Below are 144,179 nucleotides of genomic sequence, written 5' to 3'. Positions count from 1 at the left end.
AGCACCTCTGGAGGTAGAACTGACGGGCTTCACCTATCATGATCTCCTTTCACATGTTGTTTTATTAATTTAACAAAATAAGGATAACGTTCTTACTAGACTTTTGGGTTAGATTTGTCCGAGGGAAGGGTGGGATCAAACTCCTGACGAAGGGCACAAAGGTGTATGTACAAAGACGTTTACTGCAGCAAAAAAATTAGAAATAAGTGTCCATAGATATGGAATTGTAAAACAATGGAGCCACTAAAAAGAATACAGTATATTTTTGTGCATGGAAAATGAAAGATGTTCAAGAGACACTAATTAAAAAAACAAGGCGCAGAAAATTTGTATGGTACGAGCCCACTCATATAAATTAGAAATGATTATCACTATGTCTACCCTATACTAAGCATTACAAGAAAAGTTCAGATCCAGTATATCTATATATTGTGAGTAGTAAACTCTGTTAACAATGGTTATATCAAAGTGCAGCGGGGATTATAGAGGGTTTTTCACTTTATACCTTATATTTCTTGTTTTACTAGAATATCTTAAACAATGGATGAGAAGAAAAAAAATATTTTTTTAAATCAGGGGCACAAGCAGTACTTTTAGGACTGATAGATACTTTAATGAAGTCTTTGAATCAACTTTAAAAAATAAGTCCTATACATATAATTGTTATTTTCCTTTTTGAGTTTATATTAAACTCAAACGAAAAACATGGAGATTATTGATTAAACTAAAATTATTAATATTTCCAAGATGATGCTGAGACCATATTTATTCATTTCCTTCAAATTAACATCAAAAAAACAAGTAAATGTATAAAGGTTTTTCTAGATCATTTATTCCGGCAATGTACCCCACAGCGGTTTTTGTGGTTTGGTAAAGAAATAGATGCAGAAATATATTTGTGAAATAAAAAGAAACTTAACTTGTGCTTTATGAAAAGACTATTAAAGCATGATTATCTCTGAGCACCCAAATTATGGATTATTATGGGTTATTTCCATTTTCTTCTTATCTCCTTTCTAGATTTTCCAAATTCTCCATAATAATCATGAATTACTTTTGCAATCAGGAAAATGGGTTTCTTTTTAAAAAATGATTACATTAAAGCATGTGTTTATCAGTTTAATATAGTAAACCTGACCTATTTTAATCGGCTTGCATTTTCTATATGATCTCCAGTAATTCTCTTTCCCTTGGTGGCTGAAGTTTGCAGACTTTATTTATAAACAAGGACCAAATGACTTGTATTGTGATCACATTGGTCCCCATCTCTCCAGAATGACAAAGCAAGGTCCACTGAGCACAACCTAACATGCAATGTTCTAAATGTCATTACTAAAACAACTACGCAGGCTTTTCATCAGACTTCTACAGAACCACAAAGAAAGGTCAAAGCAAAGAGAAGCTGTTAGAAAAACGCCAGCCTCTTATACCTTCTCATAGCCACAATCACATGGTATGAAGCAAATATTTTTAGGTTACACAGAGAAAAATTGAAACTGCAGCTTTGGGGGGCAATGGGATGTACAGAGAGAGAGAGAGAGACAGAGACAGAGAAAGAGGGAAAGAGAGAGAGAAGAAGGTTCTTCACGACAATTAAAGTTTTCAGGCAAAGGGTTTGAGATCCTTGGATGAAAGTTAAGTAAATACTGCATGACATGCACATTGTACAACAGCGTGTCATAATTATAGTTTGCTTTCAACCATCTGAAGCCTTTATGTGTTCTCTGGTTTTAGCTTCTAAGCCTTATAAATTATTTCTGACTCATCAGCCTTTCACCCAAGGGGCAACTCACAAGTTCCATAAACACATAGATATTTTTCTTAAATCTCTTTTCTAGCAAATGCATTTGTTTTTAACCTCAGAATGTAAATTCCCACAATGAAAAGCAATTAAATAATACTTGTCTCCCTCTCGTATACTCCCCTTCCTCTAAAAATGTCCATTTATAATTAAAAGCACCTATATGAAGATCAATTCTTCACTACAGCTGGGGACACGAAGCTGAGGAGAGAGTGGGAACAGGATAGTATAAATGCTACTAGTGGGCCAGAGTGCCCAACCTCAATCCAACTGACACTTCGGGTTGGATAGTTCTTTATTGTGGAGGGCTGTCCCGTGCATTGTAGGATGTTCAACAATGTCCTTGGCCTCTCCGCACTAGATGTCAGTAGTGCAGAGCTCCAATTCCTCAGACATGACCACCAAAATATCTCCAAGGTATTGCCAGATATCTCCTAGCAGACAAAATCAATACCAATTGAGAAACACTGTACTAGGCTACAAACCTTACAAAACCAAATTCTTTGTGCCTTTTGCCAAGGCAAATTGTTCTTTTGGCCCTCCAGTCAACTTCTATGTACCTCAGTCCCCACCAACATAAAATACAGACACTCACAAACCTTCACACTCTTCATGTCAAAGCCCTTGAATATTGTCTAGAGTTTTCCCTTTGAGCTGTATGTATGTATTTGGCTAAGAGGAGAGAAACAGGCATTGGTAACTTTCCCACCCATCCCTGACGTGGGTGTTCATGCTTGTCACTTATAATGTACATAAGTTCACAGTGTCTTGACTTCTGAAGCTTGCAAATGTCCCCAGTTTTTTTTTTTTAAATCTTCTAGTCACACTCTGCAACCCTAGGCTCCCCCATGAATATTATTTCAACCATAATTTTATTTAATTAAATACATTTATTCTGCCTTGGAGTTCACTCATTTTGCACTTAAATATGCAATTGTGATCTAGGTTCAATATGTTTATTACATATTAGCTGAAATTACAGCTGATTAAAATAGTGGAAAGGATTTATAGAATAAAATATAAATAAAGTAAAATAAATATAAATAAAAATAAAATAATATAATATAAAAATAAAAAATATAAATAAAAAATAAAATAAATAAAATAAAATAAAAATAAAAAAATAAAATATAGCACTTCCTAACTCATTCCTCAACAAAGGAACACATATTAGCTCATATAAATTGTGTTTTTATGCCTCTTAATACATTCAAGGGATGTTTATTCTCCCTACTTCAAGTTAGCTGATGTTTGAAGCACCAAGGAAGATGGAGGGAATGACTTCCTCTATGGAAGAAACATTATTAACAAATCCTTCTCTATAGAAAACTCTGACAAGTGGATTTAACATTACTAGATTCATAATCTTGAGTAAATACCTTAGTCTCTACAGGCCTGTTTCATTTTTGGTAAAATAAGAATGATGATACCTACCCTCTAAGGCATGTTGAGTGACATCAACTGTTTGAAGTTCTTAGCCCTATGCCTGAGATAGAGATGTTTTATTAATGTCATTTCTATGCCACTTCCCTTATTTGTCCCTAGCACCAGCTAAATAATTTGTGAGGTCTAACGCACAATAAAAATGAGTGCTCCTTTGCTCAAATATTATTAAGAATTTCAAGATGACAACAAGAATACTAAACCAAGTGACAGGCCTTCTAAGCACAGGGCTCTCTCTGTGTTATTATATAAGTTGTACACTCAAAAAGCCAGCCCTGGGGTGCCTGGGGAGCTGAGTCGGTTAAAAGTCTGACTTTGACTCAGGTCATGATCTCCCGGACTGTGAGCTGGAGCCCCAGGTTGGGCTCTGTGCTGACAGCTCAGAGCCTGGAGACTGCTTCAGATTCTATGTCTCCCTCTCTCTCTGCCCCTCCACCGCTAACTCTCTGTGTCTCTCAAAAACGAATAAATGTTAAATAAATTAAAAAATAAATAAATTTTAAAAAGTTAAAAAGAAAAGCACCAGCCCTCCTTGAGGCTTTTGAGGTTCCATTGATCTATTCTACTAAATTAAAAGCCCCTCTTCAGTCTGACAATTGACAGGAAAATAAATGTGACTAACCAGATAGGACTTGATTGTGTGTGCTGTTTTTCAATGCTGGCTCACTTTTACTCAAGCTGTTGAGTGTTAGTGAGCCTAGAGCTGTTATAAAGGAGGTATTTTAATCTGCTATGGTATTTCAGAGGTTTGTATCATTCTCAACATGGGGGAATTAAAAAAATACCTTTGTTGTCAATAAGTAATTGGACCCTTGATGATAGCCCAAGAGGCACTTCAGGGCCCACAAGGCACTTAATTGAAAAGCTCTTTATCCACAGTTATAAAACGGTATTCACAAAGAAAGCAGCATAGCTCTAAATATTTTAGATCTTACACTGGAGAGTTTTAGAGAACTGATCCAGGTGCCTAAGAGTAAAATCCCCAAGGAAGAAGACTTGGTTTCCAAACCACTGAGCTTCAGTTCTCTCCCATTATTCTTTAAGGATGCAGCAGTATCTCTTTTAAACGGTTTGTCAAGGTTTTCACATCCTACTTATAAGATCGAAATCCTGTAAAAAATAAAAAAAGCAAAATGTATGTGTAAATATATGTATAAATATGTGTATACACACACACACAGAAAAATTTCCAAATTTCCTCTTTTGGAAAAACACGCACGCACGCACATAAACATCTTAAGAGAGGCAAAGAAAACTAACATATACTGAGCACCTTCCGTGTGTCGGGTGTTTTACACACATTGGAATACTAAACTGTATGTTAGTTTTCATTCACTTATTTAATCTCTAGACACTCAAGACTTGTTTTTGTTTTTGTTTTTTTTTCAACAGTGGAGAAACTAGCTCAGGGCAGTTATGTAACGTGCCCAAAGTCACAAAGTTAGAAAGTTTGGAGGCTCTGGCTTGGAAATTTTATCTGATTCCAAAATTCATGTATCGCGAGCCTATTCACTTTAGATGATTAAGAATTCAGGGATCCAATCTGTCACAGTGTCTTTGAATCAAACAACGAACAAAGTGCAACAATATTTAATAAACTTGTTAATCATGTTAGTTCACAGGGCCGCCTTGCTCTTCCCATAATTCCCTCCCTTTTTCCTACCTTCCATCACCACAAATCATTCAGTGTCTAAATGTTACCAATTTTGCTAACAGTTATAACTGGTAGAACAGGGCTACCTCTGAGTTAAAAAGAAGTTAAAACTTGTGGTATGACATTAATTCCAAAGACCTCAAGAAAAAAAAAAAAAAAAGCTGTTTGTGACTGTAATCCCTCGCTTCCGGCCTCAACCGGGCGAGAAGTAACCTCAGCACGTGGGACCAAACGATTCCCAGCCCGCGCGCGCGTCCGGGCAAGTGGCTGGTCGGCCCGGGATGCGCAGGCGCGAAGGCCGAAGCGACTGGGGGCGGTCGGCCCCTGGTTTCCCTGGAGACGGGGCGGAAGCGGCCGGAAGCAGCGCTGCCGTTGGCCGCGGCGGGATGGAAAAGCTGGGGGCGGAGCCAGGGGAGGAAGCCGGCTGCGACGACGAAGAGGACGCGGCTAAGGCCATGGAGCGGGCGGAGGCGGGGAAGGCCGGGTGCTCGCCCGGTGCGCCGGTGCCTGAGGAGCCCGGCGGCCTCCCTTGGTGTAAATGAGATGGGCGGGGCGGGCGGAGGCTGAGGGGAGGCGGAGGCGACCGTTGGGGCGCGACAGTCGCTGCCTCGCTCTGTTCTTTTCGTTTTTCCGGCTTGGTAGAGAGGGCTGCCCTTCGCTACCTGCTGTTTTACAGCTAAGGATCCGAAAGGGATGATTTCGCCTAATAGGATAGGGTGGGCGTGTCAGTTTGTTATTCCAGGGTGCATTTGTGATCTCGCGATTAGCCAGTGAATGCCGAGGGGGCGCCCGGGCTGAGTAAGGTTGCCAACGTAGAGAATCTTGTCGCCCACTTGGCAGAGGTTGGGGCTGAAGCTTGGCTTGGAACGGAAGACGAGGCACATGTGCGGTGGCCGTCTCTCCGATGACCCACTTCCAGCCTCTGGAAGTACAACGGCTCTACCTTGTACTGCCCAACCCAGGGCCTGGGGCCAAGGCTCTTCCTTAAACCTTCCCTCCCCCCACCCCCCCGTTTAACTTTTAATTTTTGGAATAATTTTAGACTTACAGAAGTTGCAGAAGCGACTTTCCCTTCTGTTAATATCTTATATCACTCATCGTACATGGTTCCGGATAGTGTTAACTAAAGTACAAACGCTATACAGATGTTGCCAGTTTTTTCCACTAAACTTTCTGTTCCAGAATCCAGACGGGAATACCACACTGCCCTTAGCCTGCCTTGTTTTTACTTGGTTACGGGCTGGAATTTCCCCTCTCTTATCCCCCCTCCCCTCCTCACCGCATGACATGAGCTACTTCTTAAAATTCAAGAAATATTTACTCATTCTTTTAATTTAGCGACTATTTATTGGTAGTCTGTTAACATGCCGGGCCCTGTCCTAGATACTGGGGATTCAGCATTGAACTAGATAATCCTGCTCTCATACGGGTGCTAGATAAAGTCCACTGGAACCCTTAGGTCTGGCTTCTGCCCTTTTGTATTTAACGTTTCTTTTTGTTTGTTTATTTTGTTATTTAAGAACATGCCACTTAGGATAATTTTTAAGTTGGTTGCAATCAGCGTTTAAACTTACCTACCCCTTACAATTAATCTAAATTTTATTATAAATTTCCAGGGGATAGGATTACCTGTTTCATCTTCCATATGGTTCCCACCCACCCTGCCCCAGGACTTATTTCTAGCCTGAGAAAAATACGGTACAGGAAGACGTACTAAGTGACAGGACTGAAGAGCCTTCTGTGGATGCAGTTTCTCTCATGCCCATAATTTTTAGATGCTTTGACACATAAATCTAGGAAAAAACGTAAAATCATTCTGCATTTTTCCATCTCAGTTACCATGTTTTAAAGAGTTGCCAATTGCTCAGAGATGATAAGCAGCCTGAATATATTTTTCTATTTCTTTGCATATTGTGCATTGGTTCATGGTCAAGTGGTGCCAGAAGGAGGTTCTTCATCCAGAGTAATAGTACATGTGGATCTGGATTGCTTTTATGCACAGGTGGAAATGATATCAAATCCGGAACTGAAGGGCAAACCTTTAGGTAATTCTGGACATTGATAATATTTTCATTTCGTATGAGAGTATTAACACACATTTATGTTGATTATATTCTGATTCATTAACCATATTAAAGATTTTGGGAGCAGTTCTTAAGGTGCTTTATGTACAGTAGACTTTGCTTCACTAGTAGGTGTAAAATATACATAAGCCTCATTTAATAAATGATGAAAATAATAAATTTTACACAAGTAGTGTATATAGCCAACTGAACACATAAACAGAAAGACCATAATAAGCCACTAGGCTTTTTCTCAATGGCTGAAATTCAAAAATGTCTTATTACATTCTAATGGACATTTTCGTCTATCCAACCTTCTTTTGATTTGACTCTTGAATTGTGTAATGTGACAAAATAGTTGAATTTTGAACAGAACCCTAAATACTTGAGGCGTATAGAATGTAAGTTTTCCATAAAAACGCAGGTATCTTTTTAAATAAAAGGCAAAGAGGAATTTTGCATTGAGGATTTACTTGTATATGTTGGCTTGTTTTAACATTTCTATTACATGTATGTCTTAAATTGGAAAAGTCATTTAAATTTCCAAAAATTTCTTTTATGCATGTAGTAAGAATGTATCTTTTAGTTTAGGTGTAAAGAGCAATTCTGGTTGACCTGCAGCAAACCTCTCGTGCCTAGTTTGTTTTTGATGAATCCCAATTCAACCCAGCCTAGTTGATTTACTAAAGAAGAACAAGGGAATGACTAATTTTTGGTATGCCAATACCAGTCTAAGATTAATCCTGAAGGGTTAATCGTTCATTCTTAGCGTGTCAAGGAGTTGGGGTTAGGAGATACAAATTTTCTACTAAAGTCATTTCTAATTACTAGCAGTGTAACATAAGATGCTGTGTAGGTAATGCTTAATAAAAAGGTATTGTATAATCAAGACACAGAGATGAGTGTTTATCTCAAAGTGAGAAATTGATGCTGAAAGTTTTTGGGAGAAAGCAAAAGTAGTCTTTCAGTTATACTCAACAAAATATGTGACTATTTAACTTGGGCTAGGGACATATAGTGGTGAGTCCATGTAATTGAATTCTGTATTAGGAGACTATATTTTAGTTAAGGAATTTACCAGTCTGATTCTTATGTAGTTCACTGATGAATCTTAAATTACTCCTTTTGGCTCAGAGATTCTATTTTGGAGTAGTTAATCTGATATCTCAAAAATCTTTATGTGAAATAACGTTTCTTTGCTTTGTTTATAATATCAAAGTTTTAGAAACAAATGTCTTACGTTGGTGGAGTGGACATAACCTTTTTTTTTCTTCTACATGGTTGTGTTTTCCATATGTTAGATGACCATTACCTTTACAGTGGTAGACAAATAGTCAGCTTGTGTAAAGAGAAAAGTAATTTCCGCAATCTTAAGCCACCACTAGTAAACGAGAATTTGTGTAGTCTGTAGATGATCATAATTTAATCATTTTTGATAAGGAGTAGACCCATCAATGATGCCTCACTGTCTAATCTTTTCTGGGGAACAGTTCAATAATTACAACATTTATTGGGAAAAGATCCTTCATGCTTGTAGGTTGCCACTTACAATAGAATGTTGCTTTATATTCATTGGAAAGTTTTTCTAGCAGAAACCAGTAATTGTACTCAGTTATTTTCATCTGCTTTATTTTTTGGTGAAGCATAACCTAGACCTATATAAAGAGTTAATTCAGTATAAATTAATTTGGTTTCATATTGTCTGGAAAAAAATTCTGAGAAGGATTTTCCTTATATCTTTTTGCTGAAGACTCCAGAGAAGATAGTGATTTATTTTTATTTTTTAAATGTTTATTTATTTTGAGGGAGAGAGAGAGTGAGGAGGGGTGCAGAGAGGGAGAGAGGGAGAGAGAGAATCCCAAGCAGGCTCTGTGCTGTCAGCGTAGAGCCCAATGTGGAGCTCGATCTCACAGTTTGCGAGATTATAACCTGAGCTGAAATCAAGAGTCAGGTGCCTAACTAACTGAGCCACCCAGGTGCCCTGAGAATATACTGATTTACGATAATTTCTGTTAATTTTACTTCATAGAACCTGACGAATGGAGGCTGTACTTTTTAACTAAATAGGACTTTTTAGTTTTAATCAGAATAGATTGCAATACAATTTAAAATTATGGAATTAGTAAATTATATTTTAAGATGATCTTTTAATCCTGCTCAGTTTTCTCAAGAATATTTACTTTTTATAGGGGTTCAGCAGAAATATTTGGTGGTTACCTGCAACTATGAAGCTAGAAAACTTGGAGTTAAGAAACTTATGAATGTCAGAGATGCAAAAGAAAAATGTCCACAGCTGGTATTAGTTAATGGAGAAGACTTGACACGTTACAGAGAGATGTCATATAAAGTTACAGGTACAGATATGGGCAATATCCTTTCAGCATTAATTTGTATATAAGATGTCCTTTCACTACATGAATCTTTTAATAAATAAAATGCCATAAATCACTTTCCTCTTTGGTAATAACTTTTATTTTGGGTCTTTCCTGCTTTAAAAAATATTTTGTATAAGAGGATGGCTTTTTATGTTATGAGTAATCTTGACACTTGACAGAAAATGTATAGTTGTAAGAAATTCGGAGTTTTTTGTGATTGGTGTTTATAAAAATGTGAGGAAAAAAATGTAAAGCAAAAATTGGACATGAGAAAATGGAAAGACATACCAAAGAAAGTAAAACATTTTTTAAAATTTTAATTTAATTTGGAGAGAGAGAGAGAGAGTGTGTGTGAGTGTAAGCCAGTGCACAGGCCTGGGAGGGGTAGAGAGAAGGAAAGACAGAATACCAAGCAGGCTCTGCACCATTAACACAGAGCCTTATGTGGGGCTCGAACCCACCAGTGGTGAGGTCATGACCTGAGCCGAAGTCGGATGCTTACCTGACTGAGCCACCTAGGTGCCCTTAAAACCAAGTTTAAATGAATTATGAATATGCTGTACTCTCATGTGGTAATAGTTGGGGGAGGCTTCTGTAATGTTTGATTAACATAATTAAAAGCTGATTTTTAAGAACTATTAGCAAAAATAATGAGTATCTTAATTTTTTCTTGGATTTTATATGTATACTAAATATTACAATATAGGCAAACTCCTCCATACTAAGGTTTACGTTTGAATCTTACAGTTTTAGTAAATTATAGGAAATATGAAATATATTTGTACTGGCATATTGCAAATATATGTAATTTAAAAATATATAAGAACCAGTATTTATCTTTTCTGCTGTTGTTTTTGCTTGTTCTTTTATTAATTGTAGCAATTTTCAGATGAAAGCATTAAGTATAATATCCAAAAAGCCCTTACAAATTTACAAGAAAAAGATAACTTAAGAAAAATGAACAAAAGATATGGATAGGCAATTGACAAAACGAACAAACCCAGTGTCTACAATTATGTGAAAAAAGAATATTCAAATTCATTAGTGGCTCAGGAAATTTGAATTAGTAAGATATTATTTTATGTCCATCATACTTGCAAAAAATAATGTGAGAAAAAGTAGAAACAAAGTATTACAGCTTTTTAAAAAATGTTTTTTTTGNCAGAGGGGCTGTACCAGTTTACATTCCCACCAACAGTGTAAGAGGGTGCCCGTTTCTCCACATCCTCGCCAGCATCTCGTGTTCTCTGATGTGCTCAAAAAATGTTTTTTTTATTTATTTCTGAGAGACAGAGAGAAAGAGACAGAGACAGAGAAGGAGACACAACGTGAGCAGGGGAGGGGCAGAGAGAGAGGGAGACACAGAATCTGAAGCAGGCTCCAGGCTCTGAGCTGTCAGCACAGAGCCCGAAGCGGGACTCAAACCCATGAACTATGAGACCATGACCTGAGCCGAAGTTGGATGCTTACCTGACTGAGCCACCCAGGCGCCCCAAATATTACAACTTCTAAAAAGAAATATAGAAATGTTTTTTCAAATTAAAGATACAAATTATATTTTTAACCCTGTTTTATTACTACTGGGGATTTATCCAGTAGAAATAAAATGATGAGAACATACGTACAAAAATATTGTAGCATGGTTTGTAATTGGCAAAAATATGGAACGAAAACAAATGCTCATCAGGATGAGAATGGCTAAAGGAACTAAGACTGCTCTATGATGGATATTATGTAGCCATTAACAAGAATGCATTGGTGGCATACTGTTTGATTTTGAGAGATATTCCTTGTTGAGTAAAAGCTATGTATGCCTATATATAAATAGGAAGGGAAGCGAGAGGATATATACTAGGTTTTGAATGTAGTTAACTTCTGGAGAGGAGGTGACTGTGGTGAAATGGGAGAAAGGGGGAAGAAGGGATAGCCAAGCAGAAAAGATAAGACTATACTCTGAAAATATCACTTGTATATCTACGCAAAATTGTGTGTATGTGAATTTTAAGATAATCTTAGTGTACACAGAAGAGGTTATACATAGAGTTGTGTCTCTTCAACTAACTCTTCCTCATTCTTTTCAATACTTGCCCAGTACTACATTGTATTTTGTTCTGTACTTAACCAGTCCTTTAGTGATATGGAGACAGTATGTCCCACTTTATTCCTGTTGTCCCCACCTGATGATTAATAGCACCTCCTTTCATTCAAAAAATGTCTTATTTTGGATGATAAATTACATGGTTTCCTGATAGTGATATATTGTTAATTAGGCTGTTACCAATTTTTTGTTCTTCCTAATATATGCTTTGGTAGACATTTCACATAGAAATTTGGGCCTACTTTTATGGAGATATCCATATGGTAAGTATTCTTAGAGGTTAATTTCTAGATCACAGATAATTTGCACTTAAAATTTTGAACACTGCTGAAAATTGCACTTGAGGCTTTCCCAGCACATTGTTAGTATATATGGGTGTTACATATTCTCAAATTGTAAAGATTTTGCCTGATAGGTGAAAAGAGTAGTAAGACAGGGCACCTGGGTGGCTCAGTTGGTTAAGCATCTGACTTTGGCTCAGGTCATGATCTCACGGTTTGTGGGTTCCAGCCCCGCATCAGGCTCTGTACTGACAGCTCAGAGCCGGGAGCCTGCTTCTGGTTGTGTGTCTCCCTCTCTCTCTGACCCTCCCTCACGCTCTCACGCTGTCTCTCTCTCTCTCAGAAATAAATAAAACATTAAAAAATATTTTAAAAAAAATAGTCATTGTTTTGATTTGAATTTCTTTATGAGTAAGTTTGAACATCTTTTCATATTTTGGTCATTTACATATATATTTTTTTTCTGTGAATAGCCTATAGGGCCTGATTTTCATTTGGATTGTTTAATTTTTTTTTTTGTAATTGACTTATATCATTTTTTGGAACTTAAGGAAATGAGCTCTTTGATATCCATGTATTATAAATATATTTACAATTTGTGTTTTATCTTTTTACATTTATTTATGGTGTCAGACTTACCAGTCTTCCCCTTATTACTTTTATGCCACTGTACCTTTTCATCCTTTTAATAATGAAAATATCATCCTGGAAATTTAGTTAGTAAGTCTGACTTTTATACTGATTCTTAATTTATCAAGTATTTTGAGTGAATTAAAAATGCACTAATATTGGGGCACCTGACCTTCTTAGTCAGTGGAGCATGCGACTCTTGATCTCAGATCTGTGAGTTAAAGTCCCATGTTGAGTGTAAAGATTACTTAAAAACAGGTATTTTAGAAAATACACTAATATAATAACAAGAAATATTCTGTGGGGGCACCTGGGTAGCTCAGTTGGTTGAGTGTTGCACTCTTGAATTCAGCTCAGGTCACCATCTCATGATTCTTGAGATCCAGTCCTGCCTCAGGCTTTATGCTGACAGCGTGGAGCCTACTGGGGATTTTGTTTCTCCTTCTCTCTGCCCCTCCCCTGCGTGTGCACACTCTCTCTCAAGATAAATAAACTTAGGGGTGCCTGGGTGGCTCAGTTGGTTAAGTGTCCAACTTCGGCTCAGGTCACGATCTCACAGTTTGTGGGTTCAAGCCCCGTAACAGGCTCTGTGCTGACAGCTCAGAGCCTGGAGCCTGCTTTGGATTCTGTGTCTCCTTCTCTTTCTGCCCCTCCCCCACTTGTGCTTTGTCTCTCAAAAAGAAATAAAAATGTAAAAAAAAATCAAGATAAATAAACTTAACAAAATATTCTAAGGATGATTTGTGCATTAATGAAAAGTTATTTTGTTAATTTTTCTCAGTGTTTTCTGAGTTGAAGTAGGAACATACATAGTCCTATACTGAATTTATCTCTGACTTATCTATAATGTATCTTATTATTTCATATTTTTCTACAATATGTATATATTTTTGTTTAGTTTTTTCTCTAATTATAAACTTCTCTCTTTGGCCTTTCATGTTTATAAATACATTGTTTATGAAGTTGACAGGAAAAAACTATTAACTTCAGGAATGGGATTTGTGATTTATCCCTGTAACCTAGTAATAGAACCCATATAATCAATCAATATTTGGTGATTCACCAGCTTTGTGCTTGATTCTGTGTTTAATTTGCTTTTCTGCTTAGTACTTGAAACCTGGTCCTTCATTTTTCTTATAGAGCATATACTTTTGAAAAAATTGTGAAGAAATTGATGTACGAAATGCAAAAGAATCCTTTTATGTGATCAAAAAAATTGTCAGTCTCAGATAAATAGTTTTCTCTAGGTAGAGTGGAAGTGATTTTTGGTGGTCACTGGGTCATGTTACCTTTATTTTATTTTATTTTTTATTTTTTTAAAAATGTTTTATTTATTTCTAGGAGAGAGAGAGAGAGAGACAGCATGAGCAGGGGAGGGTCAGAGAGAGAGGGAGTCACAGACTGAAACAGGCTTCAGGCTCTGAGCTGGCAGTCAGCACAGAGCCTGACACGGGGCTTGAACCCACGAACCGCGAGATCATGACCTAGGCGAAAGTCGGACGCTTAACCGACTAAGCCACCCAGGCGCCCCTCATGTTATCTTTATTAATTGTTTTCTTGTGATATTATCAAGCTGGCATCAATAAAATAGAGGTATGTTTAGTATTTGTATAAAAAAGTGATCTGCCTGGAATGACATAGTACTTTTATTTTTGGGTTTTCACATTATAGGACTTTGAGAACCTATGCATTTTTAATTTTTAAAAAATGTTTATTTATTTTTGAGGGAGAGAGAGAGAGACAGAGCCTGAGCAGGGGAGGGGCAGAGAGAGGGAGACACGGAATCTGAAGCAGGCTCCAGGCTCTGAGCTTTCAGCACAGAGCCCGATATGGGGCTCGAACCTACGAACTGTGAGATCATGACCTGAACCGAATTCAGATGCTTAATGGACTAGCCACCCAGGCACCCCTCCTATGCATTTTTAGATAAGAAGAGGCTAGTAATTTGTATTCTGCCATCCTACTGGCATCAGTAGATGATTGAGAGAGATGTGAAAATTCTCAATGATTTCAGAGTTACTAGTTTTCATCTTAAAAAGAAGAATTAATTGTCCTTATGAAGTTATTTCAAATCTTGGTTCACTTCAATTTAGCAAGCATTTGACGTAAGGGTATTGTGCTAGGTGGTGGGCATTCAAATACAGTGAGTCATGGTCCATATCTACCCTTGAGGAGTAAGCTGGGGGAATGACTGACCAAAATCTTGCATTGTAGTTTATTTTGAAAATTAAGTGACTTTTCTTTTTAATTCAGTAATAATTGGAAGTTTTAAATTTTATTTTGTCTTTTTAAAACTCTTGTGGAAAATGTAGTAAAATGTATTATTACTTGTTTCTACTTTTCTAGGCTGATTGTAATTTATTCTTTTGACCCACTGTTGTGAAGTCATAATGAGCTATAAGTATTAATATTTAATGTATAGGTATAGAAATTTTAGGTATAGGAGATTGAGCTAAATCTATTGCTATGAGCATCTGCCCAGGTAATGTCATTTTGGACTTATTTTGTTGGGAAATATTGCCTTTACTCAAAATGTGGTACAGAAAAAAATCCCAGTTAACTGAGGACTTTTTAAGAGATAATTGTGGAAGGGTGAAGAACTTTTAACATAACTGATGTATTTTTAAGCATAAAATAGTTAACATCTATTTTAGTTATGGCTTTAGTTAACATCTGTGCACCACTATTATTTCAATTTAGAGTTGTTGGAAGAATTTAGTCCAGTTGTTGAGAGACTTGGATTTGATGAAAACTTTGTGGATGTAACAGAGATGGTTGAGAAGAGACTGCAGCAGCTTCAAAGCGATGACCTTTCAGTGCTGACTGTGTCAGGTCATGTCTATAATGATCAGGGTAAGTGACTTCTTCCTCTGCTTAGTAGCTAAACGTACCTACATTTCTTAATGTTCACTGAATTCAGTGAGCTTAATGAATTCACTTTATCTTTCTGGAAATGTTACGGCTTTTGTTGGAGGTAAAGCCATATTTCAGGGGTCTGTCTACAATGATTAAAAGTAGGTATTATGTATTAAGTAGGCAGAAAATGAGATTTTGATGACCTGTAGCTCAGTGCTCCATGCACTCTTCATTTCTCTGACACAGTTTGTGTGTCGTCATATATAAGAGTCGTACCTCTTTAGGTTATAAGAGTTGCCTTGATAATATACTTTTTAGGATAATTTTTATTCTCCTAAAACTGGCTTTAAGCAAATTTTGAGATAAACTAAATTTGTCTTTTGTTGCCTCTTTTGCATGTTCCTTCTATTCTCCCAGGCATCAAGACACTCCTGTCGCTCTTTGAATTCCTGAATTAACCCCCGTGGAAGCTTGTCCAGGCCTACCTGCAATCTGTTGCAAGCTCATGTTCAGAATTCAGTCAGTTCAATAATCTTTGCCAACTGTTTGCAAAAAAGCAGACTGGTCCATCTCCTTCACATAGTAAAGTGTGAATGACTGATGGTATTTCCAGAGATATCTACATTTGAAAATAAGCTTCAATAAGCCCCAGTGAATATTGTAACTGCCGGTGACTTCTGTATCATGCCACACGTGTGTGTGTGTGTGTGTGTGTGTGTGTGTGTATGAGAGAGACACACAACTCTGCTTTGGTAGAAGACTTCCCCTGACCCTCTTGCTTCTATGTCTCAGCATGTGTGTCCTCTTATGCTCCTTTTTGAGAGCTGCTGATCAATCTCCAGTCTAGTTCTCAGCCTCCCTATTATTAAAGAAGAAAAGGGGGTAGAGCTACAGTTCTTTTCTAGAAGAGGGCATGAAGCTTTTCATGTGTCTTTTGTACCTGTGCTCTATTGTCACTTATAAGGACGGAATAGAATAAGTTTTAAAGCAAATTCAGTATTTGTTAGTACATGTTACAGAGAGTTGGGTTTTATATCCTAAAATGAAAATGTCATTCTTCATGAATACTTCCTTTAAGATTTTGTTAAAAAAATTCTTCAAACCTACAGAAAAGTTGACAGACTAGTTCTGTGAAAATACTTATTATGCCCTTCCTTGTAGATACACTTGCCATTTTGCTACCTTTACTTGCTCCCTTTTTGTTGATTGGTGGCTGATCGATGAGCCATTTAAAAGTAAATTGTAGACGTCATGACACTTCATCCATAAATACTCCTGAGAGTAAGGACTGTCTCATATAATTCTAATACCATTTTCACCCCCAAGAAAATTTATTTCTGTATAATTTCTCTACACTTTTCATAAGAGATCTCTCAAACTATGTACAGATTCAGAATTTTTTTCAGTAGCACATCTAGTTAGTGCATATAGAGTTTTGATTCAGATCTTTAAAGCTGTAATGTTAGCTTTCTTATTAATGTAATACTTTTATGCTTGCTTACAGTTAAAAATGAGTAAAAGTCTTACTAATATCAGTAGGAATTTATTTTAATGTTTGTTTATTTTTGAGAGAGAGCAGAGTGTGAGCAGGGGAGGGGCAGAGAGGGAGGGAGACACAGAATCCAAAGCGGGTTCCAGGCTTCAAGGTCAACACAGAGCCCGATGTGGGGCTTGAACTCCCAAACAGTGAGATCATGCCCTGAGCCAAAGTTGGATGCTTAATCCACTGAGCTACCCAGGTGCCCCATCAGTAGGAATTTTTATGAGAGATCAAATTTCTTAACCTGTTAATCATTAAGCGCCTGGGTGGCTTAGTCGGTTAAGTGTCCGACTTGGGCTCAGGTCATGATCTCACTGTTTGTGAGTTCAAACCCTGTGTCAGGCTCTCTGCTCTCAGCACAGAGCCTGCTCATTTCCTGTCTCCCTCTCTCTCTGCCCATTCTCCACTTTCTCTCTCTCTCAAAAATAAATAATTAAAGAAAATCTGTTAATCATTAAGAACTGCCAGGATGCATGCACTATTGCAGGCACTTGGAATTCACTGCTGGTATTTACTTACTTTACAGTATTCCTATGAAGAACAAAAGAGATGAGTTAAATGGGTGGCAGTATGGTGGTGTTGTGGGGGATGAGATTGGATATAGGTTAAGCCCTGTGCCCTTTTTAAGCTCATTTCTAAAAAAGAAAATTGAAACTTTTTGTATGACTTTAAATGACATTGGCTGTTTTTATAGCTGTGAACCTGCATGACATCTCGCACATCAGACTCCTCGTTGGATCTCAGATTGCAGCAGAGATGCGGGAAGCCATGTATCATCAGTTGGGTGTCACTGGCTGTGCTGGAGTGGCTTCTAATAAATTACTGGCAAAATTAGTTTCTGGTGTTTTTAAACCAAATCAACAAACAGTCTTACTACCCGAAAGCTCTCAAGTTCTCATTCAGAGCTTGAACCATGTAAAGGAGATGCCTGGTAAGATACATATATTTGAAAAGTATACATTAATTTTACTGCATTTCTTTAATTTTAAAAATTATAGATACATGTAATTAATTTTTAGAGCCTGTATACTTGGCTCTTGGAGAAAACCCAAAACCCTGATGTTCTCTAGAGGGAATATGGATTAGGAAATCTATGAAAGTACTTTTCTAGTTGCATCTACTTATATTTTAGTGTGGTTTGAATATGATCATGAAAGTTAGAACCTGGACACATGGTCCTTTATTTCCAGTCCTTGCTTCATATTTTTATACTGTACACTGCATCTGGAAAGGGGCATTGATCTTTTACTAACTCTGCTTTGGGATTATATAGAAAATGTTAGGGTACAAGGGACCTTTCAAAGCATTTAGGCCAAGTTCTTATTTTAAAGATGAAGAAACTAATTTTCTTGAGGGGGTTAGTGACCTATTCAGGTCATGGGGCAAATTTCTATCCTGAAGATCAAATATTTATGTTTTTATAGACTGTCAATAAGGGACATGTTAAACTTCATTTCCATGGCATTACTGGGGGATAAGATGTTATGATAGAATTCTTTGGAAATTTCTAAGAAAATTGAACCTTTAGATGTCACAACTTCATATTTTTAACCCATGTTTGTGTGATTACAAAATGTTTTGTATACTGCCTTGCCTTCATTAATACAGTATAAGTGTAACTTGCAGTTTTCTGGATGACTCTGAGTCTGTGGTCTGAAAAACAGTTATTATGTCAGATTGTAATAAATGGAGCACTGTGTATTGATGCAGTCATAGATAACATTATTACTTGACTTTGCTTTTTGAGTTCTTGATTTTTTATTTATTTTTACAGGCTTTCTTTTCCTTATTGCCAAATTGCCAGACCTTTTATTTCAGCTGTGAACATATCTGTCACTCCACTTCAGTAATTTCCCCTCCACACTGATTGCCTTTGATTTACTTCCTTTACTGTGCAGGAAAACCAGAATACTGTAGAATTAATTTTTTTTTTTTAATTGAGAGAGGGGTGTTTGGATAGCTCAGTCGGTTAAGCGTCTGACTCTTGATTTCAGCTCAGGTCATGATCTCATGGTTTGTGGAATAGGTCCTACTTTGGACTTCCAGCTGACAGCTTTCTCTCTCTCCTCTCTCTGCCCCTCCCCCACTTCCATTCTCTGGCATGCTGTCCACGTTCCCCCCCCATAAATAAACAAACAAATATTTACAAAAAGAGAGAAATAAAGGGACACTAAATTACCTGAGCATAATGTGATAAACTATGACTTGAGTGTTAGTGCAACACCTTTTGCTAGGAGTTTTGCCAGTGAGTAGATTTCTTTATTTGTTTGCTTTCCGGCTCTTGTATTTGGGAAAGTAAATATTGGCAGATATGACTCATGGATAAATGTATGATATTATATTAGGAGTCAGATTACATAGTAAGCACGTGCTAATTAATTTCATTTAGTCTTTAGTCTTTCTTTGCATGAATAATAACCATGACTCTTGAATACTTCCAAAGTGTTATATAGCAGGTGGTAAACACCTCACTTTATCAAGACAGCATTTATTGGTTATCTCCATATTCATTATGTTGTACTAGGGTTGTTAGGTTTTCGAAATGGTTCATTTAAGAGGCCCTGAACAAAAGGACAGCCTACTTTTCAATAAATTTTAATCCTAGCATGATATTCATTATGGTATTTAAAGATGTGTTTGATGTAGAATACTTGAATTAGCTGTATTTTAAGTGGGAAAGCTACTATAACCCTCTGCCTATTTCCTTTTTGTCTAGGTATTGGCTATAAAACTACCAAACGTCTTGAAGCTCTGGGTATCAGAAGTGTGCGTGATCTCCAAACCTTTTCATCCAAAATATTAGAAAAGGAATTAGGAATTTCAGTGGCTCAGCGTATCCAGAAGCTCAGTTTTGGAGAGGATAACTCTCCTGTGACACCCTCAGGCCCACCTCAGGTATATGATGATGATATTCATTGTAATTGAGTACTAGTTGTCACGTTATTTGAGATAAAGATTTCTGGTTTTAGTACTATGTTCTCACTGTTCCAATTTGCTTACTGGGTTTAGTACATCATCTCTTTCCTATGAGAAGGCTAATTTATTAGATTAGTAAATATTTTTAAATTGAATCTAAGAATTAGTATTTCAGTCTCAAGTTAGCTACCTTGATTAAATACCACTTAATTTTTAACAAACTTTATTGCATACATTAGGTAGAATAGTTCAGTTTTTAAGAAATCTTATTTTCTGAGTAGTCTAATGATTTAGGAAATAGAGACAGGTATAATCACCCACTTAACATTGATTGAGTTTTTCCCCTATGTGACGGGCACTTCACTAAGTGCTTTACATACCTTAGCCCATTTAATCTTCACAACAAAGCTTGAAGTAGGCTGTACTATTACCTGTTCATACCTGTTTCCCTCTCTCCTGTTCTTTTTTTAAGATGAGGATATTTGGCTCAGTCAGTTAGGCGTTCAACTTTGGCCCAGGTTATGATCTTGCAGTTAGTGAGTTTAAGCCCTGAGTCAGGCTCTGTCCTGAGAGCTCAGAGCCTGGAGTCTACTTTGGATTCTGTTTCTGCCTCTCTCTCTGCCCCTCCCCATGCTTGCTCGCTCGCTCTTTCTCTCTCTCTCTCAAAAATAAACATTACCAAAAAAAGAAAAATGATGAGGATAATGTACTTCTGAAAGGTTAAATAACATGTCCAAGGTTAAACTCAAATTCAAGTGCTAGGAGATTAAGAGCCTTACTATAATCATAGAAAAAAAGGTTGGAGTTGGTACTAGAGCTTTTTGTTGTTGTTATTTATTTATTATGGGTGAGAGAGAGAGAGAGAGCGTGAGCGAGCATGCACACATGAGCAGGAGAGGGAAGAGGGAAGGAGAGAGAGAATCCCAAACGGGCTCTGTGCTGTCAGTGCAGAGCCCGACATGAGGCTCAAACTCATCAACCATGAGATCATGACAGGAGTCAAAATCAAGAATTGGACGTTTAACTAAGTGAGCCACCCAGGTGCCCCAGGTAGTAGAGCTTTATATTTTTCTTGACTTCCAGTGCAGTTTCTAGTGTAATAGAGTAACTTGCAGATCAAAAAAGCTCATACAAAAGTGAACTAAATGGCTCAAACTAAGCACCAGAGGCAAGTTAGTAAAGAATGTACTGAATATTTGACACCCACACTCATAACTGGACATGATTACTTGGGTTTACAATAACCCCTATTTGTGCTTCTTTGGTAGTCCTTTAGTGAAGAGGATTCATTTAAAAAATGTTCATCAGAAGTTGAAGCTAAAAACAAGATTGAAGAACTACTTGCCAGTCTTTTGAACAGGTAATTTTCCATTTTGCCGTATCATCCTGTACATTCTGTGTAAAGTATATGGAAAGTATACTTGGTGTTCTGTCCTAGAATTTATGGAATAACTGGAGACTGAACAGTGTAAAGAGAGATCATTTATCATTGAGTTTCTCTACATTATAAACTGTTGCAAATATAGGAACAGATACTTTTAACTAAATTTAATCCTTCTGTTTCCATTAGTTTTAATTTTAGTGACATTGTGGTTATACAGCGGATCTTAAGCTGCTCATAGTGATCTGAGAGGGTTTTATGGATATCTAGAATCTCTACACCTGCAAATTTGTGATGATTGAGAATAGGAAACTATGCAGGGGACAGTGATGGAGAGGGGAGAAGAACCCTTCTATCTCCTTTGCCTCAGACTATGTGAAAGAAAATGGAGTCAGACAAAGGAGTAGTTAAGTGGGGCTGCGTGTGAGCAGTGAGGGTGTGTGTGGGGCACTGGTCTGGAACGGCATGAAAGTGTCAGCTGGGATTAGGAGTGTAACAAATAGCATAGCATAAACAGAACAGGATGGTTAGTTTTCTGATGCTTCTTTACTGTCATATATCTATTTCTCAGTATTCTATACAAGAGCATTACCTTTTTCCTCCCAGTTCTTTGATTTCTCAAAGTAAGGTGTCAGGGGTCTAACACTTTTGGGTAGCTGTGCTTCTGTAATGACTGTAACTATGACTAGAGAGAAAAGTTTTTAGATGACTGTAAATGTCAGTAAACTGATGAGGCAGAGTTTCCTACAGCTTTGCTGTCACCTGCTGTGTGGTTCTCATGTCTTGAGCAGAGCCAGGCAGCTCGTGGCTTGCTGCCTGCGGCTGCGGCTGACGGAACGACCCAGCTCCTGTGATACAACCCAGGCTGGGCCTGTGAGTGTGCTGCTGAAACTGGGTCATCCCCTTGGCTTCAGCAATTGCAAGCCTACTGTGAAATGCCTGGCCATTGGCCAGAGTTCTGCAGGTAGAGAAGCCACACAAATTTTACAGGCTCTTGTATTTGAAGAATCAGCCCAGAAAGGAGACTAGATGCTTTAAACCTGTAAATTACCAACTGTGGGTGGCTCAGCCGAGTAAGTGTCCGACTTTTTATTTCAACTCAGGTTATGATCTTACCGTTGTGAGACTGAGCCCTGAGTGGGGCTTGGCGTGGAGCACAGAGCCTGCTTGGGTCTCTCTCTCTCTCTCTCTTTCTTTCTTTCTCTGTCTCTCTGCTCCTCCCCTACTCATGTTTTTCTCTCTCCTTTTCTCTCTTCCAAAATAAAATAAACTTAAGAAATTAATAACTGTGAACCATTTCTCCTTATCTCTGCTTGCCACTGTCTCTATGCCATGGCCCCTTATTTCAGTGACTGATATATATCTATGTGACTGGCCAAAAAAAATTGTGTGAATGTGTTTTCTTTCTAGAGCATATGATGACTAATAGTATAGCTATATAAGAGGTATAAAATCATATAATTTTTTATAACTTTTTTTAATGTTTTTTTATTTATTTCTGAGAGAGAATGACAGCGTGAGCAGGGGAGGGTCACAGAGAGAGGGAGATACAGAATCTGAAACATGCTCCAGGCTCTGAGCTGGCTGTCAGCACAGAGCCCGACACGGGGCTCAAACCATGAACCACGAGATCATGACCTGAGCCAAAGTCGGATGATTAACCGACAGAGCCACCCAGGTGCCCCTTTATAACTTTTTTTAATGTTTATTTTTGAGAGAGGGAGCATGCAGACATGCGAGTGGGGGAAGGGCAAAGAGAGAGGGAAATACAGAATCTGAATCAGGCTCGAGGCCCTGAGTGGTCAGCACAGAGCCCAAAGCAGGACTCAAACCCACGAACCGTGAGATCATGACCTGAGCCAAAGTCAGATGCTTGACCGACTGAGCCACCCAGACACCCCTAAAATCATATAATTTTTAACCCATCCTCTGGGCACTAGTTTAAGCTTGCTTAGGATATGACCTTTTCTTAATATGTCTTAATTAGTTAGAGGAACCAAGTCAGATTCTTTAAACTTTATAATGACTTAGTAGGAAACATTTAACTGGAAGGTATTTAAACTAGTATCATTTAAGATATCTTATTATTTTAGTAAGGGAACAATCAAGAAGTCTTGTGAAAAAGCAATAAAAGAACAAAATATTCTTTACAAAAATCCAAAATTTCCAGTTCAGAATTCAATTGAGTGTGTTTAACAATGTACAATATTTGTATTCTATGTTTGTGATTTTTTAATACATTGCCAAACATATAAAAAGGAAAATATTATTTTTAATGGCATTTATCCTAGTAATTAGATTTTCACTTTTTAAGTGAATTTTGTGTCTCATTAAAACTTTTATTTTCAACAGTAAAACCAAGACCATTTTAATGGAACACTTTTTATGCATGTATGTGTACTTCTTAAGTGTGGTATATAATTGATCTTTCAAGTTATTACTCTAATTTGCCATATAACGGTAGTATTACTGTCTCTGTGCTTTTTGACAAGCACAGGGAGTGCTTTTTTTTTTTTTTTTTTAATAGTTTATTGTCAAATTAGTTTCCACATAACACTCAGTGCTCATCACAGGGAGTGCTTTTTGACAAAATTATCTTGGTAAAATTTTTTTCTTTTTGTAATCTTTTTTCCTGTGTAAAAAAGCTGTCATTTTTCATGTATTTCCCTCTGTCAGTGAATGATTCTCTTAGTTTTTTAAATTTTCTGCTGATTTTAATATGTTGCTTTTAGTTATATTTGGATGTGAATGATAAAAATGGCTTGATGCAGCTATATCTTATTTCTGTTCTTTTCTGATTGTACTGAATTCTGAGGGAGGCCTGAGAGCCTTACACTTAAAATTTCAGAGCTTTGGTGCATAGACTTGGTGATTATTCAGGGACTTTTATTGCTTCCTGCCTAGTTATCAACCATATTTATAATTGCTATGGTGATACCCTTAGATTAAAAAGAAAAAAACTTTGAAGTAACACTTTTCTAATTCCTTGTTTCCACTTTCTCTATACTTGCAGAGTGTGCCAAGATGGGAGGAAGCCACATACAGTAAGATTAATAATCCGTCGGTTTTCATCTGAGCATCACTGGAGCCGTGAGAGTCGTCAGTGCCCTATCCCATCGCATGTAATTCAGAAGCTAGGGACAGGTTTGGGCTGATTTTCTAATAATTTAATTGGCAGGTTGAACTCTTTTTTTTTTAATTTTTAAAAAATGTTTATTCATATTTGAGAGACAGAGCACACAAGCTGGGGCTGGGGGCAGAGAGAGAAGGAGACAGAATCCGAAGCAGGCTCCAGTCTCTGATCTCGGCACAGAGCCCGACACGGGGCTCAAACTCATGAACCACGAGACCATGACCTGAGCCGAAGTCAGACGTTTAACCAACTGAGCCACCCTGGTGCCCCGGCAGGTTGAACTCTTAAAAAAAAAAAAAAAATAACCTTTGAATTAGAAATTCAAATTAGAAATGTGATCCAAAGATGGAGGGTCTTCACAGGGAGTTAGTAAGCTATTCAATACCTTCATTTTCGCAGGGAGGAGTTTTCACGGGAAGACTTGTTTTTTAATAGATAATAAAAATAAAGACGCAGTTAATAGTGTTCCCCAAGTTCAGAGGAAACAAAACTATGATAATGTGTTACGTGATACAAGATAACTTCTTTATGGGCATTTAGATTGTTTCCGTTTTTTGGCTATTATGAAAAATGGTGCTATGAACATTTACATGAAAGTCATTGGGCAGCTCTATGGTTTTATCGTGGGTAATTACAGAGAGTGGAACTGCTGGGTTGTATGGTAAGTTGAATTTTTAAGAAACTGCCAAACTGTTTTCTGAAGTAAGTATAAAAACTTACATTCTTACCAAGAATGCAGGAAGATTCTAGGCTTTCATATTCTTTTCATACTTAGTATTGTCAGTTTCTTTTTTTTCCTCTTTAATTTCTTTAATGTTTCCAATATTAATATTTTTTCCACGAAGTAGAGAAAGCATCTCTGGGTATTTATCTAGAATTTATAATTTTCATACAGCTATAGTATATGGGATGGTGTCATAGTTTTAACATTAAAAAATAATTATTTTAAATTATAGTAAATTATAAGAGTATTCACATGCATAATTGTTATAAGAATTCAGATTTTTATAAACTAAGACAAAAAGTAATTTTTTCAATTTAAATCAAAAGTCTAATTAAAAAAATGTTTTTAAATGCTTTTTAAATTTATTTCTGAGAGAGATTGGCAGCGTGAACAGGGGAGGGCAGAGAGAGAAGGAGACAGAGAATCCGAGGCAGGCTCCGGGCGCTGAGCTGTCAGCACAGAGCCCCATGTGGGGCTGGAACCCACGAACAGTGAGATCATGACCTGAGCCAAAGTCGGAGGCTTAACCAACTGAGCCACCCAGGTGCCCCAAAAAGACTAATTTTTTTAGGTAGCTTACTCCATCACTCATTTATTTACATAACTTTAGGTTGAATAAGATATATCCTCTCTCTGTTATAGGGTATCTGTTCCGTTATTTTAGGTACACTTTCTTCAGCACATTGTATGTGTAATGGTTTTTTTTTTTTTGAGGTTTGTTTTTTTCTTTTATGGATAATGCTTTTGATGGCCTATCTAAAAATTCTTTGCCTAAACCAAAAGTCACAGATATTTCCTCCTGTGTTTTCTTTTAGAAATTTATAGTTGAGGTGGCTCAGTCCATTAAGCTTCCTATTCTTGATTTCATCTCAGGTCATGAATTCACGGTTTGTGAGACCCAGCCCCATGTTGGACTCTACACTGACAGTGCAGAGCTTACTTGGGATTTTCTCTCTTCCTCTCTCTCTGCCCTTTCCTTCTTGTACATGCTCTCTCTCTCTCAAAATAAGTAAACATATAAAAACGCATTAAAAAAAAGAAATGTATAGTTTTAGGAGTGTCTGGGTGGCTCAGTCAGTTGAGTGTCCAACTCTTGACTTTGGCTCAGGTCATGATCTAATGGTTGTGAGACTGAGCCCTGTGTCGAGCTCAGCATGGAACTGGGAGCCTGCTTGGGATTCTCTCTCACTCTTTCTCTCTCTGCCCCTCCCCTGCTTGTGCTCTCTCTCAAAATAAATAAATAAACTTAAAAAAAATAGGGGTGCCTGGGTGGCTCAGTAGGTTAAGTGTTCAATTCTTGGTTTCAGCTCAGGTCATGATCTCATGGTTCGTGAGTGTGAGCCCCACATCAGGCTCTGCGCTGACAGCTGGGAGCCTGCTTGGCAATCTCTCTGCCCTCCCTCCCTATCTTTCTCTCTCTCTCTCTCAAAATAAATAAACATATAAAAAATACAAAAAATTATAGTTTTAAGCTTTACATTTAGTTCCACTTTGAGGAAATATTTATGTATGGTGTCAGAATCTCAGTTCATTCTTTTGTATGTGGATATCCAATTGTTCAAACAGAACTTGTTAAATAGACTACTCTTTCTCTCTTGAATTGTCATGACACCTTTGTCAAAAACTAATTGACTATAGAAGCATTTATTTCTTAATATGCTTATTCCATTGATTTATATGGTTATCCTTCTACCAGTTCTACCCTAACTGATACTTTGTTGTAAGATTTGAAATTAAGTAGTTTAAGTTCTCCAGCTTTGTTCTATTTTGAAACTCTTTTGGCTCATCGTGATCCTGAGCTTTTGTTTGTGGGAAGATTTTAAAATAGGAATTTGACTTCTTTATTTGTTGTAAGTTTATTCAGATTTTCTTTTTATTTTGAGTCAGTTTTGTAATTTTTATCTTATAAGAATGTAACCATTTCATCCAAGTTGCTGGCATAAAGTCGTCAGTATTTTCTTATTATCCATCTGATTTTTGTGAGGTCTATAGTGAGGTCTCCTCTTTCATTCCTGATTTTGGTAATTCATGTATTCTCTTTTTTTCTTTATCATTCTAGCAAAGGTTTATGTGATTGAGGCCTCACTCAGGTTTTATTGATTTTCTCTAAGATCCAACTTTTGGTGTCATTGATTTCTATGTTGTTTTTCTACTTTCTATTTTATGTATTTTTGCTCTGTCTTTATTATTGCTTTCCTTTTGCTTGCTTTAAGTTTAATTTGTCTTTTTCCCTCTGGTTACTTAAGATGGAAGTTTACATTATTTCTTTTATACAGCTTTATTTTCTAATAATTCAAGTTTAAAGTTACACATTTCCTTTTAGTAGTGCCTTAGCTTCATTCCATAAGTTTTGTTGTATTTCCTTTTCATTAAGGTCACAATTATTTCTAATAGCCCTTGTGATTTCTTCTTTGACCCCTAAGCTTGTTTAGAAATTTGTTGTTAATTTCCAAATACTTGATGGTTTCCCAAATTTCATTCTGTTGTTGATTTCTACTTTAATTTCATATTGTTCAGAGAGCATATTTTGATTAATTTCAGTCTGTTTAGATTTATTGAGTGTAATTTTATTGCCTCGTGTATGGTCTATCCTGGAAAATGTACCATTTGTGTTTGAAATGAAGAGTTGAGCAACACCATCAAACCATTCTACCTAACTAAAATTTATGGAAAACTCTACCAACATAGCATTTAAAAAATTTTTTTAAATGTTTTTTTTAATTTCTGAGAGAGAAAGAGAGCATGAGCAGGCGAGGGTCAGAGAGAGAGGGAGACACAGAATCTGAAACAGTCTCCAGGCTCTGAGCTAGCTGTCAGCACAGAGCCTGACGTGGGGCTTGAACCCACAAACCATGAGATCATGACCTGAGCCAAAGTCGGATGCTCAACCAACTGAGCCACCCAAGCGCCCCCCAGCATAGCATTTTTGAATGACAGTTTGTCTGGATACATAATTCTTGACAGTTTTTCCTTCCATTCTCTGAATATACTATTCACTTGTGTTCTAGTTTCCATTATTTATTATGAAAAAGGAGTTAATAGTTTTATCAGTCTCCTTCCAATCAAGAGAGAATAACCACACAAAATTTGAATAGAGAAAGTTACACAGAATTATTAAACTACAATAGGGGAGTGACTCTAAAGGTATAAAAAGGACTCCTATTTTGTTTTTTAATGTTTGTTTGAGAGAGAGAGAGAGAGCGTGTGTGTGTGCACGCGCGCGCACACGCGCCTGCATGCATAGGGGAGGGGCAGAGAGAGAGAGAGAGAGAGAGAATCCAAGCAGGCTCTGCACTGTCCTTTGGGTACCAAGGACTGAGGAGAAGTGCGCAGGGGAAGGACAAACTTGGAAAGAAGAGTCGCCCAACCCCTCAAGGAGAAGGTTCGTTGGATGGTAGAGAAATCCTTTGAATTACCTGGCCCAGAGCTGGTCCACGGTTACTGGGCAAAGGGAAAACCACCCTTGGATCTATGGATGAGCTGAGGCTGGTTGGTGGGCACACAGAAGGAGCTGGGATGCTGGGAGCTTGCTCACTGGTGAGGCAGTGGATGATTTGGAGTATGCAGTGTTCATGTTGGGAGGGCTTCTGTTAACCTTTTAGGATGCAGGCAAGCTGAGGCTGGTGGCTGCTTGTGCTGAAGAAGTCTATTCTGCTAGTGCAGGTATGGTGCCTGCATAGGAAGAGCTGGGGGAAGCATCCGCCTAAGTCAAGGCAGTTAGGTGTGTGTGCAGAAAGACTTGGGGGCGCTTCCTAGTATGTATGGTGTTTGAGTTGGTGGTGCCATGGTACATAGTCACTAAGCTCAGGCTGGGGCTCGAGGTTGCCCCACACACGTGTGTGGTATGGCAAGCACTATTCGATGTGTCCACACATACTACAGACAAACCACATAATGACTGGAAGCAAGGAAAAGTAAATGCAGTACATCCAGAAAGAGAAGACACCTTTCTCCTTTAGTGGTTTTCCAGTGTTCTCTACTGACAAAACTTAATATCATATTCAATGTCAAAAAATGTTAGAGTCCAAGCATTATCAAAGCAGGTACTGAAGGCTGAATCTGGAGCTGAGTGGTACTGCACTGTAACAACAGTCCTATCGTCATTCTCCTTTACGTGATGAGTCATTTGTCTCTGTCGTTGTCTTTCAGCAGTTTGACCATGATGTGGCTTAGTGTAGAATCTTTGTGTTTTTCTTAACTTGGGATATATTGAGCTTCTTGATTCTGTAGATTAATTTTTTAATGAAATTTGGGGAATTTTAGGTTCTTATTTCTTCAAAAACCCTTTCTTGCCCTCTTTTTTCTCTCATCTCCTCTGGGACTCTCATTGCATATATGTCGATATGCCTGATAATGTCCTACAGGTATGTGCAGTTCTGTTCATCTTTCTCTTCAGTCTTTTTTCTCTCCTTTTTTGGATTGGATACTATGTTTTAAAGATTTTATTTATTGAAGTGATTTCTATCCCCAACGTGGGGCTCAAACTTAAAACTCTGAAGCCCAGAGTCTCATGCTCTACGGACTAAGGCAGCCAGGCACCCCAAGATTGGATAATTTCTGTTGAGCTGCCTTCAAGTTCTCTTGATTCAGCTGTCCTATCAAAACTGCTGTTGCCAATCTATTGATTTTGTTTATTTTGATTACTGTAACTTTGACTCTAGACTTGCTGTTTGTTTTTTTTATTTGTGTGCTTGATTCTGTTTCCTTTCGAGATTCTCCTTTTTTGGTAGTCTTTACCGCATTTTACTTTAATACCTTAAAGTAATTTTCTTTAATTCTTTGAACATGTCTATAGTAACAACGTTGAAGTCTGCTAAATCCAACTCAAAGTCAATTTCTATAGACTCTGTTTTCCCCCTGACTCTATCACCCTCCTGTTTCTTCATGTATTGTAATATTTTGTTGAAAGGTAGACATTTTAGATAATGTCTAAAATGTTTTAGCAAATCTAGATTTGGATTCTTTTTTCCTGTGGGCTTTTTTCCTCCTTTTCCTTTTCTAAGTTGACTGAACTTAAGCTGCAGAACCGACCTCCCCTGTGATTTGTAGCCTCTGATTTCTCTGCTTAGCTTTCTTTTTCTTTTTCAACTTAATTTTTTTTTTCCCTTTGGCTTCTTGGCTACCCCTGTGTCTACATAGTTTAGTGGTTAGCGAATGACTGGTCAAAGCTTTTGCCCAAATGCTAGAGCCTGAAAGGCTTCTACTTTTTGTCAGTACATAAGTACATGGACTGGAGAGTGCTTTACAAATATTAGGCCATTTTCAGGGCACTTGGGTGGCTCAGTTGGTTGAATATCCAACTTGATTTCAGCTCAGGTTGTGATCCCAGGGTCATGGGGTGGAGCACGGAACCTGCTTCAGATTCTCTCTCTCCCTCTGCCCCTGCCCCCAGCTTATGCCGTCTCTCCTCTCTCTCTCTCTCTCTCTCTCAAACAAAATTTAAAAATGAGGCCATTTTCAACTCTGCCTTGTCTTTTATTTTCTGTAGCCCACTTTCATCTTCCATGTATGTTGGTTGCCATTCCAGTCAGTCACGTGTAGAGAGCTTGGGCCCTCTCTGGCTTCCCCTTCATGTGCGTGCAGTCTCCCAGTTGGCTGGGGTTGGGAGGGGAGCCTATCCAGTCCCCCTATGGTTCTCTTATTTCCAGATCTCCTGGTTAAATTTATGGCTGCTCCACTGAGTTTTTTTACTCACTCCAGTCACAGCTACAACCTCAAGCTAGAGTGCTATGCTATTTCCCCATTTGTCTGCTACCAATTTTATTCACTTCACTGGGCTTTTGCCCTCTGCCTCCAATCAAGTCAATCCTTCCTGGCAGCAGAGTTGCTGGCCTTCACAGCCAACCTCAGCTAGCACAACTGCTGCATAAAGATACGAACCCGCCCAGCCAGTAAAGCTGCTGTCTCCTACTTTCTTATCTAAGGTCTCAGTTCATTCACCTCATTTCCAGATCCTCAAAATGGCTGTTTTGGACAGTTTTGTTCAGTTTTTTTCTTTTTAAGTTTGTTTATGAGGGAGAGAGAAAGAGAGAAAGTGGGGGGGGGGAGGGGGAGGGGGAAGGCAGAGAGAGAGAGAGAGAGAGAATCCAAAGCAGGCTCTGCATTGTCAACCCAGAGCCCAATGCAGGGCTCAAACTCATGAACCTTGAGATCATGACCAGATCTGAAGTCGGATGCTTAACCAACTGAGCCACGCCGCCACCGAGTTTTGTTCAGTTTTATTACTGTTTTATGTGGAGAAGATATTTGGACCTCAGCATGCTTCCATAACCAGAAGATCTGTTATTTCTTTAAAAAAAATTTTTTTTAATGTTTTATTGATTTTTGAGAGAGAGAGAGAGAGACAGAGACAGTGTGAACAAGGGAGGGTCAGAGAGAGAGAAAGACACAGAATCTGAAGACAGGCTCCAAGCTCTGAGCTGTCAGCACAGAGCCTGACGCAGGACTCGAACCTACGAACCATGAGATCATGACCTGAGCCAAAGTCGGACGCTTAACCAACTGAGCCATCCAGGCACCCCAGAAGATCTGTATTTCAAATCTTTTGAAAACTTTAACTCATTTGGCATTTTGTCATCAGTGTTGAGATTGGCTCAGTTCAGTATATAATGTCAAGATGTTTCAAGAATATCTATTTAAGATTTTAACTTCTTAATCTAAGTAGTATATATTAGATTAAGCTTTTAATATTGATTATGATACAGTGTGCTTAGATATTGTCTTGTCAAACATTTTATTTAGGAAATCATGATGTGATGACTCCAATGGTTGATATACTTATGAAACTTTTCCGAAATATGGTGAATGTGAAGATGCCCTTTCATCTGACCCTGTTAAGTGTGTGCCTCTGCAACCTGAAAGCACTGAATACTGCTAAGAAAGGGACTATCGATTATTATTTAACATCATCATTATCGACGACTTCACGCTCTGGGAAGCGCAGTTTTGTAAGTACACTGTTTGATTTGTGTGGTTAACTTACAAGTCTAAGTTTGTGTTCCATTGATACAATTTAGAGATTCTTTCAGGTGATCTTGCTCGAATGACTTACTTGTATATTGGACCCATTACATAGCATCGCTGGATGAAAGAGAAAACCACTGTGGAGGTTCCAACTTGTTTTGGAAGTGCTAACTTCTAAAAGTTTGGAGCAGCTTTTCTCCAAACACCACACTACTGATAGCCATAAGGAACTAATAGCAGCAGTCTGTCATCATGAAGGACTTAACAGAAAATAGCAGGATTCTACTGATGAGAAAATTACCTTTTCTTCTGACATTGATCTTGAAATTTTTTATGAACTACCGGAAGAGGTGCAAAAAGAATATGATTAGCTAATAAATGTGAAAATATTTCCAGATATTGAAAATAAAAATATTATACATAAGCTACCAGTATCCCTTCATTGTTTTTGTTAAAGTATTTACATTTTCCTAGTTTTAAAATTATATTGAATTTTGATAGCAAGATTGATATGACTACTCATTCTACAGTGGTAGAAATTAAGAGTGTGGCAATAGAGAAGCAGAGGCCTGTCATATTTTCAAGTGACTAAAAACAAAACCCTATATATACGGCCATTTAGCAAACCTCTAGTTACTAAATATGGGATGCTTTAAAAATAATCATATTTTACTAAGTTGTTCTTGCCTACAGTTAACTGTTAATTTAAAATGTTTTTATTATTTTTGTTTTAATGTTTAATTAGTATAATTTCAGCAATATTTTTATTTACATTTGAGTTTAAAATGAGAAAAGAATACTGTTACAGAAATAATGAATCAGCACCCTCTTCAAATTCCTTTTTTCCTGTGGCCCTTTTATTCCCTTTATTAACTGAAGTTTAAAAAGGTGTTTGCTTTTTACTTTTTAATCTGTAGAATCAGAATTATAAGACTTTAATTTGTACTGGTATTAGGAGGTAAATATAAGTAGAAGTACCTTGTACATGTCTGGTATACAGTAAATACAGTGTGTCAGATCTCTCTTCCTTTTACTTTTATGAAGTTATTGTTATATTGATGTTTCCTGAATTATATTTGACTGTGAATACATTTTCATGGTGCTCAAAACTAGAGAGAAAATTTAAGTGAAAAATTTTATGCAGAAAATTTCTGCAAATTAGGGGGCAGCCGAGGTGGCTCATTGGTTAAGCATCCGACTTCGGCTCTCAGGTCATGATCTCACAGTTCATGGGTTCAAGCCCCACGTCAGGCTCTGTGCTGACAGCTTAGAGCCTGGAGCCTGCTTTGGATTCTGTATCACCTCCTCTCTGCCCCCTCTCCTGCTTGCACTCTCTCTCTCTCTCTCAAAAATAAATCAACATTAAAAAAAACCCTTAAGGGGTGCCTGGGTGGCTCAGTTGGTTGAGCGTCTGACTTCAGCTCAGGTCATGATCTTACAGTTCATGGGTTCGAGCTCCATGTTGGGCTCCGTGCTGACAGCCAGCTCAGAGCCTGGAGCATGCTTCAGATTCTGTGTTTCCCTCTCTCTCTGACCCTCCCCTGCTCACACGGTCTCTCTCTCGCAGAAATAAATAAAACGTTAAAAATTTTTTTTAAATAAAAAAATTTAAAAACTCTTAAAAATATAAAGAAAAATTATGCAAATTAGAGCTGAAGGTGTTTTTAAATTTTTATTTTATGTAAAGGTAAACTTATATTTTAGTACTGACAGTGGATTTTTATCATAGAATTTTTTTTTCCTTCTGTTATATGTTATACTTCACAACAGGGATTGTGAGAAAATCAGCCCTTGATGTTCTATGTATATATTTATATATTTTTAGATACCTAAGGGTATCTATGAATCATTTACTTTTCTGGGCCACCATTCCTTTATTCACAGAATTGGAAATTTGAAAACACGATTGTTAAGGTCCTTTCCAAGTTTCCAAATACCTACTTATCTTTTGGCTCAATGCTATGTAGGAAGGAAACCTCTCCCTAGAACAGTGAATAAAGATGCACACAATAATGTGACTAATTGTGGTGGATTTATCATCTCTAGTTATTTGGAACTGGCCAAAAGAATTAAAATTATTGATTAGGATAGAAACATGTTGGTCAGATAATGGCTATATTCATGCTTCAGCAGTATGAATATTTAAAAGATATCAGATATCTTAAATTACTGTGTTATCCTTGTGTTCTAGAAAATGAAAGACTCTCACATGGAAGATTCTTCCAAAGACAAAGAAACAAATTGGGATTTTTTACCATCTGGAAGAATTGAAAGTACAAAAACTGGGGAAGCTCCAATAGATACTACACATTTTTCTAAAGAAAAAGACACTGATGAATTCCCACTCTGGTCACTTCCTGAAGGCATTGACCAAGAAGTCTTTAAGCAGCTTCCAGTAGATATTCAAGAAGAAATCCTTTCTGGAAAATCTGGAGAAAAAGTTCAAGGCAAAGGAAGTTTGAATTGTCCATTACATGCCTCTAGAGGAGTATTATCTTTCTTTTCTACAAAACAAATGAAAGATAGTCCCTTAAATCCTAAAGATCATTTATCCAATAGCAAACAGATATCTTCTTCCTGTGAACCAGGAACATCAGGTTTAAATAGCAGTGGTTCCTCTTCTCCGTCTAGCCAAAAGGATTATTCACATTATTTAGACAGTAGATTAAAAGATGAACGAATGAGTCAAGGACCTAAAGAATCTCAAGGATTTCACTTTTCAAATACAAACCCTGCTGTCTCTGTTTTCCATTCATTTCCAAATTTGCAGAGTGAGCAACTTTTCTCCACAAACCGCACTGCAGATAGCCATAAGGAGCCAATTGCAACAGTCTCTCATCATGAAGGACTTAAAGAAAATAGAGAGCAAGATTCTACTGATGAGAAAATTACCTTTCCTTCTGACATTGATCCTGAAGTTTTCTATGAACTACCAGAAGAGGTACAAAAAGAGCTGTTGGCACACTGGAAGAGAACAGGATCAGATTTCCACATTGTACATAAATAAGCATCTTCAGAAAAAAGGTCTAGAAAGCAAAGGAAAGGCCATTGTTCTCAGATTTAGCAGTTTATTAAGCTCCTCTAAATCAAACACTAATATTCAATAATGTAGAAAGCTAATATAAAATGTTTCAGATGAAAGCACATGTAGTAATGGGAAGTAAATTCTGGCACAAAACATAAAAAATATTTATAACAGAAGACATAATGTAAAATTACTTTCTTATTTCTAAAGATATTTTATATTGCTTTTCAATAAAAAGAATATCATGGCTAGTACATTTCCCATAAATTAGGGGGTGGGGGTGGGAGATACATATGCCTATATATAAAAAATAGGGTAGCCAAATCATTGCTATGATGTACCAAAGAACATTTTTTTTTTCTGTGAAATAATGGAATGGCTCAAGAAATTTAATGCATCAGGAAACCTTCCAAATAAGAAATTCTGCTGCCGTCTTTTACAAATACAGTTATCTTTGGCTGATGTACTATGTACTGTTTAATAAGTTGATTTTTTAAAAAAATACCAAAGCAATGTATGTTCAATTAATGTTTCTGAGTATGCTAGAACTTACTACAATGAAGTTGTATAGAAGGCACTCAATAAATGAATGAATGGTATGGCAGGGGCCAGGTGGGAATTTGGGCAGGGGAGTGTACATGTTGCAGAGAACTGGAAGGAGCTCTCCATCCAGGTAAATTAAGGGGAGGATGGACCCCAAAAAGGCAATGTGATAGGTTTTTAGAATACTAGATAATGGAGGAAGTCCATTTCCTTCTGGCTCATCTGTAGAGTTTTAAAGTAATGATTAGATGTTTTTGCATCTTCTTATTTGTGGAGATAAGACGATTGATGTCATACCTATAGCAGATATGTGTAGTCACTAAATTGAGAGATGTCCTCTTTTTTCCCCGTTGCTCATTGCTTTCTCCTTTTGTCTGCAAGATTAAGAATTGGGTATAAGATTGTGGACATCTTGTAATTTGCAAGACATGAGGAAGTTTCTAGAACACCTCAAAGTATACCTCAGCACTGATTTAGAAGAGGCCTGTTCTCAAGTTTGTAACCTTTGCAGATATAATCTAAAGACAATAAAAATTAAGTACACAAATGTCAATCAAGAATAGCATAAAAGATTCTATTAGGTAAGACGTTTTAAGTAGGTTTTAGATTTCTTGAAATTTGAAAATTCCTTTCTTAAGGATTTTTAACAGGGAGTTTTAGCATTGTCAAAAACAACCTGGAGCAAAAACATCAAAAGGTACTCATAAGTATTTAGTACTCTGCATCAAGGACTCTGGAATTTTCTACATGTAGTATACTGGTAAGGTTGTTAAATTGATAAAAAGAATATATTTTTATGTAATACATTTTTTGAAAGTTTCTAATAATCCTTGTATTATTTCAGCCAGAAATTATTAGCTAGAAAGGTTTAAAAGAAAAAAAACGGCTAAGAAGAGTGAAACAGATTTGGCTAGTTTAAAAGGAATATAAAGTAATAGTTAAAAGTGCACCTTCTGAAGACAGAACGCAGTGGGTGTATCACAGTGTTGCTACGTATTGTGTCCTTTAGTCTTTCAGCATCTTTGTGCCTCCTCATTCTGACTTTTTAGGTTATCTTTTATTTCCATCTCCTTTTAATCTTTTAACTATTTTACATTCTTGTTTTAAACTGACCAAAACTATTTTATGCCTCTTTGGTTTTCTACAGATTTGCTGTTAATGTTTGGAGATGTAAATTTCCTTTATTAATCTCAGTATATGCTGGCTTCTGGTATCTTTCACATTATTTCTGTAAAATTTTTGGCCACTAGTTATCCAAATATAGCTTTTCTATTCTTCTAGGATTCTGATTGCACAAATGATGGCCTCTCTTATTCCACCCTTCATGTTCATTAATCTCATAGTTTTCATCTTGTTTATCTGTGCTGTATTTTGGTTAACTTCCTCAACTCTGTCTCTTGTTCATTAATTTGCTTTTCAGCATTGTCTGATCTACTGTTTAAAACACTAATGATGGGGGAGTGCCTGGATGACTCAATTGGTTAAGCGTCTGACTCTTGATTTCAGCTCAGGTCATGATCTCACGGTTTGCTCCGCAGTAGCAGCGGGGAGTTGGCTTGGGATTCTGCCTCTCCCTCTTTCTCTGCCCCTGCCCTACTCACTCTTACTTTTTATCTAAAATAGATAAATAAACTTAAAAAAAGAAAACACTAATGATGGTTTTAATTTTAGTAATTATGTTTTTATTGAATTCTTTTTCTAATCTTCCTGTTTATTCATTATAGTCTCATCAGTCCATTTCTAACTTTTAAAAACTCATAAATATTTTATATTTTTAATCATTTCAATATTTTAAGTCTTTTTAAGTCTAAGTTTTTGGATATTGTCATGTACCATTTTGGCCATAAACCATACTGTTTCCTTGTATGTGGCTAAGCTTAGTCTGTGGGAAGACAAAGGACCTAAATTGTGCATGCTTCCCTTCAGATATGATTTATATTTGCTTCCAGTAGGCGGTACCAACCCATCTGGCACCTCAGTAACCCTTTCCAGGGCCCTTCCTGCATGGTTGTCTTAGTTTGTCTTATTTTCAGCTCCCTGGCCTTGCTACTGTCCCAAGGTTTTGTCTTCAGAGGTGGATGGCAGGCTGCTCTCAGCCTTTGCCATCAGGGTGAACCGCACCTTTCAAGTTTTTTTTTGCCTGATGCTTCCTGATCCTTTCCTGCTTTTGTTTCAGCTCATTGTTTTCCTCCCTGTGATTGTAGGAGATTGAGGCCTAGAGATTCTCAACCAACAATGAACTAAAAAGTGTGTTTTCTCCAGAACTAGCATTTTGTATTGGGAGGTCTGAAAGTATCTGTCTCACCATAGTGCCGAACTGCAAATCTGTTTGGATTTATTTTTTCCATATTGTTTGGTGCTTTCTGTTTTTCTCTTTTCTTTTTTTTTTTTTAAATTTTTAATGTTTTTTATTTATTTCTAGGAGAGAGAGAGACAGCGTGAGCAGGGGAGGGTCAGAGAGAGAGGGAGTCACAGACTGAAACAGGCTCCAGGCTCTGAGCTGGCAGTCAGCACAGAGCCCGACGCGGGGCTCGAACCCACGAACCGCGAGACCATGACCTAAGCGAAAGTCGGACGCTTAACCGACTAAGCCACTCAGGCGCCCCTGTTTTTCTCTCTTATATGCTATGCTTTTTTTCCCATTCTTTCTCTCATCTTTTTGGATTGCTTGAATTTTTTATTATGTATTTTCCCTTGACTGATTTGAAATGTAAACATTCTAAGTACTCTTGATTACTTAAAAAAATTCTACATACTTAACATCTCCAAATGGTAAATACATGTACCCTCATTCCAAAAATCACAAAGTCATTAAAATATGTTAATTCTGATCAGATTCCTTTAGTTTTTTATTAACCTCCAAATTGCATATCAGTATTTTATAGAGTTAATGTTTAGGTTTGCACACATGATTATCTCCCCCGCTCTTTCTTGCATATAAGAAATTCATTCCTGGGGTGCCCAAGTGGCTTAGTCATTTGGGTGTTTGACTTCGCCTCATGTCATGATCTCACAGTTGATGGGTTCAAGCCCTGTGTCAGGCTCTGTGGTGACTGCTCAGAGCCTGGAGCCTGCTTCAGATTCTGTGTCTCTGTCTCTCTCTGCCCCTCCTCCGCACGTACACACACACACACACACACACACACACACACACGCACTCTCTCTCTCTCTCTCTCAGAAATAAATAAAAATGTTTAAAAAACTTCATTCCTTCTGAGTAGAATTCACTTTCTAAAATGTCTTTAGAACTGTGGATTTTAAGTTGACTTTTTTGGGCTATTTTAAGATGTTCACTTTTATCTGTAAAAGTCTGTAGTTTTTATTATATGCCTAGCTATAGATTTCTTTTTATCATGTTTGGGATTTAGGTGCTTTCTGAATCTGCCAATTTATATCTTCATCAAATCTAGATTAATTTCAGTATTTAAAACTTTGTTGTGCAGTCTACATACAGAAAAGTACAGAAGTTAGTGGGTAATTAAATTTTTTAAAATGTTTGTATTTTTGAGAGAGTGGGGGAGGGGCAGAGAGAGGGAGACACAGAATCCAAAGCAGGCTCCAGGAACCCTTGCTGTAAGCACAGAGCCCGACGTTGGGTTCAAACTCATAAATCATGAGATCATGACCCGAGCAGAAGTTGGACACCCAACTGACTGAACCACCCAGGTGCCCCAGTTAGTGGGAAATTATAAGCAACAACTATGTAACTAGGTCAAGAAATAAAACATACCAAATGATCAGGAAGTCCAGAGATTTTTGTTTATTTTTGATTATGTAACTGATCCAGAAGCGGTTTGCGGTTGGGGGTGCATCAAATTGAACACAACCCAAGGAAATGTTGAAAGCAAAGAACCTTTTATTGCTTATTGTTACAAGTGAGAAGACGGAGATAGCTCACAAAGAACTGTCTCACCATGCTGTTAGTACAGGAAGCTTTTATTCAGTGAGGGGCGGGAGCAAGGGAGTTCGCATGGCCGCTTTTGGTTCAGTTGTGGGTGTGTAACATGTCGGGGGGGAGGGGCTAGTGCATACATCATGTGTTCAAAAAATGGCAGAAAACTCCACCCATAGAAGGAGATCTTAGTACCATAATGAGCTAAATATAATTTCAGGACAACGCAGGGGGCTTTTGTGCCGGTCCTCAGCTGCAGTCCAGCTCAAACTAGCTCAGATGAGGGTTTATTAGGTGAGACACACCTAGCAAGAGGCTAACAGGTAAAACACCTAGTCAAGCTCCTTCTTGGCTGGAACTTTTGGGTCTGGAAAAACAAAACCCAGTTGTCCCTGGCTTTTGTCCCTCCCCCGTCTGCCTTCTGCCGATGCCGCCTTTGAGTAACTTTGAGTTGCATCCTAGCTAACGGTTGTTTTCTTTTTAAATTTAGATGTAATTGACATATTCCAGATGCACAATATAATTTTTCGATATTTATATTGCAAAATGATCACCACAGTAAGTCTAGCATCTGTCACCTATTCATAGTTACATTTTTTTTTTTTTTTTTTTTTGCCTTGTAATGAGAACTTTTAAGATCTAAGGAAGTCCAGAGTTTTTCTTGGGGTTTCATCATGTGGGGAGGGTTTAGTAAATCATTGACTCTGTGGTTAAACTCTGACTCCAGTTCCCCAGGGCTTCTACCGACCCTGGATGTCAGGACGGCACAAAGTCTCAACATTCTAATCATGTGGTTGGTATTTCTGTTGTGGGCTACTGCCATCCTAAGTCTTCCTGTTGGCATAACCTATCTAGCCCCCCCTCGCCCCCCCTCCCCATAAGTCACCTCATTAGCATACACCATGATGAATAAGAAAGACACAATTGTTTGGGACATTCTAAGAGGTTTAGGAGCTCCATGCTGGGAACCCTGGATAAGGACCAGATAAATTCTACCATGGAATACTTTGAAATAAGTTTTGAGATGTTTTATGGTCCCAAATGTGCCCTATCTTAGTAAATGTTCTGTGTGCACTTGAAAAGAATATGTATTTTGCTGCTGGATGGAATGTTGTATAAATGTCAGGTTTAGTTAATGTTCAAGTCTTCTGTATCTTTACTGATTTTTGGTATATTAATTTCTGAGAGGAGAGTATTCAAGTGTCCCACTATAATTACGTGTATCTTTTTCTCCTTGCTGTTGTATATCAATTTTTGCTTCCGGTTATTTGGAGACACATTCAGGGATATTATATTCTGATCAATTGGTCCTTTTATTATTCTGAAATGACTTTCTTTATCTCTGATAAATTCTTTGCTCTGAAAACCAGTTTCCTGATAAGAGCCACTATAGTTTTTTAAAAAAATTAATGTTAGACTAGTGTCTTTTCCCATCGTTTTAACCTATTTGTATGTTTACATGAAAAATGAGGTTTTGGGGGGCTACACAACAGATAGTTGGGTCTTTTTCATTTAGTCTGATATCTTTGCCTTTCAACTGAGGTTTTTGACCATTTATATTAACATAATGACTGATACAGTTTTGTTTAAATCTACCAGTCTGCTATTTATTTTCTATTTTCACCATGTTTTCTTTGTTCCCTTTCTCTTGAGACTTTTACTGGGATTGAGTATTTTTTTTTAAATCATTATGTCTTTTATCTTTGTTGGATTATTAACTATAAAACTCTGCACTCTTAGTGGTTGCTTTAGGGTTGATACTATATATCTCTAACTACTGCTTTATGTTTAGGGGCCTTCCACCAATATACTTCCATTTCTCCCAACCTGGCCCTTGTGCTCTTGTTACTATACGTGTTTACTCCTCCATACCTTGTAACTCCATATTTTTATTATTTTTATTTTTGCTTTATACAGTCAAGGGGAAAAAGGCTATTAAATATACCCATATTTCTGGTACTCTTCATTTATTTGTATAGATTCATATTTCCATCTGGTATCTTTTTTTTCTGCCTGGTGGACTTTAACTTATTTTTACAGTACAAGTCTGCTGGGCCTGAATTCTTTCAGCATTCTTAGGGCTTATGGCTTATGTCTTATGTTTTTATTTTACCTTTATATTAAAATTTTTTTTTTAAATATTTTTTATTTATTTCTGAGAGAGAGACAGCATGAGCAGGGGAGGGTCAGAGAGAGAGGGAGAAACAGAATCTGAAGCAGGCTCCAGGCTCTGAGCTAGCTGTCAGCACAGAGCCTGACGCGGGGCTCAAACCCATGAACTGTGAGATCATGACCTGGGCCAAAGTTGGACACTTAACCAACTGAGCCACCCAGATGCCCCATACCTTTACATTTTTTAGGATAGTTTTGCTGAGTATAGAATTCTAACTTGACAGGTTTTTTCTTCTCTTCTTCAAAGATGTTTGTTCATGTCTTTTGATTTGGCATTGTTTCCAAAATGAAGTCTACTGCTAGTTTCATTGGTTCTTCTCTAAATAATCTGTGGTTTTTAAGGGGGAGGGTGAGTAGGGATCTCATTGCCTTTAAGGTTTTCTCTTTATTTTTAAGAAATTTTAAGAAATTTTGTTATGATTTTCTTTGGTACAGTTTTATTCATGTTATGTTTGGTATTTATCAAGCTTCTGGAATCTGTTAATTTATAGTGTTCATCAAATTTGGAAAAATTTCAGCCATTGTTTCTTCAAATATTTTTATGTCCTCCACCTTCTTCTTTGGGTACTTGGATAAGACATTTCCAGGGTGCTTCAGGTTGTTATATAACTCACTGATATTCAGTTCATTTTTTTCAGTCTCTTTTTTCCTGTCTCTCTGTTAACTCTTGAAGAATTTTCATTGCTCTGTCTTCAAGTTCATGAATTATTTCTTCCATAATAGCGAATCTGCTGTTATTTCTAGTCAATTCAATTTTCAAGTCAGACATTTTATTTCTTTGGATATCTGATTTGGGTTGTTTTAAAAAAATTTTTTAATGGTTATTCAGTTTTGAGAGGCAGAGAGAGAGAGAGAGAGAGAGGCAGAGAGAGAGGGAGACACAGAACCTGAAACAGGCTCCAGGCTCTGAGCTGTCAGCACAGAGCCTGACATGGGGCTCAAACTCACAGACGGAGAGACCACGACCTGAGCTGAAGTCACACGTTTAATCAACTGAGGCACCCAGGTGCCCCTGATTTGGGTTGTTTTTATATCTTCCATGTCTCTACTTAATGTACTCAATTTCTGGAATTTCTGTAGCTATTTAGGCAACATAGTAAATTAGATGTGTACAGAATCATTGCGTTACTGAAGTAGTGGGTTCTGGGGTTGGCCTCCAGAAACACAGCTGAGAACTAGATGGAGCCAGTCTGCCAGGTGAGCTGTCATTTGAAGCAGTTGATGAAACTATGAATTTAAGGAGCTGGACTTGATGTGCTATTACCACTGCCAGGGCTTGACAGTGAGAAGGCTGGAGAACAGTTACCTGCAAGTGTGTCCCAGTAACCAGGGACAGGCCATCAGGAAGACACTGCTGCCCCTGTCATGGATGCACCTGCCTTTTGGCACAGAAGAATCTGGCAGCAGGTGGGTCCTTTCTGGCCAGCAGAAACAACAATAGAAAAATAGGAAAAATGGCCTCTGCCTCATTCAACTCTCAGAAGACTTCATCCAGTGGGTGTAACCTAAATGCCTCCAGAAGAGTAGGTGAAGTCAAGCTGGGGGATGCATGATTGATTGATTGATTGATTGATTTAGCTTTACATCCTCTTTAGTTAGAAGCAAGGTAGAATGGAGGTGAACAAGCCAATACACAGAATCTGTCAATTGTGTCAATTGGGTGTGTGTATAATTGAATTTTTATTCAATTGTGGTTAATTGAATTTTATTCAAAAGTGGTTACGACAGTATGTTTGTCTCCTAGTGGCAATTTTTTATATTGTATTATAGACTTGTACTGTGATAAAATTCAGCCTGCACTTGAATTATCTAAACTAAATTTATGTGGATGCAGATCTATCGAGGTAGAAAAATTTGAGAAGTTGATAGAATATTGAATCTTCAGACTTAATCAGATTATAGTATTCTAGTTTGGTGTCATCAACTTTTTTGATGTATCACCCTAGCAGTGAAAAGAACGGGGAGTCATACACTCCCAGTATCTGTGTATTTAACTAGGGATACACCAAAGTTTAGCTTTAGTCCTGGTATCCAGCCAAATTCAGTTCTTTGGTTTGGAAGCAGTTAAATAATCAACTACTTTAGCATCATGTGTGGCTTTAGTGAAATTGTGCATGAAACCACCACATGATTATATAGGTTGCCATCATATCTAATCATTGTTAATGATTCTAGTCATAAAAATAAGGCATAAGATTTTTTATTAGCATCTGAGTGTTCAAATATAAGTAAGCTTTCCAGATGTAACCACATAAAATCTCATGAGCTTCTTTTTGTAATTCCATCAAAATATAAATTTGTAATTGTTATTGCAAAGTAAGTTGTTGCAGTAATTGGTGAATATGACAACTATTAATTTTATGTAGAAAACAGTTACTAATTTTCAAGTTATTGAATAGGGAAAGAGATTGATAGAAGATGTGGGTGTGTGTGTGTGTGTACCATATTATCTATAAAACATGAAATCTTGCCATTAGTGAGTACATGGACAGCCCTAGAGAGTATTATGCTAAGTGAAATAAGTCAGGCAAAGAAAGACTAATACCATATGATTTCATTTGTACATGGAATATAATAAACACAATGAAGAAATAAATAGGCTCATAGATAACAGAATAAACTGGTGGTTGCCAGTTGGGGAGTGAGTGAAATAAGTGAAGGAGATTAAGAGGTACAAACTTCCAGGTATAAAATAAGTTACAGAGAGGAAAAGTACAGCATAGGGAATATAGTCAATAATATTATAATAATATTTGGTGACAGATGGTGACTGCTCTTATTGTTAGCACTGAGTAATATGCAGAATAATTGAATCATATCGTACACCTGAAACTAACGTATGTCAACTATACTTCAATAATAAATATTTTAAAAGATTGAATTGATATTGAGAGAGCACAATTACTAACTATATGATGGACATACATTCTTTTTGAGTCAACAAAAAAAATGTGTGGTTGTTTTGTGGCATTATTTTGGTAGTAATGCTACCCAACTTGGTACTGAAGGTGGGTAGCCATACAGCAAAATCCTAAATTATATCTATTGGCTTCTGGACAATAGCAAGTTGAACAAGCTGTTAGCTGAGGCTTGAATAATAGTGAGGAAACTACATTATTAAGAAGTCGTTATGAAACATTTGATAAAACAGCTGTTTGTGCTGTCTTAGAAAATAGAAAATAGGGGCCCCTGGGTTGCTGAGTTGGTTAAATGTTCGACTCTTGGTTTTGGCTCAGGTCAAGATCTGTTTCATGAGTTTGAGCCCAGCTTGGGGCTCTGAGCTGGCAGCAAAGAGCCTGCTTGGGATTTTCTCTCTCTTCCTTTCTCTCTGCCCCTACCCTGCTTGCACTGTCTATGTCTCTCTCAAAAATAAATAAACTTAAAAGAAAGAAAGAAAACAAAATAAACCTGATGAACTTTGGCTTTGGACAAGGAAGTCTGCAGGCAAAATGTAGAAAGTGCCACCTGGCGGTGTATAGCTGTATGGGCTAAAGTACTACTACACAAAAGAGTTGAACTTTGAAAGGAAAGAAAGAAGGAAGGAAGGAAGAAAAAGAAAAAGGAAGAGAGAAAGAAAAGAAAGAGGAAGGAAGGAAGAGAAAGAAGGCAAAGAAAAAAGAAAAGGAGATGGTTAGGTTGCAAGCAGAATTATATAATACGTAAAGGTAGCGTTACTAAACTGGAAAATAAAACTGTTGCCTTATCTCCAGCCAGCTCAGCTAGCAAAGTCTTAATGTAAGACATGGGCACATATCAAACATCAAATCAAGATTGTGACTACCAGATATATTTTTTATTCATATATTTTTTTTATGTTTATTTTTAATAACTTGTGACACTAGCTAACACACAGTGTATATAGCATAGTCTTGGCTTTGGAAGTAGATTCCTGTCACTTACATACAACACCCAGTGCTCATCCCAACAAGTGCCCTCCTCAATTCCCATCTCCATTCAGATATTTTGATAATACAGTTCTGAGTTGAGTTTCAGGTGGTGCTAAGTAGATCTTCTCAAGTGGACAATAGCTTAAGGGTGTGATCCCACAGAAACCTGATCCAAAAACCTAGCAGTGAGAAAATCTAAACCCAATTATAGATGTGGCTTTTGGGTGTGTAAGGGACCCTAACCAGACAAGAAAGCTCAGAAGTTTTTTTTTTAATGTTTTATACATTTCTGAGAGAGAGAGAGAAAGAGAGAGAGCGAGCGAGCAAGCATGAACAGGAGAGGGTCAGAGAGAGGGAGACATAGAATCCGAAACAGACTCCAGGCCTGAGCTAGCTGTCAACATAGAGCCCAATACGGGGCTTGAACGCACGAAGCATGAGATCATGTCCTGAGCCGAAGTCAGACACTTAACCGACTGAGCCACCCAAGTGCTCCTGAAAGCTCAGAAGTTTTAAGGAAAGTGTTACTAGCAAAACATACCAATTGCTTGGGCTAAACGATGATCACACTATAAAAACATCTCTTGGCCTTTGACTTTCTATGGCATGAAGAAGCTCGAGAGTTACTCAGCAGCGAACAAGGATCATGTCTTCAGAAAGAATAAAGGAGAGTGATGGGAAAAGAAGCACATCTCAGAGTAACCAAAGGCTGTGGGGAACCCTGAGTCAGGGAGCCACTCCCAGAGAGCAGTTAGAGATTGGGCTCCAGTCAGGGAAGGCTCTCCATTGCCAGAACAGTAGGCCCAGCAGGGTATCGAAATGGCCAGGACCCAGAGACTTCACACTCCCCTTTCTTCTCCCTTTCCAATGGAACTGTTTATTGTGGCTATTTGTTCCTTTTTAATTATGCATACAATATACACATATATATTAGGGTGCGTGTGTGTGTGTGGAGGCAGGGGGCATGTTTCTTCTTTTCACTTCACAGATCTCTGGATCAAGAGGAGCTACATCTGGATCTGACATATATCGTGAAATCCTAGACGTGAGGGCTGATGCTGTGATTTATGACACCTTTGGGGGCCCTGGAATGAGTGAACGTATTTTGCATGTGGAAGGAATGTGGTTATCACCACAGTGTGTGGTGTCATAGATCAGTTGCATTAGTGGTCTCACATCTCCACCTCTTGGATTTATGCTCCTTTACCATATAACTCCACAGTTTCAATAAAAGGCAGGTTCTAGGGGCACCTGGGCGGCTCAGTTGGTTGAACGTCCAACTTCAGGTCAGGTCATGATCTCGCAGTTAGTGAATTCGAGTCCTGCATTAGACTTTGTGCTGACAGTACAGAGCCTGCTTCAGATTTTCTGCCTCCCTCTCTCTCTGCCCCTCCCCCAAATAAACATTTTTAAAAAGGCAAGTTCTATTTCTTTGCTTATTGATTACAAGTTTGGCCATGTTACTCACTTTGCCAATGGGACGTTAGACTTGAACAAGCACAATGTTTCCACTTTCTTCACTCACCATCATGAGAACATGCTTGGCCTAGGCTGCTGGAGGATGGGACAAAGCACAGCTCAGTGTCTCCAATTGTCTGTCCTTCCTCAGATGACCCATAGCCAATTGCTGGGCATGTGAGGGAGCCCAGCTGATCTCAGCCTAAATTACCCACAGAGTTAACGGATAAAGTCAATTGTTACATGCCCCTGAGGTTTTTTGATTATCTATTATACATTCTTATTGTGGCAATTGGTAGTCATACAATAATTTATTATAATATACTGGATGAATCATCTGCATCACAATTTATTAAAATGATTATTGTGGACTGCCACACAAACCTGTATGTTTTATGGTAACAAATATGTGTAGTGTCTGCAGGGAGTCTAGTAACTGACAATACTGAGAAATTATTTTTCCCTGCATTCTGTCAAACTTTAAAGTGTTGACTTCTAAATTCTTTTAGCAAAATTGTAATAATTATTTTTGGATAAACTGTAGATTTATCCTTATTTAGCATCATTTTATGATGATGATAATAGGAATTGGCTTTGATTTGGCCAAAAACTTATTATTTATTATTAAATAGTTGACATATAATATTGTGATGGTTTCAGATGTAGAAGAGTGATTTGATATCTATATACATTATGAAATAGTCACCACAATAAATCTAGTTACCATCTGTCACCATACAGCGTTGTTACAATATTATTGACTACATACCTTATACTGAATATTTTATCTCCATGTCTCATTTATTTCATAATTGGGAGATTCTACCTGCTAATCCGCTTCACTTATTTTGTCCACCCCTTCCACTCTGGAGACCATCAATTTGTTCTCTGTATCTATGGGTCTGTTTCTGTGTTGTCTGTTAATTCCTTTGTTTTGTTTTTTAAGGTTCCACACTTAAGTGAAATCACATGGCATTTGTCTTTCTGTCTGACTTCTTTCATTTAGCACAATACCCTCTAGGTCCATCCATGTTGCTACAAAAGGCAGGACTTCATGTTTTGTCTTGTTTTTTCCTTTTTGGGCTGAGTAATATTCCACTGAGTAATACTCCATTGTGTGTGTATATATATATGCCACATCTCCTTTATCCATTTGTCTATTGATGGACGTTTAAGTTGCTTCCATATCTTGGCTATTGTAAAAAAATGCTGTAATTGACCATATGGGCTGCATATGTCTTTTCAAATTAGTGTTTTCATTTTCTTTGGAAAAACATTTAGCTGTGGAATTGCTGGATTATATGATAGTTTTAATTTTTTGAGGAAGAGCTATAGTATTTTCCATAGTGGCTGCACCAATTGGCATCCCATCAACAGTGTGTGAGGGTTCTCTTTTCTTCACAACCTCACCAGCACTTGTTAGTGCAGAATTGTTAAGCTGCTTTTATTTTTCATATTATTTGGATGACGATGTTATCTTCAAACTTATATATGGAGTTTTTGTTATTATCGATGGTACCTTCCAGAATTCGTAGCTATTTAGAAGTAATTGAGATGGTAAAACACTATAATATATAGGAATAAGGACAAGGAGAAGGAATCAAAGATATAGAACTTATTTCTTTGGTATTACATTTTACCTTCAATAGGAGAAAAGTTCATTAAATATATTATTTTCTTGTTTATAAAATGGGGAAAATACTAAATTTTTTGCTTCCTGGTTTCAAAATCATTTGCATTTCTTGGAATATATGTACTGGTTGAAAATGTGTACTTTTGAGATTTCCGTGTTTATGGCGTTGATGTATGGCTACGAGGCTCTCAGTCTTCTGCAAGTATAATCTAAATTGGAAAACAGTGAAAGTGGCATTAGGTACTCACAAATCAGGCATAATCTGATTCATAGTATAATGGCATCTTTAATTATGTGTTTTGAAATTTTTATTAGAGAAGGGAAAATACTCAGAATCCAGTTTTAGGGAGAATAACATCCAAGGAGTTGGGGACAGAAGTCAGAGACTCCCTTTAGTTAAGCTGCTCTTCAAAATCTCAGTGGTTTCCTACATACTTCTAGCATCTTTCCCACTATGCCCCCCTGGCCCGCACCCCGCCAGGTTTCTGTGCATCCTCTCCCGCACAGAGGAAGCTAGAAGGTGCTTTTTAGAGGAGTTTGTGACTTTGCGATGAAAAATCTAAAAATGAAATGAAATGAAAAATTTCTTCATGAGAATGGTACTTCTGCATCTTCTTACACTTGAATTTTGGCATAATTTTCTGTGAAACATCAGAAGCTGTTCAAGCCACAACTCCAAAAATATGTGTACCTCTTTATAAGTTTGAGATTTGGCATATAATATGTATAAACAAAACTAGATATTTTTGTGGGGCTAAATATCTACCTAATAATTTCTGTACAACCAGAATAACAAATCTTGACCAGAGGAACTACTTGTGAAGACTATTAAACACGCATTTATAATGTAAATGCCTCAACTATATATTGGTATAATAGGTTATTAAAAATCAAATTAAAAAAAATGCTATTGACCATGAGACAGGTTTATAGTTTATGGGGTGCCTGGGTGGCTCAGTCTTTTGGAGTGTCTGACTCTTGATTTTGGCTCAGGTTGTGATCCCAGGGTTGTGGGATCAAGCGCTGTGCTGGGATCTGTGCTGAGTGTATGTCTCTCTCTCTCCTTCTGCCCCTCTCCCCTGTTTTTTTTTTTTCTAGGAGAGAGAGAGAGAGAGAGAGACAGCATGAGCAGGGGAGGGTCAGAGAGAGAGGGAGTCACAGACTGAAACAGGCTCCAGGCTCTGAGCTGGCAGTCAGCACAGAGCCCGACGCGGGGCTCGAACCCACGAACCGCGGGATCATGACCTAAGCGAAAGTCGGACGCTTAACCGACTAAGCCACCCAGGCGCCCCTGCCCCTCTCCCCTGTTTATGCTCTCTCTCTCTCTCATGTATATATATATGACTTTTGAGGACTTGGGTAGGTTTTTAAATTTTTGTTNCGGACGCTTAACCGACTAAGCCACCCAGGCGCCCCTGCCCCTCTCCCCTGTTTATGCTCTCTCTCTCTCTCTCATATATATATATATATATATGACTTTTGAGGACTTGGGTAGGTTTTTAATTTTTTTTTTGTTTGAGATAATTGTGCATTTAGATGTAGTTAATAAAAAATAATGCAGAGAGATGCCATATTCCCAGTTTCCCCCAATGATAATATTTTGCATCACTATAGCATAATATCACAATCAGGAAATCTATATTTTATTCCGATATCACCAGTCTTACATGCACTCATTTATGTGTGTGTGCTTAATTCCATGCAATTCTGTCACATGTAGATGGATTCATATGACCACCTCACATCAACACAGGACAGGTTTATCACAAAGATTCCTCCTCCTTCCCCTTCAAAGCTACAGCCACCTCCCTGCTTGCCCCCACCTCCTTGATCCCAGCAAATCTTTCTGTTTTCCATATCCGTCATTTTGTCAGTTCAAGAATGTTATCTACGTGGAATAATATACTATTTAACCTTCTGAGATTGGCTTTTTTCACTCAGCAGTATTCCCTTGAGACCACCTAAATTGTATCAATAGGTTGTCCCTTTGTATCTGTAGGAGCCCAACAGTGACCACAAGAAAGAATGGCTGGGCGGAGCATGCCTGCAAACAGGATGTTCTACCAGGGGGCCTGCACACAATATCCAAGGTTAACGGTCCGCTCGCAAACGAGGGAACGTGCCCTCCTTGAAAATAGGGAGGAGGCTGGAGTTCTGGGCAGGCTTCTTAGTAGATATGCTGTGGCCACTGTCTCCCTTTGTTCTCCCCATCCTTGGAATGTGCTTGGTTAGAAGAATGCGTTTCTTAGATTTTGGTATGTGTCCAGCTACCGGGGTATAAAAATAAACCGCACGAAGGCTCGGGGAGATTTTTCTCCCTCCGGCCGGAGTTGTGTCTTTGTCTGTCTTTGTGTGTCTTGTCTTTGTGTCATTTCATTTGCTACAGTATCGCTTAGGAGTATTTCATATGTGGATTTCTATAGTTCGTTCACCCATTAAAGGATATGTGAGTTGTTGCCTGTTTGGGGCTATTTATAACCAAACTGCTGTGAATATTTGTGTACTGTATTTTTAGTGAACATTTTCATTTCTCTGGGATACAGAGTACATTTGCTGGGTTGCATAGTAAGCACGTTCCATTTTGTAAGACACTGTAGTACTCTTTTCCGGAGTGGCTGGACCATTTTACATTTCTGCCCACAGTGTACGAGTGGTCCAGTTTCTCCACATCCTAACACTTGATATAATCACTAACTTAAAAAAATTTTTTTGGCCATTCTGACAAGCGTGTACTGATCACTCAGTGTGGTTATTATTTGCACTTACCTAATGGCCAGTGATGTTGAATATCTTTTTTGTGAACTTATTTGCCATCTACATATACTTTTCGTTGAAATGTCTTCTGTCCATTTTGTAATTGGATTTTTTAATACTGTTGAGTTTGGAAAGTGCTTCACATATTCTAGATATGAGTCCTTGACAGAAATGTGTCGCAAGGCTGCCGCTTCTCTTTTCATGTTCTTCACAGGAACACACACTGTTAATTTTGATTGAAGTGTTGGTTACTGTAACAAATTACCACAAATCTGGTGGCTTAGAAAAATTGTATACTCTCATAGGCCAGAGACCAGAGCCCAAAATCAAAGTGTCAGCAGGGCCACACTCCCTCCGAAGGCTCTAGGGGGAGAATTGTCCTTGCCTCTTCCAGCTTTTGGTGGCCCTAGGTGTTCATTATGATTAGATTTAGGGCCCACCCAAATAATCCAGGAGGATCTCATTTTGAGGTCTTTAATTACATCTGCAAAGATCCTTTTTCCAAATAAGGTCACATTCAAGGTTCGAGGGATTTGACAAGAACGTATCTTTTGGAGGCCACACTACAAAGGGGAAACCATTGAAATGCATTGGGTGTGCATGGAGGTGCAGCATCCTGCTGGGCCTTGGTAACACTGGGGATCAGGGAAAGGCAGTGGAGTGAATAGTGACCCACCCTTCTTTGCACTAGCCGCCTAAATCTTGTTGCTGCCATGTAGGGGTGGGGGGAAATGCTCACTTTGCCACAGGACCCCACTGACACTGCCTCAGGAGGGGTATCAAAAGACCACTACCTGCTTTTGTGGGGTGTAAGATGGAAAAATCAGCTTCCTGCTTGGTCAGCCTACACCGCCCGGAAGGGTAGTCGTAGTGTTACCTGCTCAACTTTGCTGACATCACAGGGTGGGGCTGGTCAGAGTCCCACCACCTGCATTATGGGATGAAACCATGGTGGAGTGTAAGTGCTTGTCCCACGGAAGCCAAAGGGTCAGGTGGTTGCAGGTTTAGGTTGATGTTTGGTTGGTGGAGATTTCGTTCCGTTGGGCCACCATTTTGTTCATAGCTACTCCCATAGCGAGGAGGGACTGGCTTTTTCTTGAAGCCTTTTGTTGTTGTTCATGCCTGCTGGGGGTTCCAGGCTGGAGGCTTCTGCAGTGCCTATATGGAAGGCAGTAAGGAGACCCCGGCAATGACTATGCCATCCCTCAAGTCCAAGGTTCCTAGTCAGTTTGCCTTCTTTTCATCCTATGCTTGAATCTCCCTGTGCTTATGTGCAATCTATTAGTTTTAAGGGGAAGGATTTGGGAGGAAGGGACTTTTACATCTCGGCCAAAACCAGAAATTGCTTCATGCAATATTCAATTTAAAATTTTAGGTATCATTCTTTATACTTTCTACTGGAATTCTTTTCAATTTTTATGTTCATGTCTCCTATAATTATCAATTTAAGCAGTAAGTGAAGAAAAAACAATTAGAAAAAAATTTTTAACGTTTATTTATTTTTGAGAGAGAGAGACAGAGATAGAGAGAGAGAGAGAGAGGGAGTGCGCAAGCAGGGGAGGGGCAGAGAGAGAGGGAGACACAGAATCTGAAACAGGCTCCAGGCTCTGAGCTGTCATCACAGAGCCTGACGTGGGGCTAGAATCCACGGACCACGAGATCATGACCTGAGCTGAAGTTGGACGCTTAACTCACTGAGCTACCCAGGCGCCCCAAGAAAAAACAATTTAAAATATATTTTAATTTTTAATTAATGCTGACCTCTCACTGTGTATGTTTTCTTACTGATTGTTTTGCAGGGCATTTTCCAGGGGGCACAAAACAAAAGATAAAAGTGCATTAAAGGACAGTTGTTATTAACATCATTCTTATATGATTTAAAACTATGTTGAATGCTGTTCTCCTGTACAACTATGAGTTCCTATTTTCACAAACTGCCTTCAGTAATTTGTACAAGGGTACTGTCTAGAATAGTTTAACAGCATTTATGCACATTGACTTGGAGGTGAGTGGCAGTTAATTGCCACACATGCTTTTCTATGGCCTCATTTCTTCCTTAGGAATGATGAATGACCGTTATGATGACATCCATGTCCTGATGGAATTTTTTGTGCCTTTATTCCGTCTTTTGCATTGAGGATGAAGCTTACTAAGCTGGAAGGCATGGTTGCTTCAATTACTGTTGGGGACAGTTTTCCTCTCATTTCTGTCTGGATAAACATCACTAGTTTGGAATGTGCTGGGTTCCTGTAAACAAAGAAAGCATTAAAAATATAAAGATTTTCAGCTTTATCTATTGAATTTATATTTTCATAGAAAGCAGGATCCTTGTCTTATTCACCATTAATTCCCTTCAGAGGGCTTATGATAGGGCAAGCTGTTACTGAAGGGAGAAAGGAAGGAATGTCACAAAAAAGGGCAGAGTGATTTGTATTGGTAAACATTTTACATGAAAATATTAAGTAACCAGACTATGCATTACTTTTTTAAATTACAAAACTAATATGTGCTTACAAAAATTTAAACAATACAGAATTTTCATAATTATTCTCCTTATCCTGTTTCCCAGAGATAATCACTATAATCACTATACTTTTGATTGTATCTTTTCAGACTATTGCCCATGTATATATAAAGAGAGCATTCCTATATGCATAAATGTACACCTACCCCACATATACACACATACAGATTTTTGTTTTTACAAAAATGAGATGTATTTTTCTGCAACCAGCTTTATTTTCCTCTTAGTAGGACAGCATGCATTTCTATTTTTGTTGAGACATACAGATTGGCTTAGATGTTTTTCATGACTGCATACAGTATTTCATTCTCTATTTAACCAGACCTTTATGGAGTATCATTTGGGTTGTTTCTCACTTTTTGCTGCTACTACAAATAAAGCTGCAATAAAACATCTTTGTAATGTATCCATTTGGATTTCTACAAATACATAGGCTTTCTAGGTCAAAGGTTTTGTGCATTTAACAGTTTGAAATATTCTTTCCAAATGACATTAGGAAGACTGTATATAATATTTCATATTCTAACCCAGTGATCTTCAAACTGGAGTATGTGAAGACTTCACATAGGATATGAGAGGATAATAACATTTATGAGAATACATTTTCAAATCTCTAACATCCACATGTACCTTTTTGCTAAGCTCATCTGAGACCATCTTTGGTGGAGATGTAGGCTTCTCCTTCCCCACCAGCGTGTTCATATCATTCTCTGTTGCTTTACAGAGCAAAGGCATACTTGTCATCTTCCCTGAATAGTACTGAATGATACTACAGTGCTTTACTCTGGCATGTAAAAATCTCTGAGGGGGTGCCTGGTGGCTCATTCAGTTAGGTGTCTGACTCTTGATCTCAGCTCAGGTCTTGATCTCATTTCCTGAGCCGAAGTTGGACGCTTAACTGACTGAGCCACTCAGGTGCCCCTATTTTGTAACATTTAGATACCCATGGTACAGGAAATAAAATGGATTTTTAAAATTAAATACTAATCTTTTTCAAAGAAGCATGGCAGGATGATTAATGAAAGAATTCAAACCATAAAATATATTCTTTTTAGAGAAAATTTTTATGTTTATTTTTGAAAGAGAGAGATGGAAGAGAGATGGTGCAAGCAGGGGAGGTACAGAGAGAGAGGGAGACAGAAGATGAAGCAGGATCCAGGCTCTGAGCTGTCAGTACAGAATTCGATGCAGCTTGAACTCACGAACCGTGAAATCATGACCTAAGCCACAATTGGATCCTTAACTCACTGAGCCACTCAGGTGCCCCAAAATATATTAGGATCAAATTATGTGAGGGGGAAAAATTAAGAATGTGGGATCAAGGAGAAAATGAATGATGTAAATTTCTGAGTGTTGAAGTTCTTATGTATTTTGAAATTGATAGTTATGGTAGGTTTCAAGTTATTATGGTAGTTAGAGTCTATTCGATATGCTTATAAGAGTGATATAATACTTTTTAAAAAGTCTCAATATTTAAAGTGCTATAAATTGCATCCTCTTAATTTAATCCTATGCAAAATTTTAATATCAACTTACAAATGTGCAAGGCGGAGCACAATTTTACAACATTCTTTTCAGGGGGTATGAAGACCACTGCTCCCACAAACTGTGTGAGTGTCCATTTATCTCATACTCTTCTCTATGCAGAGTTCAGACCATTTTCACAAAAGTGTCTCTGGTGGCTGGATTGAGAATATTCACTAGCCATGGGTAAGGTCTTAAATCTCTATTTGAGTTTCCAGTATTTACTAGAAAAGTGCCTTTACTACTACTGATAATAAGCTGTTTTTTAAATTTTATTTATTTTGAGAGAGAAAGAGAGGGGGAGAGCGAGTGAGAGAGGGGGAGGGAGAATCCTGAGCAGGTTCCACGCTGTCAGCACAGAGCCCAACATGGGGCTTGATCTCATCAACTGTGAGATAATGACCTGAGCTGAAATCAAGAGTCAGATGCCTAAGCAACTGAGCCACCCAGGCATCCCCTTATAATAAGCTTTATAAGTTTACTGCATGACTAGTTTACAAATGTTGACTGTCCAAAATGTTGTGCTGCATGGAAAGAGAAGGTATAAGAGAATCATTTTCTGTCAGTACCTTTCTCTGAGACTATGAATGAGACTATATCTTTTCTCTAACAGGACGCTAGGCAGAGCTCTTGCACGAAATGGGATATCAAGATCAGAGCCTTTGTCTCATGTTTTTTTTGCAGTGGAAAGGGAACGTTAACAAGATGCAAGACAGGGCCTCAGGTTGTGAAGTACACATTAGAGTGGGTAGCTTCCCCAACTAGAGTCCTTGACAGCAGCTGATTTACCCAGCTGATTTGAAGCAATAACCCTGCCTTTGGGTTGTTCTTTCCTGCTGCGGAGCATACAGTCTTGACCATAGATTCAAAAGTGGCAGGTGGGTGGAAATACCATGTATCACCATCATCATCATCTGCACCAATGACCCTGTCCGTTAATGTACATAATTGTGAACTTCTTTCAGTTCTCTAACTCAGTAGAGGATATGTTAAGGAAGATAGCCTTAAATGTAATTTTATTTTGACTTTCCTCACATAAGGTTTTTTTCCCTCCTATTGAGAGGTTTATATCTGACCAATATAAAATGTTACAAGTTTTAAAAAAAAATTTTTTAATGTTTTATTTATTTCTGAGAGAGAGAGAGAGAGAGAGACAGCGTGAGCAGGGGAAGGTCAGAGAGAGGGAGACACAGAATCTGAAGCAGGCTCCAGGTTCTGAGCTGGCTGTCAGCACAGAGCCCCACATGGGGCTTGAACCCACGAACCGTGAGATCATGACCTGAGCCAAAGTCGGACGCTTAACTGAATGAGCCACCCAGGCACCCCAAAATGTTACAAGTTTTTCTGTGTCAATATATTTTATTTATATAAAATTATTTAGCAAAATTTAAATTTAAGGAATTTGTGAAATGATCTACCTTGAATTAATATACATACATTTACAAAATATGTGTATTTTATGTTACCATTTATCCCTCGGCTGGTCACCTGTGGGCAGTGACTCATCTGTGATTTCTCCAGCTCTTTCCAAATTTACCTATCTCATTCTGCAGGTATCTGTAAGTGGTCCACTGGAAAGAATTCATTTAGGATAAAGCATTCATTGCTGACAATAGTGAGTATAATTCTTGGGATATTTACTTTTAACTTACAAAAAATTCCTTACTAACTCACAGAAGTGACTCTAATGGAGAAATCTGAAGCATCAGGTTAAAGTTAACTGGGGGTGAAGGGATGAGGGGGAATGTATGTGTACATGTGACTCATCCCAGAGACCTCAAATCATACTTTCTAGGGAATTATCCATTCTCATGATGAAAACACTTATAATTTTTTTTTAAATTGTATTTAGGGGCATTTTTGTCCCCTAACAGAATATGCTGGCATACACTTCTACCAATGAGTTAGAATTCTTTAGTTAAGAAATCACAGATTGAACTAAACCCCTGTTAAAATAAAATAAATAAATGCAAGTAACACTTACTCTTGCAGAGGAGAACATACGTAGCCACAAGCATGGTTATAACCACGGATGTAATTTGATGATGGAGGGTAAGCTGGAAAATCCACACTCTTACCTAAGTGATTTAGAAAAAAAGAAGATGAAACATATTTCATAAAGATGAAAAATCCTATTTGAAGTAGCATATTTTTTAAAAAATGTATGATATAACATTTAATTTAATTTAGTTATTGTCAGCACTGATTCTAGTTTTACACATGTGTATGTATGTTTGTACACATGTATGTGTACACAGGTCAAAGCTGAGAAAATGCCTGTATGAGCACTATTGTCCTCTCAAATTATCTCATTATAGTATTTCTAAACATGTTGTTAGCTTTTACATACAAGAAAAATGTGTTCAAAGTATCACTTAATTACCTTCTGAGATTTGAAGCAAAAGAAGAAATCATAAAGGAAAAGACTATTCTATTAAGATGTTGGGTTTATAAATTTTGCTAGCCCTTATTATTTTTAAAGGGTTAGATCCTTTTTATTTATTTTTAAAGTTTTTGTTTGAATTGCAGTTAGATAATCTGTAGAATATTAGTTTCAGGTGTGTAATATAGTGATTCAACACTTACATATAAATTGTTAATCATCTTTTAAATAAAATATTTGATGTAGTTATTTGCACTGTCAGTAAAGATGGTCTAAATGCTCTTTTCTGCCAATTCTCTGTAGCCAATTCAGAGTATAATTAAAAATCAGTAGAGTTTAAGAACCATGCAGCATAGCCATACTGAATGTGAATGTAGAAGGGAGGTGATTTGATTCTAAGTTTATGATAATTATATATACCCTTTCTGAAAATATTTTTACCTTTATTTATTTATTTATTTATTTAGGTGTGTTTGTGAGAGAGAGAGAGAGGATGAGAGAGCACTCACATGCCCAGGCACACGGTGGAGGGGAAGAGGGAGACTTGAACCCCAAGCAGGCTCCTGTGCTGACAGTGCGGGGCGCAATCTCACAACCACAAGATCCTGATCTGAGCCGAAATCAAGGGTCGGAGGCTTAGCCAACTGAGCTACCCAGGTGCCCCTAAAAGTCTTTTTAAATATTTTTCCTTTGTAAATAATGTAAAATATTTACATATTTTTCCTTGCAACTGAAGCCTGCTCTTGCCAGAGAAGATGAATTTTCTTTTATGACTTTAACATAGGCCATCAATTCTATGGGAAATGCAATGTTAAACACCAGCTTCGGAAAGCTTACAGGACAAACAAGGCTGAATGCATTTTCCATGTTCACAATGTGTTCATCATCTTAATAGAGTCTATTGTGCTGACATAATGGAAGTGATATTACCATAGTGTTTCTCTGTTTAAAATACAGAGATTATCCTGGTCTTTAAAACTTTTTTGGTTATATTTCACAGACAAGTATGGATCTTTTATGAGGCATATAGTTAGGCCAGATTTTGGAATGTCAGAAGACTTGAGTTTTAGTTTTCATTCAGCTGCTTCTTAGCTATGTAACTTAGTATCTGTGAACTCTAGTTTCCTCATTGGTGAAAGAATGCACACAAAATATTTAGCTCAAAGCAAGCTGCATAGTAAGTTAAACAACAAAAGGAATGTTAAGAAGAAAACTCAGTATTTATCAAAAATTCATTTAAAGAAAATTGCTTAAAGCAAATTTAGTATTGATCACTGAATGACTGATGATTATGACTATTTGTTGATGTTAACTTCTTCCATACTTCTTTTTTACCTTCCCTCTGACCACTAAAAATGAGACTGAAGTGGTCTCCTTCAAATACAGAAAATAACAGATCTATAATTCAGACATATAGTATTTTGGGCTGTAGGTGGTAAATAAACTCTTATGCACTCTCATTTTAGAAGGAGACAACTCAACGACAACTACATGAAACTACAAGGGACAGCCACATATAAGTGATGAGTATTAGGCCTTAGTAGTATGCTGCTATGTAGTAGTCTAGTGTCTGAAACTTAGAGTATTACAGACATAAAGTAACTGAAATTTTGTTGGAATATAATAATTAACAATACTTAATTGTCCCTACCCCCAAGTAGTTTACAGTAGAGAAGGCTATTCGGATAGGACTGGTGAGATTAAATTGAATTCTGGAGAAAAACAGGGGTTTAGGCTACTTTCCTACCAAAGTCCCTTCACCGGGAATTACTGTATTTATCTGAGTCCAAAGATCTGTATGGCATGAATGGGTAGATTTTAAGTGAATAAAGCAAGTTAGGGAAAGACTACACATTTGCATTTTACAGAGTGACACCTTTTTTGAGGGAAGGCTAAGGATATATCAAAACCTCCAGTTTCTATAAGAAATATAAGCACATTTATGTAAAGACTCATCTAATGAAAATTTCTTCAGGAATTTTATCAGTTACTAGATATGCCCAATCTACACAACTCAAATATAATATAGCATATCCAAAGATTAACTTTGTGTCTTAGTAGTTTTAAAATGTATGCTGTGAAGTTTCAGCCTACAAGTTATCTGTCTATACTCAGTGCTCCATGGTATAAATTACAAAAGGGCCCAGAGCTGCCATAATCATTGACTGATGTAAGCGGCGCCTCCAGAGTTGGGCAAAACTCAGGCTTGTCTATATTATACATACTTTTATTGGTCTCACCAAATTAAAAAAAATAACAAATTGATTGAAAACAGTTTCTTCCAAACTGTGAGTTAAAGGAAAACAAAATTTATTAATGATTCATAGTAATTCCAAAATGTGGGCAAAATGCTTCAACTTACAACTGATGATATCCATATTCCCTTCGTCGTGCTTGAAGTATACTAAGTCGATAAAGTCTCGGGGGGAAATTGAACCCATGGCAAAACTTTGTGTAATGGTATGACATATGAATGTATCCTGGAACAAATCAAATCATAAAGATTGCAACAGTTATTTCATGTCTACTCTTTGTATCTCTCCCCAAAGAATATCACTGCATAAGGTTAGCTACCATTTGGAAAAGGGAGGGCTTTGAAAATCATCAAAGGAGCTCATATTTTCAGTGTTAGAGAAATATTAGATCTATAACCATAAGTACAAGGGTAGCCAAAGCAACAAATAAACAGGTGGGAACACATCAAACAGAAAAGCTCTGAGCAGCAATGGAAACCATGAATAAAATGAAAAGGCAATGTACAGAAATGGGAGAAAGTAATCTGCAAATCATATATCTGGCAAGGAATTAAGGTAAGTGCAGAAAATTCAGGAAGGAATTCTGTTATTATCTACTCTTTAAATTTTTGGATGAAGAAATTGAAGCCTAACAGATTAAATCACATGCAAAACTAGAGATACACACGGAACTAAAACACATGTTCCTGATTCCCAGTATATTTCTACCCGTCCACTGGTTAGGGAATATATTCTGAAAAATATATTGGTTTAGCACCCTGTGGTGTAAGGTTTTAAAAGTAAAGACCAGTATTATAGTGCTGCCTTGACATCTGCTGAAATTAGGAGAGTCTTAAATGGCCTGACTGCAAGGTATTCTCCCCATCCTGTTCCCCCAGGAAAGGCCCGTTAGCCGGGCAATGCCCCTTATGGGCAGGATCAGGCACAGTTCCTACTTGTTCGAGCATAGTGGCTTTTAGTTCCCTGCTGGATGGCAGAGTTAATCCAACCAGTCACAGCCTCCTGTAGGAGTCAGGGGTCACCGCAATCTCTTGACGCTACAACATTTGTCTTGCACAACCCCTGGTTATTTACTCTGCTCCTGGGTGCAACTCCCATGTCACAGGCATGACATGGTGCGTCCTTGAGAGTTTAGCTAAGCTATTCCATGGTATTGCTGCTTCAGCAACCTTTTTGTTTGGCCACCGAGCCTGCAGGGGCCTTAAAATGACACTAGCATCCCATGCAAGCGCATGCCTTGGTGACCACAGTCACAAGGAAACGTCATATAACCTCCCCAATGTCCCTTCCAATCAGTGGTCTCCCCTGCCTCCCACAACCTTCCTCTTGTGAGCTCCTTACACACCTCTGGGACTTGTGTTTCACAAAGTGACTTGCTCTTTTTGGTTTGAATTGGTCAATCTGGCCTTAGCCCAGGAATCCCAAAGCACTCCACTCACAGACGCTCAAGTGCTTCAGGCCCTGCTTCTGTTGGCCTGCAGCCTGCCTTGACCTCACCACCTGGCTCCTGGAGGCAGGCCATGTACTTTTTCCAGGACTTGTGAGTAAGAAACTTCTTTATTTCAATTTCTTTTGTGGTCTTTTGTTGAACTGTGGCTCACCATCTGGCACCCTATGCTCTGCTTAACAAATGCCGATTTAACGAAGTTCTAACAGTCCTCCTCTGCTGGCCTGTGACTAATGATTAATAAACTGCTGTAGATATCATTTGTCTGGTGTCAGGTGTCATGTGTTTGATCACCCTCATAACCCTAGAGTAGGAATCCCTCTCTCACCAATGCAGGTGAATGAGTCAATTAAAACACATCTCTGGAGATGCATACTATCAACATTCATAGGAACATCAAAGAATTCTTGTTACAGTGTAATGCTACTGAGAGATTCTGTAATATATTGGAAAGGGTATAGAATTTGGAATCAGGAGATCAAGTGTTAAGTCATGGTTCTACTTGGTGTGTACACGTCACATAATTTCTCAGAATCTGTTAAGATTTTTTTAATGCCAAATCTAGTATTATTTCCATTTTTACAACTGACTTGCAGCAACAGCAGGAGCATATGAAGTATGAAAGGAGCTGTGTAATAATCAGTATCATACATTCGTGAAAGAAACAGTCCAAATGTGTGAATTTTCATTGGTGATGGACTCTGTTTCTCAAACTATATGTTAGAATCCCAGGAGAGTAAAGGATAGGTATTTTTTGTGGATAGGAACTTCAGGCCCTGTCTACAAAATGAAACATTTACTTTCCTGGGCTTTTCTACAACCTTCCCTGACTCCAAGCTTTAAAATCAATTTAATAAAAGGAGGTAAAGTTAACCTACAGAGTTCTAAGTAAATTATTAGATGCTGGCAGATAAGTAGGATATTTGTATTGGTGTGTGGAATATGGCTTGAAGACTCAAAGAACCAAAGAACCAGTGACTTGAAATTTTACACATGTACTTGCTTATGAAAATCATATAAGTTCACTTTATGACTCAGTTTTTAAAAATAGCTTATTGAAGTATAAGGTACATACCACACAGTATAGCAGTCTTAATAAATAAGAGGCTTGCAGTGTGCTGCCTTAGTTGTCTCTTACATTCGGTCTTTTCTCCTGCCTCTGTGACTTAAACTTTCTACTCTAATTACCTGTATTCTTTTTTCTTCTTTGTTTTTATTCTTCCTGGTCATCTATTTGAGATAATGTATTTGAAAGTTTCTAAAACCACAACTATACAGATAGATATATAGGTTTATATAACCACAATATATAGATATTATTCCATATTATATCCCTTACTCTTAAAAAAAGTTACATTGTGTGTCTGCATTGTTCTTGTTATCTAATGTATTATGATGAAGATAAATCTACTGACTTCCCATCATGAAGGCATGCTTCATCTTTTTTTCACGTAATGGAAGAGGTGAATACATAAAGCTCAACCCCCTCAAGGCCAAAGGCACACATCTACAAGAAAGCTGGATAGATTCAGAAGGTGCTAAGCCTTTACAACAGAATAAAAAGCTAATTGGAAATAAACTTTTGACTAATAAACAGAGAAATTTTAAGGCTTTTATAAAGATTTCAATTCAATTTGAGTCTATAAAATATGAAGTGTCTATAGTTATACAGGTTTAATATATTCAAATCACTAATACAACTAAAAATATATTAATACAGTGAAAGTCAAATATTAAACGACAAATTACCGAATCAATCCTGTGTACCATGTTGTACACTTTCAATGATTTATCCCATGTCACTCTGTTTTCAGGTTTGTAGAGGAATTCGGATAGTTTAGTTGTTGGCTCTGGAATTATTCCTTCAACACGATATCTTTAGTTAACAAAGTAGAGAAAATTCAAAATTTTACTAGTTTAGGTTTAGCTCAAAATATAATGCTATCATAGTAGGCTAATTTAGCAAACAGCAGTAAAGAACACTTGTAGGTAATATCAGCAATTCAAAACACTAATATTCAATTGGAAGTAGCCAGGTTTATTTAAATAAGCATTGCAGTAATTAATATAAATTATTTCAAGATGCATTTTTCTACAAAGCTTGTTTATAATGTTTTATAGTTGTCTTATTAGAGGGGCTATGGTCTTTTAAGATTTTTCTAAAATCTTTCTCACAAATATTTACCTGCTGTATTTATCGTAAGCCAAATGTAATTGATGAGAAGTTTGTGTGCTTATACATACAGTATCTTACAGCCCCAATTCATTAAAAAAATTTTTTTTAATGCTTATTTATTTTTGAGAGGGAGAGACAGGACACAAGTGGAGAGAGGCAGAGAGAGAGAGAGAGGGAGACACAAACTGAAGCAGGCTCCAGGCTCTGAGCTGTAAGCACAGAGCCCAACGTACTAACAGTGAGACCATGACCTGAGCCGGAGTCAGACACTTAACCGACTGAGCCACCCAGTCCCCCAGTCCCAATTCTTAATTTAATTTCCTTAATTTAAGGATGTAATGTGGTCTAAAGCAGTGGTCAGCAAATTCTTCAGGAGAGGGCCAGATGGTAAATAATTCAGGCTTTGCAGGCCACACGATCTATGTTGCAACTATTCAACTTAGGTAGGGTAGCAGTGAAGCAGCCTAATGAATAAGGCATGTCTGTGTTATAGATGAACTTTATTTATAGACACTGACTTTTGAATTTCATTTATTTTTCACATGTTGGGATTTGGACAAGTAACTAACCTTTGTGTTTATCCATCAATGAAATTAGATTTTTATCTATCAATGAAATTAAGATAATGTGAGAAAACTGGATTAAAACTCACTATTTAGGAGAATGTTGCTGAATAAAAATGAAATCTGAATAATATTGGTTCTATTCTTCTCCCAGTAAATCATTCTTTCCAACCTGAGGGGATAGGTTTAAGTAAAATCAAAATTTTAAACCTCTAAACAGTTATAATTCCTGGGTAGAGTGAGACAAAAACCAAACAGTATTGTTACAATAGTCATACTTATGAATAGTTCTTCCTCTGAAACTTTGTTTTTATGATTTGGTAAACAAATAAGGAATTCATTAGATTATGTCTTTGTATGTTAATTTCTCTTTAAAAGAGAAATTAGTTAGTCCTTAATTTTCTCTATGAGATATTGTCAACTTTCCTTACTATGTAATGCTTCCTTTCTCAGATCTACAAAGTTTTAAAGAGCTTATTATGAAGCTCTGTATAAGACAGTGAGAAAACAACCTGAATAATTATCAGGTCCTGTACAAAAAGAAGTCAGATATAATATAGTTAAAATTTAGGTACAATAATATTAAGGGATGTGTACATACTACCATGGATTGTTTTTTATTAATCAGTTCTCTCTAGTTACATTGTAAATTTGGAGTATAAGGAATTTTTAACCTTTTGGTATTTCTAACATATACAGATCTTCCTTGACTTTTGATGGGGTTACATTAAGATAAATAAGATTTGATGAGGTTACAATAAGCGCTCTCCATCGTAAGTTGAGAATATCTTAAGTCAAAAATGCATTTAATACCCCTAATCTATATCATAGCTTAGCCTTGCCTGCTGTAATTGTGCTCCTAACACTTACTTTAGCCTACAGTTGGGCAAGATCATCTATGATCTTGGATCTATGATCCAGCACAAAGCCTATTTCATTAAAAAGGGTTGATTAACTCATTTAACTTAGGGAAGGATGTCTAATATACCTATAAGTTTATCAACATTTAAGGATTTGTGACTTTTCATATCTACTGTTTAGAATAGAGGTTGGCAAGCTATGGCCTATAGGTCAAGTCTAGTGTACTTCCTGTTTTTGTAATTAGTTTTGTTGAAACACAGCCATACTTACTCATCATGTGTTGTCTGTGTTGACTTATGTATAGTGCTTTTATGCTATAATGTCATAAAAATGTATTGTCTATCTATATGTTGTGTTTCTATGCTCTAATGGCAGAGCCAAGCAGGTGCAACAGAGACCATAGTTGCTGCAAAGCCTAAAATACTTACTTATTCTCTGCACCCCCACTGAAAAAATACACCAACCCCTGGCTTAGACTATCTACTCAGTGGCTAATTTGTTAATTTTCCAGGCATTTGTAAAGGTGAGATAAGTAGTTACAGGTATTATATGAGTAAAAGGCAGAAAGTATTTATTTTGCTTTTTGGAGGATTATAAAACACAGTTAAAGCTGTGTCTTGGGCAGATGGTAGGCCACTAGTTAAAAATGACCTTATCTTAATTCACTAATTAGAGTTAGTGGCTTTTAAAAAATGTGTGAATATCAAGTCTCTTTGAAAACAAAACATTAATGTGCCTTGGGTATGAGTTCTACTGTGTTCATGGCTCTTTCAGAGATAACAATATTGTCATATTTGGATCTAAACTATATTTTTATACCTATTGATCATTATGATGAACAGTTCATTAGATATTTTACTATGATCTACAATAAAGCTTTGTGCTTATTATTCATGAAGTGACCTCAGGTCACATTAAAAATATTTTAACCGTGGTGTCTGGGTGGTTCAGTTGGGTGAGCGTCCGACTCTTGATTTCAGCTTGGGTCATGATCCCAGGGTTAGGGCATCTAGTCCCTCCCACACTGGGCTCCCCACTAAGCATGGGGCCTGCTTGGGATTCTCTCTCTCTCTCCTTCTGCCCCTCTCCCTTGCTCATGTTCTCTCTCTAAAAATTAAATAAATATGTATCTTAACTATTTTCTCTTGTCTTCTACAGTTTCTGACTGTATAGCTGGTATGTGGAATAACTGATAGATCAGGACATATGAAGTTACAATTTATTTATAGACCATACATTTCATGAAGCTTTCAGGTAGCAATGAAAACCTTTTGGAATGTGTGGATTTATATCAACATATTTATTTTANCCAGACTCAGAGCAGAGTTTATGTACAAGGCTGCCTCTTCTCTAGAGCAGTAAGAAGGCTGCCCCAATTCAGAGTGATCAGGAAGATATACTGTGCTGCCTCTAGTCAAAGCAATCAGTCAAAGAAGTCAAAGCNGGCTGCCCAGACTCAGAGCAGAGTTTATGTACAAGGCTGCCTCTTCTCTAGAGCAGTAAGAAGAGACTACGAGGCTGCCCCAATTCAGAGTGATCAGGAAGATATACTGCGCTGCCTCTAGTCAAAGCAATCAGTCAAAGAAGTCAAAGCCTCTAATCAAAGCAAAGGGTGTTATACTAGGTTGCCCCTACTCTGAGCAATCAGATTAGATATACTAGGCTGCTCCTATGCAGAACAGTTAGAGTGTATATATTAGGATGGTCCTACTCAAGCATTTGGATTAGATGTACCAGACTGCCACTACCATGGGGTAATCATAGTGTACGTAAAAGACTGCCCACTCAGAATAATTATACTGCATGTACCAGGCTGCTCTTATTCAGGAATAATCATACTAGGTTTACTAGGCTGCCTCTTCTAAGGGACAATCAGAATGGATGTACTAGGCTGCCCCTCATGGGAGCATTCAATGTAAGATATGTTGGTGACTTACAAGCATTTTCCAAGCTGCATATGGATTAATCAACAAGGAATTGAAGCCTTACTGCCTTAAGAGACTTAAATATAACCTCTGACACATAATGTATTCTGACCACTTTAAAATAAAATCATACTCTTTGCTGCTGTTCTGGAAGAACGTCTGTATGCCCACGAGTGCTCCCTCTGAGGAGTGGCTGGTTACAGAACTTCCAAGTTACCTGTCCCTGGCTAAGTGCAGAACAACATCATAAAACTGTTGAATTGTGAAAACAGTCTGTAAGCCCTACACAGATCCAACTGTAAAAAGCAAAATTCCTGCTAGGTTGGTGGTCTTAAGCACAATTTGTGATCAATAGATGGCTTATGTTGATCCCTCCTATAGGCTAAACGATAAAAACAAGGGGAAAAAATCCAAACAGGGATTATCAGAGGCTGCAGAATAGACTTCCAGAATTACTCCACAGAAACCATTCAATAAACAAATATAACATCAAGCCTGGTGGGTGGGTGGATTATGTATCCAGAGTTGCCACAGTATATTACTTAAATCTTCAGTTTTCAATAAAAAACTATGAGGCATTCATGTAAAGAAACATAAGTATGATGTATGCAAAGAAAAACATCAGGCTAGAAAATATTTGTAGGATATATGAGGAGTAAATTAAACACTGACAAGAAGTCTCAGCCTACTGCCTGACATATAGTAAAAGATTAATAAATGTTAGCTGCCGCTAACCTTTTGGGAAATGTGTAGGGTTGAACTGTGTGCTGGTAATCTGTATTTCATCCCTTGAGGGTGAAAAGAAAGAAACTCCAACCAGAGAACTGGCACTCTTCTCTTGCGTATACCCAAGTGCTCCAAGCTAACCACAAAAGGTTATTTTGTAAGTGCTAAGAAGATATCTTTGGTTTATAGGTTTGTGCTCCAGTTACAAGGGAAATTTAAAACTTTCTATTTGGCAACCAATATAATAGAACTAAAGTCCATAAATCCATTCAAAACACATTTACTGAGTGTGTATGTGATAGACACTTTTCTGGTGCTAGGGACACTGTGATGAACGAAAGCGATTTCTTGATAATCTCGTTCCTATTCCCATCAAGTTTATAGTCTTTTTAAAAATGTTTATTTATTTGAGAAAGAGAGAGAGTGTGTGAGAGAGCATGCAAGTAGGGGAGGGAGCATGCAAGAGGGAGAGAATCCCAAGCAGACTCCATACTGACAGTGCAGAGCCTGACATGGGTCTCAATCCCACGAACTGTGAGATCATGACCTGAGCCAAAACCAAGAGTTGTCTGCTTAATTGAGCTACCCAGGTGTCCCAAGTTTATATTCTAATAGGACATATAATAAATAAGAGAACAAAGGAAGAAGATAAATTTCATATAGTGATAGATTCAAATGAAGAGGGCAGCATAGTAGTAAACAGCAGCTGGTGTGTCCAGGAAAGTCACTCTAAAGAGCAATGAGACTGAGATCTTGAGGACAAAAATGACATTAGCCTTGGAAAGATTTGGGGTAAGAGCATGCCAGGCAAGTGAAGAGCAACTACAAAGGCTCTGAGGTGGGTTTAAGTTCATTGCGTTCATGCGACAGTAGTAGGAGAGTGAGGGTGAAGTGGTAGGGAGGAAGGTAGGCTAAGGTTAGACAGTGCCCTGCAGAGCTTGATAAAGGGTTTGAATTTTATTTTAGATCCAATGGAAAGCCTTTAGAAGATTTTCGGTGGGGGACTGACATAATCTGAATTATTTCAAGAATCTACTTTGACCATTGTGTGGAGAATGGGATACTGTTGAGTAAGAATAGATCCATGGAGTCCATTAGGAGTTACTGAGCTAATCCATATTAGAGGTGCTAGTGGCCTACACTAGGATGATAGCAAGGAAATAATGAAAAATAAATCACTTCTCTGTACAGCCCATTGGGAGCTACTCCTTGAATGGCTCTCAGTGTGGTATAGCATCTTGCACACAAATGTCCAAGAAGTATTGTTGAATGAATAAATAAGTTCCAAGGTTTCTTTGATGGATAGGCTGCTATCCAGACTTGTCCAGTATGTAAGGCACCAAAAAGCTATAATATTTTTCTAAGAGTTTATTCCTCTAGCATCACTGGGATTGACCTCACCCACTTCCTTCCTTGGGTCTGTTTTTGAAAGTGTATCTATTAGAATCATTACTTATTTAGACAATGAAGGCAGGGATTATCTTCCTGATAATTATTAAAATGAGTAGGACAAAGCATACCAGTCTTGTTCTGTAGTAAGAAAATTGGATTGAGACAAAAGGTAAGGAAATCTTAGATTAAAAAAAGGAGCAAGAAGCATAAAATGAAGTAGATGAAAGAAAAAGTGGACTCCAAAAAAAAGAAGTGGAAATTTGATTTTGATAACATAAGATGATGTGTTTGCATTAATGTGACATCATGAGCAATGAATGGATAGCTCTTAAGAATAAGGTTAAAAACGTCAGCACAATTACTCTCAGTGTAGTTATATTTGAAATAACAGGATCTTCAAAAATCCTGCTTAAAAGCAGCTTTCAGAAAACATTACATATATCAGCAAGAGAAATGACTTGGGGAAATAAATTTTATTTTACAATGGCTCATTTAATGGAAAGATGAAATGTTTGAAAGGCTGCAAAACACTACTGTTAGCAAGAAAACACCAATCTGTTTCTATAATAATTATTTCTTGAAGTAGAAATTTCCTGTCTTAATGAATTGTTCACTTGGAAAGACATTTTTTTCCTGATTGTCTTTAAGTTTGAAAATGATTCAATGGTATGTAATTGCTCTAACTTATTAATACCACATTTCAAACTAGTGACTTAATAATTCATTTCTATTTCCTGATCACTATCAAGCAATGTTATAGTGAATGAAGCAATGAAGCAGCACTGATTTCAGATAGATCAATGCCATTGAATTCAAAACATCTATAAATGGGAGACTGTACTCACAGATTTCCATGGAATTTTTTAGAAGCCTTGCTGGAAACAGTGATCTTTTTCTTAAAGGGAAATAAAAATCCAGAAATAAATTAACTGTCAGGTACCGAAAAAATGAAAAATAAAAACCAACAAACAAAAAGTAAAAATACATTTTTTGGTTTGTAAAAGAAAATATTTTAAAAAGTCTTTATAATGAATCACTTCTCATTAAAAAATAAACTCTTGAACCATGTTTAACTTGTTTGCTTACTGAAGTCTTAACCACTTTCCAGCCTGATGTATCTTGATTGTATCTTAAAATTTCTTGAGCAGTTTCTTGGGCAAGTGCCTTATAGTCCATCTACCTGCAAAGCTGTAAAAACAGCTGACTGGTAAGAATATAATCATACAAAACAATTTTAAAATGCTGTATTACATTTTAATACTATTTCTACAGTGCCTATCACATAGTAATGAACAATCATCACTTTTTTATTAAGTTTTTATATAATAATTTCTAAATGCATGCACATATGAATTGCTTCTTCCTTATTCATAGTCTTTGAAATGAGAAACTGGTATACTACGAAGAATAGGCTTTGGACTGAAAGAGACCTTGGTCAAATCCTGTCTCTGCCACTAACTGTGAACCATATTATTTAGTATTTCTGTGTTCCCATTTTCTGGAATAATAACTAAATGTAGAATTAATGTGAGGATTAAGCAAGATAATGCACTTAACTGTCCTACCCAATGCCTGGCATATAATTATCATTCAATAAATGATTAATATTTCTTTGGGGTGCTTGGGTGGCTCAGTCGGTTGGGTGTCTGACTTCGGCTCAGGTTAGGATCTCACCACGTGTGAGTTCGAGACAGATTCTGTGTCTTCCTTTTTCTCTGCCCTTCACCCACTCATGCTCAGAAATAAATAAATGTTAAAAAAAAAATTTAAAAAATTTCCAACAGCTTAATCATGCTTCCTTTCTCTTGTAAAGTTCATCATTTGATGATCATGTATTCTTGGGAATTAGTCTTTTTATTATTTATTTATTTATTAACAATTTTTTTAAATGTTTACTTATTTTTGAGAGAGAGAGAGAGCACAAGCAGGGGAGGGGCAGAGAGACAGGGAGACACAGAATATGAAGCAGGCTCCAGGCTCTGAGCTGTCAGCACAGAACCCGATGCAGGGCTGAGTTGAAGTCAGAGGCTCAACAGACTGAGCCACCCAGGTTCCCTGGGAATTAATCTTTTAAGTGAGGGCAGTGGCACTAAATGATCTGATCCTTGGCTTCCTCTCCAAAGGCAACTCCTACCTGTCTTCTCTCCTACTCAGGTTGAGTCGTATGGACTTGGCTGTTCCTTAAATACAGCCAAAGACCTTCCTACCTCAGGGACTTTGTACTTACTGTTCCTTCTGTTTGTAACATTCTTCCCAAATATGAGTGACAGATTCCTGTTCATTGGTGTCTTGTTTAAATTTCACCTCTTTAGACAGGATCAAGTTCAGATCAGTTCAATATAAACATATTTACTAAATCCTTTACTAGGGATTAGGTACTGTGGTAGGTGTGGCAAAAACAAGTAAGATACTATTTCTGTTCTGAATGTGTCCAGGAAAGTGGAGTCTCCTTGGTCCTTTGGCCCATCATCTAGTTTGCTGGTTGGTACGGTGGAGAGAAACACACAGCTGGATTCAAATCCTAGCTTTGGTACTCACTACCAGTTATATTATTTTGAATAAATTGCTTAACCCTTAATCTTCAATTTTTATATCTGTAGATTGGGGATAGTAATACATATCTCATGGGGTCATTATAAGGATTGAGTTAATATATGCCAAAGTGATTGAAACACTGTGGGGCCCCTTAATGATCAGAAACATTAGTGTTTTTTTTTTTTTAATTTTTTAATGTTTATTTGTTTCTGAGAGACAGAAAGAGACAGTGTGAGCAGGGGAAGGTTAGAGATAGAGGGAGACACAGAATCTGAAGCAGGCTCCAGGCTCTGAGCTGTCAGCACAGAGCCCGGCATGGGGCTCGAACCCACGAACCGTGAGATCATGACCTGAGCCGAAGTCAGGACACTTAACCGACTGAGCCACCCAGGCGCCCCATTAGTGTTTTTTTTTTTGAAATGACACATTTAAATATATCTTTTAAAAAACTCTCCAAAGAGCTGCCTCAATAAACCTTCTTAAAGTTAATGATCAGAATCATGTCTTAATTAGCTGTCACCTAAAGCTCTAGGTTGGATCATAAATCCACCTTCTCTTGTTTTGTTCTCCAGCAAAGCATAACACGTAGTCAACATCTATATTTGAAAAGCTTTAGTAAACCATTACAACTCTTTTTTTCCTAGTAGACTTTCAGTTTCTTTACCTTTCCTAATAGATCTAGTCCAAAATTTTAATAATTATTGGGACTCTCCTCCAAATCCTTGTGGAGATCTCCATATCTCTTAACCTGTGAAGGAACAAAGAAGAATTATTTTGATTCATGAATTAGGTCAATATATTTGATCATTTCCTTCATATTTTCTCAGTGTTCTTTATTTTCACTTTATATCCTCATTAACATTTGCTACATATGCCCACGATGAAAGAAAAAAGTAGTAAAAGAAATGTTACTACCGTTTATGAAAAGGACCTTTAAGAAATTATTTTAAAGAAGGACTGGTTTAAAAGACATTCTGGTAGGGGCGCCTGGGTGACTCAGTCAGTTAAGCATCTGACTTCAGCCCAGGTCATTTCATGGTTGGTAAATTCAAGCTCTGTGTTGGGCTCTGTACTAACAGCTCAGAGCCTGGAGCCTGCTTCAGAGTCTGTGTCTCCCCGTCTCTCTGTTCCTCCCTTACTCATGTTCTCTTTCTCTCTTTTTCAAAAATACAGATTTAAAAAAATTAAAGAAAAAAAGACATTCTGGTGGAACGATGCCAAACTTTTAGGGTCATGCCATTAACAGTCCTTGGCTGGTCCCTGATCTGTGCTTGCCCCGGCATATGTAACACAGTTCTTTATTTCCTATCAGCAACATACTTGACATTGAATGATTTAAAAAAAAGCACAGATTATTGGACCAGAGCACTAGAGTGTACACTCCTGAAGGGACTTTGACTTACACATTTTCAAATCACTACCACTTACTGCCACAATAAACGTGTTTAATTGAACCACTCAACTGAATTTTATAGCTCGTGGGCTTTTTCATTTGCCAAGAAAAAAGGACAGGTTAAATTTAGTGGGCCAGAGAGGGTGAAAAGAAAAAAACAAACAGCAGGATTACAGCCCAATTACCTTGTGATGTAACATCGGATGAACTGGAACATATTCCGGTGGAGTAGTGGTCGGGGATATCTTCACCCATAGGGGCAGGGGAAAATAAACATAAACCAATATTGAGATGAAATCTTTTTTTTTTTTTGATACACCACTTGGTTGAAACTGGATTCTTCGCACCTCATATCCTGTCCCAGCCTCGTAGACAGATTCGCATATGTTATTAGTGGGTCTTTACATCTGTTTGTACATAATCTCCCTTTTTCTGGGCTGCCTGACTGGGTCCCCAATCCGTGCTGGGTCACTGCCATTCTTCCCTGAGAATCAGGGTCCCCCAGGAATTTGTTAAATCCCATCCCTGGCCAAACTCCCTCCTCCAATCTCGCATGGAGCTGGCCGCCAGCCCAGGAGGACCGGGGTCAGGGATGGGGTGCGAGGAGAGAGGGAAGGGGTCCGGGGAGCTGCCCCTCCACCACCGGCGGAGACGGTGTCTTATCCTGGGAGAGGGTGCTCGGAAGGCGGGGAGGCCAAGCCCCAAACGGCAGCCGGCGGCGCCCCCGAGTCTCCTTCCCCACCTCGTCCCCTCACACACTCCCGGGCAGCCCGCGAAGAGCGGTGACCGAGGACGGGAGGACGTGCGGGGCAGCCACGGGTACGCAGTCTGAGGTCAACCCCCCTAACCCAGAAAGATGAAGACGGAGAAACTACACTTCCCAGCAGGGAGTGCGACCTAACGCCCCGCCGCATCCCCTTTTCCCCCGCGGCCTCCGCCCGTCACCCAGCTGCCCCAGGCGCAGAGCGCCACGCATGCGCACCGCAAGCCAGCGCCATGTTGGGTCAGTTTGAAAGCGAGCGCGGGCGTCGCGCTCCGCTGTGACGGCGGAGCTGGCTTCGAGCAAGCGGAGCTCGAGGCGGGGCGGTGTCCCGGTCGGGGATGCTTTGTCGCGTCTCCCGTCGCGGTAGCAGGCGCAGGCCTTCGGTGGAGAGTTATAGAAGGGTGCGTTTTTATCTCTTTTGGAGACTTGGTCGGTGAGTTCGGCCCGCAAAGGGACTGTAGTTTCGAGGGGCGCCCCATCCTTTGACAGCCGGTGGGGAAAGGTAGAGAAAGGGGGGCGTGCGGGGGCGGGGAGAGAGGAAGACGCTCCGGAGGGAGGGCGCGAGTGGACATTCCCCGTGGGAAGAGAGCATGTTTAGCGGGAGGCGAGTCCGAGAACGGGACGGAGGGGACCTGACGTGGGGCCGTGGGGACCCGGGGCGTAACGGTGATTTGGCCTTAGGGGCTGTCACCTCGGAAAACCTCCGTCCGCCCCCGGTGGGGCTCACGCTTGCTGCCTGATAAATGGCTTCGGGGTGGAAGTAGTTAACTGAAGTGTTTGTCTGTGACCGTCGGGGGTGCTGGAATCCCGCGGGCTGGGTGCCTCCTAGGTAAGCGCGGAAGGGGCGAACCCGCCGCGTCCCGAGGGGAAAAGATGCTCTCACGCAGGGAGGGAGGCCCGCGACCCTCGCCTTCTGGGTCCGTTAATTCTTGTCTTCTAGCTGTTAGAAATAAACTTCGGTTTCAAAACATCCATCACTCGTATTTCCAGGAGTTCTTCGTTTCCTGCGAGCTAATTCCCCTTGGCTATTTAACACTGAACATTCTGTTTTTGAATCCAAGGGAGTCGAAATTTCTTGCCATCCGTGTACCATTTTATTTCATTCCTCGGAATGATGGATTTCCTTTTGGCGATAGGAGCGGAAGTGTTTACGGAAGAAATGGTAAGACCCACGGGATTCGGTTCCGGATAATCCTGTGGTGGAAGTGGGGAGAAGTGGGAAAAAGTTGGGGTGTGTCGGTGATTGTTTGAAGCAGGGTAATGGGTGCATAGGGATTTATTAAATTATTCTACTTTTGTGTCCTTTTGGGAGCTCTCCGCAATAAAAATTCAGACGGCTTTTCTTTTTGCCCTCCTGTGAATTAAAATCAGTGATATTACCCACGTACTGAGAACTGTAATCCAACAGCTTTACCTTGTAGGGTTCGTTTTTGTCTTTTATTTCAAGTTTTTGTTTAAATTCGAGTTACTTAACATATGGTAAATTGGTTTCAGGTGTAGAAGTTAGTGTTTCATCACTGACATATAACACCCGGTGTTCATCACAGCAAGTACTCTCCTTAAAAAAATGTCTTTAATGTTTATTTTTGAGCCCCCTCCCCACCCCAGGGGCAGAGAGAGGCGGAGACAGAATTGGAAGCAGGCTGGGCTCTAACCCACAAACCATGAGATCATGACCTGAGCTGAAGTCTGAGGCCTAACGGACTGAGCCACCCAGGCGCCCACAAGCACCCTCCTTACTGTGTATCACCGGCTTAGCCCATTCCTGCCCACCTCCCTCCATCACACCTGTTTGTTCTCTATCCTTAGGAGTCTCCTATGATTGGTTTCCTCTGTCCTCTTTGCCCTTTCCCCGTGTTCGAGTGCTTTGTTGCTTATGTTTCATATATGAGTGAAATTGTGTGGGATTTGTCTTTCTCTGACTTATTTCGTTGGAATAAGGGAGAAAATGTTTGGTTAAGCAGTGTTTACTTGAGAAAATTTAATCCTCATTATTGCAAGGGGTAAAGAAAGAGCAAAGCTGACTTAGCCTAGCCATTCTGCAGGGGTACACCAACCTCACAGCATGCAGGGAAATCAGAGAGGCTGATCTTATGTTCTGCAGCTGCTTCACTTCCGACGGTCAGCTCTCTTGCAAAGGCAGATGCATGCTTTAAAGCTGAGGCAGGATGATATTTTACTCTTCTTTAAATGGAAAACTTTCAGCATTTTAAAGTCGAATTTGATAGTTATTAAGATTACATTAACAGTTGTTATCACTGTTAAACATTCCCAAGGTTATAGTCCAAAGTTAAACATACTAACTTTATAACATTATAGCATGTATTAAGTCCTAGACAGTAATCTTTCCTTTTAAGTACAAGAAAAAAATCCATTTCCACTGATTTAATTTTAAAAATAATGTCATGTCATGTATCGAAGTAACGCGTATTTCTTTTTAGTTTTTCAAATGTAGATCATATTACTTTATTAAGGTGAATACTTTGTCGATATCCCAATTATCTAGTCTCTTTTAAAAGAGAGGTAGGTTGAATCTGTTTAACATAAGAAGTGAAAATGGTAAGTGTATTTCCAAAAGCGAAGGTGAGAAAATGATTAACAATAACAATGTTATTTTAGGAAAAGAGCATGTTGCTACCTCAATAAACTTGTGGTTTATTTCTTTATAATAAATACTGTTCATTACTTTGTTCTCAGGTTTTTCTGGAGGAAAGGGCTGGTTAAAGTTACATATTGGCATTTACAACATTAAAAGTGGATATTCTATTCTTGTTTCTAATACCTCATCTGATGCCTTTAAAAATTTATTGAGCACCTACTATCTGTACTATTTGAGCACCTGCTATCTATGCTGTATAACAGCAGGCTTATGAATTGAAAAATATTTTGTGTAGGGAAGTGTTAGGTATTGTGATGTCATAGTCTATCCCCATAATAAAAGACTGCACATCAGCAGTACTCTTCCCTTGGTGTTAGTCTCAGATAATTATGTGTACACAATTCCAGGCACATAGTAGGTACTCAGTAAATGTTTTCTAAATCAATGCTGAAGGAATTCACAATAATTATAATAATAGAAAATAATGTGCATTGCCTAAAAAATTATAGAAATGGATTTTATTTAAATTACATATGTAGTAATTTCTCTCTATATGGCTATTATTCCTTTTAATGAAACCTTAACCTATTGTTTTTGTATTACAGTTTTTAAGAGAAATGAATAGAAATAACCCATTTTGAGGAAGCCATGGCAAAATCAATTACCAAACACAGAGTTTGTTCTCGGGAATCTTCAGTATCTTCTCTGTTAGCCAGCTGCAGCCTGAGTGGTAGTAATTCCTCTAACTCTGATGGCTCTTTTCAGTATAAAGATAAACTATATAGTTCTGCCTCTCAGGCTCTACAGGCCTATATTGATGATTTTGATTTAAGCCAAATGTATCCTCGTGCAAGCACTGGAAAGATTAACAATGATAGATGTTCTGCTAATATGCCAGAATTCTCCAACGCTGTTTATAAACCAAACAATGGTATGCTTTAAATATTTTTTAAATTTTTTTCCTCCACTGATGTAAAGCATTTGAGAGATGTATTGTAGCCTTGAAAAACTAGATCCTTTTTTTTGTTGTTGTTCCTTTGGGGTAAAAATGACATGTAATATTGAGGTCTGGATGTTTTTCTTAAATGATTCTGTAATTCTCTGGTTCTCAAGGATTTTCAGCTAAGATCTTCTTGTGACCTTGGAGGGGAAGCTGATGAATGTAACTAATAATGGCAGGTTGTTGATCCTAAACCCTTAAGCCATTTTATTTTAGCATAATGGAAAGAGCATTAAACTTGGTGGTTCTAAGTTTCATTAACTAGCTTTATGACTTCAGATAAACCTAACTCTTTCTGAATTTATACTTGATCAATCCCAGTTAATGTGATGATTCTGTCTTCGATCTGTATTCTATGGGACAATAATATAAGGTGTTAAGAGTTTTTCCTTGATGCAGCTCCCATGAAGACAAGTTTGGAAAATGCATCTATTGATAACCCAGTTCACACTTTACTGAGGACTTCTGGAAAGGCCCTAGTATGGAAAAAATTTCACTCAACTCTTAGAATTATGTGGGCAATATGTATTCCAGAAGAGTCTTAATTAGGACAGCTATTCTCTTTGTGTTAATGCTGTTGTGGGTTTAATAGGCAGATAGCGAATTATTTTTCCACCTAGTTTAATAGTATATTTTTCTTCTGTGTTGCAGCCAGTGTTGAGTGACCAATAATAATGCAAGTATATTAGTGCATTGGATATGTCTAGATGACAAAAAGTTAAATAGTAAATTAAAGAAGAAGGTTCACTTTAAAGGTTAGAAGAAAACTTGTGGAACCTAGTTAAAATAAATTGAAGAGATGTGAGAAAGCACATTGTATTTCATCAACGTATACTGTTTATACTTTCAGTTAGACTTAGTGAAGATAAAGAGAAGCAGCAGAAATGATTCTTAAATTCTTAATTGTCATTTACTATTAAATATTATGAAGTATTGTTATATGTAATAAGGAAAATAAACAGAACTATGCTTTGTTTTTCAGCTTTTGACAATGTTGATCACAAAAAAAGCTCCTTGTCCTTTTCCTGTAGAAGAAAGACTGTTAATGATATAGACTCCATTAGCCTAACAACTGATGATCTATTAAAACTTCCAGCAGATGGATCATTTTCTTTTGCTTATGTTGGATCAAATCATCGAATTAGCAAGAAAAAGAAGAAATGCATTGGAAGACTGAGTTCATCGGATACTGAAAAGAATAAAAATTTTCAGGAACCCTCTGCTCTCCTGTGCAAGAATAACTTAGTTACTCCTGTTCTATACACAAATATAAATGGAAAGCAATGTGGTAGGCTAAAAAACCCAAAACTTGTGAAGAAGACTAATAAATGCGCTTCTGAACCATCTTTGCTTTTTTCTAAGAAATTGTCTTTTGAGGACAGTTCAGAACACAGTCTTGAAAAAAATTACCCAAGATGGCTCACTAGCCAGAAATCTGATCTTAATGTTTCAGGGATAACTAGTATACCTGATTTCACCTACCCGGTATGGCTCCACCATCAAGACTTACTACCTGATACAAATAGTCAAAGGATATATGAAATATTTAAAGAAGATCAGTGTTCCCCTAGACATAGTTACCAGGCACAAAGAACTTCTCGGCTTACAAATAAATTAGATTGTTTTGAATATTCTTTTGAGCCCTCAAACACTTCAGATTCCTTGAGGGATGACAAAGGATTAATTAACGGATGTAAATGTGATTCTCAATGTAGCCAGTGTCAATGTGAGAATCCAGTTCTCCCAGGACAAACCAAAAAGCCATTCAGTGGTAATTGCTTTGTTTTGTTTTTAAGAACCAAAGACAGTGCTGTAAATTTGACCTAATGTCTACGAGCTTTTATGTTATTCTTTTGATGTAATGATCAGATCAGATGATAAATCTTTTGAGCACTTATTGGTCTTCATTTATGTAGCATTTTGTGCCTAGAAAATGTCTTTTCTCCTTTGAAATGTCATTTAAAAATTTTACTGTTACAGATGTGTGTATATTCTAAATTATCTGAATACTTATTTGTTGCCGATGAGATTTTGCTGTGCATTTATTTTTTTCTTGAATTAATTTAATCTTTTAAATTAGGTGACAAAATTGAATTGCTTATCCTGAAGGCCAAGAGAAATCTAGAGCATTGTGCTGATGAGTCACCGAAGTCTGTGAAAAAGGATGATAGTCCTTGTTCATTAGATAAACTTGAAGCAGAAAGATCATGGGAAAATATCCCTGTTACTTTGTACGTAAGTTACAATGGAGAAACTTTTTAGTTTTCCAGCTTAAAAATGTCATGTGAACAGTTAATTTATTTTTAAAATAACTCCGTGATAATTAACAGTTGTTGTGACATGTTAATTCTATAGAACATTGCCTTTGTGTTTCTTTGAATTGCATTTTTCACATGTTACCACAAGATGGTGTAATGTTGCATAACCTTGGCACATTATACAACTTTTGTCTTCTTTACACGTTCCTTTTGTTGCACTGTAAAATACTGATTTATGTTTAATATTAAAAATCACAACCATAAACAACTACTTTGCAGATGGGGAAGTGCTATGAATTCTTGTTGTTTTCCTTTTCCTTTTATATTTTTTCTCCCTCTATATTCTTTCCATTTATGGAATTATGCGATTACCCATTTTTTCCATTAACATTTTATTTTCTCTTACTCGTTATTTTCCTTAAACAGTGGTGCATGTTTTGTTATGGTCTATTGTAGTGCATTTTTGTAGCTTCTAATGTTTTTATTTGTGTGCTTAACCTTGCTATGACAGTGTCTCAGAATAATTTAAACTGTTTACCTGGATACTTATGAATGTTAGTGTGGAGTAAGAATTGAGCTTAGGTAGGAAAGCTTTTTTTCCTTAGCAATATTACATCTGAACTCATAAGAAATGCATTCTTGGTAACCCTATATCCTGCCTTAGACTCTGATAAATTATTATCTTGTGTTGTCTAAACTTTCATTCTATTATACTCTGTTATAGACAGAGTCTTTTAATTCCAGTTTTCAATCACTTCTCAGTTGAACATATTTTTTTTAATATAGACACTGTAATCCTGGTTTGGAATCGAGCTCTGTTACTTTTTCTGTCTTTGCTGACACCTTGCACAAGTTGAACTGCTTTGTACAAGCTTTTCTTTTGCTTTGTACAAGACCTTATATAAGCTATTCTACTTGGGGTTGTTGTGTGGATTCATTTGATTAGAAAATATATATAAGGTACATAGGACAATTTCTGACTTATGATAAAGCTGTCTTGTAAATTGTTAATAGTGGTGATAATTATCCATAATATTTTTTCCCTCATTTAGCTTCATTTCTCAATTGTTGGTTCAATAGTATCTTTATTTTTTAAAACTTGGGTTAATAATTAGCTCACTTAATTCTTTTTTATTTAAAAAATTTTTTTTTAATGTTTTATGTATTTCTAGGAGAGAGAGAGACAGCGTGAGCAGGGGAGGGTCAGAGAGAGAGGGAGTGACAGACTCTGAAACAGGCTCCAGGCTCTGAGCTGGCAGTCAGCACAGAGCCCGACGTGGGGCCTGAACCCATGAACCGCGAGATCATGACCCAAGTGAAAGTCGGATGCCTAACCGACTAAGCCACACAGGCGCCCCAGCTCACTTAATTCTTAAACTTAATTTCTAATTTTCTTGTCAGTTGGTCTTGGTATTTGTAAAGTACCATAGCTATAATACTTTGCTTTCAATTGCAATCAACCAGAATGGCTGAGCAAATAGTACCAGAGGTGTTTAAGAGTAAAATTTTTGAATGCTTTTAGTGTATTACGTAATTAGATAATATAATTTATGCTTATATAATTATTATAATTGTTGGTTTGGCCCAGTATCTTGCATATATTGACTTCCAGAAGATTGAATTCATTATGTAATTCAATTCATTACATAAAATGAATGATGGATTGTCAGAAGGAATAGACCTAACTTTAGTGTGATGTAGACAAATTACTGTCAATCTGTCATCAAAACAAAAATTGACTAGGAAGTAGTCAAGATAGCATACAAAAAGGTAGAACACAAGCACAATCCGAAAATTGCTTTTTTGTCTGTTTAACATTTTATAATGGAAAATTTCAAAGAAATACAAAAGAATAATATAATGAATCCCTGTGTACTCCATACCCATCTTCAGTAATTTGGTAAATGCTTTTTGATGGTAGTCAATGGATGCACAAACTCTTTTGGTAAAGAATTCGAGAGAAGACTACTTGGGGGTAGGAAAAAGCTCATAGTAAGTTACAAATCAAATGAGTCAATAATGAAATACTGCTAATTATTAAGAAAAAATTAGAATTGTGAATTTGTATGTTATGGAAAGATTCTTAGGTATCTGAGTAAGTACTTGATTTAGAAACACATCTTAAAAAAAATTTTTTTTATGTTGTTTTAAAATCTATTTCTGAGAGAGGGAGCAGGGGAGAGAGAGGGAGAGAGAGAGCAGGGGAGGGTCAGCGAGAGAGGGACACACAGAATCTGAAGCAGGCTCCAGGCTCTGAGCTAGTTGTCAGCACAGAGCCCGAGGGAGAGAGGGAGAGAGGGAGAGAGCAGGGGAGGGTCAGCGAGAGAGGGAGACACAGAATCTGAAACAGGCTCCAGTCTCTGAGCTAGCTGTCAGCACAGAGCCCGACATGGGGCTCTAACCCATGAACTGTGAGATCATGAGCTGAGCCGAAGTCAGACGCTTAACCGACTGAGCCACTCAGGCGCCCCACACATTTTATATTATGTATAAATAAGAAAGAGAATGACTTTGTTTATTCTCTGTGACTAATAGAATTTGTTTTGGGAAAATTCTGACTTTGGCTGGGGTTTTTCTATTATCCCCTGAAACACCAAGAAAGAAACTAATATTTATTGTGCCACGGACACAGAGTTAATTTATACAATACTTCTGTGAGATAAGTGGGACCGCATATGTAAAACTGAAGTTTAGATAGATAAATTACATAAAGTCATTTAGTGAGAGGAATTGGGGTTTGAACTCAGGAGTTTCAATTTCACAATTGATCGTTTTCCTACTGTGATCTGTCCTCTATGTTAATGCTAGTTCTGGAGAGCGAGTCCTGTTGCTTTGACACGGAAGAGCATGTAACTACCATCCCAGCAGAAACTCATGTATTTGTGGGGGGTTTTATTACCATTGGGTAACTGTTTATTTGAAAAAATGTACTGCTTATTTCAAATAGATGAGCTTTTGGAGTATAGCCTATAGTTGAAGGCTTATTTGTTTGAGGACTAGTGTTTTGACTTCATAGTTTTTTCTTAAAGCTTTAAAGGAGAAGGACACCTGGGTGGCTTAGTTAAGCCTCTGACTTCGGGTCAGGTCATGATCTCACAGTTCAGGAGTTCGAGCCCCACGTTGGGCTGTGTGCTGACAGCTCAGAGCCTGGAGCCTGCTTTGGATTCTGTGTTTCCCTCTCATTCTGCCCCTCCCCTGCTTGTGCATGCACGTTTTCTCTGTCTCTCTCAAAAATAAATAACCTTAAAAATACATATATTTTTAAAAAAAGCTTTAAAGGAGAAACAAGGAAATAGGGAGGGTGAGATTCTAGTATCAGTTTCAGGAAATAGGGCATTACCAAGCAAAGTCAATATGAATTGTATTTGCAACAGCTGTTTCTTGGTGATTATTTGTATTTAAATGAGAACCATTCAATTGTAGACTAATTTTTATAAATTGGGAACTTAATTACTGTCTTGTATCCTTAAATCCTATGTAGCAAATCTCCTGTGCCTGTTAACTCTGATGATAGTCCTCAGCAGACTTCAAGGGCAAAGTTTACTAACGAGTTCCTCGATGACTTTTTAAATAATGACAATAAGGTGGGTGAAATTGAATTTTTTAACTTTTTAAAAGGATTTATGACTAATATACAGATTGTAATTTCTGAGTTATTGTTGAAAAACAAAAAATGATTCAAATACCCTCTTCTTCAACACGTGCATAAAACCATCACTCCTAGAATTATGGGTAATTTTATTTTAGTAATTTAAGGTAGAGGGACCTGGTATTGAACTCTACAGAGAGCCAAAAATATGTTGGGTTTTTTTTTTTTTTTTTTTTGGACAGTGTATAAAGCATAGCATTATAAAGTATGTTGTATTTTCCCATAGGATGGTTGATTATTGAGAGTTGTATTTCTAACTAAGAGAAAGTTATAATTCTCTATAATTAAAAATGTTTTTAATGTTTACTTTTGAGAGAAAGAGAGGGAGACATAGAATCTGAAGCAGGCTCTAGGCTCTGAGCTGTCAGCACAGAGCCTGATATGGGGCTTGAACTCACGAGCTGTGAGATGATGACCTGAGCCGAAGTCAGATACTTAACCCACTGAGCCACCCAGGTGCCACTATTTTTCTTTAAAAAAATATTTTTTAATATCTATTTATTTTTGAGAGAGAAAGAGAGACAGAGCATGAGCGAGGGAGGGGCAGAGAGAGAGGGAGACACAGAATCCGAAGCAGGCTCCAGGCTCTGAGCTGTCAGCACAGAGCCTGATGTGGGGATCAAACCCACAAACTGTGAAATCATGACCTGAGCTTGATTGACTGAACCATCCAGGTGCCTTATAAATCTCCAATTTAAAATAGGAAAATTATTATCCAATTTTGCAAAATCAGCAAATGTGCATCTTGCAAGTAACCCCAAAATAAAGAATAATGTGTATGTATGCACATAAGAAATTATGTATAATTTGACATAGAAATATAGTCATGGATGTTAAATATTGAAATCATACTTTTGGAATCAAAATCTGGAACGTTTGGGAAGTTGAACACTCAAAAATTAACTGAAAGTTTTAATAAAAATGAGTTCTTTCAGTAAAATTTACTAGAGAAATCAGAGGCTTTCAGAATATGTTTGATCTTAGCACTTTGTTTAAGATACTGTAGCAGATGTGGGGTAAGTGAAGCTTAATTATTAGATATTTGTTTGACAGATATTTGACTACCAAGCACTTCTTTGGGAACTATATCCCCAGTAGCGAATGAGAGAGGAAATCCTTGTGTTGTGGATCTTTTATTCTACTTAGACAAACTAAACAAGTATATAGTATGTGATACATAAGGGAGTACTATAAATGGTGAAGAAAACATTAGTTGGAATAGGAAAATATAGGTACAATTTTAGGCAGCGTAGTCAGGAATGACCCTATGTTGTGGTGGTACTTGAGCACAAATCTAAAATGAGTGAGTAAGGCAAGTATTCATGGGGAAATAACTTTATACCTAAAAGTAATAATACAGAAACCCTGAGGCAGAATCGTATTTGGCATGTTTAAGAAATGAGTCCAGTAGTGTAGCTCAATCAGAATGAACAAGGTAAGATGGAGAGATATAGAGGAATATAGATATAGAGGAACCAGATCATGTAGCATGTTTTAAGCGATGGAATGAAGATTTTTATGTTTTATATAAGTGAGATGAGAAGTCACTGGAGGGTTTTGAGTGGAGGAATGAAATGATCAGATCTACATGTTAAAATATAAAATGGTAGCTGTATGGAGCAAAGACTTAAAAGGAGCTGGTGAAGGAGCAGGGAACCTAGTTAGGAGACTTTTGCAGTCTTTCTGGATAGGATTGGCTCAGGTACCACCGTACATTGGTGGTAGTCAGAAATGGGTAGACTTGGCATATATTTTGAAGGGAGACCTAGTAGAATGGAGATAGAATTCAAGAGTGAATCTAAGTTGTTTGAGCCAAGCAGCTAAAAGATTGGGTGATGCCATTTACTTAGGTAAAGAGCACTGGTAGAGAAACAAATTTGTAGAAGTTATTTTAAGTTTGAGATGAATGAATGTTAAATACTAACTAGTGGTCACTTTTCCCCTGACAGTACACACACAGTCTCACTACCAGGGTGTTTTTGTTTTGCTTTTAATAATTTTAGATGCACACAAAATTCCTGTCACCATTCTTTCAGTTTCTCTAATGCTGTCATCTCACATACCATAGTATAGTGATCATGGAAAGGGAATTAGGTATAATTCTATTATCTAAACTATAGACCTTACTCTAAATTCACTAGTTTCTGTACCAATGTCCTGTTCCAGGATCCAACATTGCATTTATTTGTCATGTTTCCTTTTAAAATACTCTTAAAAACATTTTTTTTTAATGTTTATTTTTGAGAGAGACCACGTGCAAGCAGGGGAGGGGCAGAGAGAGAGACACACACACAGAATCTAAAGTAGGCTCCAGGCTCTGAGCTGTCAGCACAGAGCCTGACGTGGGGCTTGAACTCACCATGAGATTGTGACCTGAGCCGAAGTCAGATGCCTAACTGAGCCCCCCAGGCTCCCCAAATTGTCATGTTTCCGTAATGTACTTCAGTCTGTGACAGTTTCTCAGTCTTCCCGTGTCTGTCATGACCTTGACACTGGTGAAGAGTACTGGTTGGTTAGTTATTTTATAGACAGTTCCTCAGTTTGGGTTTGTGTTAAGTTTTCTTAATGATCAGAATGAGGTTATGCATTTTGGCAAGAATGTAATAGAAATCATGCTATGCCCTTCTCAGTGCATCATTATCAGAGGGTTCATGTTATAGTGATACCGTTGATTTCCTATATGTGTCTTAGTTGGGCTACTGTAATAAATATGCCATAGACCTGGTGGCTTAAGCAACAGATATTTATTTCTGTAGGCTGAGAAGTCTAAGATCAAGGTGTCTGGTGAGGTCCTGGTTCCCAGTTTGTGGATGGCCATCTTCTCCATATAATCTCCCATGGCAGAGAAGAGGGAGGAAACAAGCCCTCTTGTGTCTCTTGGATCAGGGTACTGATCCCATTCGTGATTCCTTGTGACCTAATTACTTCACAAAAGTCCTTTCTCCAAATACCATCACATTGGGATTCATAAGAATCTTAGGGGAACACAAATACTTAGTCCATAGCAATATGTTAATAAAATAATATATTAATATATAAAATTAAGTTAACATTTGTGATGTTAACTTTGAACACTTGGTGTCTACTGGCTGTCATTTTAGTAGAATTATAGTTTCCCCTTGTAATTAATAAATATTTTAGGGGAGATATTTTGAGAGTGCACACATGTACATCTATATTTCCATATGTGTCATATTTTATATGTATGTATAAAATCGTGAGTTCATACTGATACTTTTGACTCCAGTCTTGTATGACTTGTTTTAGCCTTTTTCCTTATTTGTAAGGAATTTCTCCATTGGTAAGAATCCGGACTATTATTATCCATAATCCCTTAACTATTTGTTCATTCTTAGCATACATATAGTTTGAAAATTGCTAATCTATATTCCTGTGAGGAACATATTTACTAACTAGGTCACATTATTTATGTATAGTTCTTTTTATCTTTAGCCTTACAGTTTCCAGCCAAAGTACTGCTTTCCAAAGTTACACTGGTTAATTATTTTCTTCCCAACCCTTCAGTGTGGTCATGTTGTTCAACTGTAATACTGTTAGGTTGTTCATTTTTATTGTACATATTGGGTTTAAACCTCATTTGGTTTAGATTATTTGTTTTTTGAATATGTGAAACATTACTATAGTTCTGAGAGAGCTATACAAAAAGATATACTTGAAGATATTCACTATCAGGTTTTAATGACAAGTCTCAGGACAACTCTGTTAGACAGTAACATTTATTAAATATTCACTAGTGAATTGCACAACTAGTTTATATAATCTGTTTCATAGTTTTCTTTTTGGAACTCTGTTCACTAGTTTGCAGGAAAAATCCACTCCAGGCTTTTGTAACCCTTATGGTTGGCATCAGAAAACTAGAAATTTTGTTGTCTTTCTAATGTTTATTTTTTTTAAGCCAGTGGCTGCATGCACATAATTTAGAGATAATGTCTCAGGTGCTGTCTGCAGGAGTCGGGAGTATAAGGCTAATTGAATCCTTAATCCTTGTTTATTTTTCTTTACTTTTATTATTTTTTTAAACATTTATTTTTGAGAGAGAGAGAGAGCACAAGTGAGTGTGAGCATGAGTGAGGGAGGGGTAGAGGAGGAGGAACAGAGGATCTGGAGCAGGCCCCAGGCTCCACATTGACAGCAGAGAGCCCAATGCAGGGCTCTCAAACTTGTGTACCACGAGTTCATGACCTGAACCAAAGTCAGAGGCTTAACCAACTGAGCCATTCAGGTGCTCCTATTTTTCTTTATTTTTTAAACTTTAGTGAAATATGTGTAACATAATGTTTACTATTTTAACCATTTTTTTAAATTTTTTTTTTTTTTAATGTTTTATTTATCTCTAGGAGAGAGAGAGAGAGACAGCGTGAGCAGGGGAGGGTCAGAGAGAGAGGGAGTCACAGACTCTGAAACAGGCTCCAGGCTCTGAGCTGGCAGTCAGCACAGAGCCCGACGCGGGGCTCGAACCCACGAACCGCGAGATCATGACCTAAGCGAAAGTCGGACGCTTAACCGACTAAGCCACCCAGGCGCCCCTATTTTAACCATTTTTAAGTATACAGTTCTATGTAGTAAGTACCTTCACATTGTTGTGCAGCCATCACCACTGTCCACGTTTAGAATGTCTTCATCTTCCCCAACTGAAACTCTGTATGTATTAAATACTAACTCCCCATTCCTCTTTTGCCCCACCTCTGGCTAGCACCATTCTACTTTCTTTCTGTATGAATTTGACTACTCTAGGAACCTTGTGTGCTTTCTTAGTCAGCTGTGCTAACAAATACCATAGTGGCTTAAACAGTAGAAATTTATTTCTCGCAGTTCTGGAGTTTGGGGAATCTAAGATCACAGTTCTAGCTGGATCTAAGATCAAGGTTCTAGTTGATTCTGTTCCTGATGAAGGCTCTCTTCCTTGCTTGCAGGCAGCTGCTTTCTCACCGTGTCCATCCATGGCCTTTCCTCGAGTTCTTAGGTGTCTCTTATTAGAAGGATGACAATCCTGTGGTATCTGGGCCCTACCCGTATGAGACATTTAACCTTAATCCCTTATGGCCCTATCTCCAAATACAGCTGCATTTGAGGTTAGGGCTTCAAGAATTTTTGTTGGGAGGGGCACAATTTAGTCCATAGCATCATATAAGAAGAACCATACAATATCTGTCCTTTTGTGACTGGCTTATTTCACTTAACCTAATGTCTTCAAGGTTCATCCATGTTGTATCATGTGTCAAAATTTCCTTTCTTTCTTAGACTGAATAATACTTCATTATATGTACTATGTTTTGTTTACCCATTCATCTGTGATGGATACTTGGGTTGTTTCTACCCTTTGTGTATTGTGAATAAGGCTGCTGTAAATATAGGTGTGTAAATAATCTGTTTTGAGTCTGTAATTTTATTTATTCTAGATATATAACCAGAAGGGGATCTTAGGGTAATTCTGTGTTTAATTTTTTGAAGAATTGCCATAGTGTTTTCCACAGCATCTGTACTGTTTTACTTTTCTATATCCCATTTCTTATATTCTATTCATGTAACTGTGGAGAGTATGCTTAACTTTGAACCTCTTCACTAATGAGAGCCTATTTTTAATATTCTTGTGCTTGTCAACAACTTCCTCTAGACTTGAAGTTTAAATAGTATGTGAATTATATCATCTATACTGAAATATATTATGAGGCCTGTTTGTCATTATGTGGTAGTTACCAGGATACAGCAACTCATTTGAAAGGTATAAAAATAATAGTTTGGTAAGAAGACTTTAAAAGAAGTTTTAAAAAATATCCCTTTTAGAGTCTCTTAAAAGAATCCTGATCATGTTACGTAGTACTGTTGCCTTCTTTGGATGCAGGTAGGATCAGTTGATAATTGAGGTTTGAGTGTTTTTTACATAGCAAGGAATGTGTGACCAATGACTAGGTGAAAAACTAGCATTTTCTGTGTGAAAACATTTAGAAGTATTTAGAGAATGCTGTATTTGAAATTCTGGTTCTTTAGCTAATAACCAGCTTTATTTACATACCTGAAAAAGAGCATGTTGGCCTACCTGAGCTCTGAGGACCTTTCATTTCTAAAAAATCTGTGATTTTTAAATCTATAAATGAAAGTATCGCAAATGTGAACATGTCCTGTTCATTTGAAAAGAGCAGGAACTAGAAAGGATGTGCCAAACTTTACGGTTGCCAGTTACCTGGCAACTGGGTAAGGGGAGGGGTTGGGTTACAATTTTGACTTTTCAAAACACATTATTGCCTTGTATTGTTTGAATTTTTGCATTTTATATTGGGGGGGGAAATACAAAATAAAACTTTTTTTCCTCCCTGAATTTGCTTGGTTAATCATTGATCTGTTTTAATGTCAGAGCTGTACCCTTTCTGGAGGGAAACATCATGGTCCTGTTGAAGCCCTGAAACAAATGTTGTTTAATCTTCAAGCAGTACAAGAAAGTTTTAATCAGAATAAAACAGCAGATCTGAAAGAAGAAATTAAGCAAGTAAGCACAGACTTGATTTATGAATTGAGATCTGTGAATGTGAATTAAGATCTGTGGGGATATATGATCCCTTCTCACATTTTTCTTTCAGTTTGACCTCTAGTTTTATGTTAATAAGCATGCTGCAGAACACATATTCTAGAGTTGTAGTATTGTTATTCTTTTCAAAAAGTAACTTACTCAGATTTAGTACTATTACATTTCTGTAGCTGTGTACTCCTGAGTGGATTATTCTCTTTATTGTTATAAATACAGCATCTTATTTAGATATGACAGTGTTAGAGCTATAGTTATGGGAGGATTGTAGGAGTTGCTTTTTAATGCTCTACAAAATTATTTGTATAACCCAACTTTTTGTATTTATATTTGGAAATCCTTTTCAACCTTAGACTTCTCTTCATAAACTTTGTGTTCTGAAATTTTATTTTGTTACCATGTGTTTGGCTTTTCTTAGTTAATGTAAAATCTTTTTTTTTTTTTTAAATGTTTTTTATTTATTTCTAGGAGAGAGAGAGAGACAGCATGAGCAGGGGAGGGTCAGAGAGAGAGGGAGTCACAGACTGAAACAGGCTCCAGGCTCTGAGCTGGCAGTCAGCACAGAGCCCGACACGGGGCTTGAACCCATAAACCGCGAGATCATGACCTAAGCGAAAGTCGGACGCTTAACCGACTAAGCCACCCAGGCGCCCCTTAGTTAATGTAAAATCTTATTTAAAAACCATTGTGTTTTTATGTGTTTCCTAGGAATTTCAAAATCTCTTTATGGTTTGGGCTGCTACTTTGTAAGTGTTGAATTTTCTTCACAGTAGTACAGTGTTTACATAGAGTTTATGTTCTCACAAGTCTGATTGGTTTTTAATTTAATTTTTGATTTTTTTTTATTTTTGAGAGAGAGACAGAGACAGCATGAACAGGGGAGGGTCAGAGATAGAGGGAGACATGGAATCTGAAGCAGGCTTTAGGCTCTGAGCTCAGCACAGAGCCTGACGTGGGGCTTGAACCCACAAACCATGAAATCATGACCTGAGCTGAAGTCAGACGCTCAACCGACTGAACCACCCAGGTGCCCCTCACAAGTCTGATTGTTAATTCTAATTCTGCCACTTAACTAGCAAGTGCAATATTTGTACAAATCTCTTAACCTCTTTAGTTTCATTTTCTTCTGTAAAATGTGGTTGTTGAAAAGGTAAATTGAGACCAACTATGTGAAGTACTTATATAGAGCTTGACACCTGATTAAAACTTAATAGCTGGTAAATACGTAATAAATATTTTGTCATTGTTTTGTTATTCTTATTCACTAGAGCTTTATGAAATTCAGTTTAAATGATAAATGAATGGATCAGCTCTTAGAAACTGTCAAGTCTGAATTGTATTTCTCTATTTTTTCTATACTTAATGATTATTACGTTAACATATAGTGTATAATGTATCCTTTATCCCCCTCCTGTTCTAGATATCACTGAGATGTAACCTTGTTCATTACAGTTATAATTTCAAGCCAAGGTTTTATTGTTATTGGACATACGTTTAGAAGCACACTTGAAAGATGAATAAGTAGTAGTTTTATTTTTAGAATAAAGAAAATATTTAATGCTTTACTGAAAATTATTTGCTAGATTTATTTCCTTGGAAATGCAGACAGTGTTTTTTAATGTTCTTATTTTTCACATACTAAGTAGTACTTAAGTTTATAGTTATATATTTTCAATATTATATTTGGTGTTTTTAATAGGTTTCAGAAGACAATTTCTCTCAATTACAATTGAAGGAAAGTATGGTTCCTATTACTAGGTCACTTCAAAAGTAAGTATTCTCTACTAATTTCTGAAGATGTTATGGATACAAATCCATTTTAGCCTTCTCTTTGAAATCAGAAGATTATAGGAGAAATTAAGTAGTTCTAAGAATAGATAGACTTGATATTTTAAAAAATATTTATTTTTAATTTACATCCAAGTTAGCATGTATTGCAATGATGATTATAGGAGTAGAATCCAGTGATTCATCCCCTACATATAACACCCATTGCTTATCCCAAGTGTCTTCCCTAGTGCCCATCACCTATTTAGCCCATCCCCCCTTCCACAACCCCTCCAGTAACCCTCTGTTCTCCATATTTAAGAATCTTATGTTTTGTCCCCCTCCTTGTTTTTATATTATTTTTGCTTCCCTCCCCTTATGTTCGTCTGTTTTGTATCTTAAATTCCACATATGAGTGAAGTCATATGATATTTGTCTTTTCTCTGACTAATTTTGCTTAGCATAATACCCTCTAGTTCCATCCATGTTGTTGCAGATGGCAAGATTTGCCAAAAAGATTGCCGAGTAATAGTCCATTGTGTATATATACCACATCTTTATCCATTCATCTGTTGATGGACATTAGGACTCTTTCCATACTTTGGCTATTGTTGATAGTGCTGCTATAAATATTGGGGTGCATGTGCCTCTTTGAAACAGCACACCTGTATCCTTTGGATAAATACATATTAATGTAATTGCTGGGTCGTAGGGTAGTTCTATCTTAAATATTTTGAGGAACCTCCATACTGTTTTCCAGAGTGGCTGCACCAAAGTTTGCTTTCCTACCAGCAGTGCAAAAGGGTTCCTCTTTCTCTGCATCTTCGCCAACATCTGTTGTTGGCTGAGTTGTTAATTTTTAGCTATTCTGACTGGTGTGAGGTGGTAACTCATTGTGGTTTTGATTTGTATTTCCCTGACAATGAGTGATGTTGAGCACTTTTCCATGTCTATTCATGTCTTTTGCCCATTTCTTCACTGGATTATTTTTTGGGGGGTGTTGAGTTTGATAAGTTCTTTATAGATTTTGGATAGTAACCCTTTTTCTGATATGGCATTTGCAAATATCTTCTCCCATTCTGTTGGTTTCCTTTTAGTTTTGCTGATTGTTTCATTTGCCGTGCAGGAGCTTTTTATCTTGATGAGGTCCCAGTGGTTCATTTTTGCTTTTGTTCCCCTTGCCTCCTGAGACATGTTGAGTAAGAAGTTGCTGCACCTAAGGTCACAGAGGATTTTGCCAGCTTTCTCCTCGAGGATTTTGATGCTTCCTGTCTGTTTAGGTCTTTCATCCATTTTGAGTTTATTCTTTGTGTATGGTGTAAGAAAGTGGTCCAGGTTCAGTCTCCTACACTTTGCCGTCCGGTTTTCCCAACACCATTTGCTGAAGAGACTGTCTTTATCCCATGGGATATTCTTTCCTGCTTTGTCAAAGATTAGTTAACCATACATTTGAGGGTCCATTTCTGGGTTCTCTATTCTGTTCCACTGATCTGAGTGTCTGTTTTTGGCCAGTACCATACTGTCTTGATAATTACAGCTTTGTAATACAGCTTGAAGTCCAGAATTCTGACGCCTCTAGCTTTGGTTTTCTTTTTCAGGATTGCTTTGGCTTTTGGGGTCTTTTCTGGTTCCATACAAATTTTAGGATTGTTCTAGCTCTGTGAAGAATACTAGTGTTATTTTGATAGGGATTGCATTGAATATGTAGATTGCTTTGGGTAGTATTGATATTTTAACAGTATTTGTTCTTCCAATCCGTGAGCATGGAGTGTTTTTCCTTTCTCTTTCTGTGTGTGTGTGTGTGTGTGTGTGTGTGTGTGTGTGTGTGTGTGTGGTCTTCAGTTTCTTTCATAAGCTTTCTATAGTTTTCAGTGTATAGATTTTTCATTTCTTTGGTTAGGTTTATTCCTAGTATTTTATGGTTTTTGGTGCAATTATAAATGGGATGGATTCCTTGATTTCTTTTTCTGCTGCTTCATTATTGGTATATGGAAATGCAACCGATTTCTGTGCATTGATTTTATATCCAGTGATTTTGCTGAGTCAATGTATCAGTTCTAGCAGTGTTTTGGTGGAATCTTTTGGGTTTTTCATATAAAGTATCATGTCATCTGCAAAGAATGAAAATTTGATTTCCTCCTTGCTGATTTGGGTGCCTTTTATTTCTTTGTGCTGTCTGATTGCTGAGGCTAGGACTTCTGATACTATGTTGAGTAACAGTGGCGAAAGTGGACATCCCTTTCGTGTTCCTGACTTTAGGGGGAAAGCTCTCAGTTTTTCCCCATTGAGGATAATATTATTAGCGTTGGGTCTTTCGTATATGGCTTGTATGATCTTGAGGTATGATCTTTCTATCTCTAACTTTCTTGAGGGTTTTTATCAAGAAAGGATGTTGTATTTTATCAAATGCTTTCTCTGCATCTATTGAGAAGATTGTGTGGTTCTTGTCCTTTCTTTTATTAATGTGATGTATCACATTGATTGATGTGCAGATATTGAACCAGCCCTGCATCCCAGGTATAAATCCTACTTGGTCGTGGTGAATAATTCTTTTAATGTACTGTTGGATGAAGTTGGCTCATATCTTGTTGAGAATTTTTGCATCCTATACTTGATATTTTTAAGCTTCATGGAATATATTATCTAATCCTGAACTTTTCTCTTAAACTTGTGCTATTTCCTATTAATATGTTATTAAGACCTAATGAGATAATCTTAGTCACCTAAATATAATTGAGTAATAGCAATAATTTGACATAGTTGGTATGGATATCCTGGAAGAACAATTTGTTTATAAAATGTGTTTTTATGTATTTCCTCTAGAATAAATATAATAATGATAAATGTGTCATTATTTGACATATCTCTACAGAAACCTAAAGTGGGCATAATGTCCTGGATATAAAGATAGGTCTAAATGTCCTAAGTATGTTAATCTGTTTTCTTAGTTACATTATCTTAAGGAAAAATGTGGAGATAGATACAAATCTTTCCTATGGTCATGGTATTGGCAGAGGGAACGGTATTTATTTATGGGTTTGGTTGTGTGAATATGAAGCGCCCTCAGAAAGTGGAATACTGAACTTTAGGAAATGCTAAGATTGAAATTTTTTACTTTAGTAATTCCATTTCACTTGGCAAGAAGTGGGCCTATACAAATCTTGTCTACTTTGTCCTTTCAGAATGTGGTTAGAATTCAGTTATCTAAGGAAGTAGTGGAAAAGTGAAACACTAGACATGTAAACTTATGACTCTAGTTGTTGTGATATTTATGTGTACGTATGTGTATACACACACACTTTTTAAAAAATTTCCATAGTTTAAAAATATATGTATGTATGACTTTTTCCCCTCGACTTTGTAATTTATAATTTTCTGGGTGGAAATAATGCCTTACTTTATAGCTTGCCATAGTATTTGGGTATAGTGTTCCTATCTAGTAGGAGTCGGTGAATAATGATAATAACTAACATTTATTGAACACTTACCAGGTATCAGTGTTCTTAGTGCTTTTGAGTAATTCATGTGATCTTTACAACCCTATGAGGTTAAGTACTATTATTATTTTCATAATTCAGATCAGATAATAAAGATCAAGTAATTAATTTGGCCCAAGGCTACATAGCTAGTAAGAAGTAGCACTGGGATTCAAATCGGATGGTCTGATTCTACAGCCTATGTTCTTAACACTCCTCTTATTAATGATAGTGGTACATTATCCATGCAGACTAGTGTAGGGCCTCAGTTGATTATTTAGGATAAAGACCTCATTCTGCTTTAAAATTTAAAATAAGACGACCTCAAGATTTCCATGTTTCTTAAAAGCATTTATGTTGAACTTGTGTCATAGACTTAAATGTGCTTCCAAAGTACATATCCTGGAAGATGCTTTTTCTTGGTGAAAATAAACACTGGGCCATAAGTAATTAAATGACCACAAAAATTGATATTGATCGTAGGCACTTTTACCATTAGCTGAGAATATTTTTTAACTTTTTTTTTTTTTACATTTATTTATTTTTGAGAGAGAGAGAGAGAGCACAAGTGGGGGTGGGGCAGAGAGAGAAGGAGACACAGAATCTGAAGTAGGCTCCAGGCTCCGAGCTGTCAGCACAGAGCCTGATGCGGGGCTCAAACTCACAAGCCCTGAGATCATGACCTGAGCCAAAGTCTGATGCTTAACTGACTGAGCCACCCAAGTGCCTGAATTTTTTTCTTTAATAGTAGTAACTTTTTTTCTGGCTTAGACGATCAGTAATCTTGCCTACATATAAAATGCCATTTTCAAAGAGTAAGATTCATGTTTGTCAGATGGCTGTTAGCTGTTGCTTCTGTTGGATTAGCTGGTGCAATCTTAATTTGGCTTTTACTTTACATTTCAAAATTACTATCAGTAAGGTACTTGTACTGATATGAAAGTAAGTGTAAACTTTTAAAAGTATGTTAGTACATGTTTTCTTTAGTTTTAGTCTGTAGATTATTTTAAGGACAATTTGAAATTCAGATTGTTCTGGTTAGATTTATGGACATCTTTTCATATTTTAAAATAAATAGACTCCGCTTTTTCAGAAGTTGCAGATTGTACCTTGGATACTTTGATGACCTTTTCTAGCATGAAAGTCCTATTAATGTCTTTCCCTTTCCCTCAAATAGGAGTTCTTGTTTTTAACAGTTTGATTGCTAACAGTTTTAAATTGTTTTTCATTAGGCTCAAGAAACCGTAAGCTCTTACTATGGGTTCCGTTTACTCTGTTGGATGCTCGGTTTTCTTATGTTCTTTCTTTAGAAATAATTGCTTTCTAGGAAGACTCATTGGACCTGAAGTAGAGTAGAGACTGCGTAGCTTAAGATGTTATTTTTTTCAGAGGGATATTTCTTGTAGTAGAAATCTAAATTGTAATTGTTTTGTATCTTTATAATTCTAAGCTTTGTCTTATACATTCACATATTAGGATGTTGATAAAAACTTATTAACTGAAATCTCTGTGTGAGAAATTTGTCATCTTTAAGCAAATGAAAAAATTGTAGTTTTTGAGCAGGGGCCTTTTCTAGAACCTTGTATGTCATTTAAGCCACCAGCTACTCTGTCTAGGCTGGCTGTGAAGAATGAGCAATAATTACATTGCTCATACACTATAGAGGTGAGCAGTTGGAGACTATTGCAGAATTATCCGTCATCCAAAAATAATTTGTATTGGTTTTGGAGTATGTTGTTTTATATACAGTTTGGAAATGAATGTGTAAGATTTTGTAGTTTTCAGTACTAAAGGCCATGCCATGAAGATTTAGTGATAGCTAGAAAGTTGTCCTGTTTCTCACTTCTCTTTTCCTTCTCAATTCTCTGGTCTTCATTCTATACTAGAGATAGACAGAATTACCTCTCAGATTTGTAAAACATGATCCTGGAGGAATAATTTTTCTTTATACTAATGTACTCTACTAAGATCTAGAGAGTGGTAGGCAGTTTGTTTAGTTGTTGCTGGATATGAGGCTGAAACATAATACCCAAGAGCACCCAGTATAGCAGTACTAATAGAGGCAAGTACTACCAGAGGCAAGATATCATTGAGTAAATTAAAATACAGTTTAATTACTTTAATATAATCAGTCTGTTATTGAGTTTCTGTGGGTTCATTGATAGATACATTCTCATAATAAGAAGGTTTTTTTTTTTAAATTTTTAAAAATTTATTTCTGAGAGAGAGAGAGAGAGAGAGCACGAGCATGAACAGGGGAGGGTCAGAGAGAGAGAGGGAGACACAGAATCTGAAACAGTCTCCAGGCTCTGAGCTGGCTGTCAGCACAGAATCCGATGTGGGGCTCGAACCCACAAACCGTGAGATCATGACCTGAGCCGATGTCGGATGCTTAACCGACAGAGCCACCCAAGCGCCCTGTGACAGGAGTTTTTTAAATTCCAGTTTTTAAGATGAATGACTATTTGGTATTTTAACATAACTCTCAAACTGATACTTTTTTCATTAGCTTGCTTTCTCACTTTTTTAGAAAAGAAACTCAAGAATAATTTCCTTCTATTATTTTATCCTGTGCTTCTCCCTACACATACCTTTGAAATAGCAAATCACTTTTGGTGGCCTGTTCTCTAAGTAGATTGATTGGCTTGTTCTTAGCAGGGCAGATAGAGGTTGAATGAACGGAAATGAAAGCTGATTGTGTAGCTGAGGAAGGGGGACTGAAGAGTTCACATTACTGCTTAGCTTTTTCATTCATCCTCACCATACCACACCCCTCCCTTCCCTTCCCATCCTTCTTCTTTCTCCCTAACATTTGCTTTAAAGACCTAAAATAGGACTAGAACGGAAACCAGTTATATTGAGTTATGGTTATAAAAATATTTGAATAAATTTCTAATTGGCAGCGTGTGCTTCTTTGTTGATACATTTAAAGAAGACATTTAAAATATAGGTAAGTTAAAAATAATTTTGTAAAAGGGTTTGTGCATAACTTGTGTGAAAGCAGTATACCATAATGTGGTCTTTTCCCTAACCTTCACATGTTGATCAGGAAACAGAGAAAGGGAATATTGGAAAGCGTCAGTGGGTCACTAGTGAGGTGTCACTGTTTGATGGATGAACAACAAGGCTCAAAGTTGTCTAATAGTTGGCCAGTTATGTCATATGAACTTTGGGATTGTAGACAGAAGGGCTTCATTATATGTGTTCTAGCAATGAGTTTAATAACTTATGTAATTTTGTAATTAGTACATAGCTATTGTAATTTCAAAGTTAGTGTGAATATAAAAGAAATTTTTAGATACCTTCAATGACTGTAATGTGATAGAAAAGATCTCTGATTTCTATGGCATATGCGGTCACAGAGTTGGCTCTGTTGCTCGCATTCATAATGGAAGGAAATGCTAACTTACAGGTAGTATTTAGTGAAAATAAAGGTGAGAATATTTTCCCCCCATTCAGCTTTGTAGATGCTGTAAATGCAAGGGATCTGTGGCCTCAGAGTTGTAAGCAAATTCTAGCCACTTGTCTCTCCCTCCCTCTTTGTCCCTTCCTCTCTTTCTATCCTCTTCTCTCCCTCTCTCCCTCCCTCCTTTCCTTGCTCTCTTTCTAACCTCCTTCCCTTCCTCTCTTTCTTCTTTCCTTACTATTTTAGTTGTTTTTTTTAATGTTTTGTTTATTTCTGAGAGAGAGAGACAGTGTGAGTAGGGAAGAGTCAGAGAGGGAGACACAGAATCTAAAAGAGGGTCCAGGCTCTGAGCTGGCTGTCAGCACAGAGCCCCAAGCGGGGCTCGAACCCATGAACCATGAGATCATGACCTGAGCTGAAGTCAGATGCTTAACTGACTGAGCCACCCAGGAGCCCCATTCCTTCCTATTTTACTTTTAAGCAATCTCTGCACCCAGTGCGGATCTTGAACTCACAATCCCGAGATCAGGAGTCACAGGCTCCACCAACTAAGCCAGCCGGGTGCCCCTCTTTCTTTTGAATCATAGGTTGTTAAATAATAAGCCTGACAAGAAAAAGGTAGATCTAAGTCAAAAACTTACAGATTATCATCTTTCTCATAAATGTGTTTCTAGGAAGAAAATAATTTTTTAGGTAAAGAGATTTTACTATAGGATGTAGAAATGATAGAATCTAGTTAATTTTACCTCTGATTGCATAGTAACTTTGGGGGAGTTTTTGTCCTTTAGTTGATGAAGATAAGAACCTTAAAAATTAACTGAAGTTGCCAAAAGGGTGGCAAAAGCCAGATTCTTAATACATTTCAGTAAAAGTGTCCAAGAAGCAGAGTACAGGGAAATAGATATAATGTAATTAACAGTACTAGATTCTTCCATCTTCTTATCGTGGGTAAAGTGGAAGGTGTATTTTACGTAATACACATTTACTGAACCTGTGTTAGAGACTGTAGAGCAGAGTATTATAGTCACCACCTTTCAGCTCACCTTAGAAATAGTAATTTCTGTTAGTAAACACACTAGTACACATCATAATTGTTATATTGTTTTCTTGGTCCCTTATTAATAAGAGATCTGAAATATGGTTGATTGACACGAGTGGTACGTAAGGTTCTGAATGAGTAATAGGGAGGAAGAACTGGAAGAATATTTTTAGAGGAAGACTAGAAAGTTCAGGGCTTCTCTTTTCTTGGTTTGTTTAGGAGTGATTAAATTTTAGCTTTGTTTTAGAGAAAACAAAAAAATCAGGTTGCTGATACAATACCACATAGTTGTCATTTGTTTCCCCCCATGTTCAATAAAAATGAGTTTTCTTCAACTGTGACTGATTTTTCAGAGCTTTTTAAAAACTTTTTAGCTATCTTAAATGTACGTCTTAATGAATATACTTTGTTTCTTAAATAAGATACACCATATTCCAAAAGAAAAGGTGTAATTTCAGTTACTGTGAAAATGACATGAAAAAATTGTCTTGTTAAGTATGATACAAATAAACCTATTATTAAAGTTCTTGGCAGACTTTCAAAAAAAGTCTTGAATGTCAAAAAAATACATTTTTAAAATAAATGTTTATAGAATTTAAATGAATTATTTTAGCCTTCAGTTACTCAGATCTCAAGATTTTATAAAGAAAAATTCTAAATGTTTGATATTTATTTTATAAATTCATTTCTCATACTAATTTTGAAGTTAATAAACAATGTAATCACCATTTGTTGCTGTCTGCATTGTATGTTCAGTCTTTAATACTGGTTTATAATGTGTTTTATACTTTTTAATGAAGGGCTTTGCACCATTTATCTCGCCTGAGAGACCTGGTTGATGATACCAGTGGGAAACAGTCACCGAAAATGTGAAGAGGAAAATAAAACATTCCAACCAATAAATAGTCACCACAGAACAAAAATGTATTTTTTCCTATTGTTTAAAGTGACAAAGAAATTATAAGTCATACATTATTCTGTGTTTGGTTCAAGTATTATGTTTTTTTTTCTTAAACAAACTTGAAAATGTGCATAGATTTTGTGACCTATTCTCATTTTATGCCAAAATGCCAGAATGAACTTGAAGGATCCACGCTGTGTCCTACAGTCTGATTTTGGTTTTCAGGCCAGCAAATGTCCTCTATTCAAAGATTTCTGTTCTTGAAACTTACATGGACTTAATCTTACTGAGCATTCTCATCATTTTATCATCGGTTTCTGGATTATTAAGAAACTCTTCTTGGTTTCTATCCAAAATCACTTAAGTAGACTTCTTGATAAAATCAACGTCTACTTTTAAGTAGCTTAAAGTGCCCGGGGGCGCCTGGGTGGCTCAGTTGGTTAAGCATCCGAACTTCAGCTCAGGTCGTGATCTCACAGTTTGTGGGTTTGAGCCGTGCTTTGGGCGCTCTGCTGACAGCTAGCTCAGAGCCTGGAGCCTGTTTCAGATTCTGTATCTCCTTCTCTGACCCTCCCCTACTCATGCTCTCTCTCCCAGAAATAAATAAAAACATTAAAAAAATTAAGTAGCTTAAAAGAATATGAAAGTCATTATGGTGAATCTTATGCATATAGAAGTATGTTACTTTTAATTTTCATAAGTATTTAAGATATGTTCTATTTGCAAATAACATTAATTTAGTAATGGGGTGATGCACTGCTAAAAGGAATGTTGTTTTATGTTGTGAAATCAAAGAGAAAACCTCTTTTAATTGTTTTGATTTTGATTCTGTGTAAGATGATCTTGACAGTTTACAAAGCATTTTGGTGTTGTATATTTGTGAATTTAATATTTTGATACTAGATTATTTCTCCGACTTTAGTTTTGGGGTTAGCTCAAACTAATAAAAGCTGTGAGATCAGTGACTAATTACTTTATGCAGTTTGATAAGTAAACTTAAAAAGAATATGGAAAATTCAAAAGCAACTCTGTATTACAAAGCTGTTTTGTAAGAACTGAACTTTCTTTAAAGCAATCTGTAGTCTAAAGTCTGTCTCTAGCTGGGACTGAACTGAGCTCTGCAATTTTGCATTTTCTACCAAGTAAATTTCTAATAAGCAAGGAAACATCTTTACCAACAACACTAGGAATTAAGTCATAAAGCATGTTTTAAAAGCCTGATGAAAGAAGGTCTGCATGTTTATACAAAAAGTACAAATTAACATGCCCAGATTGTAACATCTTTGTTAGGTAGCTTTACATCAAATAGGAATTTCTAAGTACATTGTGTTAAAGAATTTTTTCCCCCAAAATTTATAGACCTTTGCTATAGAACTTACACATCAAAGACTATAGAATGAAGGCTGTCACTTTTTTCTCAACCAGGGAGTCGCCACCATGCAGTTGTTTTGCCCAGTTTGAGAGTCACTTGCCATTAAGTTTGTTTTGTTTAGTCTGTGGAGGTATTTCCACACCAACATTCTATTTTCTGATTATGATCTTCTGTTTCAAAACAAACAGTTTGCATACAATCAAACAAGGCATTACTTTGATGAAAGTATGACTGGATGTTAAAAATGCAGATTTTTAAGTGGATGAATATGAAGTGGATCTGGGATGATCATGTTCCAGGCTTAGCCAAATCTTCTGTTAGGCAGTCTAATGAAGGCAGAGGAGATGAATATATATCATCAGATAATTAACTTCTAATCGCATATATGTTCATCAGACCTAGTATTTAGTATTTGCCTAAAAAGCATTTCCAAAGAGATTCTGCTGTAATGACTGAATAGCACTGATTTGATTAATGCTGCCATTTGTGAGAAAATAGCTTCAATGCTAAATAAGAGAAGCCTTCTAAATTTTTATAACTAATATTTTAATAAACTTGATTATACTTACTAAAGGAATATTTTCCTTTGTGTTAAATGTGTAAGCTTAGTCATTTGAACCAAAAAAATAAATTAACTTTTTTAAAGTGGTTAATTCCACTTTTATTAAAAAGCAAAATGTTTAGGAGAGTCAACTAAAAAATCTAAATGATAAATGTTCATGAAATTCGCTAAAGAACTGATTCAATTACATGTTAAAAATTTCAGTATTCTTTATGTTGAGTTTTCCAGGGGTGAAAGGAAAGCAACAGTATTGAGACTGCTGAATTGGGAATTTAAAGAAGATAATGAGAACAATTAAAGGTTTTAAAAGTTGCAGTGAGAATATAAATTTTTATCAACCCCTTTTAGGCATATTTAAAAGTGTTAGATAGAAAAAGATTTTATTTTATTTTTTGTTGTTGTTGTATTTATAGTTTATTTCAAAGACCTGATGTGGTCCCCATGTTTCTGTGACATTTTTTCTGTTTACAGGCTACGAAATAGTGTTTTCATTTTTTTTTTTAAGAAAAAGATTTTAATAAGACATTTCAGATTTTTAGTTGAGTATGAAAAAAATTTAACCTAATTCCAAAACTTTTTTGAGATCAAGGGATAAAGGTGCAATGAGTATATGAAGACTCAAAACTCAACTGTATTTTCTTTAATGTCAGTAGGAACTTCACTGTCACTGTTTTCTGTGTTAGCACATTGCTGTGTCGTAGAGATTTCTGACCAAATTGAGGAACACTGTTGTGGGTTCGTTTGTTTGGATTATGTGTCTGTTATTTCTTGTTGAGATTTATAAATGTGGATTTTTTTGATATTTAAAGGTTAAGCTAATATCTTGTTAACTTCTATACATTTATACCAAAATGTTTTTTGAAGATAAATCATGGTAAGATTCTTCCCCTCCCCATGCTTTGAATATGTGGAATCGCTCATAGGTTTGAATTTTTGTTTTGTCTTTCCTTTTCCAACGTGTACTGTGTGTCAAAATCTATTTGGTGAAAGTGCTATCAAGAAGTGAACTTGCCAAACTGCAAATACGGTGAAAAGAGACAAAAGAAGCAAAAGGCCAATAAAATTGATGATTTCTGAACAATTGAAGTTTCTTGAAATGTGAAAGACTGTATCATTCTGTTCCATGTACCAATTAGATGTTTTATGCATGGTTATATGTTGTGTTAGACTGTAGTGCCTATCGTGTAAGGATTGGTGTAACCTAGGCCTGAATATGTGAACGAACGCATATTCAGGTTATATTGTTAGATTTTTTTTCCCATGACATTTGAAATTATTCCCTTTCTGTTTCCTGGTTTTCTTTCTTCTTTATATTCATCTGTGGCTAAGATCATTTTCCTTTTTTAAACAAAAATATCTTAGCTTTTTACCCTCCTACTTTGTTCTGCAGTTTGTTCTAGACCAGACTTCTATAACAGCTTTTCTCACAATGTAGCTACTTTTCTAACACTGTAACAAATGTATCTGTCCATTCTTCATTATCTTAACTAAGAGGGGTCCATTTGCCTAATGCTTATTTTTTTCCCCAATTTTTAAAAATACTCATTTTTTGAGAGAGAGAACGAGTGGGGTAGGGGCAGAAATAGAGAAAGACCAAATCTGAAGCAGCTCAGGATCTGAGGAGATCCTGACCTGAGCTGAGGTTGGATGCTTCACTGATGGAGCCACTCAGGCAGCCTTGCCTAATACCTATTTCAACCATTTAACATTCCTTCCCTCCCTTTCAGCACTTGCATCGAGTAGTGACTGACTGGTCTGCAAGACACTATTGTAACACCACCACATAACATTCCTAATCTACTTCAGAAATTTGCTGTACATTGCTTTACTTATTATCCCAACTTTCTACAGATTCTCACCTTTGTGTGTATTATCTCCCACACTTGAAACACTTCGTTTTCTTTCATTCTGGTTATGTAAAGCTTACTCTACCATTTCTTTAAAGCTCTGACTGAATGTTGTATTTTCTTTTCCAAATATTCTAACATTCTTCCAGACTGGTTAGGTTGGCTTTCCTCTTTCCTCGCCCATCATTCATTTAGCTATTATGATTCTTGTTTTTGTTTTGAATAGTGTCTCTTAATCACGTTGTATTCCTAGGGGAGAAAAATGTCTCAAAAGTTAGAGGATTAATTTTTATCTCCTTGATAGTACCTCTTACACTACAGTGTATAACCAGGAACATGTAAACTTAAAGCCGTGATAATTTTAAGTGTAGTTCTCCCTATAAGATCGTAGGCTCAGAAAAGGACAGATCATATTTTTTTAATTTATGTGATATCCTGCAAATCCTTCAAATGAAGTAAATCAAGCCTATTTTTTGATGTTGCTGATGCTGTTTATCAAATAGGATCAACATTTGTGTACTTTAGATGACATCTGTAAGGCTTCTAACCTCTTGAGCTCTCAAAGCTAAGATTTTTTAGTTTTTATATATTTTGCATTTCATCAAATATACAAATTATTTTACAGATCTAGGACTGTGTCTAGGAAAACTTTCAGTGGTTGGTTTTCATTGTGTTGCTTTGAGCTTGGCTTGATGGGAAACTATCATTCTGGGTCCAATCTAGAAACAAAAGCCACATAGTGATTTTAACAAGGGATGTTTATTATGAAAAAAGTTTTAAACTGTGACAAATGAAATAAGATATGAGAATTCTGTATGGTACCCCAGAGCTGAGGGGGAGTAGCCAAGGAAAAGGTACTTGGGTTATCTTCCCTTGGGTAATGCATTAGACGTAGGGGCTTAAGATTTGGGTTCAGATCTCACTGAAGAAGGGGTAGCTGTGGCCCACTGGATGGCAGAGAAGTTTACTAGTTTGTCCAGACCAGAGTTGATCTTCAGTCACTAGGCAAATAGGAAGTCACCCTCCAAGGTTCAGGAAAACTGTAGCTAGTTACTGGGTGTGTGGGCACACAGACAGGAAGGGGTATCAGTGTTGGCAGGATACCTGGAACATGACGTGTTTGTGTTGAAAGGGTTGAAGGAAGGGGATTAGCAGCCTGGTCCAGGTCTGTGAGTGCCAAGAAGAACCATACATTCTAGGATTGTGACTGGGGAAAGAGTATCACCAGATGTTTTCATACCCACCTGGTTTGCTGATGGTGCAGCTGTCAGAGAGCAGTGGTAGAGCCCCTTCAGGGTGAATTTGAAACCCAGAGACTGTAAATTGATAGATTTTAGAAATTTAGATTTTAGATTTTGGTGGGAGAGAACACGTATGGAAAATACAAAATGCCTCACCTGTCTACCCTTCCCTCCGTTTTGCAATGTCTTGCATGACCTATTCAAACAAGAACTGGGAATTAAAGGCAAGGTCGCAAAACTGTCAGGTCATAGAAAACAGGTAAAATGAGAGAATGTGGGCCAGTGTTCTAAATATCTAATGAGGGGTGCCTGGGTGGTGCAGTTGGTAAAGTGTCTGACTTTGGCTCAGGTCATGATCTCATGGTTTTTGAGTTCAAGCCCTGTGTGGGTGTCTGTGCTGACAGCTCAGAGCCTGGAACCTGCTTTGGATTCTGTGTCTCCCTCTTTCTCTGCCTCTCCCTCACACATGCTGTTTCTGTCTCTAAAAATGAATAAATCTGTAAAATACATAAATATCTAATGACTTTGGTAACTTTATAAAATAGTTCTGAACTGGAATTCTGGAACTATTCAAGTATTCTGGAATTACATGAATTATATTCAATCAGAATGTCAGAGATAGGAATATAGTATATTCCTTTCATTATTTTTTGTAACTTTAAATGAATGTTTTGCCACATAGCTTTAAATGGTTGTTTCTGGAAATGGAGAGTTTCCTGCAATTGGAATGCTTTGTTTTATAGTATATTCTTGCTTCAATTAAACAACTTTTTACTTTTCTGTGTCTTCCCCGTATTGCTCTTAATTTTGCCTCTTAATATCATCTCACATGCATATTTCCGTCTTCCAAGTATTGAAATCAACAAGAGTAATGCTCTTTCCATCTATTAGATAAGTATATCTAGTTTCTAAAATATGTCTTTGGACAAAGTTTTATGTTCATTATTGTCTCACTTTTTAAATGTTCCCTATTGTTTAAAAGCCTGTCTTTACTTTACAAATGATCCAGAGCCCTACTTAATAGCAAAGCTAGAGTATATGCTTTATTTTTTTAAATTGAGTTATAACTGACAGTTTGATGTGTATGGCACGATGATTTGATATTTGTGTATGTTTTGAAATGTTCACAATAAGTAACATCCACTTCTTAAATTTTAATTCTAGTATGGTCGACATACAGTGTTAACATTAGTTTCAGGTGGTCAACATAGTAATTCAGCAATTCCATCACCCAGAGCTCATCATTAGTGCACCTCTTAATCCCCATCACCTGTTTCCCCCATGCCCCCACCTACCTCCCCTCTGGTAACCATCAGTTTGTTCTCTATATTCATGAGTCTGTTTCTTGGTTTGTCTGTTTTTCACTTTATCTTTCTATTGCAACTTGTAGCTAGTTTTTTCCCCTCTTTGTTGAGATGTATAAATGACAAAACTAAGATATTTAAAGTATACATTGTGATGATTTGATATACATATATGCTGTGAAGAGTCCTCCATCTAGTTACTATATCCACCATCTCATATTTATCCTTTTCCCCTTTTTAGTGATGCAACGAGTAAAATGGGACTCTATATTTGATTCTTTAATAATTTATTACTCCATCAGGCTAGCATTTGTTTGGCTCCTGGATCTGTGCTACGTGTGTGTGGAGGTGGATGGAGGAGAGAGGAGTGCAGGTGTGGGAGAGGTGTTGAAGCAGGGCATGACTGTTATGAGAAACTCATGGTGGAAAGATACAAACGGACACAATTGCACTACAACCAGTAAGGTTGTTTCAGGGAAACGAAGATGGAAGAGATGGAAGAGCTGCTATAAAGGCACAGGACAAGGAGCAGCCACGTGGTCTGGGGGAGATCAGGAATTCTTTCAGGAGGGAAGGCTGATCTAGAGAAATGAACAAGTTTGCCATCAAAGAATTGGGTGGAAGTCATTCCAGACGTGGGCAATAGCGTGCAAAGACTTGAGCAGTAAAATGGTCTGATACAGGATTCATGGACTCAGAAGGGTATGTTGTATGTTGTCGTGGAAGAAACTTGTGCTTTAGTATCAGGCTCATGATTCTGCCATTTATTAGCTCTTTAATGGGAATAAGGTACTTGAGCTTGCTTGAGTCTTTTGTTTTCCCTCTATTTGTAACAGATCCTTTATAGCTTTGAGAATTAAATGATGTAAGTTATGCCTGGCACATATGACATGGTAATACTAGCTGCTTATGTGGTAATACGTCTAGTTGAGGGAGGCATAAGAATAAGACCTAAGGCTGCTGCTACCCTGTGCCTCCCTGTTCTGGTGTCCATACTATTGCAAGACTTTAAAAACATATCTGAGATGTACCTTTTCTCAAAATTCCCAGTGGCTTCCCATCTCAAAAGTTAATAGGAGAATTCAACTAAAGCCTAAGAAGTCCTGTGTGGTGTGCCAACACCTCTAACCTCAGTCCCCAACACCAGAACATTTCCTACCACTGGATTTGCTCTCTGATTCAGTCACACTGGTCTTGTTCTCAAATAATTACAAATACACTACTGTCTCCAGGCTGTTGCACTGTATTCTCCATCTGCCTGGTCTTTCTTCAAATACCCGATGATTCTTTCCCTCAGGTGTCTGCTGAAATATTTTATCAGAGAGGCCTCCCCTAACCCCCACTACTCCCTATACCATTATTTTTTTTGCCCCTTTACTCTTTTTTTTTCTTTAGGGAAGAGACTTTGTTTTATTCACTGTTTTCTTCCCAACAACCAGAATTGTGCCTAGCATTAAAATGATACATAAGTATTCTCTGAATGATGAGGCTGAGAAAATGGCCTGGGGGCCCATCTAAAGACCCTTGGAATACTCAGCTAAGACTTGGGTTTTATCCTACAGGCAAAGGGAAGGGAACCAGTGTTTTTTGATGCAGCTTAAAGTGAATATTAATCTTTTGTTAGTCCCTACCTTGATTTGTGGTTGTAGTCAAATTGAACTTTTTTCCAGGCACTAAAAATATTTTCCTTTTTTCCAGTAGTTAGTCCTTATGACCTGATACCATGGCATAAATGCATTATGTTAGCGATTTTTTTAGGTAGTAAAATTAGAATGCAAGTTTTATTTAGTTTTTTTTAACGCCCTTTTTTCTTTTAAAGTTTATCTTAGCAAGCAGGGGAGGGGCAGAGAGGGAGAGAGAGAGAGAGAGCTCAAACTTGCAAACCATGAAATCATCACCTAAAGCAAAACCAAGAATAGGATGCTTAACCAGCTGAGCTACCCAGGAGCCCCTAATTTTTGTTCAGCTAATTTTACTGAGGTGCCTATGATATTGTAGTGTAAGACAAGTTCTCAGAATATAGGTTTTATTATTTTATAATAATGTGTATAGGGCTATTGGTTTGTATTAGGTTGCAGTAGTAGATGCTGTTTGATTTACTGAATAATTGGGTTTTTGGATGAGAGTGTAAGCTGACCACAGAAATGAGCACAAAGAAGTCTCTTGAAAGGGGATTCAGAAGCTCTGATGATCATTCCGGTGCATAACTTGGCTCATCCAGGGCTAGAAGGAACATGGTCATGCCCCTGACAAACTAATAATTCAGCACCCCTTCAAATAATTTGAATCTTCAAAATTTTGGGAAACATTTAGGGTAAGTATGAACAATTTTATTCATAAACAGATTTACTTATAGTTGCAAATTAAGGCATAATGGATATGCTATTAAAAAGAGCAAAGAGTAGCAAATGTTTCCCAAATTTCTGTTGTAGTTCTTGGTTTTGTGTGGGTGAGCATGTAGTTTTGAGTCAGATTTCTTAGGATAGTTTAAAATTTAAAGGTCATATGCCCTCCCTCCCCTACTTTATTAGCTGGGGTGCCTTGGGCAAGTTGCAGCTTTAAATGAGGTAATACTTGTAAAATGCTTATTAGCACGGTGCCTCACACATAGTAAGGGCTAGTGTTAGATACAATTATTTCAGAATTTCCGCTGATGACAATTGTTGCCATGTAACTGCCTGTAAGTTGTCTGTGTGTGGATATTTTGTAGAAATAGACATGGGTCAGAGTTAGTAAGGACTGCTTAAATTTTTTTTCCCACTAGAGGGCACTGTCTTGTTTGGCAGCAACAAGGTTAAGAAACTGATTGGCCTACTGCCCCTAATCTGGTTTTTGAGCTCCAACCCCTGGCATTCATACTCCAGTTAACAACTCTTTTTTTTTTATTTCTAGGAGAGAGAGAGAGAGACAGCTTGAGCAGGGAGGGTCAGAGAGAGAGGGAGTCACAGACTGAAACAGGCTCCGGGCTCTGAGCTGGCAGTCAGCACAGAGCCCGACGCGGGGCTCGAACCCACGAACCGCGAGATCATGACCTAAGCGAAAGTCGGACGCTTAACCGACTAAGCCACCCAGGCGCCCCAGCAACTCTTAAAGATTGTGCTGGAATATGTTAAGAAATAATCTTTCTTATCTTCCCTTTCCTTCCCACTTCAAGGTGTGTGTGTGTGTGTGTGTGTGTGTGTGTATTTTGTTTTTGTTTTTTTGAGGAAGGAGAAACATCTTTCTCCATTCTGTACACTGGATATATTCTTTAGACATAAGACATTATGATTCAGGGGCGCCTGGGTGGCTTAGTTGGTTGAGCCTCTGATACTTACTTGATTTCAGCTCAAGTCATGATCTCACAGTTTGTGAGTTCGAGACCCACATCCACATGAAGCCTGATTGGAATTCATTCTCTGTCTTTTTCTTCCTCTCTGTCATGCATGCATGTATGCTCTCTCTCAAATCAACTTAAAAGAGGACATGATTCAGACCCTGACTCTTCTCTTCAGGATACTTCAGCCCCAGGACTCCTGAAGACCACTAATAGACTTGCATTGTAGCAGGGCTCTCCTTTGTCACTTTCCCCAAAATTGTATAATAGAGGAGTATTTGAGCCTTGGCACATGCTTATGTCCTTGTAAAGGGGTGGCTCTTGAAAGAAAAAAATGGCCTTGGGTCTTCTGCAAGATATATAGGTTTGACATCATGAACTGGGAGTAGAGGTTCAAGGGAAGTATCCTTTTACTTATCCTTGAAGCCCCTTCCTTACACATATGGTGAAAGCAAGCTTAGCTAGTAGACTAAACCAGTGGCCCTAACTTCCCCAACATCTCTTCGAGTCAGGGAGAGAAGAGAAGAGGTGAGGTGGTGAAGGAGAAAAAAGGTGGAAAGGGGGCAACAAAAGTTGAAACACAAAGTTTGAAAACCTATTTTGGACTAACATCCTGCTTGGGTTAAACTTTTCATGGATTAGTAAAACTTCCTGATTCCTACCTCGTGACTGCCTACAGAGTAACTTTGCAGAGGATGGGGTAACATCCATATCCCATTCTGTATGTGACTTAACCATTTTCTCCCTTGTTTCAATCTGTATGCAGTGGGATGTCAGTGTGAGGGGCCCAGGTACTGTGTCAGGCCTTCACTTAGTGATGGCCACGAAAGGAGCCCCTAAACATGAAAAGGTGAGCAAGGTGTAGAGATAAGGGACTAGGAGGAGGGTGCACACTCTGCTAGCGTGACTGGGATGCTAGGAAGTCTCTCATGCCCAGGGGGCCTCCCCTCGTCATCTTTGTATGGTCCTGAGTTGTAAAATCTTAGGAGCTGGAGTCTCTATAGCTCAGTTTAACGTCTTAGAACTGTCTAGATCTCATAGCATATATTTTTCGTAGCATTCTCTCGGAGCCATAGTCTCAGATTCAAATGAAAAAGTCCAAATTTAGCATGAACTGCAGAACAGAGGCTTCTCTGGCCTCATTTGTGAAGAATGCCCCAAACCAGGGCCTTGGTTCAATAATTTGAACAATATCTCATCCAAGGACCACACATTCTGACCCAAAAGGGCAAAGTAGGAATACTTAAAATTTTTTTTAATGTTTATTTTTGAGAGACAGAGCATGAGAAGGGGGAGGGGCAGAGAGAAAGAGAGAAGGAGATACAGACTCCAAAGCAAGTTCCAGCACAGAGCCTGACCCGGGGCTCAAACTTGAACTGCAAGATCATGACCTGAGCCGCAGTTGGACGCTCAACCGACTGAGCCACTCAGGCGACCGCCCCCCCCCTTTTTTTTTAAATATTTTTTAAATGTTTCTTTTTGAGAGAGAGAGTACTTTTAATATTGACAGAGTTGAGGTAAGGGCTAAAATCAGAGACACCTAAGGAGTTTCCTGAAAGCTGGCCAGTTGCTCAACAGTGGTTCTGTAGGAACTAGCTTATAGACAGTCTAGTAGAAATCATCATCCTTCTCCTGAGGCAGCATCCACCCTTCCTGGAGGAGAAATCAATAAATGGTGATTTGCTGATTCTTACACATACCTTTGTAATAATGGGGAGAAATTACATCTATGTTCTAGACTGTGACTCACAGGTCAAATATAGCCTGCTGCTGCCTTTTGTACCGTCCACAGCTAAGAGTGGTTTTTTTTTTTTTTTTTACATTTTTAAATGATTGAATAAAATTTAAAAGGTGAATATTTTATGCCACATAGGAATAAAAGAATACAATATGCATCAGCATTATATCACAGTATCTCCAATTCACAGAAAAGCAACAAATTAGAAAAAAATGTAATACAACAGAATTTCTTCTCGAAAATGAAAATGAAGCCAAAGCCATGGAGTTTTGAGTGGCTTGTTAGCCAAGTAAGGCAAACTGTTTGTTGATAGGGGGTCAGTTAAATTGTGACTGATTACAGTGTGTTCAGAGAAAACAAACTTGTTTAAGACTGTTAGCTTTTGGGGGAAGAATAGCTGATCAAAGAGTTGGGTGACATTGGGAGCAATAGCAATAGTCAATAAAAAATCAGGGTAAATAATTTCAATGTTTTTTCTTCATTCTTGATGAGTCTAAAAGATGTTACTAAGTTGCTTTCTATTCCAGAAGTCCATGCTGACTTTGAAGTGACAAAGGAATTAGCCTCAATGAATAGTCTGTTTCTAGTTGTTTTTAATGTTTTATTATTTATTTTTGAGAGAGAGAGACACACACAGAGCATGAGCAGTGGAGGGGCAGAGAGAGGGAAACGCGGAATGTGAAGCAGGCTCCAGGCTCTGAGCTGTCAGCACGGAGCCCGACGCGGGGCTCAAACCCATGAACCGCAAGATCATGACCTGAGCTGAAGTCAGATGCTCAACTGACTGAGCCACTCAGGCGCCCCATAGCCTCTACGACTAGTCTGCATGTGTTACAACTAACAGGAATATTTCAAAGAAACTGAGAAAAATTAATCATGAAAATTAAATTTAAACATGAAGTAGAATCTGCTAAGATGTATTATAACTTACGGTAAATTAAAATGATGTGTGAGTCGGGAAAAAATAAAAGCGTAAAAGTACAAACCTTTCAGATCTATGAAAATGTAAGTTGTCTAAAGCTTATTTTTAGCAACTGTTCATTAGCAGGTGCTTTGCAGAAAGTATCTGAGTCTACCATGTATTTCTGAACCAGTAATGTCAGTGATGCACTTCCTTTGCTCTTGTGGACTTAACCGTCAACAGTTCTGTGAATTTTTGTCAGAAATTGAAGCCGAGTCTTCTCTCTTGCTCCACCACATATCAGTGTGACGGCTCAGCAGCAGTAAAGCTTTCCCGTGATTTTTTTTAAATGTTTTATTTATTTCTAGGAGAGAGAGAGAGAGAGAGACAGCGTGAGCAGGGGAGGGTCAGAGAGAGAGGGAGTCACAGACTCTGAAACAGGCTCCAGGCTCTGAGCTGGCAGTCAACACAGAGCCCGACGCGGGGCTTGAACCCACGAACTGCGAGATCATGACCTAAGCGAAAGTCGGACGCTTAACTGACTAAGCCACCCAGGCGCCCCTTTCCTGTGATATTTTTAACCTTAGGGCCAAAATTGAAACTTAAAAAAAAATGTTTATTTCTGAGAGAGTGCAAATGATGGAGAGGCAGAGAGAACCCCAAACAGGCTCCTGTCAGCCCTAAGCAGGATGTGGGCTCCAACTCAGGAACTGTAATAATGACCTGAGATAAAATCAAGAGTCAGACACTGAACCAACTGAGTAACCCAGGTGCCCCTGAAATTTTTCTTTTTTTCTTTTTTAATGCTTATTTATTTTTGAGAGAGAGATACTAGCATGTGTAGTTGTTTCTGCTAGTGTATCTGCTAGAGAAACAGACAGACAGAAAATCCAAAGCAGGCTCCAGGCTTTGAGCTGTCAGTGCGGAGCCCCACACGGGGCTCGAATTCACGAACCATGAGATCATGATCTGAGCCAAAATTGGATGCTTAACCGACTGAGCCACTCAGACGCCCCTGAAATTTTTCTTAATAAGAACCAGCCTCAAACATAATGGAACACTGAGTGTCTTTGGAAGTTAGGTTTTGAGGCAGACCTCATAATGTTTTTTAGTAAATTCAGCCTAAAATTGCAAGGTAAAACATCAGTTATATGCCAATCTTATTCCTTGGTAAAGTTGTTTCCATGACAACTAATGTTTGGATCTTAAGTCATGTCAAACACTTCCCATGCTTTCAAATGTTAAAACAGGAAGATCTCCACCCCTACACACATTTGCAGGGGATGTATTTTTGAAGCTCAAGCTAGTTTCAGCAACATTTCTGGACCCCCCTGTGACTACAAAGGGGATTTCCATATTTTAAAAAATCCATTCAGTTGTACAATTACTTTCAGTTGGAAGTAATCAATGTAAGGACATGCTAAAAAGTCAAATGTCAAGTGCAGAAACTAATAAATTCTGTAAATGCTTCCCAAATGATATATATGCTCAACTAAAATAATTTGCTCCTAAATCCGTGTCAGTGTTTGTCAGTAACTATCTGTGAAAAGGTGTTTTCAGAAATAAAATATGTAAAATTCTATATGGGTCAGCATTAATAGATGAATATTTGTAATTGGTTTTGATGATAAGGAGCATTAATTCTGAATTCCAGTCAAGCAAACTGTTATCTTCCTCCAAAGAATTCAGTTTTTTTATTAACAGACTTGATTATTAAAAAAAATTATACACATTATTATATTTTAATTTTATCAAAACATTGTTTGAAATTTATTTTCTTTCTTGATATGTAAGTACTTGTATAATATCTTTGATTTGCTTCTGCTTCTTGGACCCTGAAGAGTAAAATATTTACTATCTGCCCCATTACAGGAATGTTTTGTTGACCCCTGGCACTAGAGGAATGCTTCTGGAATATTGGATTGAGGAGTAACTCTCTAAGTATATATTGAATATAGAGCCTGGGGACTCTACAGCCTGCAATGCCTGAGCCACTGTCCTGTTATTATGTTTTACTGCCGTGGTGTATTGGCATTTTAAAAATTGTATGCATTCCTTAAAGAATTTTGTTATAGTTGGTAGGACCATCTAGAAGTTTGTTTCTCCTGGGAGATGAAGATTGGCTCTATAATTATACCTTCTCTTTGGAAATTTATCTAATTTATCCTTTCGGAATGCACAGGTGAACCCTAGTTTTACTTGGTAATTGTGTGTAAGCACATGTACTGAGTAACTGGTGAGCCCCTCTTCCTTCTAATTTTAAATGTGACCACTGATGCTCTCAGTCCTTCTTGGTTTGAGTATAGTATCTCCTGTCTCTAGGATTACTCAGTTCACTCACTGTTCCCTTCCCTGTGTTTACTGTGGTGTCTATAGAGAAGTAAGTATATGTCTCTAATTAATTAATTAAAAAGTTTATTTACTTTGAGAGAGAGGGGCAGGGAGAGAGGGAAAGAGAGAATCCCAAGCAGTGTGCACTGACAGTGTGGATCCCGATTTGAGGCTTGATCTCATGAACTGGTGAGATCATGACCTGAACTGAAACAAGTGGATACTTAACACACTGAGCCGCCCATCCTTTATTTTACTTTTTATCCTTTGAGTATCATTATAAACGTAGAGTATCATTGAACATTTCACAGGTTCCATATATTTCAATTAACCATAGTAGGACTTACTTGAAGCTGAAATTATCACAATCTGGCTTGTGAAGGCCCTGGGAAGCCTTTGTGTTGACATTCTTGAAAACATGATTGCTTTCTGGAAACAAAGGGATGTTCCAAACCCTTCTTAATTTTTTCTGCCATAAGATACAGTCATAACCTCCTTTTAAGGAATCAGGAGTTCTTGGTCCTCATGGTGGATAAATGTATTAGAGACCAAGATCTGGACACTAGGGAAGAACACGAGAGTAGATGGAGGGCAAAAGTGCAGATAATATGGATGTGGTTGAACTGTTATTACTAGCAACAGAGCTGGAAATGGGTACACAAATTCACACTTGTGTTTCTTACTTAGCTCATCGTATTGCTATACCATACCTGTTTTGTTATGTTTTGTTTTTTAAATACTATTCTGTAATATGATTTCCTTGACCACTTAGAATCCCCCCTATTTAACATTCAAAAAAGGTAAGATGGTAGGCGACGGAGGAAGGCCAAGTGCGTTGGTCACTAGTAGGAATTGGTTTTGGGGAAGAGATATGATTGTATGGAATGTTAAGATCATGTAAGAATTAATCATTTATTTATTTAAGCCTATTAAATGCCCCCAAGTATTATGCTAAGCTCTGATAACTGCATCTCTGCTGTATCATCTGCCAGTGGAGGCATTCAGGTAACAAACAATTTTATAATGAATTGAAACGAGAACTTCATATGAAATGCAGAGGGTGTTCTGCGAATGTGTTGTAGGAGCACTTACCTAGTTCTGGGTGTGTTTGATTAGATAGAAGGGACAAGGAAATGGTACTTGGCAGGTGAATGGTGAAGAACAGTGAACCGTGTTCAGAAGGAGCTTGCTGTTCAGAGACATTGATACACAGGAGATGAAATTGTAGCTATTGAAGGCTTGTTGTTTTTTAAAAAATAATTTAAGCTTTCTTTTCCTTTGTGAATTAAGAGAATAAAAAAGGGCCATAGGATCAAACTTTATGGACTATGTTAGTTCCAACTGTTAAAAAGAAAATTGCAGGCCCAAAATGGTATCCCTTAGGTTAAGGCCCCAAGTCAGTAAACCAAGGTTTAATATCTAACCTGACTCTAGTTTCAATGCCTCAGGAATGTAACCTGTAAGCAATCAACATGGAATGTACTGACCAAGACCAGGAAATTTACTGATAGACCCCTTTGGTTCCCCTTAGAAGGGCACCCTTTGCCTAAAGGATGGAGTCCTTGTGAATAAATTCCTTCTTTAAAACAAATTCCTTTAATATTTACTTATTTTTGAAAAAGAGAGAAACAGAGTGTGAGCAGAGGAGGGGCAGAGAGACAGAGGCACAGAATCCAAAGCAGGCTCCAGGCTTTGAGCTTTCAGCACAGAGCTCAAGCTCATGAGCCACAAGATCATGACCTCAGCTGAAGTTGGATGCTTAACCAACTGAGCCACCCAGGTTCCCCAATTCCTTCTTCTTTTTCTTTTAATGCCCTCTTTCTGCCTTTAAAACCTTTCTTTTGTTTATCTCAGTGGAGCTCCCCTCTATTTACCACATAAGATGCTGCCCATTCATGAATCATTCAATAAAGCCAATTAGATCTTCAAACTTACTCTGTTGAATTTTTATTTATTTATTTATTTACCAGCACCCACTTACCCTAAGAGTAAGAAAGACACAACTTATATATTTATATTCCTGTGCTTGGCACCAATTTTAAGACTTAAATTAATATGAGACAAATTAACAAGAGAAAATCAAGCAAATGTTTATAATAATGCCTATACCTCCAGCATATATGGGAGAGAGTCAGGAAAAGTGAGTAACTCTCATAATGGCCAAAACTGTCATCTTAAATACCATTGACAGCTAAAGATAGAAGATGCTGGGGATAGGGAGTCAGTCGTGGGAGGTTACCAGGACAAACATAGTAAATAAGAGTAAGATTGTTACGCAGCTTTAAGTCCATGCCTTCTCTTTGATAAGACTTTTCTTGAGATTGAGTCATCTCCCTTCTTTCTGACATATCATGGGGGAAACACCCTTACTAATGATATTTCCCTTAAGGGAACTTCCACTTTGTTTTCAGAGTTTCTCTCATTTCTGATGTTTCTTAAAAATAACCAGCTTAAAATAATCAATAAGCCGAAGAGGCTTATCTTGGGGTGGGAAAATTTGTTTCCCTTCAGTGGTAACATCTTCTGGAGTTGGACTCAGCTAGTTTCTTGTTCATATAATTACTCAGTGGCCTTCCTGGAGGTATCTTTCTCTGCTAATATGCTTTTAGATTGGCACTGTAAGTTCCATATGAAACAACTTCGTTTGGGGAAAAATAACTGCAATGTTGAATATCCTGAATCACTGTGTCAAGGAAATCTTGAAAAAATGGGAGTGTTGGGAAGCTAGCAATTTAATGCTTTTTCTCAAAATAATTATATCCTTAATTTAAGTGGGTAGAGCTAGACTCTCTTAAGTCCATTTAGTCTAGCCTTAATTTTATACACATGAGTAAACTGACTTAAGGTTAAGGAAATAGTCCAAGATCAGATTGTTAAGTAGAGTTGAATGAATGGAATATTTTCATTTTAATTTGCTTCCTTCCTTCTTTCCATCTTTCCTTCCTTCCTTCCTTTTTAGAGAGAGTGAGCACAGGTGGTAGCTAGAGACAGGACAGGAGAGAGAATCTTAAGCAGGCTCCAGGCCCAGTTCAGAGCCTAATGTGGGGCTCAATCCCACAATCCTGAGATCATGACCAGAGCCAAAATCAAGAGTCAGACTGGCTTAACTGACTGAGCCATCCAAGGGCCCTGAATATTTTAATTTTCTTAATTTCTCAAATTCAGAGCTCATTCTGACACTTATTTTAGAAGCTCATACCCATATAACTCTTGTAATATTTGAGTTCTTCCTGAGACCATGTTGGAATGGATAATGGTGGAGTGTGGGAGCAGGGGGAGTGTGTATTGAGCCTTTTTCCATTAGGATCTGGAATTTAAATGTATGGCATTGATTTTGAGGATATAAAATATTTAAAATAAATGCTTAAGTTTTCTCTGTGGGACCAGTAAGGGGATTTCCCCATCTTGTTAACAGGGTACCATAAAACATTGTGTTTTTCTTGTTTGATTTTCCTTGTACATTTGTTAGCTGGAATGAATCATTACATTGCAGTCTTTGAGGCAAGGGCCTATGTCATCTGTGACTTTGGTGATCTCTGCAGTTTTTTGTTTATAGTACATCCTCATATATCTGCAACATCCAGTGGTCATCTGAAAGTTGAACAACAGATCAGAAACCTTTGCATATTGAAAGCATTGATCAATCTTGTTACTGGTAGAGATTTCAAAGGAAGTAATCAGAAAGAATTGCCCAACATTATCTTATCAGCCTATGCCATGTGAATGCTTATAAAAGGTTATCTAACCTGGAGATAGAGGAAGTTGGGGAAATGTTCTTACTGGAACATAGAAGTACTGCCTTTTCTTCCCTACTAGTCATGTAAGCTCTAGTTGACCCAGTTTGTCTAAGTAAAACAGTATTCTTTTATGATTGGATGTATTCCAGGAAAATAAATTCAAGTCATTTAATGAAGAGTTATACCTTAATATATATTCAGTTTACCTTTTTGATAGATATTGTAGTCAAGGGCACTTAGCACTTGCCAAATTTATTATTCATATGCTCCTAGCCCTTGGAATGGAGATAAACATTTAAAAACTAAACCTGGCAGCAAATTTTAGTGAAAATAATGGCTGGAGATGGAATAAATATGTTTGTTTTACTTTGTGGTAAAAAAATAGACTGCCCAGATGTATATTGGTGAAATAAAACAGAACTTTATTATTTGTTGATGCAAGAATTTGAAATGAGAGTTCTTGGTTGGTAAGTGAGTTTTGCCTACACAGTGAACTGTGGACTTAGGTTCCTTCTCTCTAGTGGCTTTGCCATCTCCAGGCCATCTCTGCATCCAGCTGGTGAAAGGGAGAGGGGATGTGGTGGGGGCTTTCTCTCTCTTTTTTTTAAGTCTTAGCTTGGAATGGTATTTCTGCTCATATGCATTGACTAAAACTCAGTTACATGTCCACATCTAACTGTTAAAGATGTTGGGAAATATAAACTAGTCTGGGCCCAAGAAAAGAGGTAATGGTTATTTTTCAGGATTTTCTTTCTCTTCCTCTCCCTTCCTGCCTTCCCTCCCTCCCCCTCCTTTCTCCTCCACCTGCCCTCCCTCCTCTCTTCTTTCACTGTTCCTTTTTTTTTTTTTTTTTTTTTTTTTTNCGTACACTTCAGACCTTGGGGTTGCAGATATTCTCTGAGTGGTTAACATCTTTATAACCATGGAATATCTTTAAAATCTGGCACAATGCTAGTGACTGAACTATAGATCTTATTCATATTTCACTAGTTTTCCCCCATAATGTCATGTTTCTGTGCCGGGATCCAATCCATTTAGTTGTCATGTTTCCTTAGTCTCTTGCCTTTTATGACTTGCCACTTTATAGAGTCAGTAACTACTGTCAGTAATTATGTAAAAGGTCACTCTGGGTTTGTTTTATGTTTTCACATGATTAGACTGAGAGTAATGCATTACTGGGAGGGCTACCATAGACCAGAGATAATCTGTCCTTGGTGCATCATATCAGAGGGCATATGATATATCACAGATGATGCTAACCTTATTCACTTGGCCAGGATGGTGTGTCCTGGGATTCTCCACCCTGTACTCATTATCTTCCCTTTTGTGTAATTATTGAGTATTTGGGAGAGATACTTTAAGAATATACGAATATTCTGTTTTCAGCTTAACCTTTCAACCAGTAATTTTGGTACCCATTGAGGGATCTTCCATGCAGCAATTATCACTTTGATATTTTAATGGTGATTTTCTATTTCCTACAGTAAAAATGGATTTTTGTTAGATATCTGATGGTTACTGATAGATTTAAATATTCCAAAAATAAAAAATAATGGCACCTGAGTGGCTCACTTGGTTAAGTGTCTGGCTTCGGCTCACGTCATGATCTTGTGGTTCGTGAGTTGGAGCCCTGCATCAAGCTCTGTGCTGACAGCTTGGCGCCTGGAGCCTGTTTGGGATTCTGTGTCTCCCCCTCTCTCTGCCTATCCCCTGCTCACATTCTGTTTCTCTCTGTGTTTCAAAAATGAATAAACATTAAAAAAATTTAGAAGATTCCTGCCTTCTTCCCAGCACTGCCCATTTTGGAAATTAAAGTGATCATGGTTTAAATAATATTAAATGCGAGAAGGTAGATTAGAAGAAGATGAAGGTGTTAAAGGAGAATATAAATGTAAAAGAGAATATAAAAGATTATATTGCTTTTGCTTTGTAATTCTTAGATATGGTCCAGATAGGAACCTCCTTGGAATGGCAGTAAGAAAACCTGGGTTTTAGTTGAAATTCTATTAGGTCTTTTTACTCTAATTTTCTAATTTTAAAAATAAGGACTATTTATAAATTGTTCAGGGTAACAGGTGAGAATGTGAGAATGTAGTACTCTGAATTATTTTAAGGGGTCATAGATGGTTTATGAACTCAAGTGTCCTTATGCTATCTTAAAGTATAGGTTTACATATAGCCAGTCTATTTGTACTTATTAGAAGGGTACCAGACAATCACTAATTGAGTATGTACTGTATGCAGGCATTGTGCTGAGTGCTTTATGTATATTTATGTATATTAGCTAATAAATACAGAGTTAGGATCCAAACCTTGGTGGTCTGGCTCCAGAATTTGCACTCTTCACCATTCCACTCTAAACTCGTGCCCTAGTTGTAGCTATGGGCAGGGCTGATGTTCATCTGGCACCCATTCATCTAGTGGCCATACCAACTAACTACTCCTGTTCTGACAGCTCGGTGCCTGTGCCCTTGAGATGCTTCAATATTTTGGGTATAAACCTGGCCACTGATGAATGAAAATGTTTACATTTCCTAATTATGTTTGAATTGGGCAAATATTCGATTTGACAGCATACGCGACCCTGAGGAGATATTTGCAGGTATTTATGTTTGGAGGCACAGTAGCTTAATCATTTTGAAGTCACATCAAAAGTATGGGGCATATATTCGTTAATTGCTCTTCACAGTTTTGAGATATTAACCATGTTTGTCTTGGCCACAACACATAAGTAGTATGGCGGTTGTTTAAAAGTGATTATTCCATGTGTGATTAGGTATATTACAAAGAATGGGTGGTTGGAAAAATGGGGTCACTAACGTTCTACTCTTTGTCTGGCACCTGCTTGGTGATTTGGCTGCTACTTGTAGCCTCTGGTTCAGTTTGCAATTCTGCCAATTTTCTTCTGAGCCTACCAAGCACTTGTGGTCTGGCAGAAACGACTCTACCTCTATGGCTGGTGTGAACGGCTAGCATACCCACTACCGAGTGGGCTCTGGGCTGCACCTCTCAGTTACATTCACATGTCTTAACATGATCTTGATAACATGCTTTCCACTGTTTTGCTTCCATTCACCTTGAACTATGTACACATATATCAAAGGCACGAGGTTCCCTTGCAGCAGATAGAAATAGGAAAATCTCTGGCTGAAAGTGGGAGAGCTGGGCATTTGTTTTGGCTCTGCCAGTGACTTCCTGTTTTACTTTGGGAGGAATCCTGAGCCTCCCTGCCCCCCCCCGCCCCCCGTTTTCATTTCTGCAAAGATCAAAAGGACCTCATCTGGCTGCAGCAGTTTTGGTTTAGTGCTAAAGTGAGTTTTCATATCGCTTGGTTGATGATTTGCTTGTTTTGCCATCAAGACAAATAAATGCTAAATGTAGCTCCCAGAGGTGACAGAAGCCTGTGTTTTCATACTTGCGAGAAAGAAAAACAGAAAAATACAAAATCGTGTAAAACTTGCTTTGAAGTTATGAAGTACTATATGAATAGTACAATTTGCCGATAAGACCAAGGAAAAGTGGCAGCTTTCACTGAGGCTTAGAGACCACTCATTGTAAGACACAGCCCATTTTCAGAGATGTTAAGGTGTTGAATGGATTCTAGCTTACAAATGCCCAGAGAAAATCCAACAAGAGAAACATTGCATTTTATGGACCTTGATAACAAGATGACATCACCTTACTGGCCCCACAGTGAAACAATTGTATGACTGCAAAATCAGTGCCCGACATTTAAGTTCCACGTCTTACTGGAAAAGGCTAAATTAGTATGACGCATAGCTGCTGCTTACATTTGATGAGCTACGATAGGAAGGCCGTAGTGTCAACTCTTTATCACTTGAGCACAGTGACAGTCTGCATCCTTGTTGGATCCTGAGCTGCCTAGCCCAGATAGGGTTTACAGTTTTATCATATGGAATGTTCCAGAGCTGCTTATAGACAAGCCGGAAATATGGAATAGAGTGTAATTAACTGTGCCTACCTAGTGATGCAGCCATGCTGGGGCTCTAAGACTCAGCTCAGAATTATGACTTCAGAGAAGCCTCACCTCAGACACAATTCTATCTTCTGTATCCTCGCAGGGTCTTGTCCATATATCTATCATAACACAGCATAGTCTTTGGTAGTGGTTTGCTTTCCATTTCTCCTGCATGGTTATGAGCTACTCAAAGGCCTTGTGCCATTGTACAGGAGTGGCAGACGGTCTGGAATGTAGTAGGCATTCAATCATGTTTATTGAAGGAATACAGGTAGGAAGATAGGCAAGAAGGATGGACGACTTTATGGATTATAGGAATGTTTTTTTACACTATTCAGGCTGCCACACATCACCAAGAAATATGATGCAAGTGAATTTTAAATGAAGATTTAACTTTCAGGTAACAAAATGCTTCAGTAAACCACATGGAAGAATCAGTCCCATTATTTAGAGGCAGAACTGATTTGGGTGAAAGAGATGGTACTAGACTAAGCACCCACCATGAAACTGCAAAAGACCAGTGTCATGAAAAATCTTCTGATCAAGGGTGCTTTGCTCTGACACTAAAATTCACTATGTGATTTTGGGCAGTGACTGCACCTCTCCATACCTCAGTCTCCTCATCCACAAAAATGGGAAGACTCATGGTACCTGATAGAATTGCTCTAAGAATTAAATCACAGAATGTATGTATGAAGCACTTAGGAGAGTGCCTGACACATAGTGAGAGAAGGAAATAAGTATCAATTGTTATTATCTGTGTATGTGTCATCAGTGGACAAATTGTTGAGGACCAATGAAAGTGTTTTATTGGTCTCTAATTTGGCAATTCTCTCTAGGGGTTTTTCAAGATTATGGTTTAAGAGACAGCTTCCTTATTTCATTTCCTTAACTTTCAGCTCTATATAAGTACTCCCTTACTTAAGAATTAACATTCTTTACCTCTCAGGGATCTCCCCATTTGCTAGAGGTACATTTCCCACTTTTTTCTTTTTCAGTGAATTGGTTGCTTCTTTTTGTGAATGGACAACTCAGCATTTGAAATGCATGAAGATGCAATGCAGAATACTTTGCCTGTGGGGAAGATGAACACCATCTTCAAAATGGTAAGGTGGAGATTGATGTCCTGAGATTAGCTCCCCCCAGACCTTTATGCGGAGCTCAGGAAAGAATCCTTCTTTAGACCAGCTTTCCTTAAGTAACCCTCTTTGGAAAGGTTGCATCTCCTCTGAGCATTTCTTGATTTGCTCTCTCTCGCTTGTAAACTCTTAGCTCATATCTGAATTGGCTCTGTAAAGGTCCAACTCTCCATGAATTGTTGCTTGAGGTATTAAAGAGTTGTTTATGGTTCAGTATAATACCCTGATACAATGTTAAACTGGATATGTTGATACATGATTATGCTATGTAAAATGTATCATTTAAGAATAGTAATTTATTAACATCTATGTTAGAGTTGCTAGTAATCAGAGATATGCCTGCTCGGAGAGGAAGGAATTCAGAGAACAGTGGACAAGAGACCATGACATCAGTCCTTACGAAGCCATTGTAATGGTCAGAGGAGTGAGGGCAAATTGGTCCAAAGGATAGGGAGTGTATTCTCTTCACAGCTTTCAGTAATGTGGATTGTAGCTCACAGAAATGATACTGTTGTCTTTAGCATATATTTGTAATGTGAAACCAGGAAATAGTAACATGGAAATGCATGGAAATATTGTGCTCAGGCTTGGTAGATGGGTTAGTAACTCATACTGGTAATACATGGAAGGAGGGGGTTTAATGAAGCTATTTAAATGAAGGAGGGAGGGACAAAGAGGCTGAGACCTGTCAGGCCAATTGTTTACTGATATGTTACTTTTCCCATGCTTGTTACCTGTACATGTAAATGCATATGTGCATTCTGGAACTAAAAAGTTCTTAGAAAATAGTCTTGATAGCCTCTTTAATTTTCAGGTGAAGAAACTGGTAAATAGGGGCTAATTCGCTATGCTGGAATACATTATTTTTTAATTTTTTAAATGTTTATTAATTTTAGAGAGAGAGAGAGAGCATGAGCAGGGCAGGGGCAGAGAGGCAGACACAGAATCTGAAGCAGGCTCCAGGCTCCAGCTATAAAACAGAGACCAACGCAGGGCTCGAACTCACGAGCCATGAGATCATGACCTGAGCTGAAGTTGGAGGCTTAACCAACTGAGTCACCCAGGCACCCCCGGAATGTACTTGATATACAAACTTAACTGGTTACTTATTTTCTAGGAATTTATTCTGTGCTTCAGCTTTTCATATGTTTAGTTTTCTCCTTGTTTATTTGGGTGTCAGCAAGGCAGATGGGGTGTGTGNGTGTGTGTGTGTGTGTGTGTGTGTGTGTGTGTGTGTGTATTTATTTATAACATGTATTATTTTACTAGGTATATTTATCCAACACAAAATCCAGCATTTTTTTAAATAAAAGAAAAAATAAACCAAATAGAGAAAGGAGGCAGTATTTTTATTGCATCAAGAATAGAAAATAATGGCTTCATAATCTCTCTCAGGAGAAGAAGAGGCAGTGGTCGTTGATGAACGTTTTCCTGGTGTGTCTCCTGGCCTGTACCATCACCACAGCAGTAGGAGTACTGATCCTTTCCCTGGTTTATATTCAGAACTCTCAGCCACATCCAGAAGTTCATTTAGGACTCGAAGCCTGGCCTCTGCAAACACTGACTCCTCCAGTGCAAAAGGCTGTGGATCCAAAATTCCAGTTTCTAAACCATTTACCTAACTCCAAGGTATGCATCACACATTTAGGAAAAAGAATCATCTATTCTAAGGGTGATTTTGAAACAAAGTTTCCACTGTCTGTTTACTAAGCTTTGTGGCCTCCTCCTTGGAAGGAACCAGCTGTGGGCCGTCTAGATGCAGGGAGGTGAGCATCAAGAAGAGGAAGAATTGGGTTGGTTGGCTCCAGGCAGAGCTTCTCTGTAGTGGAGAGCTCTATGTCAGGCGGAGGGTAGAGCTGCAGATAGACACGTGCAAAGCTCTCTATTCTCTTGTCAGGACAGGTGTTCTTGTCATGTCTCACAGGGACTAGACTGACAGCTCTGTAAGTACCACGCCTGTCGTTCCCTGAGTCTCGCAGCCCAGTTCTTCCTCTTCCCTTCTGGGGCTCCAGTATTCGCCTCGCCACTGCTGCCTTTTCTGGTTGGCCTCCCTCTTTCTCTGTAGACCACAGAGGGCTCGTGTTCCTCAGGAGATGGCCCCCCTGTTGACCGTTGCTTGCTTATGACTTTGCAGGTGTTTGAATTCCCCGGTGGTGCGATCCAGTGGGCTCGGTATAGGAACGATGTCAAAGACTATCTCAGTGTTGAAGAAGAGGCTTTTGGCAGCAGCCTGAACAGTCAGAGATCACAGATGACTCTGGGGACCCTGAGAATAAAAAGCAATGGCCTCCGGGCCCCTCACTGGCACTTCAATGCTAATGAACATGGCTATCTTGCACAGGTATAACCAGTTTGCCTGCGTGCTGCACTGAAGTGGTTAAGCTGTGTGTCCTCAAGCTATTACTTTAGTTGTTGCAGAACCTTCTTAATTCAGTGACAGACAGCATCCAGGCTTTGGCGGTGCGTTCAGTCAGATTAGTTAGCGGTGCCTCGAAGCACTAACCTGTTTGTTGCAATTATTCTTGGCATCACTTTGAATTTCTTTCTTCAGTATCAAATCATTTTTCACCTGCTGTTGTTAAAATAGGATCAGTGTTCCATCCTTTGAGCCAAGGCTAAAACTGGTAGCTCTGATCTAATGATCAAAGAGATGGCAGATTTTTTTCTAAGGAAAAAAGCAGATTGCTGATTTTCAGCCTGGAGTCCCTAAGATCAGGCCAATTGGATGTCCTTTGGTCGTTCAGACTTTTTAGAATTGTCTGGGAGTCAAGTGAAGTAGAGCTGGAGGTAAAATGTGTTTTCTTACTTGAATTTCAAATAATTCATTAATCCTGAAAAGTATTTATTGTTGCATTTTGTATTCCAAATACTGGGGATGCCGTAGTGATTAAGTGCTCATGACACTTTCAGAGTTTGGTCTTACCCTGGTGATCTTGTTAATAGATCAGACAGTTTTATGTGACACACTTTTGTTGTTGGTAAAACTCCTTTTTTATACTTGATAATTCATTCAGTTTTAGAATTTCCAACAGGAAGAGACATTAGAGTTGCATCTATCTGAGACCAAGCACTTCTTAAAAAACTTTTTTTAAATATTTATTTATTTTTGAGAAAGAGAGAGTGTGAACAGCAGAGGTGCAGACAGAGAGGGAGACACAGAATCTGAAGCAGACTCCAAGCTCTCAGCACTGACCCTGACATGGGGCTCGAACCTACAAACTGCAAGATTATGACCTGCGATGAAGTTGGACGCTTAACCGACTGAGCCACCCAGGTGCCCCTGAGACCAAACACCTCTTACTTCTTATGAGAGAACAGAGGCTTAAAGATCTAAGAGGGTGGGTCTCATATTAAGTGTACTTACCACAATTTTAAAAAGTGTGGTGGTGCCTGAGTGGCTCAGTGGATTGAGCATCTGACTACAGCTCAGGTCATGATCTCACAGTCTGTGAGTTCAAACCCCACGTCGGGCTCTGTGCTGATGGCTCAGAGCCTGGAGCCTGCTTCAGAATCTGTGTCTTCTTCTCTCTCTCTGCAGCCCCCCACCCCACTCTGTCTCTGAAAAATGAATAAACATTAAAAAAAAACTTGGAAAAAAAAGTGTAGACTTTTGAGCCGGACTGCTTACTCCTAATCCCAGCTTTGCCATTGACTAGCTGAGTAGCCTTGGGAAAATTGTACATTCTGTCCAGATTCTCATCTATAAAATGAGGATAATAATGGTACTTGCTTCACAGGGTTGATGCAGGGGTGATTGAATTAAGTCAGATAAGGTGCTGAGAAGAATATCTGGACACAGAGTAAAAACACTTTACTCTTTCTATTAGTATTATTGTTAAAACTGTATGCAGACTTTTTATCTAGAAAATTCGTTTGCATCCATATGAGTAATGTACACAAGGATGCATGTCAGTGTGACCACTTATGAACACATACATGTGCTTGCAAGTCTTTTCAAACTCTAAAGCATGAATTTAGAACTCTGAATTCTCAATGGGGGTGATATTACCCCCAAGGAGGTAAAAACTGGTCCTTGGAAGGTAAAAATATCCTACTCTTTTTTATGTACAAAGCACAGATAATGTGTACACTACATAAGCAGTATGTATGTACACTTTACAGATTTATTGCATCTGTGGTGTTAACATTTCATAGGATCATAGGGTGGTAACTGATTAGTAAAAGAAGACTATCAGGATACGTTATATGAGAGGTAATGAACAAAGTTTGCAAAACATTCCTCTAAAGTGATGTTGCATGTGTTTTCTCTTTATGTTTCAGGGGACAGCATGGATAGGGGTGGTTGATGATGGTGGTGCAGTTACCACCTACAATGTTACAGCTGGCCAAGTGATCTTCTTCCCTAAGAATACTCTGCACTGGATAAAGAATGTGGGGAATGAAGACTGCTTTTTCTTGCTCTTCTTTTCCACTCATGAGGAACTTCAGACCCTGGATGTTGATGATGTATTTTTTTCCATGCCTGAGGACATTGCTTCCAGGTCACTTAAGGTCTGTTTCACTGCTGAGAACAGATCCCTGTGTGAGGAGAAAGCATAGTATTTGTGTTTCTAGGGTAGGATAGTCAGTAAGATAGGGTTTGGGTAGTAGACTCAAGAACATAACTTGTGTTCCTACTAAAGACTTGGAAGAAATTGTTGAAACTGGGTTGAACTTGTTGAAATACTTTCCTCTGTGAAGGACTTCTATAGGAAACTATAATGAATTGGCCAAATAGTTTTGATAGAGTTAATAGAAATTACTATAATCTACATCTCTGAAAAGCCATGAGCTCCTCAGGGAAAAGTTGGGACAGAGGATGTAATTGTGTTTTCCTAACCTAATGCAGAGAAGCCCATAGTTTTCCTAAAGGGAAGCTACTTTTTGCCTCTCTAAATAGTTACATTATTATGGAGGGACTGCCCAGACTGCTGGGTGTAGAGGGAGAGGGCCAGATGTGGATGCTGACGATACAAATGGGTGATCAGAAGAATTGGTGATGGCCTGTGAGTGGCAACTGGAAGGAGTTCTGTGGTAATTTTGGAAGTCTGCCTAGTGAGGGTTTGAGATTTATCTCAAGATAGATCCTGATCTGATGTTACATGTAGAAGCGGAAAAATGAGTTATTAGGGGAGTATTGGTAAGTCTGAACACAGGAGTATATTTTTGTAAGAGTTATAATGATTATAAAACACCAACACACTTAAAGCCAAAGTGCCTTGAAAAGTCAGAAGATTTTCATAAATATCACAAGCCTTAGGCTAATTGAGGTCAACTCCTTTGACGGGGCCACTAAAGCCACACTTGTGCCGATGCTACCCTATCCTCAGCTACCCACCCTTCTATTACTAAAATTTGTAGAATGTTTCACCAATATCTTACATGATTTTTTATGTGTTTCAGCCTGAAGGTGGAGTTAATTTCATTAGAACATTCCATAAGCAAAAAGAGGATCAGGGAGTCAACCTTCCTCCCAACTTGGCAGAGCTGGTTATAAATCCTAGTTACGTACAGTCTCCAGACAGTCTTGTGTGGAGATATTTTTATGACCTTAAAGGTACAGTATGTTATTTTGTGAAGCCTTTTTAGTTAAGTGTTTACATATGTGATTATATAGGTGTATTGGATATAGCATGCTTTTATTTTACAGTGAGTCACAGCCAGGAGGAGTTTGAAAAAACACATTTCTCAACAGAGTAGGAAATGAGAGAAAAGGATTAAAAGCAAAAGAGAATGTCATACAAGATTTCAAAGTGTGAGGGGTGTATGTTGGGGTTGGAGGTGTCTCAGGAGAAGAGGCTGATAAGAGAGGAGGGTCTAAGAATCAGGTTTTAGAAACCATGCTGACTAGTCTATACTTTATCTCGGTGGAAAAGAGGAGGAGTTAGGGGTTTTAAATAGGAGAGTGACACAATAAGGTTTTGTATTTATTTTTTACTTTTATTTTTTAAAGTTTTATTTGGTTTTGAGAGAGAGAGATAATGAATGACCAGGGGAGGGGCAGTGAGAAGGGGAGAGAGAATCCCAAGCAGGCTCTGCACTGTCAGCACAGAACTTGACATGGGGCTATATCTCAAGAATAAAGAGATCATGACCTGAGCTGATATCAAGTCTCGGATGCTCAACTGACTGAGCCAGTCAGGCAACTCTTGTATTTAGTTTTCAGAATTATTTTATTTATTTCATTGAAGTTGATTGACATAAAACATTATATTAGTTTCAGGTGTTCAACATAATGATTCAGTATTATTGTGAAATGTTCACTACATAAGTCTAGTTAACATCTGTCACCATACGTAGTTACAGAATTTCTTTTCCTGTAATGAGAACTTTTAAGATCTTAGCAACTTTCAAATACACAACACAGTGTTATTAATTATATTTGCCATACTGTACATAACATCCTCATGACTTATTTATTTTGTAACTAGAAGTTTGTACCTTTTGACTCATTTCACCCATTTTGCAGGCACCTTTCTTTCTGCTTCTGGCAATCACCAATCTGTTCTCTTAATCTATGAGCTTTTTTTTTTGTTTTTAGATTCCACATATAAATGAGATCATATGGTATTTTTCTTTCTCTGTCTGACTTATTTCCCTTGACATAATGCCTTCAGGGTTCATCCATATTGTCTCAAATGGCAAGATCTCATTCTTTTTTATGGCTAAATAATATTCTACATACCACATCTTCTTTGATCCATTCATCCGTTGATGGACACTTATGTTGTTTCCATATCTTGGCTATTGTAAATAATGCTGTGGTCAATATGGGAGTACAGATATCTTTTTGAGTTGGTGTTAGTTTTTTGAAGTAATGTCCATCTAGCTGATTTGTGGAGAGTGAATTAGAAGGGGCCAGATAAGAGCCAGGGAGATTAGTCAGCGGGCTCTCGATGTCCCTCAAGTGAGGGAAGATGGTGGCCTGCACTGTGACAGTTTTGAGAGAGAGAGAGTTGTTGTGAAGTAGAATAATTTAAAGACGTAGGACTGACAGGACCTAGGGGACTGACTGAGGGTGAGATGGAAATTGATATGTATGACAACTGTCGAGTTCTCTAGCAAGGTCCCCTGAGTCGAACAGTCTGTTCAAAATTTTGGAAGAGCTTGGAAGGTAGGGTAGTATCTGATGTATTATGTATTTATGTTTCAGATCAGTATCTTAGGGGCACATAGGGTCTGGTGGTAGCAATTCCTACCACATGTTTCCTGGGACTGCAGAAGAGCTTATGTCCCTTAGTGGGGCTACGTTTGGCTCTCCTATTGTAGTACCACACTGAAGTATTTTATCTTTGTTTTTTCAATTTCATCTGACTCAGGTTCAAAAGAATATCGATTTCCAGGAGGAGTAATACAACTGGCACAATACTGGAAAAATGGAAGTGAACTAAGCAATCATGAACAAATTTTTAGTGAATTCCTGAATCAGGTAATTGAGAAAAAATATTTTTTTTAAATGTTTGTTTATTTATTTTTGAGAGCGAGAAATAGAGGGAGGGAGTGACAGAGGGGGAGAGCATGCAAGCCAGGGGAAGGAGAGAGAGAGAGAGAGAGAGAGAAGAGGAGAGAGAGAGAATACCAAGCAGACTCTATGCTCTTAGTGTAGAACCCGACACAAGGCTTAATCCCATACAGTGAGATCATGACCTGAGCCCAAATCAAGAGTTGGATGCTTAACCTGCTGAGCCACCCCGGGCCCCTGAGGAAAAAACATTTTGATGATCATTAAGATGGATGAAATATGAGATTTAGGGGGCGCCTGGGTGGCTTAGTCGGTTAAGCGTCCGACTTTCGCTTGGGTCACGACCTCGCGGTTCGTGGGTTCGAGCCCCGCGTCGGGGTCTGTGCTGACTGCCAGCTCAGAGCCTGGAGCCTGTTTCAGTCTGTGACTCCCTCTCTCTCTGACCCTCCCCTGCTCACGCTGTCTCTCTCTCTCTCTCCTAGAAATAAATAAAAAACAATAAAAAAATTAAAAAAAAAAGAAATATGAGATTTAGATTGGATTCAGCTTTCTTTTGGAAGAAAGGAAAAGGAAACATCTAGTCAAACATTGGTTGATTTGATTAATGTAAACTATTAATTGAGGCTTCAATGTGGATTTGGGAGCTTCACTTCTCGACATGGATGGTTACATTTATCATAGGACTGGATGCTTGTGAGATTTCTCTTTCATTTGTTTTTAAATGCTCAACTGGCTGCCTTGCACGATGACTAGCAAGTTCCCTGGTTCTAAATCCAGTCCCTCCACTGCTGACCCTAAGTAAATTATGCAGCTAATCTACACTGCACTTTTGTCCCCTGCAAAAACGGTGGGGAATAATACTGCCTACCTTATGAGATGGTTATAAGGAAGAAGTGACATAATCAATGTAGGGGACATAAAAAATTCCATGTTCTCAGTGAGGACCGCATAAAGATTAGTTATGATTATGTGAGTGATTAAGTTGCCAAGTAGGATGTTTGCTGAATAACTGGATTTACTTTTTTTTTTCTTTTCCAAGCATCAAAATGCCCTCACTTTGAGTACACTCAGGATTTATAACAATGGATTACGACAGCCACATTTTCATTTTAATGCAAATGAAATGGGATATGTAATAAGTGGATGTGCAAAGGTAATTTCACTGTGAACAGGTTTTTGAACTTTCCTTTCTGGTTCAGAAAGAAGCAAACATGAGGTTTTCCTGTGTTTTGGTTCAATTGTTGGTAATGTTGAAAGACTGGTGCTAACAGCTTTCTGGGCATAGTTTCCACAGAAGATACTGTACGGGTCCTGCTAACTAGCTTCCAACTTTGATATTGGCATGAGAAGAGGCTAAGAACATTCAGTAGTGATAAAGAGGTCATTACTTATGGTGAGGGGTCTGGAACATTTTTATGTTTTCAGAGCTTTGCATTTTTAGGTCATGCAAGCTTTAATGTGCCGCCCTTTGGGGAGTATGAAATAGCTGTTTGCCTCTCAGTGCTGTGTGAGTGGGGATGGCTGAGGAGGGTGGTGGCATGTCAGTAGGGCCATCATATAACCCTGTTTGTGCACGATCCTTCTGATGGACACTTGTCTTGGTGAAATTGGTGACTCTTCAGAGAGTCTTGGTTTGGATGATCAACTACACGGTTACCGTAAGAAAAGCCACACTGAGTAGCATGTCACAGTAGTGACTTGATGGTAGTTCTTCCGGGCTTTCACAGGCCTTCTACATTGGCTTACACAAGTCAGGTGGATTTATGGCTTATACCTGTCTCAATCCTGGCCGAAAGAACCAAACCAGATTGAAATGCACTTATTATTTCATCCACAGCAAAAGTTCTGTTCCATGTTTTTAGAGGTGAAGGCTTTAATAAACTGGAAACAGGCATTGTAATCTCTCACAAATTATATTTCAAGGATCAGATTTTATTTTTGGTGTGCTTGTACGCTCATGGGTGGGCACTGGAGTGCTCCTTTAGTGTCTAACTCCTTTAAGGAAGACTGTTAAGCTGCTGCTCTCCCAGGAGGCTGGGTTTTCCCAACCAAGTAGAAAAGAGGGCATGGGGGAGGGGCAGCAGAACCCTGAAATGTAAATCTCTGCCTCATTAGGGAATGTAACTTATAACCCTTAATTAGAACATTGTGACCGGTGCTCTTTTTGCATGATGTCCCACAGTTTTGAATTCACTAATGCATGTCGAGGAACATTTACTATAATGAGTATATTTTGACTTCTTTGGGACTATGTCTCAGAAACAGAAGATTTTATGAGAGACGGCCTCCATTTTCTGCCATTTACCCTCACTAAGAAGTGGTTTTATTAATCTGTTCTTCATTATTAATAATGAACATTTGATTTTATTTGCTCAACTTCAACATTTTTTTCCTTCTCTTTAGGTTGGCATTATTAATACTCAGGGTATCATAGAGTTTAATATTCACATTGGAGATGTGGTATTTTTCCCCATGGGAACTCAGCATTACATTAAGAGCACATGTGATGAGGATTTGCTTCTCATTCTTGCCTTCAGCACTGGAGACCAGGTGAGTATAAGCCAGCTGAAGAGAGATTGCTGAGTGCCAGTGATGTACAGAATATCCTACTTAACAAAGTATCTGGACCACAGGGGACCTTCAGTAAATGTGAGCTGAATGAATGAATGAGTGAATGAATGAGTGAATGAATGAATGAACGAACGAACAAACTGGCAGAATCTGTGTGTGAAGAGAAGGAGAATCAAATAATCTCATTTGGTTATAAAGGGACCTAGTATTTCTAGTCATTCTAGGATTCTAGAATTTTCTCCGAAGTCCCACACTCTGAGCCAACTTAGAAAAAAACACACATAGATACAGAGAGAGACAAACACACAGTGAGACAAATACAGAGGGACAAATTGAGGGGGGCTGACTGAGAAAGAAAGAGAGTGATAGAGGAAACAAGGACAGATCGCCAGGCCCAGCCACTTGGATGGCCAGGCCAGATGGGCAGAGAGTATCAGTCCAGTGGAGAGAGGCCTGGGTCTGGCTGTGAGGCATGAGGGTCATTATTAGGCAGCAAAGTGTGTCTCTGTCATGTGCTGCTGGGCCTGGAGCTGTGAGAAGCCCTTTTGTTACCAGTCCTTGCTCACCGGAAGACAAGGTCCTCCCTTATCAAAGGGAACTACCTTTCAGCAGGATAGACACCCCTTCCAACGGGGATGCCTCAGCACCTCTACCCATCAATCAAACTTTCCTTACTCTCAGAATTGAAAAGGTGAGCTCCCCATGCCAAAGGAAGACAGGCAGACAGGTGACCATTCCCAGGAATTCCAAGCTGTGAAAAGTTACAGAGCCAAGTATCCTCTGTATCCTTGATGTCTGTAAGATGTTTGTAGGAATCTTAAGTACTTTGGCGCTGATACATCTTGTTTCGGTTTTCACTGCCAGTTGCAAACCCTTGACATGGACGATTATCTCCAGGCCACAGCAGACCACATCCTGGCCCAACTTTTTTTCAAGAAGCAAAGCGAGTTTAAGAAGATCCCCAAATTCAAGGAGGACCAGGCAGTCAACCTGCCTTAGGTTTGCTGAGGAGTTCATATCTAGTCTCCCTTCCTCATTTGTTATTATTGTTTTTAAAGGACCACTCTGCTAATGAAACTAGAGCTCTTTGCAGAGTAGAAGGGGGAAAACAGGTGTGAAACAGCCTTGTGGGCTCATTTAGCTTAGTGATTAGAGGCCATGTATGCTAAGGAAGCATTTCAGTGTACTCTGTGTAGGTTAGCAGATCTATGGAGAAGATCCTAAATTAAATTAACATATTTTTATATGGACTTTCATATGTGTGTATATATTTATTTATTTTCCTTTTGTTACTTAAATTGTATTACTGTAAATGAAAATCTATTCTTTTTATGCCTGTCAGTAAATCTTACTACACTGCATGTATTTTTGTCATTCATCGCTGTGAAAAGAGGTCAGCCTATGTATGTATATATTGAGGTGCTGGGACCCAGGGACCTCACACCTTGTTTGGAGAGTTCACTATAGAACCCTACAGTGGTGATGCCTAACCCTTTTGTTGGTTTGAAAATACTTTTTATAATGGCAAAATTTTCAAGGACTCAGTTGTACACTTACTGCATATTAGCTGAGAAGATATTCAGTGATAAAGTAATAATGAGTTCAATACCTTGAGAGTATTGGATTTCATTAATCACATCATCAACTGTTTACACCTGCGGAGTAGTCATCCCTCTATTTGAGAAGCATGTGGTTTATTTAGTCCATCGGCAATGCTGGCTTTGTGTGTGGACTCAAGACCCACTTTGTCATCACTTGGAAGCTGGTGGTCTCCAAGTTAGGGGTCATTGTCCTACGTAGAAAAGAATTCAGATCTAATCTGTGCTGGGTTTTGTTTACAATTTTTGTTAACAGGTATTTGGTACCCCTGCATTGTGCTTGGGGACCGCCATTAGCTCTGGGCTACCCTACATAAAATTCTCAAGTGCATATAGCTGATTTTTAATGCTTTTGACCACCACTTCCCTGCAAATATTCCCTTGATACCTAACGGGATTTTTAGGTGTTTTAAGATGTTTGTTCCTCGTGGTGCCTGGGTGGCTCAGTCGGTTAAGCATCCGACTTCGGCTCAGGTCATGATCTTGTGGTTCTTGGGTTCGAGCCCTGCATTGGGTTCTGTGCAGGCGGCTCAGAGCCTGGACCCTGCTTCAGATTCTGTGTCTCCCTCTCTCTCTGCCCCTCCCCAACTCATGCTCTGTCTCTCTTTGTTTCATGAATAAAAACTATTAAAAGATTTTTAAAAAAAGAATCTATTATGTTCCTTTCTCTCTCTGTCTCTATTTCTGATTCTCTGTCTGGATTGCTAATTCTGTTGACTACAAATACAGAATTTAGTGAGAATCAGAAATGGCTCACTTTTAGCATGAGGAAGTAGCCATGCAGATAATGTACCTAATCAGATAACAAAAGGCTTGTCATCACTTAGAACTACTGTATATTACCTTATTGCCCTTTACTGGGAGAGGCAGCCCAGGTCAAAGCTTGGTAACAGTGGGAGGTTTGTGACGGTGATGTTGTCTTGAAGAGACTTTATAAGGAGTGGGTCACCATCCAGGTGGAAGAACATGGTTGAGAAGATTCAGGGAACAGCACTAGGCAACAGGTGTATGGAGGAAGGATGTCCAGATAGAGGGGAAATAGTGATAAAACGTAAATGGCAATGTGTGTAGACAGATTTTATCTGCAAATTTTGTTTTATTTTGGGAACTTTTTTATATGCTATAAACCAGTTCATAGTCCATTTTCTTATATCAGGAATTATTGGGCTTTATTTAATAAAGATTTTGTGCATCTTTGTGTATTATTTTGTCATTGTAATTTTGAATGAAATTTGTTCTTATGGTTTTATGTATTTGAAAGCATTATTAGATTCCCTATATGCATCCTTGAAATGACTTAGGAATCTAATCCACTATGTATTTTAAAAAGAAAAATCTTAATAAAAACAATCTAATGAAGACAATTCAGTTGGAATGCTGTTGGCATGTTATTTTATTGAGGGGGGGGATGTGTTCTTAACTTCTACTTTGTGGCTCTAATTTCATCCTGTCATCCTTCCTTGGGATGCTGATTTCTAGTTTTCATACCATTTTATTCTCTAGGGTAACTTAATCCATTTACACTCACGTGCTTTTAGGCTTTTTGGCATATTGCCTTTATTAATTACCTGATCAATAGATTAAAGAATGAATTGCTATATCAGACTGATTATTTGGCATCATTCAGGCAAAGCCCAGGCATTTGAAAACTTCCTTTAAATCCAAACCCACCTTAACCATATATATATAAAGCCATATATATACATATATATATATAAAACCATAACTATATATGTAGAGTCTATTATACAGACACAGTGGATTCATTTGAAATGGTATGAATAATTCTTAGCTGTTTTAAAAAATCAAAAGAACTTTCTTTTTAACAGCACTTTGAATAACTGAATAGAATGAATTTGAATAAAGGAACTACAGGTTAGGTAAACAACCCCAAATGTTCCTTATTACTTCTAAATAGTGAAAAGTGGCTATAAAAAGTTTCTTCATATTCTTACCCCTTCCCTATTGAAAAGCAATAAAGCTGCTTTTTATCACCCAACTGATTAAGGAAAAGGAAAATGGTTACATGTTACTATACAACTTGATTCTCAATGACTCTATTTTCACAACGGTTGAAAATGATCCAGCAGTATAATATCATTGCTTTAAAAAACTATAAAAGTGGCACCTGAGTGGCTCAGTTGGTGAAGCATCTGACTCTTGATTTCAGCTCAGGTCTTGATCTCACCCCTGGTGGGACTTCATCAGCTCTGCACTGACAGCACAGCACCTGCTTGGGATTCCATCTCTTTCTCTCTAGCCCTCCTCTGTTCGCATGCGCCCACGTGCACTCTCTCTCTCAAACAATCAAACTTAAAAAAAAGTAAAAAACTAAAAAAGATCTTTATGTTTTTGGATATGGACCCTTTAGCAAATAGGTCATTTGCAAATATCTTCTCCCATTCAGTAGTTTGCCTTTTTGTTATGTTGATTGTTTCCTTCCCTGTCAGAAGCTTTTTATTTTGATGTAGTCCCAATTGTTTGTTTTTGCTTTTCTTTCCCTTGCCTCTGGAGGGAAAATGCTGCTATGGCCTATGTCTGAGACATTTCTGCCTGTGCTCTCTTTTAGGATTTTTATGGTTTCAAGTCTCATATTTAGGTCTTTTATTTTTTTAAATATTTTTATTTATTTCTAGGAGAGAGAGAGACAGCGTGAGCAGGGGAGGGTCAGAGAGAGAGAGGGAGACACAGACTCTGAAGTAGGCTCCAGGCTCTGAGCTGGCAGTCAGCACAGAGCCCGACACGGGGCTCGAACCCATGAACCGTGAGATCATGACCTAAGTGAAAGTTGGACACTTAACCAACTAAGCCACCCAGGCGCCCCTCATATTTAGGTCTTTAATCTATTTTGAATTTACTTTTATGTATGATGCAAAAAAGTAAACAGGTGATTAAGGAGGGCACTTGTTTTTTTGGGGGGGAGACTTTTTTTCCTTAAATAGTATATTATCAGGTTGGTTTACGTATTACATCCAGTGCTCATCCCAACAAGTGCCCTCCTCCATGCCCATCACCCCCCTTCCCCTCTCCCCCACCCTCCTCAGCCCTCAGTTTGTTCTCAGCATTCAAGAGTCTCTCATGGTTTGCCTCCCTCCCTCTCCCCAACTATTTCTCCCCTTCTTCTCCCACTTCGTCCTCCATTAACTTCCAAGGAGGGCACTTGTGATGAGCACTGGGTGATGGAGTTGTTGAACATTGTATACTCGATAATAATATTACACTGTACGTAACTATACTGGAATTAAAAAAAAAAGTGGATGCCTGCATGGCTCAGTGAGTTAAGCGTTTGACTTTGGTTCATTCAGGTCATGATCTCACGGTTCATGAGTTCAAGCCCTGCATAGGGCTTTGGTTCTGACCGCTCAGAGCCTGGAGTCTGTTCAGATTCTTGTGTCTCCCTCTCTGCCCCTCCTCTGCTTGCACTGTCTCTCTCTCTCTCTCTGAAATAAACAAACATTAAAGAAAGAAAGCCCCCAAAATAAAAGCCACAGTGATATTTGTGCTACAATTAGAAGTTACAAGTGGTGTCTTCTCCATAGTCTGCACTCATGATAGTTTTATGAAACTGGTATGTTCATTTTGGATCACCGTTCCTTTGAAAAGAAGAGAAAGACACTTGAAAGTTCAGAAAAGAATAGTGATGGCTAAGAAGTTGGGCACCTGTATTCTTCATTATATTTATGTTGGAACTGTTTGGGGAAAAGAGCAAATCATAGAGCTGGTAGAGGCCATGTGTCATTTGGTGTCATTACTTTTAGTCTGCAGAGATGGAAACTAAGTCCTGAGAAGGGTACCGCACCCAGATTGCAACAAAGTCCAGAACTTTTGAGCCCCCCTCCCCTTCATCCTGTTTTAGTGTTTTTAAAATATTTTTTTTCTTGTTTACTATCCTCAAATGTATGAAAGATTCTCCACATGAAGCAGAACCCTATAGTAGAAAATGCACCATCTTCAAGTGGGAGAGGCAGCTTCTTTTATCCACATATAGGCAGCCCCTGATGCCCGAACATCTCCGATGTGGGCCTCCCACACGCCAGGTGCTAGCTTCCAGTTACTTCCACCACGGAGGTGGTCAGAGCCTCCTGAGATCACAGGTCACTATCCTTCTCTAGCCAAATGCTCACTGCTTGTGTTTTATTTAAAATGTTTATTGAAACTTTTAAAATTGTGAGAGAATATGCAAAAGGTAAAATTGACCATTTAACCATTTTTAAGTGTAAAGTTCAATGACATTAAGTACATTCACATAGTTATGCAGCCATTATTAACCATCTCCAGAACTTTGTCATCATACCAAATAGAAACTGTCCCGATTAAATACTAACTCAGGGTGCCTGGGTGGCTCAGTCAGTTACATGTCCAACTTCAGCTCAGGTCATGATCTCACAGTTGATGAGTTTGAGCCCAGCTCTGTGTTGACAGTGTGGAACCTGCTTGAGATTCTGTCTCCTTCTCTCTGTGCCTCCCCTGCTCACACTGTCTCTGTCTCTCTCTCCCTAAAATAAATGTAAAACATTAAAAAAAGAAAACAAAAAAACCCTAACTCCTCATTCCTCTCTTCTTCCAGCTTTGGTAACCTCTATTATTTGTCTATATGAATTTGTCTATTCTAGGTACCTCCTATAGGTGGAATAATAAAATATCACTTAATGCTCATTTTTATGAGATTCTTGCTTATTTTAAAAAACTGTGCCTTTTACTATGTGCTTAGCATTGTGGTAAGATATGCAAGATATGGAAAATTAGTAATCTAAGTGTTTCTTATTCAGTTATGTACTTTTTTCCCTTCCCAACTCTTCCCTGGATGAGGTCAGCCCTTATCATGAGTAGTCAAAGAATGTTTATTCATTCAGATTATGTTTAGAAGTCCATAGTAACAGATATGAAAAAAGAGAGGTGACTCTATCTTAGTTCTCTTATCTCCAGAGAAGGCAACATACAACCCCCTTAGTGATTCCCAATCCAGGGTCTTAACCTTAGTCATTTATTCTCAGATTCTTCAAGACTCTCATAAAATTTCTTTACCCCTCCTTTCTTTGGGGGTATGAGTCTTCATTCTAGTCTTTGAAGTTTAAACATCCAGATAAGACTGATTTGATCTGTGTGGTTTTTTTTTAAAAAATATTAACAAGAAACCCCAAATGGCCTCAAGAGGTGTCTTTCATATCTCTTATCTTGGTTCATTAATGCCCAACTTCATCCTTCTGGCACTAAATCTATCATTATTATTTTAGCCTGACGTGTTTAGACTTTTCCTTGGTTCAAAGGGCAGAGTAGCTCCAACTGAAAGGAAGCGAGCTGTGGTGTGCAGGCTAAGTGGGGTATTGTACCAGACTGGCAGCAGTGAGGAGGCCCTGGTCTCATGCAACGTCAGACAGGGCGTTAGCACACATCCAAAAGCCCACTTTGGATGTCAGAACAATGACAAGATTTTAAAAATGTGAATTATCACCCAGAAAAACATTTAGAAAGCAATTAGTAATCATCATTGTTTTATTTTGTTTTTGTCCCTCTTTTCGGGAAACTGAGAAGCTAAGATAGAGTTTTAAATTTGTTTTTGTTTTGGTATTAAGGATGCTGTAGGTGTTAGTACCATAAGTAATAAATGAAAAAATAGAACGATTACTTGTATTACTGAGTATTAGCACTGTTCAGATGATATTATCCTTGGAAATGATTTGTGCATAAAGAGTTATAGATGGTAAAAGCTGAAAAGAAAAAATTCCTGTTAGCCAGGATGAATTGTTCTTCTATCTTTTAAAATAAGCAATTGGAGATGGATTTACAGGTTTATAGTATAGAGCTCCCACCAGTCCTGGCTGAGGAAAAAAATTCTTAACATATAGACAGCTACAGGATGGGGAAAAGCAGGAACACACAAAATAAAAGAGGAAAGTATGAGTCTGGTGTTTAAAATTTCCTGACTTGGGGTGTGTGGGTGGCTCAGTCGGTTAAACATCTGACTTGGGCTCAGGTTCTCATGGTTCCTGAGTTTGAGCCCCGTTTTGGACTCACTGCTGTCAGTGTGGAGCCTGTTTCAGATCCTCTGTCTCCCTTTTCTTGCCCCCTTCCTCCTCCTCTCTCTCTGTCTCAAAAATAAGTGAACATTAAAAAAATAAAACAAAATTTCCTGACTTGATCAAGGGCTGGAGCAGAGGTCTTTCTTCTGACGAGATACCCTGAATGTTCTCCATAAAGCATTTGCTTTTGGATGGGATACTTCTCTAACCAGCCTATATTTTTTGCTACCACCCCTTAAAGTTTTAACCTTTAACTTCCTTAAATATAGCATATATGGAGAAAACTGTACACATCCTAAGTTTACAGGTTGGTGTATTTCTGCAAAGTGGACACGCCCATCCAACAGCAGCTCGATCAAGTGCTCTAGTGATGCCTGCTTCAGTCACTGCCCTCGATATGATAAAGTTATTTGTGCCTATTTTTGAACCTTATGTAAATGGAATCCAACGATATGTGCTTTTTTTGTACCTGACTTCTATTGCTTAACTTTATATTTTGTGAAACTCATTCGTGTTGTGGCTCCTTTCCTTAATTTTTATGCTTCTTAATTTTTTCTTTCATTTCTCTTCAGATTAACCCTTGGCTTTTATGTGTCACCTCCTTGATTCAGTGTTGACAGCCATGACATGTACACAGAGTGGCTCTCATGGTGGCCTTTGATGGCTGAGGCTGTCCCTGCTTTTTCAGCTCTACATAGTTATCAGGATGTAACTGTGTTCCAAGCAGCCTAAGGGCTGAATATCTTTAATTCATTAACCTGTGACTGTTAACTTATAGTTCCACTACTTGTAGCCTCTTTGAGATTTCAACCGAACATTGACCCTAGGGAAGCAAGGAACAAGGTGTTGCCAGAAAATCAGACTTGACTGTGCTAGAAAATAGCCATCCCTGATATGAGGAAGTGTGCTCGAGATCACATCAAGAATGCTTATCCTTCAGGTTGACCTTCACCACTTCCCCGTGCCTCCCCCTGAAAAAACTGCTTGATCTGGGACTTTGGAGATGGTCTTTGGACACCAGTCTGCCATCTTCCCAGGTTGCCAGCTTCCTGAATAAGGCAACCTTTCCTTTCTAACCAACACTTGTTTCTACTCGCTTTCTAGTGAAGAGCAGCCGAACTTGGGTTTCAATAATAGGAAGAACTGAGAGCTAAGAAAAGAGGTCAGCATCAGTGCACTCTGTCCCTGTGGTATCTTTAACGCTCTCCTCCTGTCTCCAAACCATTCTGGCCAAGTCCCTCAGTTAGCAGGAGAGTGGTAGATGCCCATTGCACCAGCCAGGTTAGATTCCATGGCAATGCTTCTCCAAACAGGACTCACTTTCCTCTCTAATTAGGGAGGGAGCAGTAGAGGGATGTGGTATGGGAGCAGATTATCAGCTTTGATAAAGGGATGGTTTGATTGGTTGGTAATTTGTTCATGATTTTTTCCCCTATTGTGGTGAGCTTGTTCATGAGAAATGGAATAATACTTCCCAAAATACGTAAATAACTAACATTTTTTTGAGAGAGATTTAAACTGCATAAGCACACAGCTTAGAAGAAGAAACACAGAGGTTTTGATCCATTCAACTTTGGGTAATTGATTTTTACAGAATTTTTTCTAGGTCCCTTTGCAGCATAAAACTTATAATAGTAGCTCTGTAATTCTGTAGGTCATCTTTTTTTTTTTTTTTTTAATATTTTTATTTATTTCTAGGAGAGAGAGAGAGAGCGTGAGCAGGGGAGGGTCAGAGAGAGAGGGAGTCACAGACTGAAACAGGCTCCAGGCTCTGAGCTGGCAGTCAGCACAGAGCCCGACGCGGGGCTCGAACCCATGAACCGCGAGATCATGACCTAAGCGAAAGTCGGACGCTTAACCGACTAAGCCACCCAGGCGCCCCTGTAGGTCATCTTTTTACTAACTACCAGTCAAATTCATTCATCTTTATGTGCCATACAGAGGTAAAGTGTGAAGTTGTCAGCTTCAAATGCTAATGCAGTATCAAGAAAATCAATAGGATGTGTTGCCACTCTTGCAACTTATTCTTCTGGCCTCAAAGGCAGGGAATAGGGAATATTCCTTGGGATGAAGTCAACTCTGATTTTGAAGTTACAGCTCAGGTGGTTATGAAACAAGGTATTTACAAGATGATTTTGCATTTCTTTTCCGATACTTCTTTACATATTACAGTCAGCGTTTGACGCACTGGGAGGAATTTAGGAGGAAGTGGGAGGAAGAGTAATGTTTACTGTGATTTTAAACACTGAGGAAGAAACAGACGCTCCTATAACTCTGCAGTGACCGCAGAAGGGGAGGCAGGGTGGTGTAACATGGTGCCGGGAGTGGTGGATCTTTTTGACAAGTCTCTTACATTCAGTGACACTAGCTGACTGGATGGAAAAACCACTCCAGAGGCAATAGCTCGTTTAGAGAGGCCCCTCCATTCTCCTCTTCTTGGGGCATGGGAACCATTTTGACTTGTAACATGGAATGTGGAAAATTCTGTATAAGAAGGCACTAAAAGTTCCCCAAACACAACACATAAAGGTCAGATGGATTAGAAGACCCATCGTTTGAAGAAGGCTTAACAGGTGGAATATTGGTGGGAAATTTTCATTATTTTAGGACAGATGCTGGTAAGGGCAGCTTGATCTGAATGATGGCTTAGATGCAGGGCTGGGGCTCCAACCATCGGTCATGCATCCTCAACAGGAAATTAATATGAACTTGAATTACTCTCTGAAGCCTTTCCCC

The 144,179-nt window shown here is 38.0% G+C and overlaps 3 protein-coding genes across 11 annotated transcripts in view; 2 read left to right on the top strand and 1 right to left on the bottom strand.

Annotated features, from left to right (window-relative positions):
• POLI (DNA polymerase iota) overlaps positions 1-39,164 on the top strand; it is a 55,898-nt gene extending 16,734 nt beyond the window's left edge. The window contains exons 1-10 of one of the 4 annotated variants that reach the window (XM_077777578.1): positions 5,285-5,432; positions 6,833-6,943; positions 9,151-9,315; positions 15,046-15,198; positions 17,436-17,672; positions 19,458-19,636; positions 20,926-21,017; positions 24,052-24,182; positions 31,637-31,842; positions 34,050-39,164. In XM_077777578.1, the coding sequence (XP_077633704.1) occupies positions 5,285-5,432; positions 6,833-6,943; positions 9,151-9,315; positions 15,046-15,198; positions 17,436-17,672; positions 19,458-19,636; positions 20,926-21,017; positions 24,052-24,182; positions 31,637-31,842; positions 34,050-34,865 (2,238 nt within the window). In that variant the 3' untranslated portion in view covers positions 34,866-39,164. Of the gene's footprint in view, positions 1-5,284; positions 5,433-5,491; positions 5,615-6,832; positions 6,944-9,150; positions 9,316-15,045; positions 15,199-17,435; positions 17,673-19,457; positions 19,637-20,925; positions 21,018-24,051; positions 24,183-31,636; positions 31,843-31,923; positions 32,225-34,049 lie in introns of those variants that run through there. The other 3 variants (XM_077777581.1, XM_077777579.1, XM_077777580.1) reach the window with 3 other exon arrangements.
• Positions 39,165-52,955: 13,791 nt separating this feature from the next.
• On the bottom strand, positions 52,956-73,968 carry STARD6 (StAR related lipid transfer domain containing 6). Of its 3 annotated transcripts, none has more exons than XM_077777587.1 (9): positions 73,909-73,968; positions 73,112-73,171; positions 72,198-72,281; positions 70,085-70,186; positions 69,844-69,893; positions 63,105-63,231; positions 60,016-60,133; positions 57,255-57,348; positions 52,956-53,469 (listed from the first exon to the last, which is right to left on the bottom strand). In XM_077777587.1, exons 4-9 carry the CDS (start codon positions 70,172-70,174, stop codon positions 53,268-53,270), a joined length of 681 nt encoding a protein of 226 aa, XP_077633713.1. In that variant the 5' UTR covers positions 70,175-70,186; positions 72,198-72,281; positions 73,112-73,171; positions 73,909-73,968; the 3' UTR covers positions 52,956-53,267. The 3 variants fall into 3 exon arrangements, with proteins under 3 accessions (XP_077633713.1, XP_077633715.1, XP_077633714.1); XM_077777589.1 differs by lacking the exon at positions 73,909-73,968 and adding an exon at positions 73,669-73,801; XM_077777588.1 differs by lacking the exon at positions 73,909-73,968 and adding an exon at positions 73,274-73,638.
• An 813-nt stretch (positions 73,969-74,781) lies between these two features.
• On the top strand, positions 74,782-135,051 carry LOC144242609 (lung adenoma susceptibility protein 2-like). 4 transcript variants are annotated; one of them, XM_077777585.1, is made up of 10 exons: positions 91,447-91,506; positions 123,652-123,759; positions 125,188-125,421; positions 125,927-126,133; positions 128,074-128,304; positions 129,196-129,349; positions 131,112-131,221; positions 132,294-132,407; positions 133,658-133,804; positions 134,690-135,051. In XM_077777585.1, the coding sequence occupies exons 2-10, from the start codon at positions 123,676-123,678 to the stop codon at positions 134,822-134,824; spliced, it is 1,416 nt and encodes a 471-aa protein (XP_077633711.1). In that variant the 5' UTR covers positions 91,447-91,506; positions 123,652-123,675; the 3' UTR covers positions 134,825-135,051. The 4 variants fall into 4 exon arrangements, with proteins under 4 accessions (XP_077633709.1, XP_077633712.1, XP_077633710.1 ...); XM_077777583.1 differs by lacking the exons at positions 125,927-126,133; positions 128,074-128,304; positions 129,196-129,349; ... (2 more) ...; positions 133,658-133,804; positions 134,690-135,051 and adding exons at positions 74,782-74,851; positions 76,894-77,219; positions 78,271-79,059; ... (1 more) ...; positions 83,028-83,130; positions 89,569-89,700 and having other exon boundaries at positions 91,436-91,506; positions 125,188-125,250; XM_077777586.1 differs by lacking the exons at positions 123,652-123,759; positions 125,188-125,421; positions 125,927-126,133; ... (4 more) ...; positions 133,658-133,804; positions 134,690-135,051 and adding exons at positions 74,782-74,851; positions 76,894-77,219; positions 78,271-78,576; ... (2 more) ...; positions 89,569-89,700; positions 100,225-103,345 and having other exon boundaries at positions 91,436-91,506.
• Positions 135,052-144,179: the final 9,128 nt, after the last annotated feature.

The sequence above is a fragment of the Crocuta crocuta genome, unplaced genomic scaffold (assembly GCF_008692635.1).
Source record: "Crocuta crocuta isolate KB4526 unplaced genomic scaffold, BGI_CrCroc_1.0 scaffold36, whole genome shotgun sequence".
Taxonomy (NCBI): Eukaryota; Metazoa; Chordata; class Mammalia; order Carnivora; family Hyaenidae; genus Crocuta; species Crocuta crocuta.
Note: the sequence above shows the minus strand (reverse complement) of the source record. Positions and strands in the feature narration are given on the sequence as shown.

Bases quoted from the DNA above. Each gene is read 5' to 3' on its own strand.
- STARD6 (XM_077777587.1), bottom strand. From the start codon at position 70,174: ATGGACTATAAGGCACTTGCCCAAGAAACTGCTCAAGAAATTTTAAGA. The intron at 60,134-63,104 runs GTAATTTGTCGT...GATTTGTTCCAG, and splicing joins TGGTACACAGGATTGATTCG to GATACATTCATATGTCATAC. The intron at 53,470-57,254 runs GTAAGTGTTACT...CTTTGTTTACAG, and splicing joins GTATGTTCTCCTCTGCAAGA to GAACCCAGCACATTCCAAAC.
- LOC144242609 (XM_077777583.1), top strand. From the start codon at position 76,937: ATGGCAAAATCAATTACCAAACACAGAGTTTGTTCTCGGGAATCTTCA. The intron at 77,220-78,270 runs GTATGCTTTAAA...TTTGTTTTTCAG, and splicing joins TGTTTATAAACCAAACAATG to CTTTTGACAATGTTGATCAC. The intron at 83,131-89,568 runs GTGGGTGAAATT...TTTTAATGTCAG, and splicing joins TTTTAAATAATGACAATAAG to AGCTGTACCCTTTCTGGAGG.